The sequence below is a fragment of the Thermobia domestica genome, chromosome 11, assembly GCF_964235325.1.
Source record: "Thermobia domestica chromosome 11, izTheDome1.hap1.1, whole genome shotgun sequence".
Taxonomy (NCBI): domain Eukaryota; kingdom Metazoa; phylum Arthropoda; class Insecta; order Zygentoma; family Lepismatidae; genus Thermobia; species Thermobia domestica.
Window position 1 is genome coordinate 116,125,596 of NC_137464.1, and position 144,179 is coordinate 116,269,774.

Here is a 144,179-nt window from a genome sequence, read left to right on the forward strand (position 1 = left end):
TATTCATATAGCCCGCACAGTATATGCATTCGGAAAATTTTTATTACAGTTTCGTAATAGGCATCATTAGTGCTTTCGATAGGTGTATTAAACCATCTTCCACTTTGATATATAATCACCCTCTCTTTCCTTGTCAGAAATCAGATTACCGAGTGTCACCCAGAATAAGCCTCAAATCTTCCTGTCTCCTAAATATTGAAGACAACTCTACTCCTCTTCATCCTCCACATGAAAGAATGAATTTTAAAGGTTCATAACTCTAAAACTATGGGACCTACCGTAGTTAGGTCAAGACTTCACTTAGAAACTAGTATGTGCCCTATTCAAAAATGCGTGTTTCAGAATCCTGAGATGCTTCCACAACAATTTTTATATAAAGGGAGTTTGACTACGGGCCTATGATATAAAGTACTCTCCAACTACCTCCATAAAAATAGTTGCGTGAGTGCCTTAGGATTCTAAAACATGTATTTTTGGATAGAACACATACTACTTCCTAAGCGAAGTCTTGACCCGACTACAGTAGATCCCATAGTTTTGAAGCTATGGACCTTTACAATTCATTTTTTCATGTTTTCGGCAGCCTATAACACGTAAACGATGGGGTTTTCGCCCTATGTTTATTGGAACTTTTTTGTTTGTTTTACTCTCAGGAATCACTCCTCTGCTTTTGTACAACGAATTTAGCGCCATACTATATCTATCTATCTATCTATCTATCTATCTATCTATCTATCTATCTATCTATATATATATATATATATATATATATATATATATATATATATATATATATATACTGAACCTGCGCTCTCTACACAGCGCTTCATTCACATATGAGCATGAATCTCCTTGCTATTCCTCACATCTGAACATGTCCCTTTACAGACACAAGTGAAAGACATCTTGATAAAAATCGGCAAGAGATACCGTAAAGGGGAGATTTTTTCGATTACTTTTTCAATATCTCGCAATTTACAAGATTAGATCCTACTTCCGGTTGGAGTTTTTAATTCATATATGATCAGTGTTTTCTTTCTTCTTGCATACAGTATGTAGTAAGCAAATAGATTACACACACAATGAATTATAATGTAAATGATGTATGGTGTTCATTGGGTAAACCACTCCAAACAATAAAGATTCAACTTAGACTGGAGAAATGGTTATCCTTCGTTTTTCGTTATATTTTGGTCATGAAACAAATGCATGAGAGGTATGCAACCCATGTATACAGTTATGTTGTGTTGGAATGTATAATGCGTAGGATATGATGTTTTAGTTTTTTTAAATTTCAACACATCCAGTGTACCCGTAAAAATGTAATAATACAGTAAAGAAATAATAATCATGTTTTTTAAATTTTCAATTAGAACCGGACAATCTACACAAAATTTGCAATCGATCAGTGAATACATCGTGAAACAAAAATCTAATCTGAGCCCATTTCCGTCAAATACCTATTAGGGCTCCGAGAAATAATATGTATTTATTAAGACTTTCATTTGTGTCAAATATTGCTTCATTTATTTAATTAATTTGCAAAACATGGAATGGGCTTACACCATACAATTTCCAGAACTGAGGGTGAGGATAATAATTTAACGTGATGGCAACGTCTGTAATAGTATTATGTGCACAGTAACGACAACCTCTACAAAACAAAAGAGCCTGAAATGGAAAAAGTAATGTTGCCAACTCATTCCACAAATTTATATATTCACTATTCGATGTGCAACTAACGATGAACCATTTTATCCATACATTCAAATTATAATTACTGAAGTTACTGTAAACTAACTACGATGGCATAATTTTGATTTCAAATTATTCCGCTGTAAATCCCTTATTATTCATTCATATTATCCATACATTCAAATTACCTTATACTTACTAGAAAACTATACATGAATGCAAAATTCTCATTTCAGATTTGAAATTACCAACTTACATTCCTTTAGAATTACCGGTACTAATCTTCATCCCACAAATATAACTCTTTTAATAATAAATTCCCCTAGATTGCGTTCCGAATATGATCTACCAAATTAATTTTAGCTGAGTGATGTGTGGTTAATATATCGACCTCAACGCAAATTTTGCTAAATTTCTAGGTCTACCAGAATGGTTTTACTTGAGTGATGTGTGGTCAACATACCGGCCCCAACCCGATTGTTACGGGATTTCAATCTGTGAGACGGCTTCTAGTTGTTAAGTGATGTGTGGTAGTTGTTGATCTCAACGTGAGATACTGGGGTTTTTAGACTTACCAGATGGCATTTACTTGTGATATGTGCTCAGCACATCGACCCTAACGTTATTTTTACTAGATTTCCAGGCCTACTGGTGAGTGACGAGTGCTAAGCATGTCGACCCAAATGCAATTATTACTGCTATTATCCTATTAAGCATAGGATAGCTTTTAGCTGAGTGATGTGTGATCAGCACACTGACACCAACACGAATGTTACAAAATTTCGATTATGGTCAGCACATCAACCCCAACTTAATTCTTAGGGAATTCCTAGGTCTACCAGTTATCTAATATCTAAATGATATTACCAACACACAGACAGCAATGCGATCGTTACTGAGTTTCTATGCTTACCAGAATGCTTTCTCTTGAGTGATGAAAAATCAGCAAATTGACCTCAGTGTGGTTGTTACATCGAGATAACATAAAGGTAACCAAGGAAGTTCTGTCCCTTTTTTACCCACCATTTTCGAACATCGATATGTCACCTAAGACGTACCTTGAAGATCAAAAATAGTCCCCATTAGCATCGACGACCTTCTGCCGAGTAGATAATTTTCGTAGATCTTGTAGTAGTCTTTCCAGTTTCATGAGGGAGTGGGGTGAGACAATGTTACTGTTTACAATAGGTTTATTGTTTGATAGGAATGTTCTTTATCCTTGACAATATTTGTATACAATAGATGTTTGTTTTGGAATTTCTAAGAAAAGCTTATGTTTGTTTGGGGGAGATGTAGAACACAGGTGTACGTTAAAAGTTTTTTATTGTGGACAGGAATTGCGTTAACCTTGAATAGTCACGTAGGCACAAGTTTGTTTTGGAATTTCTAAGAAAAGCTTATGTTTGTTTGGGGGAGGGGTAGAACACAGGTGTGCGTTAAAAGTTTTTATTGTATTCAGGAATGTCGTTTGACCTTGATTAGTCACGTAGGCAGAAAATTGTTTTGGAATTTCTAAGAAAAGCCTGTTTGGGGAGAGGTAGAACACAGGTGTGCGTTAAAAGTTTTCTATTGTGGACAGGAATTGCGTTAACCTTGACCATATACTTGAACAATAGCTGTTTTTGGAATTTCTAAGAAAAGCTTATATTGTTTTGGGGGAGAGGTAGAACAGGTGTGCGTTAAAATTTTTCTATTGTATTCAGGAATGTCGTTTGACCTTGAATAGTCACGTAGGCACAAGTTTGTTTTGGGGGAGAGGTAGAACACAGGTGTGCGTTAAAATTTTTCTATTGTATTCAGGAATGTCGTTTGACGAATAGTCACGTAGGCACAAATTTGTTTTGGGGGAGAGGTAGAACACAGGTGTGCGTTAAAATTTTTCTATTGTATTCAGGAATGTCGTTCGACCTTGAATAGTCACGTAGGCACATGTTTGTTTTGGAATTTCTAAGAAATGCTTATATTGTTTGGGGGAGAGGTAGAACACAGGTGTGCGTTTAAATTTTTCTATTGTATTCAGGAATGTCGTTCAACCATGAATAGTCACGTAGGCATATTGAAGAATGTTTGGAGATTTCTGGAAAAGTGATTAAAAGGTAAATGACCGTGTATTTCATAGAATTTTAATTAATTCCAAGAATTTTATGTAATTTCAAGAATTTTATACGAAGATTACCGAAGATTGCCAAAATTTTTGAATGATGTTAAAATTAGCAGAACTTTCTTGAACTTTTACGAAGATACACGAACGATTTAGTTTGGGTGTTAGAAAAATTATTTAGTTTGGTGTTTTCATAGTATTATTTAAACATTGTTTACATAAAAAAAGTAAACTATGGAAAGTTTAGTGCAGTTACGTGAAATTGTTTTTGAGAGTTTGAAAATTAATTTAAAAATTTATAAGATGATATCATATATGGATGATACTGAAATATTTTCGAAGAAGGACATAAGATGTAAATGCGGTGTAAATAAAGTAGACACGAACTGTATAAAGAAAGCAATACATGAGTGGAAAACAGAAGATATTTTGCTATGTGCCGCTTGTAGTTATGGATATTTTAATGAAATAGAACATGAATGTTTATTTTTGGATGAAAACGTTATGAGTTCACGAGTAAAGGATATTATGGAAAACATAGATGTGGAAGAAAATATATTTTATACGTATGCAAAATCACATTTTATCGGTTTGGTTACAAGAGATTCGTTTTATAAGACATACTTTAAATTAATGAAAAGTGAAGTGTTTTTAAGTGATCTTGTTGATATTCTTCTTGATAAAGATAAAAGTAAAAGTGCCGAATAAAAAATATTTTATGTACATAAGAAAAGTTTTGGTCTTTGTGAAAAAACGCGTTTAAACATTTAACGTTTGCAAATATTTCATAAAAGAAGAAGAAACTTAAATTACTAGTAACTATATTTGTATTACGGAAGAAATTAATTTGTGTGTGTGTGTGTGTGAAGTTTATACGAAACAATTTTTACAACACTTGATGTCAGGCAATGTTATTATCAAATATTTCAAGAAGAAATGTTGGAAACTAATACATGTTTAATACTTATCTTTATATTTATTTTCTTATATTATTTGATACATAGTTTTATTTCACATATTTGTATTATATTAATTTTTCATTTTTGTTTACTTCATCTTAAGAAAACATTTAAAGAATAAAATTATTTGAAATTAAATATTATTGCAGACAAGAACATATTTGAATAAATATATATTCATTTTTTGCGAGTGTTATAATAAATAATTTTACGAGTGTTATAATGAAAGCATAAATAATAAATAATTAAATATTATTGCAGACAAGAACATATTTGAATAAATATATATTCATTTTTTTGCGAGTGTTATAATAAATAATTTTACGAGTGTTATAATGAAAGCATAAATAATTAATTAATATTTTCGGAACATTTTAGTATACTCACACGCAGTGTTCGAATCATTTTATCAACGCGTATGCTCTGGTATGATTCAATAAATAATTAATATTCTCACAACTTTGTTGTTCGTAAAACTTCTACAAGAAGCGTACCAATTAAAATTGCTCAGCAAACGATACGTAAAAGACAGGAAAGGAAACATGAAAAATTACATTAAGATTTATATGAGTTTTACGTAGTTAAGAATTATTTTATATAGAGTTTGTATAAGTTAGTAACACTGTTTTACAACTTAAGATTTTTCCGCTAGAGTGCACTAGTGGTAAAGAAAGAACAAACGATTTTGATACTTTGTTTTAGTTCTTGAGAATATTTTCTTGTTAGAACACGTACTTTTTCGTGGTGTTAAGAACCGTGTTTTGTGCACTAGTAAAAGAATGAATTGTGCGTGTGATAAATCAAGTATTGATACTAATTGTATTAAATTAGCTATAATTAAATGGATACCGAACAAAGTGTTACTTTGTGGAGCATGTTATTATAATTATTTATTCAAAAATGACATTAGACATATGTGTATGTTGAAAAGCAAAGAAGTGTTGGACTTGGAAGCTTGCAGTATTTTATTAAAAGAAGATACGCGCAAACAAATTTTGAAAATCTATATGGATTTACACAATATCCATAGTAAGAAAGACCATATTCTTACACAATGCATTTTTAATAATCTTTATGAAAGCATTTTATTTCATGTGATAATGTCTGATTCCGATTTTCCAAGACATACTTTTACATAAAGATGTTTTACACGGAGTGTACAAAAATACAAGTAAATAATTTGAACGTCGTAGGACTCATGCGCAGTCGTTAAAAGTTTGTACGCATGCGCATTCGTTAAAAGTTTGTGCGCATGTGCAGACTTGTGATTGTGTACATAGGAACATTACTTAAATTAACAGTATTCGTGAAGATGTGTAGTAAGAGAGTATCTGTTTCTGAGTATATCTCTCCAAGAGAGAGACAGATTGAGTGTGAAAAGCATCAGAAAATTATTTATCAACACCCATGGGATCCTGATATTCCTGAAGAAGAACAAGATAAAGTGAAAATACTATATCCTGCGAAGGAAATAGAAGAATCGTTTAGAAGATTTTATCGATATGATGATGAAATCCATTTTGAAAAAGTGTTTCCTAATACACATATTGAAATTGAAGAATTAGACAATGTGAATTGTAAGTGCAATCGTTTTAAAATAAGTGATTTGTGTGTAAGAACTTTTTCAGAATTATCAACTGAGTGAATCACTACTGTGTTTTCCATGTTCAATAAGAATACTAGACGAAAAACTACATAAATTTTTGTTAATATTTAATAATAGTTTGAAAGAAACTGTGGGAATTTTTAATTCAGAAGAAAACTCGTGACATACGTGTTTGAACTTTCCATACAAAAACACATTAGTTGTTCGGATAAGAATTATAGACAAAACAAAACGCTTTTAAATAGATTTAATTTAGCATATGAATCAGTTACATTTTCAGATTCATATTTTTGTGATTTAGTTGAACTGTTTTTAAAGAAAGACAGAAATGTGTTTGAAAAACAAACTATGCATGTAAGATTGTACTTTTCTTTCTGTGAATGAACTGTGTGTGCTGGAATGTATTTCAAGATGGAAACCGGAATATAAACTTTTGTACGACGGTTGCTATGAAAACAGCCGCATTATAGATGAACATGAATGCATTGTTTTAGACTATGAAATGTGTTATAATGCATGGCGTGTTATGGTGCGACCAGATAGGTTTGATGAACTGTACAAACTCTTTTCATCGTATCATAAGAATGAAATTGACGATTGGACATTTGATTATGCTTTATATAATATTTTATTAAAGAAAAACCACATCAATGTAATTTTAGAATTACTCTTGGAAAAAGATTTCACTTATAATTTTTAATTCATTTGTTTGTGTTAGTGATATAACTAACTGAAGTGAAAGATATATTGGAAATATTTATTACAATTTCAGACAGAAAAATTCTCTATTATCAATGACATTTACACGAATTCAAAATTAAAATAACTTATTTTATTTACTATTCATAATATATATGATACTTTATTACATTTTTTATTTGATATATATGTAATCACTTTATCTTATACGAAAAAATAAATATTATATGAATAAAAATATTTTAGTGTTGATTTCTTTAAAATCATTTAGTTTATAATTTTTATATGCAAACACAGTTACTATGTAATTTAGTGCACAGATGTAATCAGTTACACTTAAATTTTAATTTGCAGTAATCATTTAGTTTATAATTTCATATCCAGATACGCTTACTATGTAATTTCGTATTTAGATACATTCAATTTGTACTCTCGTCCCCAGACACATTTAGTTTGTAATCTCGCACCCAGGTGCATTCAGTTTGTAATCTCGTACCCAGACGCTTTGAATTTGTAATCTCGCACCCAGGTGCACTCAGTTTGAAATCTCGTACCCAAACGCACTTAGTTCGTAATTTCGTACGCAATTGCATTAAGAAAAATTTCGTATCCATACATATTAGAATCTTGTGTTTATCACATGTTGAATTAATAATTATTATAATTTGTAACTTAAACGATAATCAAATATTAATTTCATAAAATAAATGTTTTTTTCAAGCGTATAACTAACAACAACATATATAACAAACAATTTATTAAGAAGTTCACAGCGTAGCTGTTCTAGCGAGTATGCTTTAGCATACGAATCAACTAAAATTAATAATACTAGAAGAGGTTAAATAAATAATATTTTCTCAACTTTATTGTTCGTAAAGCTTCTACAAGAAGCGTGCCAATTAAAATTGCGTAGAAAGCGATTCAATAAAAATTAGAAGTTTCTGTAACAAACGTTTAATTTACAGGTTCACAGCGTAGCTGTTCTACCGAGTATGCTTTGGCATACGAATCAATAAATAATTAGTATTTCTGAACTTTTTAGTACGCTCACACGAAGTGTTCGACTAATTTATTACGTGCTTTTTAATATTTCGAAACATTTAACAACGAGTGTTATATTAAATAACACGAAAGAATATATAAACGGAGTTTACGTAGAAATTAATTAATGGATTATACTCTTTGAGTATTATGAACTGCAAAAAGCTTACCAATTAAAATTACGTAGCATACACTAAGAACAGAAGAAAAGAAATATAAAATCAGGTTAGTTATTTAGTTAGTTAAAATATAAAGAGCATAGAAAAGTATTAGTATCAAACAAAAAACAGAAAGAAAACATTTTAACAACTATTTTTTGAAACGTTCACAAATTTTTTATATTTACGAAACGCAGTTTATGAGATTTCACTGAAATCGATACATCAATATACAACTTGCAAAAGCAAATGATAAAATTTAAAATAAATAACAAAAGAAAAAATAATTAATATTTTCCCAACATTGTTGTTCCTACAAGAAGCGTAACAATTAAAATTACGTAGCAAACACAATGAACAGAACAAAAATATAAGCAACGATATACCTACTGACTGAAAAATAATACGTTGTGATATAAGAAAAAATAAAACGTATTGCTTAGTATAAGAAATTCTGCTTTGAAAGAAATGTTAAGGTGTTACATTAAGAAAAATTCAAAAGGAATATTACAGGTATCATAATTTTAGCGGGGAAATTTTCAGTTTAGTTTATCGGTAACTGACAACGTTAATTGGCGTTTTCATTTATATCGACTTTCCCCTAAAACATTTACATTAATGAGAAAAAGAAGTCATATTTTACGATTTGATATACATTATAAGGTAGATATTAATTTGTATAGTATAAACACGCATATTTTTATGTTGTAAAAATTTTTTCATTTGCAGTACAGATATATCGTATACTTTATGATATATAACGGAAACGAAGTAAAAATATGTTTGACGTGATGTTTACTATCCAAAATATACGCATAGCAATACGCATATTTACTGTACTTAAATATAAAATATAAAAGGTACAAATATATGTATGGCGCAAGAAATGAACCGTTAAGGCTCATACAAACTGCTAGGGTGTATATATATAATGATGTGACTAATACTTTATTATACTCACAGAACTCCTATACTTTATTATATACTAATATAAATCGTTCATGCCAATACTAAATGATATCTTGTATGTTTGCTTTGCGTGATATGTTTTATTATGTACGGTGAATAAAAATCGGTTTTAAAAATGTATGAATATTAAATGGCTGACTTCATATATACCTACCAATTCTATTTGCTATACATAAATAAAATCAAAGTAAACTATATGGTAGACATCAGGCATACCACCCACTGCACGTCAATGCATGTATTATGTAGGGACGCTGATGTATTTATTTTTAACAATACAACAAGTGTATATTGTGAATGCTATTTTTCTTATATAATTTGTATATTGAGTATAACATAGGCATTTTTTGTTGACATCCAATGCTTTTACTATTCAGTATGTATTTATATACAATACTGTATCACTTAGCATTCCTTTACATTTGACATTTATTATATTTACTACGCATTAATCAATATCTGTGATTCCATACACAGAGCAGACATTAAGAAAAGATAGTGTTTAATATACAATATGTACTTGATAATGATAATGTATCATTTATGTAGAAAAGTTGGCAATACTATTTTTATTTGTTTGCCAATCCCATGCATATCACTAGTGTGTCATGGCATGGCACAGCCATGAAAAATTTGCGCGCGTTGTTATACGCGAATGCCGCACGCGAGACCGGGCGAGTACGTTTTACGTTAATACCCTCGCCGGACGCACGCGGGGCCGGTGAGTACGGTTTTACTATTATACCCACGCCGGGCGCACGCGGAGCCGATATGTACAGTTTTACGTTTATAGCCGCGCCAGAAATATAAACGCATGTGCGGGAAACAGATTTACATTATTATGTGGATGTTAAGTAATAAATCGCAATATTTGTTTGTCATACACACATCTATATATCTAACACCTGTAATCCGTATATGGTTTACACTGATGTTTCCCATCTTACTTACAAACATTAGAATATGTAATGTGCAAAATATTACTGTATGATTCCCCTTATTGACTTATAATTCCATTGATATGACAACATTTTATACTCTACTCACTCGATCTATTTTTTAAGTATGACCACATTTGAACATAATACTACTCACTTGACTCATTTTTAATTTTGAAATTAATATTTTTAATTCATATTAGTGACTTCATTGTAAATATAGGAATTAACAGGATATAATTTGTTCATTGAAATATGTTTATTTTTACTAGTTATATTTTTATAAAATATGACCCTATATTCTTTAAGTATTATGTTATATACATTCACTTTTGCTTGTTTATACTGAAAAGAAAATTTCAACTTTGGATTCTTTAATCATTTTACTCGTATATGTTTATCACTTTGTTTTAATAATTACTAGACCATTTTTGCTCTCAAAGCTTTATAATAAAGGTTCAGACACATATTGATGTAATATACTATTAGTATGTCTTATTTTACTCATATCAATTAACTGATTAACTATGGAATACAAAATAGAAGCTACGCATGGCGTAAATTTGGACATGCCACGAAATATTATCTTGTGTGTAGAGAAGATATTTAATATAAAATATCCTCATATTAAGTTTGCATTCTCTCCTGAAATAAATTTGTGAACATTTTTGCACTGCACGTACAGTACAAATGTGTTTTACCCATTCCTCAAACGTTTCCCGAAACAAAGTCCACTGCTGATGTACCTCTCTCTATATCTCTTTCTCTCTCTTTATATATTTTATGTAATATATGCTTGTTTTTACTCTATCTTTGTATTTTATGGAGTATCTGCATGTTTTTGAGTATCTGTAGCTTGTTTTTACTCTCTCTATGTATTTTACTGACTATCTACAAGTTTGAGTATCTGTAGCTTATTTGTTGACAACCTTTATGCTTGCTTTTACTTTCTGTTACTGTGTATCTGATTGAGTATCTGTAGCTTGTTTTACGTATTTGCATGTCCCTATTTCTTTTTTACTTTCTACGTATTTTACTATCTGCAAGCTTGAGTATCTCTGATTAAAAACTAAGAAAGCACTTTTTAGTCTTACTGTAGAATGGAAATATCTTAAACTTGCTAAGCATAATCGTAATTTTGAATATAATCATTTTTAATACCCATGACGTTTGCCTTCTCTTTTGTGTAACACAAGTTTGTATCCAAGGAAGATCCCCTAAAAATTTTACGGTAAACTATATAATATGTTCCTTACATTTTTGAACTGATTACGGCTTTGCTGTAATACCAAAGAATTTATTTCTCACTACAGTTGATAAATATATCGTAAATAAATACATTCTATAACACAATATATCACATAGATTTTAACTATGCGGTATGAAATCTGAAACATCACAATTATTCTGTACTAATTTATATTTTGCCCGCGAAATCTATTTTAATATTGCTTTCACATCTATTGGCTAAGTCTTCCTTCAAAATCTATTTTTGGGTATAGGACATGAGTACTTATTTCTTATATATGTTAAGTTATATACATGATTTTAAGCTTAACATTCTTCATCAAGAGACTTTGAAGTGAATAATAAGTCGTTTCATGTTTTTAGATTGCATCTACTTCTTCTGGTCTTTTCATTAGATTGATTTAGCGCTATACTGTTTCCTTATAGTACATGTGTTCTTTTCAACATGTAGACTTCAGTGATAGAGTGATTTTTTATGGAGAATGTCTCATTTAATCTCTTTCATGAAGAAATAGTGGTAGAATGCTTACTTATGATACATGGTGACTCAGTGACACAGTACTTCCTTGTGCTAATTGAGGTCCCTGATTAAATTTTGAATGTACTGATTTAGTAATAAACTGATTTCTCATTAATCTTCAATGTGTTTATTTTTATTACCATAAGGGCTTAGCGCTACAGTGTTTCCTTATGATTCTTGAGGTCTCTCCATAAAATTAAGTCAGTGATAGACTGATTTCTTATGCTACAAAGTATTTTACTCATTTAATTTTCATAGCAGTCACTCAGTGGAAGTGTATTTTACTTCTATATGTTCTTACTCATTATCTTTTAGCATGAATAATGCAACCCATCCCCCCAAAATTCATTGCATCAATCACAAAAGCTCATGAATGATTTCTATCCATACCCAACTGGTTCTACTTTGTATGCCTATTTCTGCAAGATACATCTTCCCTAGGTTTTCCTAACGGTTGTTTTACTCTTATCATCACGACTATATTACATGACCTGTCCCCTCTTAGACTTGAGTCTAACAATGTTTGGTAAACGGAATCTATAAATAATAAAGTTTTTTGGTATTTTATTCCTAAAGAATTGCTAAGCTACTTGGTATATTTCTTGAATTAATACTACAATAATTCATGTAGTATATTCGTTAACGTTTTTGCTTATGCTGCAACCGCTTACGGTTTTGCTCTGTCAAAATTTGTAAAAGCATGAATGAAGTTTTCCAGGGTTTTTCTTCATTTATTCATTTGAAGCAAATGCCGGGATGGTACCTTACTTATAGTTTGTATACCGCTTTCTTCCTTCCCGAATCCTTTCTTCCTTCCTTTCCCGGATTGTGTACTCCCTAAAGAACATTATCCTTCAAACCCATCAGTTTCAATACTCAAAAGGCTCCCAGAAATTTAATTCTAACATCCTAACTAATACTTTTTATTCAAATTGTTTTATCTGTAATATACATTCTGTAATATACACTCTCTCAAGGTGTCAAATTTTCTCAACTTTTTTCATTCTACAAGCACCATTAAAAGATTGTGTTGTTTCAGAAATCATCATTCTTCTTTGCAACCACATTTTTTTTGTAAAATGACGTTAAGATACATATTTTTACAAAGAATGTCAATGTAAGTAATTTAATCATTGATCAATCATTTGCTTTGGATCGATTGATTGAAGATAGTATTTTTCAAAAACCAACACATGATCCTCTATAAAATTTAATGAATCACAAGCTATAGCTCTAATTCATTTTAATGGACTTCTCCATGATACTTTAACTAAAATTCTATAGCGATCCAAAGAATATTTATTGCTCAAGCATATGGAATAACGATCATATTTTACTTAATTAATATAGAAAGAGAGAAAAATAATAGAATGACATGAAATATTCATGTATTTGGACACTATAATTCGATTCCAGTTTGGTGCAAGGAGTCCCAGTGGGGGCACTCGGTCAAAAAGTGTACAATACTTTTAAGTCCACCCATCTTGAATGAATTTTTCTTGGATTTCCTCATCCACACAAGTTAAATGCGTTGGTGGGACCTAATTTATAAGTCCCAGACCACTTTCTTCCTCCCCGAATCCTTTCTTCCTTCCTTTCCCGGATTGTGTGGTCGCTGAACATTATCCCTCAAACGTGAAGTGTTAAATGGTCATAGATGTTAAAAGACCCAAAATATAAATTGTAATCTTAATCTTATTCGATTCCAATTTTCGCAAATCAATCTCAAAACGAAAGAGTCACATAAGGATTTTTCTAATAATGGCTCAAGTCTTACAGGACACCGGGTGATTTGTATATTCTAAGTTCAACTAAATATTTTTATTCTTCATTTCTAATAGCAACATAAATCTGAAAGAGACTGTTAGAATTTTCTGCTATGATATTATAAGAACAAAAATACATTGGAAAGCGCAGACAATTCATAGCAAGAGATAACCTTCAAATCTTACAGTCATTCAGAATTCCTTCATTCCTTCCTAGTATTTTATATTAAAAGGCTATTCCCGCCACTTTCGCTTTCTTCGAAAGAATTACACGTCCCAAAACCAGAGCCTCTTTTCTTAGAAAATACCCAAACAGTGGAAACCCCGCTGAAGAGGGGGAAAAGGCAGAGGAGGGAATAAGAGGTTACCGTATTCAACTAAAACTTGTTTCTCAAGTGGTTATGAGTGTGTGTGTGTGTGTGAAGTGCCCTTCACCTTAAAAATTATGAATGGGGAAACGTTTCTCAATCTTTCCATGTTAGCAAATGTAAACAAATAATATTTTTCAGTTAATTTACTCACCACCAATTTCAGGATTTGTTTTTCCATTAAATTTCTAGTCATCTTAGCACCTTCAATAACCGTAGAATTCTCATATGGTTACAAATCAAAATAATAATAATAATAATTTGTTAAGTAGCTAGTGTATGTGCCTTTGGTACACGTGGTTCGGAGTTCGATTTCTGGCGAGAGAGCACAAATTAATTTTTCTGTCATTCACGTTCCTTAATCAATAGTCTAGTTTAGCCTAAAGACCATATCTGTTAAATTAAATAATAATAATAATAATAATAGATCTTCATATCCACATTTGACAAAGATAAATGTGAGTTTGATTTGTTTATATGGTTCGGATATCAACTTATTCCGTAGATCCATGTCTCAAATAGGTTTGAAAATTTACAAAATAAAAAACAAGTCAATTGAACTGATTGAAATCAGATAAGTTGCAGGTTCATGTCTCAAAAAATCTTTTTGCTGAAAACAATATTTTAAAATAACTCACACATTAAAATGGGAAAAAGAACAATTCACATTTTCTTGAAATAAAACATCAAATTTTCAATATAATTAGATTTAAATTAGAAATCACTTTATTCCTTAGCTATTTACAATATGTGGATTTCTTTTCTTTCTTTTTTCACTGTGTACAGTTTTTTTCTATATTTATATGCCTAAAATGATTTCGGCTTCATCATCTACCACCTCTTCTATGTTCTTTCTGCTCTTTTCTTGCTTTTCTATAGACTCCATTACTTCTCTTCTTCTTTTCCACTTTCCTTCTAAACACCAAGGTAGTCCCAGAATTTCATGTATCTTTTTTTCTTTAGTAAAAATGTCCAAAAACACTGTATTAACACATGCATTGCATGAGTGACATTTTAAATTGTTTTTATTGTTTGGACAAATGTCTGATAAGAAATAAAATTGCTTACTCCCCCTCATCCTTATTTTTTCTTCACAATATCGTACAGCACATGTAGTATGCTCGCAAAGGGATATTTCTGATTCCATAATCTGAAATAATAAAGAAATCGAATTTTTTAGTATTTGATCAAATATTAATAAGTTTACATATCAAATATTTGACTTTAATTATGTTTGGACAATTATTTTATAATAGAAATCAAGAAGATTTCTCTATTATGAAAATGTATAGATTTTAAGACATATTCAAATATTAAAATGAAACGATACTTTTCCTTTCTTTCTTATATCCTATCATTTTTTAGCGTTACCATACCTCTAATACTATTAATTTTTTCATCTTTTAAGTCAACAAAAATTTCAAGACTAAACTTCAGTTCTACAAAATTAAAAGTCTATGTAAGTTTAATTTCATGTATTGCTCTTGTAATATGAAGGTATCCGATTATCGTACGGACCGTTGCCTTTAATCATCTCAAGTATTATTCTTATTGCTCTTTGGAATAAAATATGAGTTAATTCACATATATTTATACTTCAACAAAATGATCAAGTCAGTTGGACAGTACAATCAAATTTCGTTATGAAAAACAAGCACAATTCTTCCTTATTCCACAGGTTATTTTCAAGTGTTTTATCATAGCTTAGAATAATAAATAAAATTTAGTGAATTCAAATGATGTTTGGGGGTCTTGGTGATTCAGTGATACAGCGTTCACCTCTGGTGCTTGGGGTTCCGATTTAATCCTAGCGCCCGCGAATTATTTCAACATTTTCATAACAAACATTAAGTTTGGATTTATTTTTATAAATTGTGGTGGACAAACAACATGTGCTTGGCTTTTGTTGGGATTTTATATACTTTTAAGTGGTTTCTTTTGTAAAGTGATGATATAACAAATCACCGTCTCCTTTAGCGTAGCGGTATAACCGTCAGACGTAAAACTCAGTTATCGTTCAGATTAGATAACCCAACAGTACAGTGAATCATATTGGGTTGCCTAACATGTAGGGATTATACAACACTACACTAAATCATATTGGGCTGCCTAACATGTAGGAATTAAACAAACATTTTCTTTCACGGATTATTCTCTCTCCGAAAGATGTCATCCCTCAAGGGAACAATAAGTTTAGATGTCCAACTCTATATTCTAATTTCGGAATTCTTTTCTATACTCACATGTAATGATATATACACTTTTCTACGATATATACTGTCAAATCATTCAATCAAAAAAGCATGAAAGCTTTTCTTTTTTCAGGCTAGGCAACATATGTCAAGATATCCTTTCATTGAATTGTGTACATGTCATGAGACGTAACGGTATAACAATCTTAGATGATAAAAAAAGATAAGGAAATCTTGTCTTCTGTAAAGGGATTTAATCACTGATTATATTTCAAACTATAATAGTAATTCAATAATAATAATATAAATAAGGGTGACGCGAAAAATCAATGGTAAAGCTTTCGTTTCTGATGCAAGGGTTTCTTGATTTATGTTGTCAGTTTAGATCTTCCACAAACATCATGCTTCTACATTTTCTCGGAGGAATCCTTTTTTACTTTCATTATAATCGTGGAAACTAAAGATTCCATTTTTCCAATAACATTACTAAAAGTGATTATAATAATGATTCTACTATAATTACTTATGAAAAAATACGTAAGCCGTTCGATCAAATTAAGAATACGATATCATATTATAAAACAACAAGCAATCCAAATCTGTTTAGCAATCAGTTCTATTTTAGAAAAAGTGTGTAATAATATTCTTAAAAATTTTTCTTAAGTTAATAAGTATCGTTTTATTCAACTAACTAACTAACTCTATGGCCTATGAAACCCGGAGGCTTAGTGACACGTTCACAAAAGCTCTCCACTGACTTCTATCCTTAGATAATTGCATCCAATTTCTACTTTATATTCCTATCTCTGCGAGATCCATCTTAATATTATCCTCCCATCTGCGCCTAGATCTTCCTAATGGCCGTTTTCCTCTTTTTATTACGACCCTAACCATGATTAATAAACGATCTAATAAATTACGTTATGAAGTTTCCACCATTCCCATTCCTCTTGTGTCCAAATATTCGTCTCAGGATCTTGTTCTCAAATACTTTTAGTCTATGTTCTTTCCTCAGAGTAAGCGACCATGTTTTGCAACCATACAGAACAACAAGCATGATTAACGTTTTATATATTTTAAGCTTCGACAGAATTCGCGACAAGAGATTTTGAACCAAGTAATAAGACGAATTCCATGCTTTTAGTCGACATTTAATTTCTCCGTAAATATGATTTTCCTCTGTTAATACTGATCTTAAATATTTGAAACTAAACACTTTATCAAAAGTATTATTTAATATTTTAACCCCTCCACAATTTCCCGTATTACGGTCCCGACGCACTTCAATGTATTTAGTTTTCTCTGCATTTACTTCTAAACCCATGTCCTTGCAAGCATTTCATAAGATCTCTGCATTTATTTCTACTGTTCTCCTATCATCCCCTATTAAATTTACATCATCAGCATATGTCATATACCGATCAACGGATACTGATGAATACCGATCAACTCTATTCAACAATCTAATTAAATTATTCTGTCAATATATGGAAAAAAACACCAACAGGAAGATCAAATATAAAATGAAAAAATCGTTTAATCTAGCATAAATGATTCATTACTCTTTCTGATAAATTCACTAAATATTATGATTTATTTTGTTCAAACAATCTAGTAATCACATACAGAATCTAACATCTACCATTTTCACAAAATAATATAAAGATTTCTTTCATTCAGAACAAATAAATGCTCAAATCTTGATCCATCATACACACAAACAAATATCACTTTGTATCTTTCCACAAATAGACGTTCACTGAAGGACGATATTGTACAGACGTATCAAAATAAATAAATGTAATTCAGACCTATAATTCAAAACTCGATCTTAATCCTCTGTAAAACACTACATTTCATAAAATTTCCTCGTAACTTCTTAGTTATCGTGCACCCCTTTACCGTGAAAGAGCAGTGTTCAATTCTCGGCAAAGCCATGTAGTTCAAATTCGATGTTAACCACTAGGACCCCGTCTCATATACCCTAGTTATTGCGCAAAAACCGTAAAAACAATTTTAATAATCAAATCATGTACTTATTTTTAACAAAAACCCTAACGTGCTTCACGACAAAAAGTTACATTTCACTTGAGGTCCCCGTCTCATATAGTCTAGTTGTGAAAAGGCTATTAATTCGATAACTCGCTAATTTTTAATAAATGTGTTCAAAAGTTTGTATATAAAACATGGTTTAATAATGCACCATTTGTCTTCCAATCAGTCCAAATATAAAATATCAATTCAACTAATACGTGAAAAGCTCGGCATTAATTTCAGTTCGTAGCTATAAACATGAATTTGGTGTCTACTATTTGTAATTTACGTTTTCCTAATGCTTGTTACGTGGACATTACGTACAGGTCAACTGGAAGCCTTCAAAATGTAGGTGTGGAGAAAAATGGTAAGAATTAGTTGTGTAAAGCAGAAAAGAAATAACAGGATGTTAGAAATGGTGCGTGAGAAAAGAACATTTTTTAGACATTATTAGGAAGACGAAGAGAAATTGGTTGTGACATTGCATAAGAAAAGAATCTATCATGAGGGATGTTCCAGAGAGTATGATATCGGAAAAAAGAGGCAAAGGATTAAGGGGACTACAATTAATGGACAATATTAAAACTAAAAGATCGCACGCAAAAACAAAAAAGGTTAGCGGTGGAGCATAGAAGCTTCTCAGCTGTGGCCTATCAATAAAAGCAAAATACCTATAATGATGATGATGAATGTGTTTTCAATTAAACTTTAAAAGCAATATGTATTCTAGACACGGTTAATATCCAACTAATAATATTGATTTCATTCTGTGGACTTCCATGAAAAATAACATTTGTATGTCTTCAACATTACATATTATATAATAATAAGAAATATATTATTTTTCTTACCTGGTAATTCTTACTGGAACGTGATTCGAACTCCTGGAAATGGTGTAATCTAAAAAGAAAGAAAAAAATGAATTACTATATTTGAATTGTTTCTATTACAAAAATAATCAGTGCTAAGAAAAAAATCAAATGAGTATTTATTATAAAATTAATCCTTTCCGAAAAATGAAGAAATTTTTCATTTCAATAAGCTAGGTCCAAGAAATTAAGAACAAAATTCCAATTCTTTCTCAAAATACTATGTTTTCAGGATAGTATAAGTCAACTTGGATGTATTTGGTAAAATAAATGTGATATGAAACAAAAAGAAGTTAATGATTTCCAAATGAATTCATCCAATCAACAAGAATTACTCTAAGATAATTTTCCAATAATAATATTAAAAATGTTTCATATCTTGTAATAAATTAATGAAAATGAATTTTTATCTGAATATATTTAAGAAAACAGAAGTCCACTTACCTTTTCAAATATAAGAACAGGTGAAGTGGTGCCGATGAAAAAAACAATGTTGAAAGAAGAACAAGAATCACACTGTATTGAAGTAACTTAAATCTTGAAATGACAGAGATCTTCAAAATTCAGTTTTTATATTGATCAGAAGAAACCCACGCCAATTTTCACAATTCCATACAATAATAATAAAAAAGGTTCCTCTAAAAAGATTGTACAACCATTTTTTTCTCTGGAATTCTATATGGTCGATAACCCCTCATAGCAATAACGGGATGGTTGCAAACAACATTTAAAAAAAGAAAAAGAAGCAATTCCACCTTTCCTCTTACTTCGAGGTTAAAGAAACCGTATCCTTCACACTGCAATAAGACGCCCAGTAGTCTACCATCGGGTTTTATAGATTCTGTGAGTATTTTTTTCTCATTATATAATTAGTATATGTGTAACTAAAGTTCATTAAAGTATGGCAATTAATTATGTTCTAAGAGCCTCACCAAGTATGTATTTTTAATCAATTTCATAAACATTGTATTGCATTTACTGTACACATGACATACATGTCCATGCATTCAACACTTATTTTTCCTTACATCTTATCAATAATTAAAACCTAGTCTACAAAATATATTCGAGGTACCTTAAACTGCACAAAAACTCATTTCATGTAGCAACTGTTTTAGTTTAGTCGGTCTTAAGAAACTCTGTTTATGTATTTTACCGTATGTCCCACATTTTTATTCCGTACTCATCTTGTAGAAGCATTACGTGTTACAGAATTACAAGAGTAATAATTATTTGAAAACATCATGTTTGCCTTTAATGCGTATGTAAGGTTTCAAATTCGATTCCTGGCGGCCGCCTTTGGCGTGATAGGCTCGGATTCCATTCCCGGCGGGAGCTCATGTGGCTCGGATTCCACGTTAAAACCTGTAGGTTCACGTCTCATATAGCCGTACTGGTAAAAGACACACTAATCTAAAATTAAGATAACTCAACTCGATTCCTGGCGGAGGTATATAGTCTGGATTCTACGTTAATCAGTAGGTTCACGTCTCATATAGCAGTGCTGATAAAAGACACACTAATCTAAAATCAACACAACTCAAATCTAGTTACAAAAATTCTGTACTAAGTCGTGTTATATGAACCCAATTAATATAATTAATAATAATACAAGCTAGTTCACTGATAGAGCATCTATTTCTGCTGGTGGATTTTCTCATGCAAAGCCTAGCCATATGTTCCACATATGTTTTTAGTGTTCTTATAACAAAAAGTATATTCTATAAATTGTTCTAATCACAATCAAGTCCGTGAGACTTCTTAAAGTTACCCGTTTCCTCCCACTTCCTCATTCCGCTATTTTTTTCATAAAGGGAATATTACGACAAAAATGCATTCATATAAGTTAGTCTAACAAAATAATTCTCTGGCAATAAACTTAATAAATTCATATAGTCTCAGTGGTAAAGAGGTCTCTAGTATATGAGGTTCTTGGTTTATTTCCTCGTCAAAACCATTTTACTAAACTCAACATAAACAAGTGTCAATCAATATTATCTAAGTAAAGATTCCTATCACTTTCTAAGGGCTAGTACCACAGTGAAAAAGTCTTGTTCTCTGTTAGTTGGGAAATCCTAGGTCGCACAAATTATTTAAACATTTTCTAAGTATTTAGTGTATTGCTGCTACAATCCACATCTCCACTGCTTGAGATATCTTGCTTCGATTTCCAATCAAGTAAATTTGTAGTGAGCAAACACCTTGCTCGTGAGTTTTCCTCTCACTTTCTTCATTCCAACATTTATCATAAGGGAATTGTTAGCACAGAGTAAACTGTTATAAGTTAACCTAGGTGATATAACCATACGGCACAATATTTACAAATCAAGAAATGATTTCATCATACACCATGGACATTACATGTTGCATATACATTTTTAATCATAGGAGTTAATATTCATTCGTTCACAATAACAATTTTATAAACAGGTCTTCCCGTCAAAACAAGTTTGGGCAACTCAGTCCTCCGCCCTTCCAGCCTTTCGTTCAATATGGGATCCGGCGCGTCTCTCTTCCAGCAGTCATAAGCAATAAAATAAAGAATGTTTTTAAGTTTCGTTTCAATACAATCTACAAAAACTCGAGGAAACAAATTCATGTAACAACCTAACTGTTACGTAAAAGGGGGACAATACATAAAGCTTTTCAAAGTTCAATGTCAAGTTTGGGTTTTATTTTCTTTTTTCTGTAAAGGAGTAAAAAATTTCTTGAAGGACATCTAGAATGCAATCTTCACAAAGCTCTCTAAAAAGTAGGCAATAATCCCTAACATTTTCTTTTTTAACAGTAACTAAATTGCACAATTGTGTTCCAAAAATCTTTTTTGAGGGGGACTGGTATCTATGTGAAGGTCACAGTCTCTAATTAAATCTGATGGTAGTTATAAACTTAAGTGGTGTATCTAACGGTCAATCCTAATTTTTTCACGGCTCCTTTCGGGTGAAGGACAGTATTTCCTCATAAATACCAACACAGAATCACAAGTGTATCCTACAACAAAGATGGGTAAATCTTCAAAGAATTCGTATATAGCCAATAATAAAGCGTTATTTTCAACTTGGCCTTGCATCAAGTCGTAGACTGCTCCAGGCTTCATTTCTGAGAATTCATGTGTCAAGGATTTTTCCAATATCGTTTCACATATTGTCAATAATAAATGATAAAACAACGTACCAAAAACAACAATAAAGTTTTATTTTTTCAAGATAACCTTCAGTCAAATTGTATTTTCTACGAATTTTAACTTTCACAGCCATAAATTGTCAATAAACACATATTTTCAACGCAATAAATAACATATAAACACTCATAAATAGCAAACATCCCTCTAATCAAGCAATAAATAGCATTAACTCGATGCCAGATGTCTAAAAAAACTGGAAAGACTACTACGAGATCTACGAAAATTATCTACTCTGCCGTTCTGAAAGGCCATGGATTCCATCGCGCTAGAACCTTGGTGGGCCGTGAAGTGAAGAAAGTATCAAATAATTCTGCACCTCTACTAGGGATTTGAACTGGCGTCTTCTAAGGTGATTACCCAAGGAATGGAACAGGTGAATTCGGACGGAGCAATGTCCGGGGAGTATGGTGGATGCAATGGCGTTCCCATCCAAGGCGTAGAATTATTTCCCGGGTCATCCTAGCCACGTGAGGCTTTGCGTTGTCCTGTAACAGGAGGACCCCTTTGCGATTCAACAGTGTTTTGACTTTTTCTTGAACACGGCTCAACTGCTGACAGTACAAAGTTACATTGATGTTTTGACCAGCTGGTAGCAGTTCCGATGCACAATGTCGCGAGCAATCCACCAAACACACAGAACTTTCTTCTGGTGCAGTGCTATTTTGGATGTTTCGGAACCGGTTCATGGGATGCAAACCAATAATGACAGTGCCGTGGAGCTTCGCACATGACCTATTTCTCATCCCATGTCAACATCCAGTGCAGAAATGGCTCCGTCCTCAGACAAGACAGCAAAGAAACACAGGTGTTTGCTTGCCTTGCCTTCTGGCCCGGAGTCAAATCATGTAGGACACAACTTGTAGTGCTTCCCAAGTTGATGGGAGGTGCTGTCGAATGGTTTCTCCAATCACACTGAATTGTAGTCCCAGTTCCTCACATGTCTGTCCACTGTTCACCTCAATTGCTGCCTGAAGATCTTCAGTTTGTACATGTGTTTGTCTTCCGGTGCGTGGTGCGTCTTCAAGTGTTTCATCACCGCCCTTACACTTGTTAAACCACCGATGCACTGTCCGCGTAGTCACGACACTCTTACCAAAGTCCTGGCATATGTTCCGCCCCGCTGCAGCGGCGTTCGACCCCAGTTTGAACTCGTACAGCATACACGCCCTTATGACGCTCTGTGGAAGTCCCATGTTCATTCTGTTCTTACGCAAGTTTAGGGTGTAACTGAACTGCCACAAGCACGTAGTATGTTGGATATAAAGTTACCCACACAAACAACTGTCCTTCGCCTTATCACCATTCGCATTCAACTCACGGTGTGAGGGCCAATTGAACACATATCTCGACAAAAAGTGACAGAACTTTCTTGGTTACCTTTATACGAGGTTACCTCGTATAAAGGTCTTTATATTATCTCAATGGGTTGTTACTGAATTCCTAAGCCTACAAGACGGCTTTCAGTTCAGTGATGTATGGTCAGCATGGTCAGCATATAGGCCCCAATGCAATTCTTACTGATCTATCTAGATCTATCAGACGGCTTTTAGTAGAGTAATGTGTTGTCAGCACATCATTACTATATTTCTGGTCCTATTTGAGGGTTTTAGTCGCGTACATTGTGCTCAAGCATTTCGACTCCAACATAATAGTTAATGGGTTTCTCGGCCTACCAGACGGCTTATAATTGGTATGTGGTCAGCACATTGGCCCCAACGCGATGGTTACTGGAGGTTTCTGTGCCTACCAGACGGCTTTTGGTTGAATGATGTGCGGTGAGCACATTGACACCTCAACGAGACTGTTACTGGATTTCTGGTCATACCAGACAGCTTTTAGTTGAGTGAATGCAGTCAGTATATCAACCCCAACACGATTGTTAATGGGTTTCTAGGTATAACAGATGGTATTGGAAATTTGTTCTCTTTGAAAATTAGAGAGGTCGTCCATTCTACATCATTTTACATTATCACCGTCTGCTGAGTTTTGTGTGTGTGTGTGTGTGTGAAATGAGAGAGAGAGAGAGAGAGAGAGAGAGAGAGAGACTAAGAGAAATAATCTATCAATAAAACGTAACTTTCTGAACCTCTGAATTATGTACCTGTTGAATGATAAATTGATTACAATTCTGAAGCAACGCACACAGACATTTGTCTATACATGAGATCTTAGATCAGCTTTAGTTTTCGGAAAATACTTACAGAGACTCACTTTAATATTCGGCCACCCCATATTGTTGTCATTTATGTCAAAGGACGCATTAATGTAAATACATAGGAATTTGTAAGTGATGACAGGGAACAACTATCATGTCTCGTGTACTATTTCATAATGTGTAAAAGTTGTAAATGCAAACTATGCCTAACTAACTGCTATGTTTCTACAAACTGCCTTCATATCATGCCACTTTAATATTCGGCCACTAAAATGACTTAATGATCTTACTGCTTTATCTCCAGTTTACAGAACAATATGATTGGAGGAAGGAACGTGGTATGTGTAACTCATTCCTCGTCTTCGTGTTAGGAAGTGTGAGTGGGTATTGGCTTTGCAGTATAACACTTCCAATGGGGCGAAAAAGTTGTAACACAACGTTTGAGCAGCGCCAGCTGGTCATTTTTCGTCATAAAAGGGGGATTCCAATATGTATATTGGCCGTCTCTTGAATATACCACGAAGTACAGTCGGTGACATCTTGCGACGTTATAAGAATGAAGACAGGATAGAATCCGTGAAGCAGAAGGGTTGCCCTAGCAAGCTAAATGAACGAGACAAACGTGTGAGTGTGAGAAAAGTTAAGAAAAACCCAAAATTAAGTGCACCGAAGATTGCAGCGGAATTGTTATAAGGGTGTAGAAAGGATGTACACCCAGAGATTGTTCGGAAAGTACTGAGAAACGAAGGATACCACGGAAAGGTAGCTAGAAAGAAACCATCTGTCAACAAAGTGAGCAGTAAGAAACAGCTTCAGTTCACTAAAATCTACGTGCGAAAGGAACCAGGATGATTGAAGGATGTTATTTTTGCTGAGGAAAGCAAATTCAACATTTTAAAGTCAGATAGCAGGGTTCTAGTGTGGCGAAAGGCTACTGAAACACTAAGGAAACTGAATTTACTAGCAACAGTCAAATATGGTGGTGGTAACATAATGGTTTGGGGGTGCATATCTGCTGTCGGTGTGAATGAACTCAGGTCTATAAATGCTAAAATGACAAAAGAACAATACCTAAACATTCTAAAAGAGACCTTACACAAGAGTGGGGACAAATTTGGAATCCGCGAGACTTTTAAATTTTATCACGACAAAGACCCAAAACATAAGGCGTATGTTGTACGTGAGTGGCTTCTGTACAACTGCCCCAAAATTATCGAAACTCCATCATAAAGTCCGGACCTCAATCCCATTGAAAATTTGAGGGACGAACTCGATGCTAGAGTTCGGAATGTGGCAGTAAAATCAAAGGAGGAACTTGAGAGAAGGTTAACAGAAGAATGGGCCAATATTGCTCCTGAATATACCGCAAAAATAACTGGAAATATTCAAAATTACTTGAAGGAGGTGATACTCAATAATGGGTATCCAAGTAGGCATTAAAACATTTTTCTTGCAACGAAGAAGGCTACAAGAAAGATCCACATTATGTGGTGGCCGAATATTAAAATGATTATAATTTTTGTTTGAGAAGAAATATTCTGATTTTTGTACGTTAGAGTTAAAATTTTATGGCTTAATTTTTGCAAAAAGTAGCAGAATATATAGAGGTTTCACATAGCATAAACAATATTATCACTCTACTTTACTGTAGTTCATAATAGAAGATAAAACGCCAATACAATGTGGTGGCCGAATATTAAAGTGAGTCTCTTTATCTGTTTAAACGTCGTGTTTGTGTTTTATGCTTGAGTGAGATCTGAGCATAACCTGTCGCTTCCAGCCAGTGTAAGTTACTTGTAAAAATGTAACGCGTTACTTGCCTTAAGAAAGTAACTGTTACTTTACTTCGAAAGTAACACGTTACTTTTAGGTCCGAAACTTTGAATATGTGAAAAATCTTATTACTTCAGTTTTCCGTACTACTATTACTACCGCTTTTATTATTATTATTATTGCACGTTCTGGATCGATTTATGTAAATGCAAGGACAAATTTTTACTTGACAGCTATATGAACTTTTTAATGTAATGTAACACTGACTAAAATGCCATACTGCGTTACTCGTAGAGATGGGTACGAGTGAGTTCGAACAAATTTTCTTTGAAACTCGATTCGACTAGAAACAGACATCTTTGAGATCAACCCGAGAACTCGGCTTGAAAACTTTTCTCCAACTCGATTCGAATTCGAGCCAAATCTGGTGTGTAGTTTCGAGTACTCTCTTCAAGTATCTTACATAGACAATATAATTATTATCAATGGTACTACAACTTTATTATTATTATTATTATTATTATTATTATTATTATTATTATTATTATTATTATTATTATTATTATTATTATTATTATAACAACACTGTATATAAACATGAAAGATAGGCGGTTTATATCTGAATACTAAAAAAGTAGTTGATTGCCAACCTCGGTAGTCGTGAAGTCTAGGAGTCAAGGACATTGTTCAGGAGCTTCTGAATTTTGGGTTGAGGGTCTAGGTTGAGGATTCGGGTTCGAGCCAAACATTGTTAAAAGTTACAGACCAAATATCTTCAAAACTTTTCAGCCCGGGTTTAGAATTGTCAAGGACTCGAGCAGCTCGGCTCACAGCTCATTCACTATCGATCCAAACCGAGAAGTGAGCCGAGCCAACAGCTCACCCAACCGAGTCGGCTAGAGCCCTTCGCTCATAAGGAACCCTAGGTATCTATCAGAGCCCGATATTCATGGAACTTTGTATATAGAGAGAGTACCTCGGGAAACTCGCACATCCAAAATTGTAGCTGCAGTGTCCAAGATGTTGGGACACTAGGGCTCGAGAAAGATCAAAAGTGAAATGTCAGTACATTAAGGACATGGTGGGAAAATGCAAGTTTTCCTTTAAAACTGGTCATTGTAACGACACGAAATGTGCATACACGGATACGAGATGGTAGATATGATCTGTTAAAAGTTATAAAAAGAATATCCGCCATCTTGAAAGAGGCCATCTATATTTATTTAACAAAGTTGTTTGGCTCATGATTTTTAGAAAATCGAAACTTATTTCCAAGAGTAACCTAACCCATGGATTCTTGGTAGGACAAATGAGGTTACAAACAGAATGGCCTGGGTCTTTTTTTTTTTATCGTCAGAAAAGAACTCAGCCCAAGGCTGAAATACTTCTTATTTTTTTTTCTAAAAACCTAACATAATATAGAGTTGTAAATACAATATTGATGTATGAAACATAAACAAAATCCGTTGGAGACGTTTCCGAGAAAATCGTTTTTTCCCCTTCAGGAAACTACTATTGTTTTTAGAGGTACAAGATAATTCGACCCCTTTTCTGGAGAATCCTGGAAAACTGACACACTTTCTATATCCACTAGAATCTAGGCTGAAAATAATCACTTACCCAACATTCCGCTTTCTAGTTATTTTTTTTTTATTTGTACCACTACAACTAACTTTCTGCGGACTATATCTCTGAAATAACGCATTTGTGCACCAAGATTGGTCTATAGGCTTTTTCACGTTTACGTGTGAGGATTCACTTCCCAAAGTTATTTCCTAACACAATGTGTGTATATTACACTTACTTACTTTCGAGTAACAAGAGCTAGAAATGTTCAAAGCCCTAGTTCTACTTATATTTATGACCATAATCTGAAACATTATAAAATCGCCCACGTAGTCTAAATTATGGTGACATTACTGCGTCCGTTCTTTATTAGCTTGGTTGGCTTTGTGGGTTTAGAGTTTAGCTTCCCTTTCTGCACCAGTGTTGTACGAGACTGGTGATTACGGAGTATTCTTTGGTATCCGTACAGGCCCGTAGCCAGCCCAAAAATTTAGGGAGGGGGGTAGAAGTTAGGAAGGGCCCGACCCAATCATATTATACTTCATCACCATATTATAGTTAATTTGCAAGCCTACCGTGAAATTTTATGGAGGCCAGCCAAAGTTTAGGGGGGGCGACCCTCTTGCCCCCCGTGGATAAGGGCCTGGATCCGTATCCTTAGTAACGCATTGAAATTTCAAGGCTCTTCCACCGGGTATCGAACCCGAGATCCGTGGTCCAAAATGAGCGAGCTAGGCACTATACCAACGGGAAGGCTGCTGTATTTTTGAAATGTTATTATACTTACGTATGTTTATTCACAGGCAATTTGGTTCATGGGTTTCAGTCCATCGTTTCTGTTGAATGGATCTTGAAGTAAAGTTGATTTTTTCATTACTTCCTGAAAATTTGAATAAGGTTGCCAGGAAGTGGAAGTAACTACCCGCTACGAATTTCAAATCCCAGTCACTAGAGGGAATTATGTATTTTGTATTCATGTAAATGTCTCATACAAACTTAGTGCTGCAAAGGAACGCTAGATTTCAGCCATGATCTGTATCGAACTGTTGATCTACTACCCACAGTATATTTTTTACAGTTGAGACAGTGCTATTATAAAGTTGGAACTAACTAATGCAGCAGCACGAAATCGTAAGAAGCAAAGAGTTCAAATTGTGTTCTTTCTTTCTGCTGTTTACAAGAAAATCTACCTGCTGTGCAGAAACGAAGGAAACAAATAGGATGAGGGTGGCACCCCGGGGCGTTCTACCACACCCATTGGAAAAGGACTTGAGAGGGGGAGGGAAACCCCTGCCTGTCAGCAGCACATCTGTTCGTGAAGACCAAATTGGAGCAGATACATTCAACCACTATGTAATATATAGTCCGCTACAATGTTACAAAAAAATGTTCATTACTCGCGATCTACGTCATTAAGCGTGAAATTGAAACAACTATTTAATTTCTATTGATTTTCTCTATTCATATGGAAGATTTTAAGTTGTTACGTACCATATTTCGTTAGATATTTATGAAGTAAAATTTACAGGTTATCTTATGGGGACTGAGAAACCAGTGGCAAAAGGTATAAGATACTCTTAACCCTTTCCAGATTCCGGATTTTTGGGCTATTTTTTAGACTTTCAGTCAAGCAGCTACTGCATCGTCACTATTTATCCTAGGATCATGGTTCATACCTCATTCTCTTCAGAATAGAGCTGGCTTTCAAATGGTACCACTTGCATGCTCATACCATATACCAGGAGCGGGAAAAATGATGTCAAAGGGAAAATTTCGGAGGGATTTTTTTCTCGCACTTTGGCCCCCCCCTGGAGCGGCCCTATGTAAACGTAGCCATCTAAAAACAATCTGATAAATAGTACTTGGTATACTGAATGTGTGTGCCAAATTTCAAGTTTCTATCTTGAATAGTAAGGGCGGGAGAAATTTTATCAAGAATTCCCACAATGCCCCAAATTACCACAAAACACTATGATCTCAGGGAAAAAATTTCCTGAGACATCCCGAATTACCCTAGGGTCATGTTTCGCCCATCATTCTCTTCAGAATAGAACTGCCTTTCAGGCGGTACCATTTGCATGTCTCCATCATGTATCTAAGGCGGGAAATTCCCGAAAAAAGGGATTTTTTGGGTTTAAAGATCCCTTTTTTAAACTTTTAGCCCCTCTGGACCCCCCTGTTTTAACGCATAAATCTGAAAAAAAAATCTGTTAAATACTACTCGGTGGACTGAATGTTTGTGCACAATTTCAATCTTCTAGGTGCAAAAATAAGCCCGCCATAAAATTTATATACCGACATTGGCCCATATTCTCCTATACAGAAGTACATTTTGATAAAAATTCCCTGACACATCCCTAATTACCCTAGGGTCATGTTTCGCACATCATTCTCTTCAGAATAAAACTGGCTTTCAGACGGTATGACTCACGTGTCTCCATCATGTATATAAGGCGGGAAAATCCCGAAGAAAGGGATTTTTTGTCTAAATATGCCGTTTTTCAACTTTTAGCCCCTCTGGACCCCCCTGTTTTAACGCAGTGATCTGAAAAAAAATCTGATAAATACTACTAGGTAGGCTGAATGTTTGTGCACAATTTCAATTTTCTAGGTACAAAAGTAAGCCCGCCAAAAAATATATATACCGACAATGTACAATATTCCCGTATACAGAGGGATTTTTTTTAAAATTCCCTGAGACATCCCTAATTACCCTAGGGTCATGTTTCGCACATCAATCTCTTCAGAATAAAATTGCCTTTCAAACGGTATGACTCACGTGTCTCCATCATGTATATAAGGTGGGAAAATCCCGAAGAAAGGGATTTTTGGGGGTAAAAATATCCCTTTTTTCAACCCTTTGACCCTCTGGTTCCCCCCTTGTTTTAACTCACAAATCTGAAAAAACTACTGGTAAATACTACTCGGTGGACTGAATGTTTGTGCAAAATTTCAATCTTCTACGTGCAAAAATAAGCGCGCCAAAAAATATTGAATATAGGCTTAATAAATGAAAAAATATATTTTAGACTTATGACGTCATCACCTCCTATGTCTGGACGCAGGAAGGTGTGAAACCATACGTAATGTCTTCTACAATGCCTCTGGACTTGAAAAACAAAAACAACCCGGACGAAAAAGCTCAAATAGGAGAGTTATAACGCAATGTACCATGAACCACCCGTATGGTACAAATTGTACCATAGAATCCCCAAAGGATTAATTATCAACCTCTTTAATCATACAAGAGCAGAGCAGCTTTATTAATAGTATAACTATGGTACTGCAATATGCCACACCAGTATTGCAGTACTTCAAATGCTCTTACCAGGGCTGGATTAACCCATCTGGAGGCCTGGGGCTAGAAAAAATATGTGGCTCCTGCTGACTTCACCTAATACATTTCTGTGAAAGTACAGTAGGAAAGTTGAGGGAATATGTTTCACATTTTTGGTCATATTTTATTTTATGATGATGATTGTATCTACATGATTCTTTTTAGAGAGCCAGTTGAGATTTTGACCAGAGTGGAGGCCCTGTCTACCTGGAGGCCCGGGGCTATAGCCCCCATAAGCCACTCCCTTAATCCGGCCCTGGCTCTTACCCTTGAGCGAGTCCAATGTTGCCAAACGTATTCTGCGATGAAAAATGTATTTCTTCGAGTGTAAGATTGAGAGTTTCATAGAGAACCCACTTTTCCTCACTAGAGAGCGATCAATCAAAGAGGTGTGTGTTCAGATGCCGAGTAAGCAAGGACAAACAGGCTGTTCCTTGTTCAATGCCGACATTATGTGGGGACGCACTTGCTTAACTTGTATGACTTCCCCATCCTATGCAAGTGCAGTCAGTTTTAGCGGAAACATGGAACTTTTCTACAAGTTCATCACACGTTAGACGGTCTATCTTAGACAACTGTCCTCCTCGATGGCTGCTTTCAGGTCCTCGTCATCCTACACATGTGGTATAAGTAAAAAAGTTTGTAAACAGAACGCTGCAGCCTAGCTGTTGCGCACCTAATCCTACATTTCCCCACTCCCTTCTCAGCGACGATGATGTTTTGCAGTGTTGCAATCTGCAGGGAGCGGAATGGTCTGAGGATTTTCTACGACATTTGAGTGTAAAAGCTGTATATTGACTGTGCCAGTTCGTACCAATGAAAAAAAAAAAAAAATAACAAAAAGAGAAATTTTCCTTTCAGAAAGCGTGAAGGGATCGCCCCGTCGGAAAGCGTCACTGCTTACAGTGTATCCATGAGGTAGTCTGCATGGGCCCGGCTCGTGAATTAATAATATGAGGTCCGACCCGAGTTAGAAATATGTTTTAGCATTTAGGTCAGACCCCATGTGATAATCAAATGAGCCCCAAATAAGCCTGAATTACAAAACTTAACAATTAAGGCAAAATTGTATTTTTTTATTTGCAACAATTAAATGTTTAATTTTGCAGTTTAAAAGCTTTCATGATTCAGAGACAACAAGGAAATAAAGGTTATCCTTTACATTTAGTTAACTATGAATTATCTTTAAAAAAAAGTCATTATATAAATTCTCATATAATATAAACTGACATTGTCTTGAAGAAAAAACCAAGACACGTTGTTCCCAATGCTCTTGTTCCTTTAATTCAGTGTAAGAAGCAGCATTTTCACTCAGACTAGCTAAGCATATTTATTTCTGTTACTATTAGTTTTTTTCTTTATTACACAGCTTTTGTCTCAATTGCACAGTGATTTTAAGTGTGGGCGTCTCAAGTTACAAATTTAGGCGTGCGTTAAAAATTCTCCAGAAAATATCGTTGTATTATGCCCGAAAAGGTCCAGAGAAATATTATTGTTTATTTAAAAATTTACGGCCCGGGCCCGAGCTCGTACAGACCTCTACCACGAGGTTGCTTACCTACTTAAAAAAAAAAAAAAAAAAAAAGTAAGATTCGGACTTTAAACATTTTAGCAGGTGATATTTGTTGTAACATAAGTTTGCTGAGTTAGTATCACTGGAACTTTCAAAGCCAGACCAGTTGGTGGAAGAGTAGTGGGGAGGAAGGCGGAATACGAAGTGCTCCGCAGCGATCTGCGCATCTTGGTTTGAAACTTGTCGAGTTATAGGTAGTCGTCCATTGCGTTCGAAAGGCTCAAATCTCCCGAACGAAATTTCTGGAACTAACACCTGGCGGTGCATTCGTTCACGGCATTCTTCCCAAGTGTCTGGTATATGCGGCGACTTGATGCGGCAACTGACAAGTCCACTCTAAAGTCATACAACAAACACAAGCGAACAAGATGCTTCGATACTTCAATTTTTCTTCGGTAATAGACGAGCTGCCAACCTTGGAAAACAAAATTATCGATTTTCGTCTTCAAAATTATCGTATATTACAAGAAATTATCGTTTATTCGTAATGAACGCGACAATTAAAAAAAACAAGTACAATACTACTAACAATATCAATATAATATTACAAACTTACCTAGTAATCTTCAATTCGAACTCCAAATCGGTATTTAAAAACCTCGGTTGCACACAGATGCAATGAATGACATATAGGCCTACATTTTGTACAAAAAAAAAGAAAAAAAAGCCAGGAAAATCCTTACGTGGCCTGCTTGCAACTTAATTATCTTTTCCCATCATTGTGTTGCATCCATCGAATGCGAAACCTATTTATTAAAGCATTATATAGGAGCTCATAGAGACGATTTGCAGTGACACCTTCATGTGCAGCTTCCATATTTTTATCACAATAAATTTCTAATAGCTGTCAACATAGATTTTGTTTGTATGTTTGTACTATTTTCATCGAAATATTTTACACAAATACACATTTTTTTTTTTTTTTTTTTTTGTAGTCGAAACATCTGTAGACATCGATTATTAAACTGATTTTTTGTTTCTGTAACATCACATCAGTTGCGTTCGTTCCAACTAATTGAATCTTGTTAGCAACTTTAGAATCAGGGAATTCTTTACTGTACACCTACAACTGATTTGCACATTCAAAAACTGCCAAAAAGTGTGTGTTCTAAAATTATCGTTTATTCACCTATTATCGCAAGGGCATTATCGTATATCGTATTAAGGCTTAAATTATCGTATATCACAATAAATTATCATATGGTTGGCAACCGTGGCTAGGAATGCTGTATGTGACACCGTGCCTGTATTATTGAGTGTCGATGGTCAGACTAACTCGCGATCGCTTGGCAGACATGTGTCATTATTTCCTCTATTAGCGCATGATTAATGGAACGTCAAAAATGACAAGTACTTTTTGGGGTATCTTGTATCAGTGTTGCCACACTTGGTACGATTGTACCAAATTCAGACCTTTTTGTCATTCATCGGCCCGTTGGTACCATGCAGGCATTTTCAGCCCCTTTTGTGAAAAGGTTGGTACAATTCTACCCAATTCAGCACCATTTAACAAATACTTGTCACATTACTTTTCCTACATCTCACGTTACTCATACTGTGTGTTCGACTCTTAAAAAATGCTGTTGAACGTTTATTTCTGTGGCGTTGCACCGCATAACGCTACGAACTTTGTGTACAAAATTCGTAATTTGAACTATACCGGAAAACAAAATACGCTAGATGAGCGCATCCGCGCCGCGCATAAAGGAGACGAGAAAGAAGCAGTGTGGTAGAAATTTTAGTCGTCTTATTTGGATGTTTTTTAAAAATTGTTTTTTTTAAAAAAACTTTCTGGATTTAAACTCTTGGAAAAGGGGGGGAGTGTTATAGAACTCTACCTCTGTTACTTTCATGTTATAGAGTCATGTATTACACTCAGGGGTAAAAGTGGATCTGAAAAAGTAGAGGGATGCATGACGTCACGCCGTTCCCCGTGAATATCTTTGCCCATTGTAATTTTTTAGAAGTGGGGGACGCCACAGATATTTTCTGAAAGTGGGGAGACGCGTTCTTTGACACTTTTCCTCCGACGGTATAAAATAATGAATTCAGTCCTTTTTCTTTCAATTTGGTACTATTTTTCAGCCCACTCCAGAGCTAGGACTGTGGCAACACTGTCTTGTATTAGATTAACATTTGCAAGGGCATATCAAGATAAATGGTCCACCCCATATCGTTTCTTGCTTTACCGCTTTTACCCTATGACGATCAACATTTGAAACCGGAAATGGTATATTTCTATCACTTGCGCTAGCGATGGAGGAATCGGGCGGAGACGTAACCTATTGTTGGGACGCTCAATTCAAATCATACAACAATTTCTCGATCTGTATTACCCAAACGAGTCTTCACACAGCGAGGGCCACATTTATAATTTCAATGGCACTCAGGGGCCACTACGCTATACCATAAAAATGAAATGATACTACTATTATATTACGTATTATTTTTTAAAAACCCTGCTGCTCTGTTCCCATCTATTATACACATATACTGTTCGGGTCAATATGACCCATAATTAAATTGTATTGGAAAAGGGCCAGGCTTTCAAACAATTACTAGTTTATTTAATAGTTTAGTGCTTGGAAAATATTGCCCCGATGGATAAGTGGTTACACTCATTGCCTTGCAATCAAGAGGTCCTTGGTTCGATTCCTGGTGGGGATACAAGTAGTTCCGCTCCCATTTGAAACTGTAGGTCCCGTCCTTAGGACATCATCATCCCATGGAAGGCAATAGTAAACCGCCAAGGATTCACTTGCAAAGTTACCTTCGAGTCAAGACCTGCCTTCGGGCATGAAACTTCATCACCATCATCATCACATGTACTACCATGAGCAAAATAAATGACGCGTCTCTTTATTTTGAAGTTTTTTGAAAATATCTCCGTTTTCTTTATATGTTCGAAATTTCGGAAGGTTTCCCCAGCAGGACAGGTTAATAACAAACCCGTTTTTAATATTTGTGTTAGATATTAGCTTAAAATAAAGAAATTAGAAGCAAAAAACATTAAATCGACAGAAATCTCGAGAATTACCAACTCTGCTAAAGTGGGAAATTTTCAAGAACACGAGGGAATTCTGCATTTCAGCACGAAGCAGCGACATCTATGTCATTGAGAGAAATGTGGATTAAATCTACAAACTAAACTTTTAACGAATATTTCTAGTATGTCTTATTATATGCATTATCTGCAAACTCCAAATATATGAATATATGCTAAGTATTAACATAAAGATAGAGCAAATAGTGGAAATTATCTATGGAAAAGGACGAATTGGTATGACGATCGTAATGAAATATCGTCTTTACCGGAACAGGCTCAGTTCACGTAAAAAAAACAAATAGCTCAGTTAGTTAAAGCAATGAGTCTGTATGCTGAAGGTAGCGGGTTCGATCCCACGGAAGTGCCGTTGTCATTTTTATCTCTACACTACGGTTATTTTATTTATTTTTTTATGTGGGAAAGAATTAAATTGTAACGTATGTGTAAAACTCATGACGATACCAAAAAAAGAAAAAATGCCGTTGTCGCACTTGCATTAGCGTCCCTAATTTTGTTTGCAAACAGTTTCGTAATTATTTCCCCTGTGCTCACTGCTCACCATATGCTCGCTGGCGCATAACGAATGTTTCCCAGTAAATGTTAATTCTAATTTGGAGAATTTTATAAAGTTTCACAATATTTCTCACTAGATAGTCTTCTATCTACGTGTTTGGATATTTTGATAACAGATGTCCCTATTAAATGTTTAATTTTCCCTAGATGTTTAATTACGGAAAAGTTTTACAATGTATTTGTATTGAATTGAAATTGTTTTGAATTTACTACATAAGGTAAGTAGACCGAAGGATGAGACCTCAAGTAATTGATATTCTACGTAAAAGCAACCTATTGTAGAATGATGATGCTTCTTACCTTCAACACATAATCTTTACGTTAGAGAGTCAGACAGAGAAAAATCCTGGTTTTTCCTCCTCTATGACCACCCATCTTAAACCTCTACATATCACTGTTCGTCTCACAAAATTTCGGTGCTCCAAAAACATTCAAATAATAATAATAATAATAATAATAATAATAATAATAATAATAATAATAATAATAATAATAATAATAATAATAATAATAATAATCCTGAATATGCCATCCTTACATAATGTAAGGATATCTTAGTTTCCTAGTTTAAATCTTAAATATCTTAGTTTAAAATGATTTCTTTAGTACTTATTTGAGCAACCATGTAGGAGGGGGTACGACTTTTTATTTTGCCCCTCTCATTTCAGTACCCTTCCAACAGAAAGTAATTTTTGATAAGCAGGACAGACAAAATGAATAAGAAATATATTTACAGCATCCTCTCCCCTTTCATGATTGGAATATCACGTAATATTTTTTATTCTACGAAAGATGGCCCTGTGCGGTTAGGGGTAGGTAACTAAAAAAATACCTAATATATAGCGCCCCTTGATTGTAATATTACCGCTTCTTTATTTGTACGAGGGAGCCCCTACACAATCAAGGATGACAAAAAGAATAGGAAGAGTGTCTATTGATTCCAGTGGTGGATCCAGCACGAACTCCTGGGGGAGGGGAGTTGAAGTGAAACATTCTTTTGATGATGTGAAGCTGTCACAAATTACCACTTAACTAAACTAAACAATAGTGGGGGGAACCGGAACCCAGTCAGTTTAAATTGATGTAAAAGTTTAATTTTTGGCTTCATATTAAAAGTTATGGTTTCAAATGAGAATTTCAGTCCAAGTGGTCAATCATCAAATCTCGTGGGGCTCTTCAGTGTAGGCTAATACGGCCCCCTTATGAGAAAAGGCAAAATTATTAACATGTTTATAACTTTCGAATTTTTCGTCTATTTTAAAGAAATATTTTGCTTCGTATTAAAGTGTTGGTTTGAAATGACAAATTCAGTCCGAGTGGACAATGATCAAATCTCCGGGGGGGGCTCTTCAGTATAGGGGGCTACGGCTCCCTTATAAGAAAAGGCAAAAATATGAAAATGCTTATAACTTCCGAATTTTCCGTCTATTTTAAAGAAATTATTGGCTTCATATTAAAGCCTTGGCTTCAAATGACAATTTCAGTCCGTGTGGACAATGATCAAATCTCGGAGGGCTCTTCGGTGTAGGGGTTTCGGCTTCTTTATGGGACAAGATTCACGTAGTTGATATTGCAAAATTGTTTTGTATATATAAGTGGAAACTTGCACCATTTGGTTAATTTTACCTCGTATGTTTTGCAGATTCATATTCCAAGCAATAGTTACTTCGCAGAGCTAAAAGAAGGCACTTACTAGTTTCATTAAAATGAAATGTCTTTTATGAGAAGTTCTCATGGAGCCGACGAACGAATAGGCACCCAAACGTTGGTTAAGTCGAACGGTTGAAACCCGTTGAGCTTGCTACAATTATTATTATTATTATTATTATTATTATTATTAATAATAATAATAATAATAATAGAGCATTCACCTTTGGTGCATGGGGTCCGTGGCTCGATTCCACTTCGCGCCAAGTGAAATTTGAGGTGGACAAATACCGTGTGCATGGGTATGTGTTTTCTTGAGATTTTCCACTTTCTTCATTTCACCATTTCATTCATCATCATTCTCTTTTAGCGTAGGTGCATAATCGACCAACGTTAAACTAGATATTGCAATTTCAATAATAATAATAATAAAAATTAATTCAACTGAAAGGACTGTAATTTATGTGGACAGCAATTATCATAAATATGAAACCATTATAAAAACAATGCTTTGAGTAGAAAGATAATCCTTTCCAAGTGTTAACGAATGCGCACGAGATAAGACATGTCTCGAGAAAGAGACAAGACGCGCTTTGTGACATCCAAGATAATACGAGGCAAATGTTTTGGATACGAGATAGCTTGTAAAATGTCTCGTCTTGTCTGGAATGTCTCGAAAACAAAAGTCTAAGTTTTAATATTATCTTTCAAGATCTATTCTCTCAGAAGTAGTTCTCTGCCTTAAAATTAATAACAACATTTGTGATTTAAAAAAAGATAAACAATGCCTAAAGTTAATAGTTAACTTTTCGAAAAGAAGCTTCATTAAGGGTGAACCTGAAAGATGTCCACAAACTTCGGGAGGTGATTCGTGACATCAAAAGGAGACAAATGGTCCTCTTGCAGTTTTCGAATTCAGCTTCGTTGTCGAGATACAGGGTTGCCAACTGGTCGTGTTTGAGAAACTCACTGAGAATAAATTCAAGTCCAAGAATAAACTACTACTCATATATTTTTCAGGTCAATTGACTTATACCATGTTGTAAGGTCAAATATTTATTTATGAAGTGTGTACAAAATTCGCCAGGGTCTTTTCTGAGAAAATCGTCGAGAAAAAGGCACCTCCAAGAATAAACTACCCCTTGTAAATTTTTCTAAGAGAAATATCTGATACTGCAATATAGGGTTGTTAATTAAATATTGATTAATGAAAAATAAACAAAATTGTTAAAACCATTTTTGAGAAAATAGCGTTTTTCGATTTTCGGCTGTTTGTAAACCACACTTATTTTAGGTGGTAGGAAAAAATGGAAAAGCTCCTGTAAGAATACTAAGTAAACCCTACGTTTAAAATTTGGTGTAGGTTGAACGGTATGGCCTCTAGGCGAATGCATATAAAAGTGTGCCGAACGGACGGACCGGAAGGACGGGTGTCGAAAAGTCACATTTTCGGTATGTAGACGCCATGAAACATGTAAATCCGTTGAAATCTGAATTTGATATTATTTTCATAATCACTATATTTTCTTCTCTCTTTTGTCGCTCGAAAAAGAAAAGCCTAAGTTTACCACAAAAAGCTAGGGAGTTTCTAAAAAAATATTCAATTACAGGGCCACCGCACTAAACTTTTTCAATTCAATTTCTTAACTGTGTTAGGCCGCAGTTGTTACTGAAGTGTGTATTTGGATAATACGAATAAAATTATCGTATTATTCAAATACATCGAATGTCAGATTATCGAATAAAAAACTTCGATTGAAGAAAATCCACACTACAAAACTAACTCACACTTTGAGCACATTTTCATTAGACATATAATAGACCAATTAATGCAATCATTGTTTATGAAATATGAAAAAAATCAAATGAGTCACTTTGGGAAAGTCGTTCAAAAAGAACACGTGAAGAGTAACCTACCTCTTGTGAATTGTTTCGAACAATGAGTTAAGATATACTTTTGGTTATTAATGAAATATTTATTTGCGAAATTTGAACAAAATCGCCTGTCGTTCGAGAAAATTGTCGGGGAAATAACCTTGACCCCAAAAATAAACTATCCGTTGTAATTATTTTTCATAGAAATGACTTATACTAAAATATAGGGTTATTAATGAAATACTTATTTATGAATCATCAATAAAATTGTCCGAGTAATTTTTGAGAAAATCGTGAGGGAAAAATAACTCCCCGAATAAACTATCTCTTGAGGATTCTTTCAGGGTAAGCGAGTTATTCCATATTACTAGGTTTTTAATGAAATATTTATTTCTGAGTACGAACAAAATTGCTTGACTCATTTTTGAGAAAACTGTGGAGGAAAAACACCCCCAAGAGTAAACTACCCCTCGCATATTTTTTCAGGACAAACGAGTTTTGCCATATTGTTCGGTTATTAACGAAATATTTATTTTTGAAATATGAATAAACTCTTTTGAGTCGTTTTTTGAGAAAATCGCCCAGACAACACTCCACCAAGAATAAACTACCCCTCGCATTTTTTTAGGACAAACGAGTTATGCCATATTGATAAGTTATTAATGAAATCTTTATTTATGAAATATGAACGAAAACATTTGAGTCCATTTTGAGAAAATCACTGAGAAAAAACTCACCCCCTTAGTATAAACTACCCCTTGTAGATTTTTCTCAGATAAATGCCTTATACCACAAAATAGGGTTGCTAATTAAATATTGATTTATAAAAAAAGAAAGAAAACAAGATCGTTAGAGCCAGTTATGAGAAAATATCTTTTTTCTATTTTCATCGTACAGGAAACTACCCTTGTTTTGGGAGTAGGAGGGAAATAAAAAAAACTATAGGAAATACTATGAAAATCTTAAACTAAAATTTGGTGCAGATAAGTTGAACGGTATGGCCTCTAGGCGAGTGCACAGAAAAGTGTAGCGAACGGACGGACGAACAGATAGACATGTATCGAAAAATAACTTTTTCGGTGTTAGGGGCTATAATACGTATAAATTCGTTGAAATCTCAAATTTGATTTTTTTTTTCGAACACCATACTTTCTTCTCTCATTTGTCACTTCAAAGTAAAAGGAACTCAGAACTACAGATAAAAGACACCTACTTTTACACATAGACATTATTTATTGATTTAAAACTGTTTTAGTTTGTGTCATTTCACTTCCAATTGAAAGGTTTTACAATGATTAACGGCATACCAATGACGAGACGGAAGTTTTCAGGAAGTAAATGCATTCAGAAGTCTAGATTGCATTACAGCTATCAGCCTGTTTTTATTTCTGCAATTGTTAACAGCTGTAATTTCGTCCAAACGCTGCATGAAATAATTTTTGGTTGACGTCATTGTGTTACTATTTTAGTATTGTTCTCTTCAGACTTGGTTGAAGTTTTGTCTTAACGGTTATACATTTTTTTCTTATTTCATCGTTACACATAAGAATAAAATGTTGTGGTGACTGGATAGATTCGAACCTACGAACATTGAGTTTTTATTCTTCAAACAATTTACCAATGGACCAAGCTTTGTCCTCACGTTAACGTACGGTTACAGGGTTTATTACGATTTAAATAAAATGGCTGGCTGTTAGAGTTTCCTGCCCAAATATTTCGATACAAAATTTTCATTGCTTCGTACATTGTTTAGATACACATTTTAGGAGAGTGAATTTTGGTGTATATAATAATTTCATGCCAGATAAAAGCTGGATAAGTTTTAATAACATGTTTCATATGTAGTTCTCAATAATAGACTTGTTGTTCGGGATGACGTTCCAAGGTTTAGCATTGACTAGCAGTTTTTGCTATTAATATCCCTTCTAGCAATATTGGCAGTAGACAAAAGTTAGCCCGTGTTAAAGCTTTTTGCTCCTAATTTAGTTATTTTACTTTATTATTTAACGAATATATTGAAAATTGTCAGAGACACGTATGCAGTAATTTATTTCGGGAGGGGTCCGACTTCAATATTAGGATAAATTATAATAAAATTTTAAAAGATAATCCCCAAAATTAGGCTAAATTTACAGAAATGTTGGGGTTTCAGAGGGGGTCCGGAACCCCTAGACCCACCCATAAATGCGTTCTTGTTTGTCAGTAACATTTCCTCATTTTGAAACCCTCAAAAACTTCGGATAGACTATATAAAGGAAAACGAGTTATTTTCGATGAAATATCACTTCAAGGAGACGCGACAGTTTTATTGCACAGTGTGGTATCCCACGTTCACAATGGCAAGAGTTTCTTTCCTCTGATTCTCTGTCATTGTGCTCTATCGAAAGGTTAGGTTTGTAACATATTACTCCTACGAACAAGCATGACTGGCAGATAGGAATACTGAACACAACTCCAAAGAAATGCATGCTGGAACTTACGTTTATAGCTACGCTTTGGTGATTTGCCCTCAAGGTCAATCGAGTGGTAATTCAGTTCCGTCTCTGTTCCTAAGCCATGTTCGTATTACTTCGAACAGTTTTGATAATGAAAAGCATGCCTCTTAATATAACAGACTTCTCTCACGTAAGAAATCGAAACTCAGTTGGTCAGAGCAACTAGTCTGTACGAATTAGGTTGTTAGTTAGTTAGGAGCCCAGTACGAGTGAGGGTTTTTATTACTATTGTTTTTATCTTATTTATGTGAGGAAAAATCAAATTGTGACATCGCGATATCAAATGTATTTGGTTAGGTAGCTTTGTCTTAGCTAAACTTTAAACATCAGTAACCGTCGAAATTATTTCACTAACCGATCACTTACTGAACATTTCAAACACGTCAAACCAGTGGCATAACATGAAGGTTAACCTCTCCTCCGCAGTCCTTAGTTATGCGTCCGTACTTTCAAGGGCGGACTAAGGGCTGGGCGACTGCCCGGGGTGCCAGAGAAAGAGGGGCACCAAAACGAGCCTCAAAAAGTAAATTTTACAATGTGCTTTCTACTGACGTTTTTGGTTTATATTCTTGTAAAGTAGTGGCAATTATATGATCTTTTTACATTTCACTATGGAAGAAGAGAGTTTCATAGTACTAAGGGGGCTGTATCGAAAAATTGAGAGATGGCATGTAGAATAAAGAGTGCCGGGAATTAAGTATTGTTTGTTTGTTTGCTTGAGTTTAGCGTTCCACGGTTATGCCTTAATGGGCAAGGGAGATGTGGATACTAATTATAGTGGAATCCGAACCACTTTTATCGTTCAACAGTAATCCACCGGGAATTGGACCCGGTACCACAGAGGGCAGGCGTGCTAGCCACTAGACCAGAGGGGGTGGAGTTGGTATTGTTTATAGCGGGCCATATTCTTTGTGAAGTTTTCCTAGGTAATGGATTTTTTTGAAAATGGGTTTAAAACAGGGGCGTCATTTAGGGAGGGCAGGGAGGGGCATTTGCCCCCCCCCCCCTGAGTTTGAGATGTATATAGATTTTATCATTAGAATAGTAGTAAATCAGTGAAAAACGCGAAATTTTACTTATATCAAGAGGTCTTGCCCCCCACAAAGCAAAATCTGAAATGACGCTCCTGGTTTAAACTATTAAAAACACTATGATAAAATGTAAAATATAGGCTACTACTAGGGGAAGGGCGCCAAAAAGTCACTTTGCCCGTGTGAAAATTTGGCCTGCTCCGCCCCTGCGTACTTTCTGTATATTTTTTGGCCTTGCAGCTTGTGCGGTCCCCACGCCACATTGTTGCGGGGGCGCTATTTACGCCTACCTTTCGAACGTAATTCAATAACTGTTTAAGAAATTCTACCATCAGCGTGGAAACGGGAATATATTTTTTCTAATAATCCCATAGAACTTTCACTCAGAACGCCAGATGCAATTTTTCAGAGTGGGCTCTGGCTCATATTCAGGAATAATAATAATAATAATAATAATAATAATAATAATAATAATAATAATAATAATAATAATAATAATAAATATGAATGTCTTTGGAGAGCCGAAATTATGTGACACGAATCATTATAGATAGAGCTTTAAGATGAGTGGTCATAGGGGAGGAAAAACAGGATTTTTCTCTCTCTGACTCTCTAACGTTAAGATTATGTGCTGAAGGTAAGAACCATCATCATTCTACAATAGGTTGCTTTTACATAGAATATCAATTACTTGAGTTCTCCTCCTTCGGGCAAATTTCCTTATGTAGTAAATTCAAAACAATTTCAATTTAAGACAAATATTTATAGAGAAAATTAAACATTTAATAGGGAAATCTGTTATCAAAATATCCAAACTTTTTTTTTTTTTTTGGTATCGTCATGAGTTTTACACATATGTTACATTTTGATTCTTTCCCAAATAAAAAATAAATAAAATAACCTTAGTGATAAAAATGACAACAGTACTTCCACGGGATTCGAACCGTCTACCTTCGGTATACAAACTCGTTGCTTTATCTAACTGAGCTATTTGCTTTGTTACGTAAGCTGAACCTGTTCTACAGTAAAGACGATTTTTCATTACGATTGGGCTAACAATTCGTCTTTTTCCATAGGTAATTTCCACTATTTGCACTATCTATACGTTAATACTTAGCATAGATTCATATATTTGGAGTTCGCTGATAATGCATATAATAAGACATACTAGAAATATTTCGTTAAAATTTTCGTTTGTAGATCTAATTCACGCTTCTCTCAATGACATAGATGTCGCTGCTTCGTGTTGAACTGCAGAATTCCCTCGCGTTCTTGAAAATTTCCCACTTTAGCAGAGTTGGTAATTCTCGAGATTTCTGTCGATTTAATGTTTTTTGCTTCTAATTTCTTTATTTTAAGCTAATATCTAACACAAATATTAAAAACGGGTTTGTTATTAACCTGTCCTGCTGGGGAAACCTTCCGAAATTTCGAACATATAAAGAAAACGGAGATATTTTCAAAAAACTTCAAAATAAAGAGACGCGTCATTTATTTTGCTCATAGTAGTACACTAGTGTTCCAAATGGTTGTCGCATATCTATAACTATCTTTTTGTACGAATATAATGTGATAATGATTTTGCAGGGTACTTTTAATACTGATACTATGTGTATAATCGGGAAATGTATATTTGTGGTAAATTTCATAGGAAAAGAATTATAAATACGAACATTAGAATGAGCAAAACAAAACGTTGCTAAATGGACAACAAAGTTTTATTTTCATTTTATTGTTCTTATTTACTGCTCTTTTGACATGAAATTTGTCACATACATGTATTTGCCGATTAAACACATACTAACATTATAAGAAATACCGGGCGAATTCGTTATCAAATTATATTCCTATAATAACATATTTATAGACATGCGACAATAATTTTGGACATGAGTGTACATTCTCTTGATGAAACCAAAGTGTAGGAAATTTTGTTTTAGACACAAATATTGGACATTTTATAATAGTTTACTGTATTTTAACTTGGAACATGAGTTCATTTTCACCTAAAACAAGATGACTTATGGTAATAAGAATTTTATTACAATGCAGCTGTTCATATTCATAAAATCCACATGCCACTGCATTGCACTACTGTTTTCAGTCTTCACAAGATTGGTAACTGGTAAAGAAAATATAACACATTTGACACGCATAATACTTGTTGGTAAATTTGGTAAGCGTTCTAGTGACAACCTTGCACAAAACAAATTGCTAAGCATTAGACGCGATCACACCAGTAATAAATAGCATGAGATTTATAGATATATTTCTTGCAAATAAAGCACACCAAATTTGTCGTTAGATGATGGACAGTATTTGCACCTTTCACGCTTGATAGAAATGCCTGTTTCGGGTGTTATCACTGTAGCTTCTGAGTCGCCACTTCCTTGTGCTCTGGTTATAATCCTTCGAGACTCGTCACATCTCGGCATATATTGTCTAGATTGTATCTCAAGTAAAATGAGAGATATTCCAAGTTCTTCCACATACAATCTTCTTTTGAAGAGCTTTCCTTCTTGCCAGCTTGGATTGATTGAAGTCCACAAAATAAATCCATTGTAAGCTGATACATCGATCACATTATACAACAATATAATGGGGCATTTGCTAGTTTTGTGCTTACATGTGTATGTGTTCACAAGTTGATCTACAGTGTCTACAGTACCTTTGGTTGATTATAATCCAATGTTATTGTTTCTTGTCAACCAATTTGCTGATTTCTATTTCTGTGTGAAGAGTACTCATGATCACAACATTTTTGTTTTTCTTAGGGATATAATTTACAACGATTGTATTGCTTGCAAAATAAAACGATGGTGAATGCACTTCTTTGTTTGACAAAATCTTTGAAAGTTCAGGTTTGTTTTTCCTTATAGTACCAAGCATAGCTATTTTCTTTTCAAGAAGAGGCTGTCCTAAAGTAAACGAGGTGAAAAATTATTACAAATAACATTATGGCCCCTTAGTTCGGAAACAAGATCACTTACACATACCTTTGTTTCTCTCAGGATGTGCAGTGGGTTATTTACCTTTATACACTTGATGCTTGAGTACGTAAGATATTTTTCTATCACATTCAAATTTTTATACCGTATTTTGCTGGTTTACTGGGTACATATTTGCTTGAAAAGGCAACTCCCTCTAAATCCAATCAACAGTGACATTTCCATCAGGATAATAATTATAACTTAGGAAAAACTTCCACTCACTTCTCTCACACATCAAGAAAGTAGATACACATAATTAGAGAGAAATTTAAGACACCAGTTGAAAATTCACTTCAACACAGAATAACTTCCTCGGGCCACATTGACCCGAACAGTACATTAGTAATATATAGGAAAATTCCGAAGACCGTTAATATTAAATGTATGTGATTTTCAGAAAACATAATTTGGATTGAATAAAATAGTCACAAACCTGATCCACACCACGAAAATAATCATAAATTTTATGAGAAATCAAAATCCATTTCGGATCAAATATAGACCCGAACAGAGCAGCAGGGTTAAAAGTTTAACGAACCACGATACACTCTTTTGACTAAAGGAGACATATAATTAATGGAAATAAATTGTGAAATTAAGTTTTGTGTGCTTTCCTCAATGGAAATAGGATCCATGAGTCATGTATTCAAGACATGATAATAATCAAGTACCATTACCATTTTTGCTCTGACAAAAACAAAAGTCTAGTAATTACGAAAACAGTCTTAAGTATGGCCTGGACATGGATAAAATCCATTTTGTTGAGTATTGGGTTAGAATCAACGCCAATGAACATAAATATTATTGCTTACAACAAAATAATATATCTTACACCAGTGCCGGATCTATAAACCGCAAAACCCCGTGGTGCGGGGGAGGCCGGACCCTAAGGGGTCCAAGGACTTTCAAAGGTCTCCCTGTACCATGCCTGTAAATACCAATTTTTAAAACACTTGAAAAATAATTATATTTTTGTACAATAGTTTAATTAGTTGAACCAAGTAATGAGCTACCAGGACTGACAACGACTTACGAGATGTCTCTTACTTTCACTAATTAGCCTATCCAAAGCAGGCCGGTAGCCAGCCCAATAATGTAGGGGGCCCGGTAGAAGTTAGGGAGAGCCCGATCCAAGCATATTATAGTTCATTTGCAAGCCTACCGTGAAAATTTATGGGGCAATAAAAAATTTGGGGGGCGGCCCCCTAGACCCCCCTCTGGATACGGGCCTGACCCAAAGGTCAGATTAAGTAGGCCCTATCTCAGCTATGATATTCAATTCAAAATCAAACCATCTATTGCCTGTGTTCACACTTAAAAACTAGTTTGAAGGAAATTAGAAGAGTGCCATTTTTCTCTTTAATCATTGATATGACTCAAAATTTATCAAAGATCATATGAGTTTTATTATTCGCTGTGTAAATTTTTTAACGATAGCTTAGAAAACGAAGTTTCTAGACAGGTCGAGATTGAAGAAGTGTTTTTAGGATTTTTACATGTAAGAAATCCAACTGCATCCAGACTTGCAACTTTAGTGTTAAATCATTTGGAGAAATTGGGATTGTCTGTGAAAAATGCAGGGATATGACGGCGCTGCTGTGAGTGGTGCTTACACAGATGTTCAGAAAAGACTTCAAGAAATTGAGGAACGAGCTATATATATTCATTGCGCTTTACTTAACCTAAGCTTTGTCATTAGTGACGCCGTCAAAAGTGTATAAGAAGTTGCCAGTTACTTCACAACGCTCCAAGATTTGTGTATATTTTTTGGCCAATGTATAAATAGGTGGGTTATTCTGTCGTCATTGACAGGAGAGTCAGATATCACTTTGAAAAATCTTAATCCAATTAGATGGGCCTCACGGTATCAGTCCATTGTAGTTATCAGGTTGAGGTATGCTGATGCAATGAAAACTCTTCGAAACCTTTCACTGACAAGTAAGAAGGCTAAGTACGTATCAGAAGCAGAGTGATTGGCGAAAGTCATGGGTTCCTAAGATTTTGTTTCTGACTGTGGTGCTGTCAAAAATATTTTCACAACTTAACATCGCATCGCAACTTCTCCAAACTAAACAAATTGACCTTGAGAAAGCTTTACGCACTCTTGAAGACAGAAGAGAAGAAAATTAGAGAATACCAACAAATAAAACAAGAGGCCACAGCTGTTGCTGCGAAGTGGAAAGTTAACTCTGTGTTCTTAGAAAAAAGGCAACCCAAAGTGAAAAAAACACTTCGATGAACAGGTAGAAGGTAATTGATTTTCGAACACAGAGGCTTGCTTTGGGATTAATGTTTACAATAGACTTCTAGATATTGCGTAGAATGAAGTTGAGAACGGTTTTACATCGTTACAGACAATTCTTGATTAATTTTCAATCATATTCCCGACAGTACTTGTGAATTTTTCAGAAAAAGAAATTTTAGTTAAGGCTGAAAACTAAAAAAAGTACCAGCAAAACATTGGCTCGTAGCTACCACTGGAATTGATTTTCCTTCGCACTAGACTTAAAAACTATATATCAAAGATCAACACTGTTCTTGAATTGCCGTTATTACTATACGTCGAATTTAATACAATTGTCCCAAGTTATCCTGAAGTTTTGATCATTCTTGTTTTATTCCTGACTTTACTCGTGGCTGACTTCCGCTGAAAGGTCATTTTCAGCCTTAAAGAGGATCAAGAGGCATTAAAGGTGTTCAATGAAACAGGAGAAAATTAGACCAGTCAATAACGGATGATTTAGGGTCGAATAAGGGAAAAAATGGCGGAAAGCTGGAACAAATTTTCTTTTCTTTATATAAGTGTCCGTAATAACATATTAATTTTGCACCACTCTTGGAAAAATGGCGCCAAAAATTAGTTTTTTGTAAATATCTCGCATATAAAGCATTTTAGAGCAAAACATGTTATTACAAAAATAATCTACATTAAATTCTCTGCAAGAAATGTTCTCTTCATTTTTTCTCTAGGGTGCAGCGTTTAGATGTTATAGGCGTGGAAAATTACACATTTTTCTTTCAGCATCGCTTTGTAGCAGAACTTTAACGAATATTTTCTGATACTATTTTGTTTTAGTAATTTTTTACATAAAATATAAATTAATATATTTTTCATTCATTGCAGGTGTGACTAAGGATCAGTAATCAGGTCTATTAGATCATCTATGTTCAAGATGTCAGCTGAAAATGTTTTATCTGTGAGAAACTTCTCGGTGATGGTGTTACATGCATAGTAAAAGAAAAGGGACTGAAAACATTAGTAGACTGCAGTATTAAAGTGAAAGATGGAAACGAATGTCAACTTAAGGGACTGAGAAGTGTTACCCTTCATTAACAATGTAAAAAAAAAGTTTTCACAAAAACAAAAAGTAGCAAAGCGTTGCTATTACAACGTACTTCACCTACGCCGATAACCCTTAGGTCAGAAGTACTAAGATTTAATTTTCAAGAAGCCTGTCTGTTTTGTAGACAATGTACATCAGATGAAATTTTAAAGAGACAAAGAAAAAACTTGTGCGTGAGCGTGAGAGTGTACATCGCATCGAAGCCATTCAAGTTGAAGATTCTATGAAAGCAGCCGACAGAAGAAATGACGACTGGGGTAAAGAAGTTAGTATTAGAATTGGCAATGTTCATGATTTAGTTGCTGCTGAAGCCAGATACCATTCTTCATGCATGAAAAAGTTCTACAAGATTTCTTCTGGAATGAAACGTGGTCGTCCGAAAGATAATGTTTTTTCAGATGTCAGGGCTAATACTTTCAACTACCTTGAAGTTCACAAGGAAGAGTGCCAATTTTCATTCAGTGAATTTTTTCAATATTATACTGATAAACTGCCAACTTGAGAAAGCAATAAGAACTAAACTGAAAGAAAATTACTCAGAAGATATTGTTATAGTAAGAAACAAAAACATAAAGCCCATAGTTTGCTTCCCTGATACAGGGCATAAAATTCTCACGGATGCATAGTTTGATCCTCAAAAGCGTAAGTTTGTGGACGAAGAGAAGTTGAGAATCATAATGACAGCCAGGCAAATTGCTGAAGATATCAGATCCCAGGTTTAGGAAACTGATGAATAGTCTCCTCCCTGTAGGTCGTATCACGTAATCATAATCTTTGAATGACGTTAATTCATTCATTAATAGGACCTTAAAATGCCTTCTTGATACTACTATCTTGAAAAACAAGACACGGCAAAGAACGGGAAAGAAAAAGGATAACAATTTCTCACGTCATAATTACAGCAGCTACCCAAAATATCTTTTATCCTTATCGCAAGTAAGACTTGCGGCGCATCTTAATCAAAAGTACGGTAGTAAGCATCTTCTTAATGCTCTCTCTTCGTTATGACTGTGTGCATCATATGCTGAGCCAGCTTTTTTTTTTTTTTTTTTTTTTTTTTTTCAAGTTTCGATTTTTCTACACGCTGCATTCTTTATTTGTTGATATAATAATATCTTCTGAGTAATTTTCATTCAGTTTAATTTCTTGCTTTTTTAAGTTGGCAGTTGAACATTACAATATTGAAAAAATTCACTGAATGAAAATTGGCACTCTTCCTTGTGAGCTTCAAGGTAGTTGAAAGTATAAGCCCTGACATCTGAAACATATCTTCCGGACGACCACGTTTCATTCCAGAAGAAATCTTGTAGAATTTTTTCATGCATGAAGAATGGTATCTGGCTTCAGCAGTAACTAACTTTAAATCATGAACATTGCCAATCCTAATACTAACTTCTTTGCCCCAGTCGTCATTTCTTCTGTCGGCTACTTTCATAAAAGAATCTTCAACTTGAATGGTTTCGATGGGATGTACAGTCTCACGCTCACTCGCAAGTTTTTACTCTGTCTCTTTAAAAATTCATCTGATGTACATTGTCTACAAAACAGGCAGGCTTCTTGATAATTAAATCTTAGTACTTCTGACCTAAGGGTTATCGGCGTAGGTGAAGTACGTTGTAATAGCAACGCTTTGCTATTTTTTGTTTTTGTGAAAAGTTTTTTTACATTGTTCATAAAGTGGAACACTTCTCAGTCCCTTAAGTTGACATTCGTTTCTATCTTTCACTTTAATACTGCAGTCTACTAATGTTTTCAGTCCCTTTTCTTTTACTATGCATGTAACACCATCATCGAGAAGTTTCTCACAGATAAAACATTTTCAGCTGACATCTTGAACATAGATGATCTAATAGACCTGATTACTGATCCTTACTAATAGACCTGAACCGGAGGCGGAGTGGACTACATAGAGCAGACTTATAACGTGATTGGTTGGTGTGAGAGGCCAGATGTGTTATCCTGTGATGGCGTAAATGATGTTACTAATTTTCATAACTCCTCCTACAATTTCCTTTTTGTTGATAATACTTTCCTTTTTCCTGTGTACAGGTGTAAACCTAAGTACAGTTCAAATCATTTGTAAAAAAGTAATGTTCTTTCTATAAAGGAAGAAATTCCAGTTTATTTCGTTTAATAACTTTAGATTGTGCCGGAGAAACAGTATAAGTCAGAAATTGGCCAAAATGAGATAAGTCAAAATTGGAGATCTGTGTGTCATGCTCCACCTCCAGTCAACTTGGTATAAGTCAATTCTAAACATGAATTGAATAATCGCGTCTTGGTACTGTTATTATAAGTGATTCATGGTTATGCTTGGTAAAATAAAAATATCGCCTCTTGAAAACATGTTTTTTTCACACACTGTTTCTCCCGCGCAGTCTCAAAATATTCCATATGAATTATAAGCCATCCTTTTGTCAAGAAATTGCATAAATGTAATTATATTTTCATGCCCAAAAATCACCCAAGAGAAAACAAGTCTCTGTTATAAGAAAACTAATTATTCAGTCACTTTAAAATTATCCCAATCAAAAATGTCTTTTGCGTTAAATTTCAAGCATTTCCCCACTAACTACAGCTCTGAAATCTTGTACCTAGAAACGTAAGACCGACGACGATACAATAGTTTCACATAATTTTCGCTGTAGCTTACAGTTTTACTGTAAAATTAATAAAATTAATTATTCAGAAATAATTATCGAGTGCTGTTGCTTATACAACACAAACCCTCATAGAAAATTTGGTTGGATGCTGACGGGTAGATGTCCTGTTGATCTCACAGTTTGAGCATTCATACGAATTTAGACAACCAGAGTTTATTAATATATTGTAAGGTACCTACTACAACATTCTCCTCCTATCAAGAACTGATTTAATCTAAAAACATCTTACAATAGAAAGTAAAATAATAATATTAACCGTAAAAATATTTCTAAAAAACAATGCTTTTATAAAATGAACTTAAAAAGCTTGTTTGGGGAAAGAGGGGTAAATTGAAGAAGTTCGACTGAAAGTATTGAGAGCTTTTCTCAAGGTTGAGAGCTAAAGTTTTTCTGGATATCATGGAAATGGTTCGCTATAATCTATTATATTCAGTCACGCCTAGTGCTCTTACTCTTAGTCCAATCTCCTTATCTCACCCCACTATAAATATTATTTTCTCTTTTTTAGAGCATTTTATAAACGTAATGTTTTTAAAAGTTCTATTAACGTTTTCTTATTTTTATTATTTTACAATTATTATCAACATTAAAAGCTGTCACCAACAGGCAATGTATGTACTTGTAATGATTAAATTTAAACATATAGGTAGTCGATGCTACACCAGATTGAAGATGGAGTATTTTAGCTTAGCTTTCGGATTAAGTATATAATCCTGTTGTAAAAAAATGTTCAGAGTTATTACTAATTTAACGATTCTTTCTTCTTATTTTTAGGAGAAGGCCGAACTCCGGCGACGATGGTTATCTCGACGCAGGAAGATGGAACAGGTAAACCCAGAAAAGGTTAGCATTTCAAGTGAAGACGACAAAATTGAAGATACGAGTCTTCATTGTGAGGACGTCGAAGCTCGTAGGCCTTCCGAGTACTTTGACTCGTTCCAAGCTATCTGGAGTTCAAGCGAGATATCAAGTGGAATACGAGAGATGGATCCGCAACAGATAGAGGAAATTGAATCATTTCTAGAAGCAGGAGACATTCAACGCATCATGAACATTTGTTGCGAAGAAACTCAGCAAATAGCAGCACTACTGCTTGCATCTTGGCGAGGAAATCTTCCTGCTGTTCGTCATTTTATAGAGGCAGGAGTTAAAGTATCAGTCACCGATGGAGACGGAAGGTCACTTCTTCATTTGGCTGCTTGCTCCGGATCTAAAGACTGTGTAACATTCTTAATAGAGAAAGGTGCTTCTGTTAATGTGTGGGATAATAAGCAACAAGCAACTCCTCTTCACTGTGCAGCTAACATTGGTAGCCTTGAATGTGTACAAGCTCTTGTGAAAGCAGGTGCCGATGTAAATGCAGGTTTGTTAACAACCCAAGGTAGAACACCGTTGTCGTATGCAGTACAGGTGAATGCCACAGATTGTGCAAAAGCATTGCTAGATGCTGGTGCCATTCCTAACAGTTCAATGGTGTTTAGCGAAACACCCCTCCACGTTGCTGCTGCTTTCGGTTATCCTGACTGTATTAAATTGCTACTCGAAAATGGTGCTGATACTCGTGTCCAGTACGGTACCAACAAAGTAACTCCATTACATCTTGCAGCAGAGGATGGGAACGTTCAATGCGCTCGAATACTCTTAGACGCAGGTGCTGATTTTCGATCAACTAACAAACGACTACAAACACCACTGCATCTTGCAGCACTGGCACAATCCCCAGAAACACTAGAATTACTTTTAGACAGAGGTGCTGACCCAAACGCAAAAGACATAGATGGTCGTACGCCACTGCATAGTGCAATTGTTAAAGGTTCACGCTCATTCGAATGTGTACGAATACTTTTAGAATCAGGTGCGCAGGTTAATCAGCAAGATAAATATGGTTATTCTCCTCTTCACATTGCGGCACTTAATGAATTTTCCTACTGTGTTAATTTGCTAATTAACTACGGTGGTGATGTCACAGCTAAAACTAAAGGTGGTGTATCTGTACTGTCTTTCATTGTTCGTCGTACACCGGACATCCTTCCAATTTTTCAAGAAAAAATGGACAATGCCATCAGCCTTAACGAACACGACATCAACGACGTTGACTGCGAACTGAAACTTAATTTTCGAGTTTTAGTACCACATGCTGAACATGGAGAGAGTGTACTTTTGATGCATTTCATTCAAGCAGGCCAACGGCAGTTTCTTAAACATCCACTTTGTGAAGCATTTCTATATCTCAAATGGCAGTTAATTCGGAAATTCTTTCTCATTAGCCTTCTTTTCCATGTTATCTTTGTTATACTTTACACCATGTACATTATTGGGGTATACTTGCGTGGGTATTCTCATTTGGCCATAAAATGCAATTTAAACCACACAGTTTATTCTCGCTCACGCGATACACAAAATAAATTCTCAACGTTTATCATCGTTGATGGTATTTTCCTACTTGTACTAACTATGTTACTACTAGCTAAAGAAATATTTCAGTTACTGCATGACTATAAAAAATATCTAAAAGAATGGGAAAATTGGGTTCAATGGATTATTATTACTAGTGTCTTCCTTTGCAGTATCTATGATTATGACCCAGAAGGTAGTCAAACACGAACAATAGATTGTTGGCAACATCATGTGGCAGCAATTGGAATATTTTGCACATGGTTGGAATTAATGATGATGGTAGGACGCTTCCCAATATTTGGGCTGTATGTCCAAATGTTTACAACCGTTGCTGTGAATTTCGGCAAGTTTCTTCTAGCCTACGTTTGGTTACTAGTTGCGTTTGCTCTGAGTTTTGGTGTACTTTTACCCAACCACCCTGCCTTTTCCTATGCTATTGTTGGTTTACTAAAAACAGTCGTTATGATGTCTGGAGAACTTGAATATGAAGACATGTTTTACAACAAGGAAGAACCAGTATTATACCCAGGCACGGCTCACATTATTTTCCTAGCATTTACTCTTCTAGTGACCATAATCCTTATGAATTTGTTGGTAGGGTTAGCAGTTAGTGATATACAAGGACTACAAAAATCGGCAGGACTTGACAGACTTGTGCGTGAAGCTGAGCTAATTTCGCATATTGAAGGAATGCTATTCTCCAGGCTCCTACATTGTTTACCACGAAAATTTCTGAAGGTGTTCCATCAGAATGCTCTCTTAGTACCATCTGCGTATCACTGGGCATTCTATATCCGTCCAAACGACCCACGCGAGAATCGATTACCAAAAGATATGATAGAAAATGCTTACAAACTAGTTGCGACTCGTTACAACCGACGTAAACGCCGTTTACCCAAATATGGATCAATATATTCACAAAAATCAACAAACGGTTACGAACGTTGGGATCAATCTGGTCAAATTCGAGCTCATGTATCTGATCTATCAATAGATGCTGGTCTGCATGATGCATTAATAGCAGAACTTGGAGAAGAACTCCAGGCAATAAATAAAAAATTATGCATTATAACGAACTATTGTAAAACAACAAACAAAGATTTAAAAGAGGCACTACAAATTAAGCGAAACAGAACAATATCAGCACCAACAACGCCAGTCGATGAAAGTAATGTCATAAGGCTCTTTCCTCCATGCGAACGTTAGTTTACTTTCTATCATCTAAAACTCCATTTTTAAATAGGACAACAGTAAACAACAAATGGCTGATGTATAAGATGAAATACCTGATTTCGTTGGACTTAGGTCATTATTAACTAAAAAAAATTAAAAAAAAAATGAAAGAAAGAAAAATATGGCTCAATGTCAAACATACTTGACCTTCATATGGACAAATCTAGTTTCGTTAGTGTGTGACTGAAAGTGAAATAGTTAAATTAATAGAAAAGATATTTCTAATACAAGAAGACAGTAAAATGTTACTGTGTGTCTACAACATAATACCGTGCTTGCTTAAAAACTTACTTACCCGCCAATAAAAAATAAACATCACATTTGCATGTCTACAGTACACACGATATTTTCGATATGTGGATGGTGATACTCTATTTTTATATCAAGATGATGTTCAATTACAATACTTATCCCGGAGTTAAAAAACATACGTAATAGGTTCGCTCTTGAAAAGAAAGACAGACGAAGAATAAGTTTCTTAGATATAACAATCTACAGAAGTGACGAAATACCAAAGACACTCACTATATTCATTGAGCTTCTATGCGCTTCAACAAATTAAATCCAAGATATATATATATGTTTTCTTTCTTTTTTAAGTTTTTGAGTATTAAAAGTTATTACACGGAGAAAGATACCGACTCAAGGGTGCATGAAGCCATTATATCAATGCATAGGAAATTACACAGGAATGACGAAATGCCATATAAGAACTAGAATTAAAAAGAAAATATCAGGGAATTAAAAGTAAAACCTCATCATTTTCAGGAGTGGAAAAACATTTACTAGAGAACCAACATAATACAAAAAATATAGGTATTAAGTAGCTCTAAAACACAATTTAAAAAAAAAGTTTGGAAGCATAGCAATCTTGCAGAATCCTACATTGACTAGATACACACAGAAGTTCAAATGTCCCACAAAATCCGTTAAAAAATAATCATCCTTATTTCATTCAAAAATTATTATTAATAAAATTAAAGACAAAATTGATTACCGAGAGAAAAAATAAAACTGGCATTTTTGGCGAAAAAACAAGAGATGATAACGGAATTGCTCGTTGCTTCAAATTAGTAGGTGTATTCAATTATATATCCTAAACTCCCTTCAAAATGAGAAGTACCCTTCCTACCTTCACACCCAACTGAAGAGAACACTCGTAAGGTTGGAAGATTTCAACGAATTAAGACTAAAGCAGGGTTATAAATGAAAACTTAAAAAATAATAAAAGTTTCTCTGCGTGTCGCGTTCACTACACTACCAGAGACATTATGTTCCTTATATTTCTTGTCTTGTCCGTAGTTTAATTATAAGAATGTTGTATTGTAGTTCTTCACTGTACATGTTTCTACGTGTATATCCATATTTATTAGTATTTTTATATACTTCTTTTAAATTAATGCTTAAATGTTTGAATTTATATTACATTTGTCTATCATTGAAGTATGTAATTTGAACTGTACGTTTAAATGAAAATAAATACATAAATAGACCAAAATATCACTTATTACATATATGATATACAAAGATTGAAAAAATGCATGACAAATCGAGAATCGAACCCGGATCTCAATCGTATTGTTCCAATGTGTTAATTACTTCGACACAGAGTCTGCCCCTGAACAGTCATACATTTTATCACAGTTGAGGCTGGTGCTCAGCCCCTCAGACCACATGTATTTTACCACAACTCCTGTTGCGTTTGGACAATCCTGGTGTGTTTGCATTACGGACACATCTGACGGCTAAATTACACAACAGCATAAAAAAAATAAAATGAAGAAAAAATCAAGGGAACAAATATTGTAATTTGTTTCTCAATTTAGTAGGTTTCTTCGATATAATGTCGTTTCGCTGCAATAGTGATTTTGACCACAGCAACTCTTCCAGGTAAGTGAAGTAATGTAGTATTAAGGTGATACTACATAACATCCATGTAATGTAAAGAAAAACTAGGTAACCCTTCCCATACTTAGGCAACTTGCATACAAAGACGATCTATCCAATAACCAACCGATATCACGATCATCATATATAAGTATATAGATGAAGATGCCGAGGATATACTAATAGCTAAACATTAACCGCATAAGACTTAATAAATAGATAAGCTCTCAGCTTAATCTCATTTAATATAAACACTATTACATTCTCACAATTTGGTATTCATTATGCATGACAGGGCTTCATCTAACATATGACAGGAACATATATTAGCAACACAACTCTCTTCTTTTCAATACACCATACTATATCACTGAAATACACTCGCAATATTACAAATAACATCTCATTTTCTCTTATATTTTAACTACAACTCTCTAATATCAAAATATTGCGGATTTGTCATTATTCCTACTACACCAATCACTTATCATCAATAAACAGCTCTCATACGTATAAATGCTTCCAATACTAGCAACACTAGAGAAATACATCCGAACTAACATTTAGTCCAAAATTGTAATTTATCTTAACCCAACACCAGAATAAATTACAATAATCCTTGTCTTTTGGAGTATAGGTTACGCTTCAGACACTAATAACATTTTCTACTTACAAATATTGTATAAATCACATGTTTATCCTAAACAGTATGCCGTAAGTTTACGATCAACTATTATTTACGAAGATTATTAAATAAAATAAAAACTGCAATGCTTCTAAAATCAGAGAAAGGGATGAGAGTCAAGTTCACAAATTAGATCACGGTAATATGGACGGATTATATAACGGTAATATTGGAGTAATTTGTGTGTTTCGTTAGTGGGGACCTTAATCGATTTAGATGAACTTTCACAATAACCAATGTATGCAGGTGGGTATTGATATGAATAATTTCGTATTTTCCAACGAGCAATTACATTACATCTATATTGAATAATTGTGCAATTTATTTTTAATAATATACGAGGGTGGGCTGATAAGTTCTCGGCCCGACCCAGAAGGACTTGAGCTGCAGGCATGAAAGTGTGAGGCTATTCAACATAGGCCCCTCGAAGGTCAACACACGTGGCACTTCGATGCTGCAACTTCTTCAACCCTACAAAACACTCAAGGTCTGCAAAAAACTGTTCCGCAACTGTTATCACCTCTTCATCACTGTGAAATTTCTGTCCTTTCACTGCTGTTTTGAGTTTTGGAAACAAATAATAATCAGAAGGGGCAAGATCTGGTGAGTAAGGTGTGTGGTCAATGCACTGAAACCCTAGGTCCCTCAGAAAATCCATTGTTCTGCCAGCCTTGTGGACGGGAGCATTGTCATGCAAGAACAAGACACCTCGTGTCAAACTTTCCGTGGCACTTTTCTTTAATAGCGTCCTTTACCTTAGCCAGCAGACTGCAGTAATACTCTGCAGTTACGGTTTGGCCTTTTGGAAGGTAGTCTGAGAGCAAAACACCATCCTTATCCCAGAACATTGAGGCAAGCACCTTCCCTGCGGACTCTTGTGGTTTGAATTTTTTGGGCCTTGGAGATCCTGAGTGGCGCCACTCGAATGACTGCTGTTTGGTTTCCGGATCAAAGTAATGCAACTACATTTCATCCTGGGTAACAAGCCGATTCAAAAAATCGTCCTTGGATTTCGCAAAATGCCGTAAAATCACCTGTGATGATCTCACACGTTCGCGTTTCTGATCTGCGTTCAAACATTTCGGAATCCATTTCGTAGAAAGCTTGCGCATGTCCAACTGATCATGGATTATTGACCCAATACGTTCTTTGGATATGTGCACTTTGTCAGCTATCTCTTGAAGCAAAATCCGTATGTTGCTCAAAATCAGGTCATGAATCTGGTCCACTTTTTCCGGAGTTGACACTGACACTGGCCTGCCACAACTGTCACCATCTTCTGTTGAAAATTCACCACGATTGAAGTTCGGAAGGGCACTGTCCACCCAATGTGTCTAGCATGCAACTATGGTTTTCCTTGGACGACTTCTGTTGCAGGTCCTCTTTGGTGAATTTGACATCTGGCTCCGCCATGGTTCATTCAATTACCTGTAAAATAAAAACTTTTCATGGTAGAATCGTGAAATTTGGTACTTAAACATATAAAAGATCAACATTTCACATGACATCAATTACATCAGGGTAGTACATTCGGAAGGGGGTCGGGCCGAGAACTTATCAGCCGACCCTCGTAGTAACTATTCTGCCACGGTACTATTCTGTTCGTTATTCCCATTACTACGTGAAATATAAGTACGATCAGTATTCATAATTTTTTTGATGATCATTTAAAGAGAATTCCATTAAGTTATGACAATGCAGAAAAAGAAGTACACTTATATTTAATTATTACTACAAGTCATATATATATATCGCAACATGTCTCTGGCTTGTTAAGATTGAGGGGGATGATAGGAGCAGAGAAAATTTGTAGGCTTAATTATGGACATTTACGACAAAAGTAAGATTCAATTTGAAATCTACTTGAATTAAGAGGTAGTGTATTTCGGTTTTTATATTTACCAATATAATTCTTTGTTATAAAGATCATATAACATTACAGATCGAACTCATGCTAAAAATGTAAAGGTGTCCTTGTCATTACGGTACTCTGAGAATCTCTTTAACATAGGAAATATTCGATGTTCACAGTCCCTAAATTATGGTCATTCTTCTCTTCTCTTATTTTCTCGTCCATCATACCTTCTATCGCGATCTCTCAGACCATAATTTCGCATCAATGGTACAGCACCGAAAAATTAGCTCCGCGGCCACTGACCAACAGCATGTTGTTAGCCCCTCAGGAACACCGTGAAAGCGGACCCTCGGAGAAGTATTCGTGCAATTCCAGACGAATTAGACATTCGGCGGCTCCGCAGGATCGGTACCGTGATGCAACATGAGTTGACACCGGCCAATAAGGATCTGGAGATGTGCAGTCCTCTGAGTTTACGGACTAATCGGGAAAGTTTTCTGCATTGGATTGTCATTTCTGATGAAATAAATTAAACTGATCTGTTACGACAATAGTAAATGGTTACAACAGTGGGTGGATCGTGATCAATGTCCAGGACGGCTTCCAAAATTATTCCTCAACCCGTATGATCGTTGTTACTGGTATGCTAGGGTGATACATCACATTTGTTTTCGTCGAGACGAACACAATTACTGAGGAACATTACAGTGATGCACTCCATGAAATGTTCGCAAGCATATACAAATACTAAACAGACACTATACCTTCGTGTTGCACGATAATGGATGTTCACATGTCACTCACCATTAGTTGCAGTATGAAACTGTTTATCATCCACCATATTCTATTGACTTTCCCCCACGGACTACCACCTCTTCCGGCCTTAATTAACTTGCACAATGACCGTTATTCAAGGGAAACTCTACGCACAAATTCGAAAAATTAAAACGAATTTTACCAACTGATTGATACAATAGTAGAAGTCTGAAATCCAAAATAATATTAAAAAGTAAATAATAAAAATAATAACAACACGCATCTACAGAAATTCTTTGCCCCAGACTGGTTTAATATATCAGCGTTACGAAAATTTCTTTTCCAAGGATTTTGGGTATCATGCATTGCAAAGGAATTATGAAAAATTTATCTACGCAAAAATTTGAGATTTCAATGTGTATAACCATTGACAGTTGAATTCCAACACACACTACTGTTGGAATTATGTACTGTTTTAAAATATGTAAGTGAAAAATTAACTTCAATGGTATCAATCGACTGGACACTGCAAAAGTCATTGATTAAGGTAGCTACAACACTATTTTTATAATTTTCTTTTGACCTAGCCGGCATCTCAATTACCTCTTGGCAGAGAAAAATCTTCCCTACTGACTGGGCGTGCAACATGCGACTGAGAAATCCTTCACATGGCACACTCCAGACTTCTTTCATATGGAATCTACTCATTGGCTCAGTTATGAAAAAGTATGACTACAGCAGGAGACTACCTTGATTAACCAGATATAATAGTTTTTTTTTTTTTTTTTTTTTTTTAATATACCGCCGGCGGACATTTGAATTGTACAAACCAATACCTAGGTCAGAAATGGACCAATGGCTTAGTAACTTATTCTAATAATTCCCTTTTGAATTCTGTAGCTGACAGCACTCTCTTACTCGAACCACTATTGTTTTCATCTTCACGTATTTATTTCCATTGGGCGCTTTTTCTTAATTTTTCCAATATGATGTTAATCTTCGACTCAGATTCCAGAACAACAGCCACATTATGTGGAAAGCTTTTGATTCTAACCATTCTACCAAAACAACTTTACTTATAGTCAAGTCCTTCACGAATATTCTTCAAAATAGGAACTAAATTATGCTTATCCTTTGTTACATCTTCTATTTCAATCCTTATTGATCTATTCATATTTGTTTCTTCTGAATTTTCTATCACTATACTGAATTTTGTCGTTTTTTAATTTAGTACTTCTATCAAAATTATCAGCTAAGGCTGCTAAAAGAGTTTTCTAAATTACTGAATACTACACATACACGTCTTTTGTTTTCACTGTCCAAAAATCGTTTACCCATTACTCGAAGCAAGTTAATTGTATTTTCAGTGCCTCCTCTTCTTTTATTTCAAAATACAAACTGTTCTTCAACTTCCTCATCTGTTAGTTCATATAATTTCTTCTCTTTTGTATGATGCAAGCAATATTTCAGCTGCACAATGAGCTATTTTAATTTTATTTTCTATAATCTACACATTGTTTTGCATTCGATTTCTTAGCTAATGAAACCAATTGTCCATAAGAAATCTCATCCTAACTCTCTTGTTTCGTGTATTTAATTACAAACTGATTTTTTTCTTTTCCTCTTACATTCTTAATAAATGCATATTATTACTTCAGTTGACTTTCCTTCTTACTTTCCCTAACAGTTTTCTTGAAATCTTCCCTCCTTATAGGAAATATTTCGTCATTCTCGTTTATTTCGTATTGCTTTTCACTACCTAAAACATGTGGTTAATTTTTGTTCTCATATAACTCTTCCATTTGCCTAAAATTTTATTTCACTTGCTAAAACCACTTCTATCCTTAGTTACTATATTCTCATAGTTGCTCTACTTTGATTTCTTTTGATTTCAACCGAATTTACCTGTTATAGATTATGAGAATTATTTAGCCTTCCTAATTTCCATTGTCCTACCTTCGTGTCTAATACACGCTTCCCTGGTTTTGACAATTCTTTTTCCTTAAATCTTGCTTAACTTTCAACGCATATTTTTCGAGATACAATTTTCTTTCTCATACTTTTCTGTTCTTCATTTTCCTCAATATTTTGTAATCAATGTTTAATAGTTCTCCCTTCACGATATTGCACCATTATATGGCACGTACAAAGTTCAAAAACTCCCAACACCAAATAGTTTCTGTGCCTGTTACTTCCAACTTCTTTCGAAGTTATGTACGAATGTTGTCATTTTGCCATCTCCAAATTTTTTCATTGTCTAGTTTTTTGTGTCGTCTTATTTTCTCATTACATTTTAAATTTGGATGCTACTTGTGATATGGGAAAATAGTAGCTCTCAAAAAAACCCTTGCCTTTTAAAAACGGCTTCGAAGCCTATCCTATCCTTACTCAATTTATTTGGTACCTCTGTTCATCAAATCGAAACTTTCAAGTATATCTTACTGCTTTATTATATTTGAACCACATGTTCTCAAGCATCAGCGAGCTTTTTGGCAAAAATTTATCAATCGCCTATAGCTCCCATCTCTTTCCTATAAACCATATTATTGTATTATACATAATATTACCTTCCTACTTTCTTCCTATAAAAGCATTTATATCACCCATTAAAATTATGCATATGCCTCTTTTCTCTTTACCTATCGCTTGCTCTGTTTGTCGACAATTTCCTTTTACTAATATTAATTACATTATTAGTTTCAATACCTAAGTAGTAAAATAGATTAAAGTTTAAAGTGCATAGATGGAATAAGTAGATAAATGGGAAGAATAAATTAACTTGCATGTAATTATTGAGTGCAAAAAGTTACACTATCTACTACTTAATAATAAATACAACATTCAACAGTTCTTCCTATTTTTTCTTGTTCTATGTAATCATTTTCAGCCTTAATTTATTTCATTTTCTACACAAAATATTTGAAAGAGATATGCTCCCCTTGTTCCAACACGCCAAAGACGCCTATGTATCGCAGTCAAATATCCACTCAAATAAAATATACTACGTAAGCGCAAATATAAATTAGTAATTGTGTCGATAGTTGTAGATTGATTAAGTTCGATTAGAACATATCTGCACCGTACAGTATTTTATATATTGAACATATAATTAAAATGCACATTTTAACTGCTTTGGCCCAGGCTCAGAATGAAAAATAGTAAATTTCATTCATTAAGAGCGGTAGTACATATACGTATATAATGTGCGAAAAATATACCTAGTAAAAATGCACACATATTGATTTAGACATTAAATAAATATTTCACAACAAAGAGGCACGTGCAAATCAAAAGTTAAAAGAAATGAAGATTTTAGTTTCACATCTCGCATTTTTGTCATGTAGGCTACAGGAAACGGATGATAAATACAAATGAATGATTATGGAAAAATTGATGAAAGGAGAAAATAAAAAGGAAGCCAAACCCAGAAGAAATCCAGAAATACGATGTTCTCTACTACAAATTGACAAGACATGCCATTAATTAATAGGGCATTGTCCTGTTGAAATACAGTAAAACCTGTCTACGTTAGCCACCATCGGTTCCACTGAAAAGTGGCTAACTTACAGAAAATAAGTGTGATTGGTGTTTTTTTTTTTTTTTTTTTTTTAGAATAGGATTTCTAGTATTACTTGATTGTAAAATTTTCATAAGCAATGGCACAACAGCTACTTTTAAATAATGTATATAGAGTAATCGTAACAATATACGTAGTTAACTACCTCTTGTTAACGAGCTACAGTGTTTCCCTCGTAGCAAAATATATTTTGAGAAAATTTTCAAGGAACTCAGATCTCAAAACCTCCACTACCTTTCGACAATCCGTCAGGTGCAAATGGTTGACAATTGAGATGCTTAGTTTTAACCTTGAGAATTTTCCGGAATGTACTAAAGCTCCCCACTGGCGAAAGGAGCCGATATAGCTAATGGTTTTACTAAAACAGACAGGGTGAACAAACACGTATAACCATTTCTTGAATTCCTGTACGTGCTTTTTCTTATTCACATCTTCCTTCACCACCCCTTTATCAGGTTAGTGTTCTGGCCATTGATTTCCAAAAACAAATCATGGGAATTCATGCTTCTTTGTTTCCAGTCACAAATACAGAACATCTGCCTCTCATATGGGAATACTAAAGAGTTAAGAAAAATAACAAAACGGTATTTTGGGTGGCCAAGATCCGCAGGTAAATTTATCATTATCATCATAGGGTAAACACTGCCTCAATGCGGCTAACTTAATTAATGTCTTACGTGAAAATGCAGGGTTCAATACGAACCAGGCCAAGATGAACAGGTGGCCAAGTTGACAGATTTTACTATATGACGTCAAGAATTCTCTGAAGGAAAGGTATGACTTCGCCTTCTAGAATTTCTCTAATGTAAGTCACTGATGGGGTTATTCTTAATCTGCAGCAGCCTAGATTGTGTGCTGTATCCAGTGACGTCCTACTTCATTATTACCCGCTGTTAGGTCGACATTGCACGTTAGAAAATTGCGCTCACTACTACAGCGTCTAATTCGTACGTGGGCGTCATTGTAGGGCAAGTTGAAGCTGGACTCGTCCGAAAATATGACCGCCTGCCACTCAGCACAACAACTCGATATTCATGGATGCATTATAGCCTGAGGAGTTTGCAGTTTTGGATATATATTGAAGATGACGTAAACCATAAGTCTCGCCCTTCCAACATTCAGAAGATGCCTTTGGTGAAGACAAATCCAAACCCGTTATCGTGCTTCAGCTTCTAGTATACACTCTGGACGATGCTATATGGTTTGTCATGGCCATGCGGACAAGATGCTTGTCATCATGTACTGTAATCACATCGCGCAATCTGATTGTCACTGTGTAGGTCATCTTCTGTCCATTGCTTTCACATACACACTACCAGCGTGGCGACATCTGTATGTTTAACAATTTCGCGGTATGAAAAGCCGTCTTCTCGTAGGCCATCCACGCAGCTCACTTCAAAGGTTATACTTGACCCTTTGACGTCGACAAGATACAGTGACGCTACAGCCTTATTACGGTATTACTCCGTACACCGATCCGAGGGCATAGGTGGCCTCACGCACAAGCAATCCCGCTCAAATTGTAACTGTTTCGTATGCCACACTCTGCTGCACAAATCTCTTGACGAGTTTGGACGCATTCCTGTCATTTGTTATTGCTTTCACAATTTTCATAAACATTCGTGTATAAAGTGTACTTTGTAAATGATACCTTACTGTTCATTTTACTATTCATTGTGCTGAATGCATGAATGAGGTTTTTTTAAATATATATATATATAGCTCATCTGCACATTTATAATATTCATCCTAAATTTTGGAAACAATTTTCAGGAAATTTCCAAAGTTAGAAGTCAGTGAAGGAAGCGTTCTTAATACCGCGATTTTAAGCACTGACTACGTTGTTGAGAAACAGTGGCCCCAAAATTGCCACAGATATTTAACAACTTATTAGTGGCGTAGCGTTATGGAACGCCAGGAAGAAGAGCATCCCCTCCCCATATGAAAATTTTTGATTGTATACGTATTTAATGCACTACTGCACTTAACTACAGGAACATTGTCACAGTAATATTTCCTGCCGACTGCAAAATTTTCTCGTCTGCGAAAAAGAAGTTAAGCATGTAAGTTTCATTCAAGCGTACGAGTGGTTTCCGTCGTTTCTCTTTTGCCATATGCAATGTTATACGAGCGTCAGAGACGACACTGAGCAAAAGCCGGATTCTGGCAAAAGTTAAATAATTTAAATCTTTAGTTTCCTCCCTATACTGATTTTGAATTCTGGACAGCAAGGATGCCCGATCGGGCATTTTCATATAGATGCATTTATTTATTTATTTATTTCGAAATTAGCACTGTGTGCATAGATTGGTTGGATTGGAGTTTAGTATCCTTTTCAGAATCAAGGCTATATGAGACGCAAAATCTACATTTTAACGTGGAATCCGAATTACATGAACTTCCATCGAAATTCTTCCAAATTTATTTTGAGGTTACCCTTGAGCCGACCTAAACAGACACATATTCGGTGATGCAAATTTCGTTCAAACCGCATGAGTGTATGAAATTTCGTAAATTAGTTTTCACCAGTAAGTACTGTTTTGATTTTTTTTTTAAGTATACTTTTCGTAACAATTTTATTGATACATGGAAGCTCCTTAATTTACTTTTCTACATAGTTTCCACCAAATTTAAGGCACTCATTGTATCATACAACAAGCTTTGAATACCATCCTCATAGACGTCTGCAACCTGATTTGACAACCACCGCAACAGAGCCGTTTTGACCTCATCATCGTCATCGTTGCGCTGACCACCAGATGCTTCTTCAAATCCAGGAACACATGATAGTCACTGGGCGCTTGATCGGGACTGTATGGAGGATAATCAAGTTCTTCCAGCCAAATGATGCAATACATTTTTAGTTGGAATTGCCGCGGGTAGACGGGCATTATCACGAACCAAAACAATCCTCTTATTCAGCATGCCACGCCTTTTGTTTTAGAATGCACGGCGCAGTTTTTGTAAGGACTCACATTACGTCGTGGAATTTATTATTATTTATTATTTCACCACGAGGAAAAAAATCCACAAGTAACCCCCTTCCTCCTGTCCCAAACACAGTAGACATGATTTTCCAGGCTGAAATTGTTGCTTGAACTTCACTTTATTGGGTAATGTTGAATGCCGCCATTCCTTGCATTGTTGCTTAGATTCCGATGCAACATAATCCACCAATGTTTCGTAGCCTGTGGCAATTTTGATTAAAAAATAATCCCCTTTCTCACTGTGCCGCTCACGCAAAGTCAACGCATTGGCTAAACACTTGGTTTTGTGCACCTCAGTCAACATTTTCGGTATCCAGTGTAACCACAACTTTCGATAATTTAAGCGTTGAGTCACAATTTCAACTTGAAACTTAACGGAACACTTCTTGAAACTTAAGGAAACTTATCAGATAACAACGAAATCGTAAAGCGTCTGTTCTCTTTCACTTTTTCGTCAACCTTCTGCACCAAATCTTTAGTGAGGACAGAATGTCGACCATTTCGTTCATCATAAATATTCGTGGACTATCTTTAAAAGCTCAAGCCATTTTCGTACCATTCCATCGCCCATAATGTTTTCTCCACATATTTTACTAATCTGTCGATGAATTTCGGCATCTTTTACACCTCTCGCAGTAACAAAACAAATCAAAGCGCGTATTTCACAGTCGGCGGGATTCTCAATCGGCGTAGGAATTTTAACTACTCACAAACAAACGTAAACAGGATCGAATGTTTCTGTAATGGGATCTGTGACTTGTCAACATATGTAGGTACACAACGCGCATGTGCGGGATGCCGACCGCATTGCTGCAGCGGTCGAATTTCGAAACAGTACTTACTTAAAAAAATATGCCTCGTTTATATATGTGAGAATCATCTTTACCAAATGTTGGTTTATTGGTAAAAAAAATAATTGAGGAATTTAGGATTTAGATTTCTGGACTTTCGGTATCTAAGGCCATTTAGCCCTTCATGATTTGAGGGAGAACGTCCTCGGCGAGCACACTATCCGGGGAAAAGGGAAGGAAGAAAGGAAGCGGTCTGGGACCTGTAAGTTAGGCACCACCCAGGCATTTGCCTGGTGTGAATGAGGAAAACCCAGGAAAACCTCATTCAGGGTGGCTGGCCTGAAAAAGCGTGTTACACTTTTTCGACCGAGTGCCCCATCGGAAATCGAAACCGGGACCGCTCGCACCGAATGCGAGAGCGTTAGCGACTACGCAACACGGGGCCACAAAAAATTAATTGAAGTGGCAACTAGTTTCCCACTGCAGTCCTCTCATCTTCAGACAAATTATCTAGAAGTAATCCTGCTTAGCTGCTTGCAAACAGTACTTTTAGTTGCATGTTCCTGCTAAAACAGGAACAGCGCCAGAAATTTTCAAAGGAGGTAACTGGTATTGATTTTTTTCTTCTTTCTTTTTCATAACGTCCTGACTTATTGCTTCCGTTCTGTAGCTTGTTAAAGACTTCTAAATAATTCAATTTGAAGTCGCTGACTTTTATTTTTTAAATATACATCTCTGGCCAGCCTGGGAACATCACAAAAACCGCCTCGAATAAATCTTACATTTTTTTCCAGTAAATTAAACCTTAGGGCTCAGGAAGTTCATATTTCTTCATTCTTATACAAAAGTATGATAGTACGTTTGGAAGAAGCGCAAAATATTACCAGCTGTAACACTTGGGGATACTAGCTATTGGTATTAACAATAGATTGAGAGCAGATTATTGGTCTAACACATTGACAGAAAAAATACTCCTGTCGCCTCATGTCCATATATATATATATATATATATATATATATATATATATATATATATATATATATATATATATATATAATACATATACTCTCTTCACGGGAAAAAAGGGGGCAACCTATTCTGGATTTATCGCTGAGCCACGAGTTTTTTTTATTATTATTATTATTATTATTATTAATGGGTAAGAGGATAGAAGGTTTGGATGGGAGCAGAATATTACCCGCTGTAATACTTCGGATTATTAGCTAGTTTGTACTAACAATAGATTGAGAGCATTAGTTACTCTTGACCACCCCTCCTCCAAAAAAAAAAAAAAAAAAAAGTATTTTTGTTGCCTGTGGAAATAACACAGGTGTAGTTATACTCGTATTTTCCTTGAGGGAGGTGCGTACCTTTGTAGATCCACCAATGGGCTACGGAAGGTTTACATCTGTTCATTCATGCTTAAATGGATGGAAGGTTTGGATGGAGTCCAAAATACTATCCGCTGTTAACACTTGGGAATTTTGCTATTTTGTACTAACAGCAGACGCAAAAAGCAATTATTGGTATATTGTTTTGACAAAAATATTTATATTTCGTTAAAATAAGACAACAAGGGTTACCTTCTTCCTGAGGAGGCGCGAGCCCCTTTTTAGATCCGTCATGGAAGGTTTATGTCTCACCCTTGATGCGTAAAAGGATAGAAGATTCGGATGGGTGCAAAATGTTACTCGCTGTAATACTTTGGGATATTAGCTAGTTTGTGCTAGTAATAATAAATGAAGAGCAGATTACTGGTCAAACACATTGACAGAAAATACTTTTGTCGTCTGTGGAAAAACAAAGAACGAGTTACATTTCTCCTTAAGGGGGGCACGCAACCCCTTCTAGAACCGTCGCTGAGCCACGGAATTAAAATCTTTTCATCCATGCTCAAAAGGAGGAAGGTTTGGAAGAGGAGAAAAATATTACCCGATCTTAACACCTTGCGACATTACCTACTTTGTACTAACGATAAACTGAGAGTAGATTATTGGTCTAATATACTGACACAAAAATACTTAACACACAATTAAAATAACATAAAAGGAGTTATATTTTCCCTTGAGGGGGCGCGCGATCCCTTCTAGATCCGCCACTGGGCCACGGAATGTTTATATTTCTTTATTCTTGCGCAAAAGCATGGAAATTTCGGGCATGCGCAAAATATTACCCACTGTACAACTTGGAAATATTAGCTAGTTTGTACTAATAACAGATTGAGAGCAGGTTATTGGCCTAATACGTTGACAGAAACTACTTTTGTTGTCTCGTCTCGTTGAAATAACACAAAAAGAGTTATATATTCATTTCAGGGGCAGCACGCGTTCCTTCCGGACTCGCCACTGCTAGGTGGGGAAATTGTGTCATTAATAGTGTTGTGAAGGCCTGAAAAAAACGGAAATTATGGGTTAAAAAAAACAGTTTTTTACAGTTTTTTCCCGAGCGTAGAATTTGGGAAAAATTGAAAGTTTCGAATATTTTAATATTTTATGCTTTTAAAATGAAAACTATTTTATATTTACTAGAATATTATTAGAATATTAAATAATAGCAATAATATGTTTTAATGCATGAGTATTAGTGAAATTTGCCTACTGTTCTCTCTTTTAAGAAGGAATTTGATTAAAATTAACAAAATTTCACCAGATCAAAAAGCACATTAAGAATTCAGTTTCATTCAAGAACCCTATTTGTTGTAATAGAAATGCTTCATGATGGTAGATGTGTATGCAACTGTTAACATTCTGTAATTAATGCACAACCACGACTAACGACTAAAAAGCACAAAGGAAAGGAGTGCAGACTATAAATTATCAAGAATAATTACAACAGTTTTATTTTCCAATGCTTCTTTTTTTAAATATTCGCAATATTGAAATTTCTGAATTTACCTTTTTCACGCGTTCGAAAAAAAAATGTTCCGTTAGTAGTAAAATTAACCTTTTTTATTAAAGATTTTTGTTATTTTCCCAATTTTTCTAAAATTTCCGGAAAGAAACCAGAAAAATCGGTTTTTTTTACCGACAAGTTCAAAATTTCCGGAAATTTTACAACACTAGTCATTAACATCTCAGAGCACCTCTTATTAGAGACGAAATACAAAAAAGGTGGAACTAATTCCCACTTTTTTTTTTTTTTTTTTTTTTTGTTTAAAGTGAAGTCAAAATTCTTCACATATTAAAAATATACATACATATAGTTATGTGAAATATATCTTTTGGCCGCCATCTTGAAGAAATGCGCGAACATTAAAAAAATCACAAAAAATCATGTGGGGGTATCAAATTACACAGAATTTAATGCTGATCGCGAATCTAGTGTTGTTTTTCTGGAATCTCATCTTTTCTTAAACCATTTTCTGCTAAGTATACTGAAGTAGGCTATATGGAAGTGCAGCAACCAGTCAAATTAAATCTACAAAACTTGCTAATTCCCCAATCAATTAAGGCACTCTACATGTGCAGACGCTCCTACCACTAGCCACAGTTATCTTACACTGAAATGCTTCCACCTAGGTTCCAGGTATTATCTCCTGATATTACAAGTTTCGCTCTGTGATTGGTTGATGGTAGTCGAAGGGTCATGCAGCAAGCGTATGAAGCCCCAATCAGCCTTATTTTGTAAAGTATGTACATAAGGTGACATAGTTTGCATGATTATACAATATACGTGCTATGAATAACAAATATGTAACTCTACAAATTTGTCTCTTAAGACAATACACAACCGCGTGATGGGTGAATACGCACCCGAGATGGGCAAAACACTAAAGTAGACGTCAAGCATTCCGCTTCTCGAGCTAGAAAGCTACGAACGAAGAATTTTCCTATTGTAACTGTCATAATATACGTACACGTATAATTGGCAACGACGCATTATGGCATTCTACGCATAGGTTTTCTCCTTCAAAATCTATTTACTTAAATATTGATTAATACTCGTATAAAATGTGAAACATAACACGACAAACTATCAAAAAATATTCTTATCTTCTCATGATGAGATCGTTACTTTAACATAGTTTACTGATACATATAAACATTACAAAAAACCATGCTAGCACAGGTCTAGCAAAATCTAGCAAGCAAGCTTCATCTTGTGTGCTCATCATAAAAGAAATTAAGCTATTCTATTATTTGTTACATTTTCCGACAGCAGAATACATAAGGAATCAGTCTTTTGTGCTGTAGTTACAACATAACTCTATCTTATAGTGCAACATTTATAACATGTAACTTTCATTACGCAGTAGTTAAGAGAACAAACTAATATTCATACTAACTTGCGGGTGGTGATTCACCTTAAGATTATGTCCCGTTAAGCCAATGCTGGTAAAAATGTATGGACCAGAAAAAGTCACAAAAGTGTTTTACCAATGCTTGAACAAAAATTGCCAAATGGCACTGCTTACGATAAAAGTGCTACTTTTCGTTACCGACGAAGCGCCTTACATGATATAGTTGGTAACAATTCGAAAATGATAAATACTAATTTAAAACATGTATCTAGACTAGCCCATGCTTTGCATAGATATCAGAAGTAGTACATGAAGTCTACACAGTTGCTAGTAAATTCATCTCGTTGATGAAGAAACTGCTTACTAAATGTTCTGCAAAGGTTCTTGTATAAAAAGGAAGTACTGAGAACTGCATCATTGTTAGGGAACAATATTTGTACCATAGGATACACCTGGTTACCAAAACGTCCACACAATTACTGTCACCAATTCATCATTTGAGAATTAAAAAAAGAGTTCCCCCTTTCCCCATGTTTTACCGTAGGACCTAAACCAGTTTAGACTATATCTCTCTTTTGGGATCTGCCATACATAAATTCAGTATGTTGTTGGAAACAAGAGAAAGACGATTCATCGAAATATACTGCAGCATTGGTCTAGTTTTTTGCGCTATGCTTTGGAAGCGTGATCAGAGGTTTTAAAATTGTAACCTGGCCGCAGGTGTTGAGGTCATGCATTTCTCGTTGGACTGTGATTGTAAAAACAGATCGTTCCAGACGTTCACTGAGTTTTGCAGTCAATTGTAGCGCAATAATTCTACGGTTCTTTATGACATATCGCCTGTTTATTTCAAGAATGACATAACTCAAAAATCGCCCTTATTGACTTATGGACAAAAAATGAAAGCTAATCTTGATGTCTATCTCTGGTAAAAATTTCACAGATGTGATTCTAAAACTGAGTGCTAGAGAGCACTTTGTGTCGTTCTTGGGCCCATTTGTTTCCATTGCGTTTCGAAACTTTAAACGCTTCTCCTGAAAAGTTAGGAATTTTGAGTTATGTCGTTCTTGAAATAAACAGGCGATATATTCGTCGACCCGTCTCATCTAGGATTTGATTTCCGCGTACTATTCATCTTGTCACGAGTTCTGTATGCAGTCATCACCTTGGACACACTGGTAGTCTTGGATAAATTTGCTCTAAGTACCCGCAAACCCATTATTTCTTCTCTTTGAAAATCGAAAAAGTGCCAATTTTACACCACCGTTTGGCCCAGTACACGAAAAGGTACTACACAGCCTCACATATACTAGCTATCATGCAATACAACACCAATGCACGACAGCCTCAGTGCACGAACATTTAGTGGTACCAATTCATATATTACGAAATGACATTGTTTAAATATTAGGATGCATTTCCTTTGTCATCTGCTTCTGTACGTGCCGTATCAACCCTGTACGTAAAATATACATATTAGCCATTTGCAGTAATAAAGAACGTATATTTAAAGAAAAAAAATGACTTACCAACAATCTACAAGTATATGCAGTTCCATCTTCAAGACGAACAGAAGGCATATCATCATTTGAATTTACATGACTATAGGGTAATGTATATTCTTTCACTTTGGTTTTGTAAATAACCTTTACATTTCCTAACTTCTTTATTTCCTTATTCAAAGCATCAAGGACTAAATCATTTTCAACAATATACGCCACATCCTCATCCATGTTGTCGTAGTTAAAAGTAATAACAGCATCTGAGCATGCATCCCACACCTACAAAAATAAAGCATAAATTTAAAAGCAAATATTTGAAACAAAAGAGAAGTTGTACACAGGCAACACACTACACAGAAATGTCTAACGATATTGTATTTAATGTTATGTATAAAAATATTTCTAAAAAGTTATTATGAACGTAGTTATATTTTAGGCTTTTAATTTAAACAATTAAAGAAGTGTTTCGGCATTTTTTGATGTTTCCCTTAAAAGGGAAGGAAAACGGTGCAAGTTGTAATTGTTAAAATAAAAAGGCCATACATCGAAATCCCCTAAGAGCACAGACATGTTAATTAAAGACGTGTTTCAGCGTTTTTTGATATCTCCCTTAGAAGGGAAGAAAAATAGGGCAGGGGTTCCAACTGTTACAATAAGTTGGTCATATCTTGAAATCCCTTAACATTAGAGATATGTTAGAGATATATACGAGAAGTGCGAGGGTCCGGGGCAAACAATACAGCAAACAAACAAACGACAGTTACTTGTGCATATATTAAGCCACCTGTACCATGGAAAAGTACAGTACCACATGCACTGAATTAACACACAAACACTAATAATAACTTTAAAAATCAGCTCTCACTCATAGAAGTTATAATCTTCCTTCGGTTTGACTTATTGTTTTTACACTACCAACAAAACCTTCAATTTCATTGATTCTGTGTAATACGTTATGGATAACATTTGGTTGACATTCAATAGTTCATATTAAGAACAGATCATCACATTCAACATTTTCAACCATTTCGGAAGCTTCGGATAAAGTTGGCACACGCTATTTCTTTACTTCATCTCCAAGCTCGTCGATACCATTATCTTTATCAGATAGATTATGTTTTTGTGTCCCTTTTCCTTATGACTGCCTCTGGATAACATAAAACCAATTATAACTGCGTTCTTCTGTTTGCAATCAGTTCCACTTTACACCAAAATTCTCGCACTGCATTACTTACAAGGGAGGATCACGAAGTGGCACCGCTGAGATCCGAACGAGTCAATTGTATCTGCACTTGATATGTTATAACTAGGCGAATCCCAAAGTTATACGTGCCACCGGGCGGAATGTCGTAAGTTACAACATATTTTGTAACATAAAAGCTACAAAAAATTACCTGGCAGAATAGTTCGAACCGGGTCATTTGTTCAGAAACGGTTGAGTAAATGAAAAGCTCGGCGAACACGTACCCCATCATTTTCAAGGACACACTTTTTGGGATAATAAAGTTTGGGCCAGGGTCCCCCGCAGGTTCCCAGATGGTGTCCAACTCAAAATTTTCAAATAGCAAGGGGGGTTAAGTAGCACATCGTTTGAAAGCTGTTGTAAAATGAAAGAAAATGAAGCAAGTTTCAACTCTCTACGACAAACCTGTGCAAAATGGCGGCTGGTCAAAATGCAAAACTTAATTGAAAAGTCCATGGTCACCCCTGTAAATCGGAAACGGTGAGACAAATGTGAAAACAGGAAAGGAAGTGTGGTCTAATTTTCAAAGTACAACTATTTAAGTAAAAACGTCTTGATCCAGGGCCACCACAGGGTCCCAGGTGGGGTCTAACTAAAAAGCTTCAAATGGTAAGAGGAGTAAGTAACACATCGTTTGAAAGCTGTTATTAAATGAAAGAAGGTCGAGCAAGTCTCGACTTTCTACGACAATTCTGTGCAAAATGGCGGCGGGTCAAAATGTAAACAAAAGCTTAATTGAAAATTTATGGCCTCCTTGAATCCAAGATGGCCGATTAAAACCTATGTCATTCATACCAGTACAAATCTAAATCTCTATTTTTCTCTATAATATATTTAGAAACAATAGGAAGACTAAATAACAATTGAATTTTGATTCACTTGAACTATTATTTTATTCTGTAACAACATATTTTAATTCTGTCTTGTTCCAAATGCACGTTCGTCACGGTTCTCTCGATATCATTCACATGAATATAACGAATATACGATGAACACACAACTCTGACTTCCTATTCATACTGCTAAACAAAAGTTTAATAACTTCGGATATTTTTCTAATTTTGTCATACGTAATTCATACATAAAGGACTTGCTGCAACAGTCAGGTTGAGTTCTCTATTGTAACGTATTCTTGATGGTTACATTTGTGGATATCTGCTATTAACCATAAACGTATATACCACATTTCGCTTCTGCAACACCAGTGGTTTGAGCTGGACATGCATTCGATAAATAGTGCGGCATTTTAAGCTCAAGATGTCGCGTTTTTGAACATTTCGCATCTTTTTATCACCTATATTTACTGATCAGTGATCAACATTCATGCTAAATTTGGTTTTCCTAGCTTCAGCAGTTTGGTATGCTTATCCTTTCCATATAGGTTTTAAGCGGCCATCTTGGATCCAAGGTGGCCAAAGATTTTCAATTAAGTTTTTGTTTACATTTTGACCCGCCGCCATTTTGCACAGGGTTGTCGTAGAAAATTGAAACTTGCTCCATCTTCTTTCATTTAACAACAGCTTTCAAACGATGTGTTACTTGATCTATCTTGCCATTTGAAACTTTTTAGTTGGACTCCACCTGGGATCCTGTGGGGGCCCTGGGACAAGATGTTTTAACTTAAATCCAGGGGTGCCCAGAAGGGGGGCTATGACGCAAACTGCGTGACTGAAATATTTGGGGGGGGGGGTAAAAATCTATATAAATATGTTTGAGGGGGTGTAAAAATTAATCGAAAAGATATTTTTTCATGGAAGAACACCTACGGATAGACAATTGAGGGGGGAAGTGCGTCATGGACATGAGGGGGGGTGGGCACCACTTTTAAATCGTTGTACTTTGAAAATAAGGCCACACTTCCTTTCCTAGTTTCACATTTGTCTCACCGTTTACGATTTATAGGGGTGACCATGGACTTTTCAAATAAGTTTTTGTTTACATTTTGACCCGCCACCATTTTGCACAGGGTTGTCGTAGAAAGTTGAAACTTGCTCCATTTTCTTTCAATTTACAACAGCTGTCAAACGATGTGCTACTTAACTTCCCTTGCCATTTGAAAATTTTGAGTTGAACTCCATCTGGAACCCTGCGGGGGACCCTGAGCAATGTTTTTTACCTCAAAAAGTGTGTCTTTAAAAATGATGGGATATGTGTTCGCCGACTCTTCCATTTATCAACCGTTTCCGAACAAATGACTCGATTCAAATTATTCTGCCAGTTTTTTTTTTTTTTGTTTTTTTTTTTTTTTTTTTTTTTTGTAGCTTTTACATTACAAAATATGTTGTAACTCACGACATTCCGCCCGGTGGCGTGTATAACTTTGGGATTCGTCTAGTTCATATAAACATATCAAATGCAAACACAATTGTCTCGTTCGGATCTCAGCGGAGCAACTTCGTGACCCTCCCTTGTTAGAATTATCCAAACAGGAGGTTCAAGTTTAATTTACCAATGATATTTTATCATTGTTTTGAATATAGTTTTCGAGGATTTCTTCGAATTAATTAGAGTGCGATATCTATCTATCTTATATATATATATATATATATATATATATATATATATATATATATATATATGTATGTATGTATGTATATAGATGGCCGGATTTAGAGGGGTGCAAAGGTGCACGTGCACCCCCCATTCGTTGTAAATATACACTATCTACAATGAGAAGCTAGCAGTGAAAATACCAACACTTTCCGAAACTTTCTGCCATCATGTTTCCGTTTGGGGCTTAAAAGAAAACAGAGCTCTGCAAAAGTTTAAGGAAAGGTTGAAGGAAAAAGATTCGCCAAAACAGATGCCAGGAGAGAACATTTTTTTTTTCGTGCATATCACTTACGACACTCTTTACTTTTCTCCGTTCTATGCATCAGTGTTGTCAGGGGTAAAGAATATTGCCACATGTCACTTTTGGTAGTTATTTGGTACACCCCCTTCTCAGACAATCCTGAATCCGGCCCTATATATATATATATATATATATATATATGCAAAAGTGTTTGTCTTCCCACAGGAAGAATAATGTTTACACACAATATTTGAAAATAAAGTACTGAGTAGATTAAATATCAATGACGCGCACACTCTTGACCACACTTGGGCAAATGTCATCGAGACTATCACCAATCAGCTTAACGACCCCAAAAACTCTCGATTTGGCACTAATCTCGGTCATTTCTTCTTATGCTGATGCAGGTTAGCCAGTATCTGGAAATTCACTATTCGTCTCAACGACCCCGACAACTTAGTGGAATATTTTCAAAATGTCTTCACTTAGCAGCAATACATCGTCGGCAACACTGTGGAACAGACCGACAAACAGGTGATGTGTTTTCCATTGGAATGGATTCACAGTCCGTCTTAATCGCCTTTCTTATGGCATCCAGCGTACGTGGTTTTGTGACGTAGGCAGTGTTCTTCAGAGTTCCCACAGAAAGAAGTCTAATGGCGTTAGATCATGTTCTTCAGAGTCCCTCGTCGGCCTAGCAACCTCTCAACAAATGTTTCATCCAGGAATTGCAGCACGCTACGATGATAATGTGGCGATACACACAAAAAAAAAATCTTCATCTAGATACAGTTGATGAACAGCTGGCACAATTTTTTCATGCAATATGTTAAGATATTCTACATCTGTCACTGTTCTTTTAATAAAGAATGGCCCGACAAGTCGTCTGACAGACATACCACACTACGCTGTTAAACGAGGAAGATTAACAGCTCGTTCTTCTATAATATAGGGATTAGCTCTTGTCCACTACATAAAATTTAAAAGTTGTCTCATCAGGCCAAACAATGAAACCAGTCAACTGTTCATTATCGCAAATCCATTCACAAAATTCGAGGTGCCTATTCGGGTTGTTTTCATTAATTGGGTGAAGCAACCTGGAAATGTAGGGTTTCCACTTTGCTTGCTTTAAAGTGCGGTGAACACTTGATTTGTTTACGCATGATTCACGCGAAGCTTGCCGTATGCACTTCAAAGAGGATCTTGTGAAAGTTTGTAACACTGCTTTCATCCCTCTTTCATCCGCCACTTTCTTCCTGCCACGCTGTTCCTTCTTCAGATCACGCACAGTTCCTTCCATCTCAAATTTGTCGCGAAATTTTGTAATTGTTACACGTAAGTGTAACTAAATTCTGTCCCGTCGTCTCTGCACTTTCTTCATGTTCTCACATTTCCAGAAACACTTTAAAATTCACTTTCGTTGCTCAAAGGAAAGGCTTCAAGCTATCTTGTCAATTACCTGTCGCTACTGCCGACTGAATTTAAAAAAAAGAAAAAAAATAAAAGTGAATGGTTACTCACACTAGTCATGAGAGCGAATAATAACAATTTGATCAGGTTAATTTGCATGCGAGTTAATCCAAACATTATTCTTAACGTGTCTCTTTATATATATATATATTTGAAGTTCAATTTGCTGCCACATATATCAATCATATACAAGGAGTTCACTATGAGCAAGATACAAAATTCTACTTATAACTTACATTTCAATAGATATTCACGTAAGCGCCTCTGCTTGCATGAACATTCGATACACAATCTGACATTGTGTTCTGCGGAACATCCAACGGAATTGAGCATATAGCAGTTTTAAATCATGTATATTGGCAAAATTTTGTAAAAAAGATGACGTTTTTCACATATCTGCTTTCTTTTCCTCCCCCTAAAAAAAAAAAAAAGCGTGGACAGTATCGAGAGAACATGGAAGGCAGGGAATCGGACCATTACACTCAATCCACTGATTGACGAACGTGCATAATGATTTCAAAGTGATGAGGCACCACAATGTTGGAAAATGATATTCGGCTACATATTTTCTGTTTCTGGTACGGCGAAATCAAGTATGTCTCTAGGTATGTCCTTCAACACATTCACTTTTGGACTATCACCAAGTGTTCTGCTACTGCATTTAGCTTTTCCGAACCTCAAATTCCAATTGTGTAGACGTAAAACAATAAGAGTGATATCAGTTATGTGGTCTAGCAAAATAACCGTTTCTTGCTATAGTCAGTCGTTTGGTTTGATTACACGCAAATCTGGACTTTGCAGGTAGTGAGGCGTAACCGTTGATGACGAATTTTGTGAACGGTAGACAATTTCATATCAAACTCGTGCTGCTTGTCTTCCAGTGACTTCCAGGAAATTGATTTAAATCATCTTCGAGTTTTGTTGACATTCTCTACCGAGACGCCGGGATTGCCTCCACCGTGTTCCTTCAATGCACAACCAGTTATCACGACCTAGTAACTTTATTTATCGAATGTCTAAAATGACGTAGGATCCTTACTGAACAAATGGTATGTTTCATTGCACATAAAAGACTGATTTTCTTTCTTTTAATAGACCACCGAGTAACTTGTGGTCACTAACTCATCGTCGCCATTTCAAACAATGTTGACTATAGCGCCATGTCAGCTTGGACACTGTCAGGAGGTGGAGTTGAAGTAGTAACGCTTATGACAATGTGGCAAAAAATGATAGATTGAATGAACACAACTGTAATTGATGTCTGATTATGATTCTTTGCTAGTAGTGTGGTTTATCACAGAAGAGAAATTTAGGAATTTACTAGGTTTGAGTAACACTTATTATTTTTTTGCATTATTGGAGTTGGGACAACGAGAGTCACGAAAAGAAATATATATGAATGAAATGAAATCTTTGAGTTTTACGTCCCACGGTTATGCCGGTTAGGCTAAAGGAGACGGTGAAGATGAGTAATGAATGAAATGGTGGAATGAAGAAAGTGGGAGGAAACGGGAGAACCCCGAGAAAACCCACGCACACGGTGTTTGTCCACCACAAAGTCCACTTGGCGGGGGCTGGGATCGAACCCGAGACCCCAACCACCAGAGGTGAACGGAAATATATATGAATAACTATAATGTGTACAAACTATAATGTTTTATTAATTAAGCAAAAATATACAAAAAGGTGAAGGCGATCACTTTAGGTTCAATGTAGTTACTGTATACCTTTAAATCATAAGTGCGCGCGTGAGTTTTTGTAAGTCCCTTAAAATAGCCATTCTGCCAACAATGCATCAAAGGGGAAGTATTAACAAGACTTCCTAACACAGCTCGCAGTTCATTGTTCGAAATATTCAGCTCCTATTTTGTTACTTAATGCAATGCGACTTTCGTCTTATCAAATGCAGAAAAAAAAATTATAGTTAAAGAAAGTAAACAAGTTTTCAAAAAAATATAAATAAATAAATAAATAAATAAAAAATAAATGATGATGAGTTCGTTAGCTACCAATACAATTGAAGAATAACTCTACAGTTGTTTCGTAGGTATTAAGGTGTTTCTTTCTGTCAGGGTTCAATACTTTTCAACCTCGTTCGAATCCCACTGAGTGATTTCATCTTTTTCTAACTTTTTTGCAATTTTTGTTCTATATTTATTATTATTATTATTATTATTATTATTATTATTATTATTATTATTATTATTATTATTATTATCCATCTTGTCCAAGCTCTGGTGGTTTTGGAAGGGTCATGTGGTCTTCATTAAGTTTAATGATCCTCTGGCAGAGTCGAGAAGCGATTCCTTTTTTCTTTTTTTGTTGTTTTTCCTTCTCTATTTGAGCTAGAGTGGAGAGGATGTGTCTAAGTGTTTATGTGTTTTCTTTCTTTTAGTTTGTTGCTTGTATTTTAGTTACTTGGGATTTATTTATGCATGCCGGCATCAGGTAATTGTCCTATTTGTAATGCCTCAATTTATGGAAGGCAAAGAGCTGTCAAATGCAATGTTTGTTCTGGCAAACCTCATTTAGAATGTTTGCAGAATTTAGGCGAAGGAAAAGAAGAAATACTATATATGAATTTTAAATGTACAAAATGTGAAAAATAAGAAACTTTGAACTTTAAATAGATTAGAAACATTTAGTCTCAATAATCAGGACAATAACACTCAGACTATTGATAGCCAAAATTCAGTAGTACCTCAACTTGGTAACCAAAATAAACCTCAAAAAGATAAAACAATATCCTTGGTAGCTATTCAAAAACAAATTGAATTGTCCTTTGTTAATATGAAGTATATTTTCCTTAATGAAATCAAAGCCTTGAAATCTGAAATAGCCAGTCTAAGAGAAGAGAATAAGGAACTTCGAGCTCTCTTTAGAGACAAGCAATTTAACATAGCTGATGTAAAGAATTCAGGATTGGTATTAGGTAAAGATTTAAATGTGTCTCATGACAAGGTTAATCATGTATCTCAGTCAAAGGTTGATGATGGTTCACATGAACTAGAGTTAGATAATAATAAAAGATATTGAAGAAGTAAGTGAGGGATTATGGACAGAAGTTGTATCAAGGAATAAAAAGAAAATTAATGATAAAAAAAACCTATAGCTGTCAATCAAAATTTGGGAAGAGATGTTGAAAAGACTGTGCGTAAATTGAATATTGGCTGTAACAATAATAAAACTGACTTGGTGTCTAGTATGAAGAAAAAAGGCATATTTGTCATTAGATTTAGTCCAAGTGCCTCCATTGCTGATGTTGAAGATATAGTAAAAGAATATTTGAATAACTTCAAGTGTACTAAATTGAGAACTAAATATGATTCGTATGCATCCTTTCATATAGAAGTCAACAGTTGTGATTATAATATTAATGTTCGAGAAATTTGCCCTAGAGGTATCCTTATTGGCCCTTTTTACGGTAAATTAAAAGTATTTAACGATTGTAATGGTCAAAATACTTCTGGTTCAAATGTAATTGAGTTGATTGTGAGTTTAACATCCCGTTCAGCAGCGGGGCTATATGAGACGTGGACCTACTGATTAACGTGGAATCCGAACCACATGAGCTCCCGCCGGGAATCGAACCCAGGTCTCCCACGCCAAAGGCGCGTACGCTAACCGCTTAGCCACCTGGTTCAAATGGAGAAGCAACCCAAGAATAATTATAAACTTTGGTACCAGAAAGTACGTGGTCTTAGGACCAAACATGAACAGTTTTTTTGTTCTGTAGCAGACTGTACTTATGATATAATTGTTACAACTGAGACGTGGTTAAGTGATTTACATAACAGTGAAGATTATTTTCCGGATGTTTATAATTGTTTTAGAGCCGACAGAATATATGAACCTGATGTTTGTGAAAGAGGAGGTGGAGTGTTAAATGCTGTTAATAGAAATATCAAAGTTATTCGAAGAACTGAGTTTGAGATCTTTGAAGAATGTATTTTACTTAAAATTGTTAATAGAACTGGCAAGAACTTATTATTACTGTGTGCCTATTTTCATCCCAATTTGCCTCCTACTGTTTATGAGACTTTTTAAAATAATATTTTGATTAAGATTAATCCACTGAATTATATTATTCTCATAATTGGTGATTATAATATCCCAAAGGTTGACTGGGCTAATAGGGATTTCCTTCCTGGCATACATTATTATGCCAAATGCAAGGCCAGAATATTGTTTTCATTCCTGGATGATTATAATTTAAATGTTGTCTCTAATGTATCAAATTTAGATTTGGTTATATCAAATTTTAATGTTGTTGCAACTTAAGATGTTTTGCCTCTTGTTATTCCTGATTCATATCATTATTCTATCGAGGTTACTATATGTAATAAGATATGTTCTTTGGATATTGGTTGTTCGCCAAGATATTCTTTTCATAAAAGTGATTATTTAGCCTTATACCAGGAATTAGCGAAGGCAGACTGGACTAATATCTTGTAAGCTGAGAATATTAACCTTGCTGTTGATGCTGTGAAGAATGTAATTAAAACCAGTATGAATAATATTCCTACGTTTATATCCAAAAGTAGGAGTTTTCCTTTATGGTATTCTAAAAATCTTATCTTTTTAATTAAGGCAAAAGAAAAAGCGTATAAAAATATAAAAAACTAAATCTGATGATGATTATATTATTTTTGCAAGTTATAGATGGCAAGCTAAATTCAAACTTCGTATGGATAGGAAAATGTATATTTCGGACATTGAATATTCTTTAACCAAAAACCCTAAAAAATTCTGGGGTTTTGTAAGTAAGTATAATAATCGCTCTAAGTCTTCCTCAGGTATTATGATCGATAATGAATATGTAGATGACTCTAATAAACTTGTCAATGCATGAGCTAAGCTATTTGAATCTATATATCAAAGACGTTCGTCTTATGATGAAACTGAATTATTTGTAATTCTGGAAATAGTAAATTTTTTCCTAGTTTTACAGTTGATCAGGTTATTAATGTTATTAAAAGACTGAAAGTCAAATCCTCTCGTGGAATTGATGGTATACCAACTTTTATAATTAAAGCAATTGTGTATATTATAGCCCCTATTCTTGCGTCATTATTTAATTGGAGTATACAAACCTCTACTTATCCTGAGAGTTGGAAAATTGTTCTTGTTTCTCCTATCCCTAAGGTTAATGGGAAAGATTATACGGATTATAGACCAATTTCTATTATGAGAATATTACCTAAAATTTTTGATAAGCTTGTATATAATTATCTCTATAAACATGTTTCTCCAGAAATTATGGATCAACAGCATGGCTTTATGAAAAATATATCTACTTTGTCCACTCTAACATGCTTTATGCATGATATTATTCCTCCTGTAAAAACTCACGGACAAGTAGATGTAATATATTTTGATTTTTCTAACGCCTTCGACAAACTTCCTCATGATATATTAATCGAGAAACTTAATTCATGTGACCTATCACCAATCTTTATTAGATGTTTTATCTCATACTTAACTTGTAGAAGATTTGTTGTAAAATATAAAAGTCTTATTTCTGATATACACAATATTTTTTCTGGTGATCCTCAGGAATCTAATTTAGGTCCACTTTTGTTTCTTTTGTTTGTCAATGACCTTAAAGAAAATATCAATTGTCAATTTCTCATGTATGCTGATGACTTGAAAATTTACCGTGCTATATATGATGCTAGTGATTGTGCTAAATCACAAGATAATATTAATATCATTGTTAATTGGTCAAAGACTAACGCTTTACCTTTGAATTTCAACAAAACATGCTTGGTATCTTTTACCTTAAAAACAAATCTTGTTTATTATAACTATGAGGTCGAAAATCTCTTGTTAAAAAGCTTGTTTCTATAGAAGATCTAGGTGTTACTTTTGATGCCAAATTGTTATTCAATAAACATTTGGAAAATATAGTTTCCAGAGAAAGAAGGAATCTGGGAATCACAAAATGGATCTCTAGAGACTTCTTCTCTTTAAAAACCTGTTTAATTTTATATTACGCAAATGTTACAAGTCAACTTGAATATTGCACCAGTATTTGGAAGGAAAGAACCCAGTATTTTCAAAGGGATATAGAAGTAGTACAAAACTTGTTTCTTTCATGGCTAAAATGGAAATTTAAATTTCTATCAGAAAAAACTCATGGTGAAATTAGGTATCATCTGGGCCTATTAAAATTATCTGAAAGAAGAACTTTATTTGACATTAAACTGCTTCATAATATTTTATTTGGTAAGTTACCACTGATTGAGGCCGCTAGTCTTGGTGTTCCTAATATGGCTAGAAGAAACTTTAAAATCTTCAAATATAATCCGAAGTTTAGTGATGCGCCAATATATAAATGTCTGTTAAATGCAAACAACTATTTGCATGTCACTGATTTATTTATGCCTGATTTTCCTTCCATCCAAAGAAAGTTTACGACTTATTACTTATCATAATCACAATTTCATCACTGTCTGTGCATGCCTTTTGATTTGTTTTTTAAATATAATTTATTGTAATTTTATATTCATGTGATATGTTTGTCTGCTGCTATTGTATGTAATCTTTATTTTTTTATTTAATATCATTGTATGTATGATTGTTTTCTTGTTTATGTACTTTATTTGGAATTGTAAATAGACTATTAGTTTGTAATTTCCAATTATGCAATAAAAATTATTATAAATTACGAAGAGTATTAACAACTTTCTAACCCAACCAAAAATAGGACGGGACCTATACCATAAATCGGGTTGCCAATCTTACGTTCTTTCGCGAGTTTTCCATTTTTCTGGCACGATTTACGTTATATGTTTTTATTTTCTCCGTAAAACAATTTCTTCCGTTTTTTTAAAAATAAAAGAAATCAGTCATGGAAATTCTAAAAATGTTTTATACGATTTTGATAATGCGTTTGATTATTATTATTATTATTATTATTATTATTATTATTATTATTATTATAGGAACTTATTTCTCACATACTGTTAACAATGCAACAAAACGATAAAATGTGGGACTGTTAAGAGATGAAATCTTCATTAAAATGCACTTGAAAGGAAACAAAAATTTTTGTAACATACTTGGATTGTGTATAGCGTCTCTTGCAACACCGAGGATAAATGAGACGAGAACCTACAGCTTAATTGGAATCCGAGTCACATGATCTCTCACTGTGCACTGTAACATACTTTTTTGTGTTTTATGTTTTGTAATTGTTTTTAATTCAACTATGAGTTTTTACTCAAAATTATTCTGTTACTATGTGTAAACATACACAGGGTCTGCCCCAAAAATAAGTAGAATGATGTGTTCTTGCCGTCGCGGACGGCTGGAGTGGGGAGATTTGTGGAGGAAAAGATGCGGAGAGTCTTGGGAAAGTAATAGGAGTCACCTCAGTTTCCTGTGCGCCGTTGCAGTGTGTGTGAGTCGCTTCTAGACTGAATCCCTGTTCGACTTCACGTCACGACTATAGGATGCGACGTTCAATGGAGCAACGTTATGTGATCAAATTTTGTTAGGTTCGGAAAACAGGATTCGGAGACCATGATCATAATAAAGGATGATTACGGGCTTGAAGCAATGTCCGAAGGAATGATGTTTCGGGAGGGAAAAGGAGGAAAACGAGACGGATCGCCCTAGACGTAAGTCAACCACAGTGACAAGATCAATTCCGAGCGGCATATGAGTGTCAGAATGTTAGCAGAAAAATGCAATATTTCGCAAACCGCAGTGCACCGCATTCGTACAAAACATTTAGCCACTAGAAAGGTATGTGCCAAGATGGTCCCCAAGGTGCTGTCGGGACGTCAAAAGGTTGCTCGTGTGGCAATCTCGCGTGAACTCTTGGACAGTTGTGAAAGTGATCAACATTTTTTGAGATAACGTAATTATTGATGACGAAACATGGTCTTTACACTGAGTAAAGACTCTGAGACAAAAAGACAAAGTGTAGAGCGGCACACGAAGCGTTCCCCACGCCCGAAGAAAAAAAAAAAAAGCAAGGATAAGCAAGTCCCGGGTGAAGGTGATGTTTATCGTCTTTTTTGACTCAAAAGATGTTATTGACAAAGAGTTTGTGCCGGAGGGGAAGACTGAACAGTAAATTTTACGTGGAAGTCTTCAAAAGGCTGCGGAAAAGAGTGCAACGCGTCAGGAAGGATATCCTTGCCAACTGGAAGCTACACCACAACAACGCACCGTCCCACAGGTCTTCTACAGCTCCGATTTAGCACCGTCGGACTTCTTTTCATTTCCAAGAATAAAAATTTTAAAAAAGCAACAATTCTGGAGCGCTTGATAACGTTGAAGAGGCCGTGACGAAGTGCCTGAATGAGATTCCCGTCAAAGCTTTCCGGGAAGCGTACAGCGACTGGCAGACGCGAAAGCAACAGTGTGTCGATGCACAATCTTCTCCTGGATTTATTCTATTTATTTTTGGGATAGTTCTTGTGTGTTTGTTATATGTAAATTCTCAATATCACGTATCTTCCGTTTTTCCCCTAAAAATAGCTAAGATCTTCCTTCTTTCTCTGAGACGTCTGGCAACCATCACGCTTAAAGTGGGATCAGAACGACTACTTGATTTGCACCTGAGGGGAATTGTCCTACATCTGGACTCGAACGTGGGATCACTTGATCACAAAGGTGACGAGTCTATCGACTTCTCCACAGAAAACACGTTATAGCAATATGCTGTACAGATCTTGCGTATTTGTGAATATTTTACGTCACTTCAGAAAAAAAAAAAAGACACAAAACTGCACATGTGAAATCATTGCACGGAGTTATACCTACACATATTACTAAAATAAATGGACAATATTCAGAAGTCTACAAAGTACAGAATATCTATAATTACATGGGCGCATGGAGGGATATTCAAAATTAACAAAAAATTGGCTGCTTACCAATGAATCCTCCCTTGAAAAATTTAAAGGTTTTGACGTTTCGGAACTCTCAGCTGGTTCCTTCCTCAGTGGCAAGGCAAAAAGGATTAATACGGAAAGGAGTAAAACCAGGAATACATACCACTATATAAAAGTAACGTACAAACAAGATCCTGAGATGAATAGAGCAGAATGAAAAAAGAATGAACTGAATAAAAAAGAACGTGGTGTCTATGTTAGGCCACTATTGCCAGATCCAAAGAATGCATCAAAGGTAGGTACCCAAGTTCGATCAATGTTGCCAGTATCAAGGTTCAATGTAGGTTTGTATTTATGAATAAAGAACGATTCTTTAATTTCCCTTTGTTTTTTTGATTTTGATGAACCTTTACCTTAACCTGTTTTATATTATGTGAATGTTGTTTTAGATGAAGCACTAAACCCGACATGCCTTCTTCATATGACTTTTTTGATTGTCTAACATGTTCCTTCACACGCGGGTCAATATTACGTTTAGTTTCGCCAATGTATGAGAAATCACATTCGCAATGGACGCGGTAAATACCTGCCTTATTTAATGGATCTACAAAATAGCTTTTAAATCCAGTGAGATGTTTTTGTAAACTTTTGGGGGGAATACTTGAAGCAGATATGTTATACTTTGCAAGAATACGTTGAATTTTTGTTGAAAGTTGTGGAAAATAAGGAATTCCAATCCAAGTTTTTGCTTCTTTGGAAATTACCGTTTTGGGGAGTTGCAGCGATCTACGTGTTTGATTGAACCATTTTTGTAAAATACACAGCTTACAACTGTTTTCTTGTCCTATTTTATATAAAAACTGTATTTCTTCATTGAGATCTTTTTGACGGTCACAAATTAATAATGCTCTACGAAAGAAGTTCTTCCAAATATTGGCCTTGTACATTGGCGGATGAGCTGACTGTTGATGTATGTAAGTCGTGCTTGCATTGGGTTTTCGGTATCCTTTTGTAATAAATTTATTATGTGATCGGGTAACCAATAGGTCTAGAAATGGAAGACCGTTATCAGATTCACGTTCAAGGGTGAACTTCAGCCTAGGATGCTGATTGTTGAATTGTTCAAATATTTGTGTAAATGTATTTTCGTCACGAAGAAGTAGTAGAATATCATCAGCATAACGGTAATATCTAACGTATTTAAATGTGTCCTGCCGTAAAATAGACGTTTCAATCTGATTTAAAACGATATTTGACAATATTGGAGATAATGAGTTACCCATGGCTAAGCCGTCATACTGAGAAAAGTAATGATCTTCAAATTGGAATATATTAGTCGTTAAACAAACTTCAAGTAATTGTAATTAAAAAATAGTTTCATAGGTAGAAGCGCTATTTTGTAATAACCACGATCGAGTACTATTGATAGTAAGTTCCAGTGGTATGGACGGATACATATCAACAACGTCTATGGAGGCAAGTAAAATGGTATTGGCATTTACAAATGATGATAATTGTTGTTTTACATCAAGACTGTTTTTACAACATATTTAAAACCACTATTGTAACTGCTGAGTTTTTTATATAACCATTTTGATAGTAAATAAGCTGGATGATTGAAACCTGATATGATCGGGCGAAGGGGGATGTATGGCTTGTGCACCTTCGGAAGACCATAAATAATGGGAAGACTAGGTGCATGTATTTTTATCTTATCTTTTTCAATGTCAGTTAAAAGTGGTGAAGAATCAATTGTCGACTGTACCTTCTTAATAACCTGTGGTAACGGATTGCAGGGATATGAAACAAAGTTACATTTCTCTGCTATTTTTAAAACACCGGAAGCATATCTTTGCTTTGGCATATCAACATATTGGTTTCCCTTATCAGCCTTTAAACACCAGATATCGTGTTTATTAAGAAATATTCTAAATTGTGTAATAAGCCCTTGCACATATCTGGATTTTGGATATGGTCCTACCTTTTTGTATGAGTATAAAAAGTATTGATATTGGCCAAGCATTCATTTCTAACAGATTGCGCGGAATGAATATCAGCTGCAAGGTCAACGGCTTTTTCTACTGAACAAATTATCTCCTCCAATGGAATGGAAAGCGGAAGGTAACTAAATTTTAAACCTAACCTAAAAATCTGATGGAATTTCTTAGGTATGTCAATATCGGTAAGGTTAACAAATAATTCTATAGGTGAATCGGACTCTATTTTTGTTGGTTTGCGTTTATTGAAAACAAGGGTACCACCTAGACGAGTGATTTTCTTTTCTAAGCGTGCAAATTTAATTTTGTATTCCATTCTTAGTTTAGCATGCAATCTATTCTGTAGAATATGTGCGTATAGCGGGTCAGTACGAAAAGTCAAAGACATCCACATTTGATAACAGTCATTATTGAGCCTGTTTATTAAAAAGTATTTCAACTTAATAATATCATTTAATGTTCTACTCTGTGCATTATAAATAATATTGCGTAAAGACTGATTAAAGTCAAAAACTTTCCATTTTAAAAAAAAATTGGAAAAATAGAGTGAATCTTGCATGACTTTAAAAACACTAAGTCAAGAATCGCATTTTGTAATTTAACCCTTGCACTTTCATATGAACGCTAATCCACCATTTTTGGTGGAAAAAGATTATAATTACATGGGCGCATGGGGGGGGGGGGGATATTCAAAATTAACAACAAAAAAAAAAAAAAAAAAAAAATTGGCTATTTACCAATGAATCCTCCCTTGAAAAATTTAAAGGTTTTGACGGCGCCAATATTTGGAAGAACTTCTTTCGTAGAGCACTATTAATTTGTGACCGTCAAAAAGATCTCAACCAAGAAATACAGTTTTTATATAAAATAGGACAAGAAAACGGTTATAAACTGTGTAATTTACCAAAATGGTTTAATCAAACACGTAGATCGCTGCAACTCTCCAAAACGGTAATTTCCAAAGAAGCAAAAACTGTTACGGTGACGGTAACGGAGGAGGGTATTAGTGGTTAAAATATGAAACAAAATTTTAATAACCTTCCGTTATCCGGAATCTCGGTAGCAGGAGCGCACGCTCCGAAAACAGTGTATCAAGAAATAGTGAACTCAAATAAGAATACCAATAATAATACTACAACACACTTGGGTCGTAATCGACAACTTACCATTCGAGCCTTCAATATAAATCTCCACCATGTTGTGATTCACGAAGTTGTCAGACGTAGCGTGGACGTAGAGAGATGATGCAATCTAGACTCAGAATTCTCAGAATACAATTGCGTAAACTTGCTAAAAACCACATGTATTTATTTACTATATTTGTTTTTATAATACCACATTCTATCACAAAATAGTATTCATATACACAACAGATAATGCTAACCACAAATGAACAATATTTTGACGTAAACAGTCGCTTCAATAATGATTTGATAACGTCACTCACTTTAATTATTGATACTGTTCAACATAAAACTGAGATTGACAAGTAATTAAAAGAAACATGATATTTAGAACAATGAAACACACAAAATACTATATACAACAAAAATAATAATAATACATGCAATAAGATTTCTCTACTATATAGTCTTTTCAGAATAAATGACAGTCCAGACGACAGTAGCAAATTATATTATTTCAAATGTCTAGAAAGAAGTTTGATCTCTTATTTATATTTGTATTTACTATTTATTTATTATTTTTAATTATTTTCTTTTTACGGATGCACTGAACTATTATATTATACTTGCCACTTGGTACAATTGTTTCTATCTTCAGTTTTGTCTTTGCCTGAACAGATGATTCACTAGTGAAATATTAATTTGAGTGCAAAGTGACTAACTGACTGACACTTGATAGTCGCGACTGGCGAACTTTTATTTAAATTGAATTCAACTTATTACTGATATTTTAAACATTCTTCACAGATAAGTATGTTAGCTAGCAGAGTTTCCAGAAATAATGCAGTTATGTAACGATGTTATAGTACTACTGTGGTTGTTGGATATGTTTATAGCTATAAATTGAAGTATATTATATTCCGCTATTATATAGGCCTATATCAAATACAGATTGATTTTGTTTTAAGCGCTTTTTATGTATATATGTTTCAAACTTGAGCTTACGACTAAAATAATTCAATACGAAGGAATGCGTTCATATTGTGCGCTCATTATATGCACGACGTTCTATATTTACTGATCCTTTAGAGTGTCTTCAAGTTATTAACTTCTACTAATATTGACTGGCGCAAGAAACTTTATATTTACTTTTTGTAGCACTGATATGTAGTATCCAACAAAATAGATTAGGTCATGAGTGAGGTATTTGAAATGAATATTATATCGGCTTACATAAATAATGTATCAATATTGTAGATTTACTTTTTATATGCGCATATGTTTTTACGGTAATATCAAAAGAATTCTATAAGGTTACGAGTGCAAAGCATGCTTTAATGTGTCGTATACCGTATACACATACCACTTGTTTCAATCCTTTTCGTTGTCATTAGTACGTGAATTCACGTTAAATTCAATTGCTTAAATCTTCCTTCTTTTACTATGACGCATGCAAACTAAGTATAATACAAGTGTTGTAAATATGACGCCCTTAATAGTGACATGCGGTGTTTACTTGCAGTGTATTGCTTCTTTATGAATACGGCTTACTTGTTATTCTTCGAGCACATTCGGTTTTCTTACCTTCACCGGCAGGTTAAAACAAAACAAGTCCTTTAACAATTCTTGTTCTATTAATTCACTTAAAATTATTTTTCAGCTGCATTTCTCTTCTATTCTTCTCCAGCTGCCTGCCACCTGCTCCTCTTCTTACACTGCTGCTCTCTGATCATGTGTTGACAGTGTTGCCAGTGAAGTTTAGACATTGGTGGAGTTCAGAAGGTTACTGAGCGGAGCGCTCAGTCACACTGCTCGAAGTGAGCGAAACGCAAAACTTGCGAAAACAACGGGTACACAAATGCTGATGGGGCAGCGTGTCCTGTCACAAAACTTGGATTGGAATTCCTTATTTTCCACAACTTTCAATAAAAATTCAACGTATTCTTGCAAAGTGTAACATATCTGCTTCAAGTATTCCCCCCAAAAGTTTACAAAAACATCTCACTAGATTTAAAAGCTATTTTGTAGATCCATTAAATAAGGCAGGTATTTACCACGTCCATTGCGAATGTGATTCCTCATACATTGGCGAAACTAAACGTAATATTGACCCGCGTGTGAAGGAACATGTTAGACAATCAAAAAAGTCACATGAAGAAGGCATGTCGGGTTCAGCGCTTCATCTAAAACAACATTCACATAATATAAAACAGGTTAAGGTAAAGGTTAAAAAAAAAAAAAAAAAAAAAAAAATTTAAAGAATCGTTCTTTATTCATAAATACAAACTTGCATTGAACCTTGATACTGGCAACATTGATCGAACTTGGGTACCTACCTTTGATGCATTCTTTGGATCTGGCAATAGTGGCCTAACATAGACACCACGTTCTTTTTTATTCAGTTCATTCTTTTTTCATTCTGCTCTATTCATCTCAGGATCTTGTTTGTACGTTACTTTTATATAGTGGTAAGTATTCCTGGTTTTACTCCTTTTCTCTCCTTTCCGTATTAATCCTTTTTGCCTTGCCACTGAGGAAGGAACCAGCTGAGGGTTCCGAAACGTCAAAACTTTTAAATTTTTCAAGGGAGGATTCATTGGTAAGTAGCCAATTTTTTGTTAATACAGAATATCTAATTTATCAAAGTTAGTTCACTGAGTCAGAAATACAGCGATTTAATTCAATATGGATATTACTATAAAAAGTGAATCACAATACGAATCATCTGAGTTCACTCTGGCTCTGAAAGATTCATATATATATATATGCAGAAAATACTTTTGACTTCTGAGTTTGTAATGCATGAGGAAAAATCTTCTCAATAGTTTGAAATATGAGGAAGTTTTGCCATGAAGATCACACAATTTGTAGTATTTTTGCTTTTAAATTTATTTTTTGGTTTAAATATATATATATATATATATATAAAACTGGTTTACATCACTTTGATTTAAAACAGCCAACCCTGGTTTCTACTGCTTTGACACCTTTACTGTCTCAGGTTTAAAGTAGTAGGTGATAAGTCATATCCTGAGTCACTAATCTTACTAAAACCAAGAAACTTGTATTCTCTTTATAAAGGTGAATGATGTACTCACAAACGACCACTCGCTTGCACACGTTATATTCCAGAAAATTTTATTTGGCGGAGGAACAGAGCCAAAATGTGTTGTGGTTGCACTGAGACACAATTTGCTAAAGACACGTTCTGCAGAAGAGTGACCTATAATCGCAATTGATGTATCTTCGCTCCGGCGAAGGGTGATTTGTCAACTTCGGGAAAGGAAGGGGGTCAAGCACGGAAGTATACCTAGAAGAAACTGCACTGCAGACTGTGTTCAAGATTCTGAAATAATTTCTTATATAGAATGCCGATAGTCTCTACAATATATCACAGAGTTATTCTTCGATTTGGCAGTACTATGTCAAGAATGACATCACTGTTTTCTGATTAGCATTGTTAAAGATGAACCGCTGCGAAATTCATCTTCAATGTTGTCTGTCACTTTTGCAAATTGTATTTAAAACAAGAAAATAATAGTAGTAATAACATATCTCACGAGTTTATATTTGTTTCCAATAAGACTTCTGTATACTTTTGTAGTGCAGTATTATTATTATTATTATTAACAACCCTCTCCACTTTATTATAATACAACATAATGTTTGGTATTTCTTAAACAGCATTCGCTATCTTTTATACGGCATCGAATCCATTCTAATTAAAATAAAGACTTCTTTATAGTAGCAGTTCATTATCTGCCTTTTTGGACTTCAAGCTATGCAATGCATAAATATGGGAAATCTTAAAGAACAGGTACGTCGGCCCGTTCATCTGTTCTATCTGCCGACAGGTATTATAGCAAAAAACGGTAAGAAATAGCAAGTAGAACAGGTTCATCTCCCTTAAGCCTCTATTCAAAAATGAAAATGGTAAAAAAATCAACCACTTCAGGTTTCAGTGTTGATCGCCACAGAACAAAAACGTTAATAGTCAACGAAAAACGATTTCTTAAAATGGATCAGCATCCTGAGAATGTATTTCATATCCACCCTTATCTCTCTACTCAAACCAAAAGTGGAAGAAACCTAGTTGCACTTCCGGTTTCAATGTTGATCTCCATCAAGCAGAAAAAAAAAATCTATTCACAATCTCCAGAATAAGTTTCACCTTCATTCTTATCCTTTTATTCAAACTAGAGGTAGTATAAATCAATCATTACTTGATTTTACATTGATCATCATAGAACAACAACTGAAATACATAGTGAAAAGTTGTTTCTTGAACTGGTTCAATACAAGCACAAATGAATAGAACTTACTTGCATTTTTTTAATAGCTTTAAACCTTCCTTTTGCAATGTGATCCCAAGCACCGATTGAAGTTAAGAAGTCTCTTGTGTGTTTATTCAAAGCAGAAACTCGAATACTGTAAGTAGGCTTCGGGGACCACGTATGCTCTGGACCTCCTTCCAGAAGAAGAATTTGCTTATCGGAAAACATCGGGTTCTTTCCTAAAAGTAAGAAAGAAAGAAAAAAATAAAGTAAAAGAAATGGGATTTACACTTTTGCTGTTACCTTACTACATTACAAATAAAAAAATACAATTAAAAAACATGATGTGAACTCAAGAACTGTGGCTCGTATAATCAAATACTCACCCGAAGTAATTCACTATGACACGCTATATTTTCATTGATCTTTGTTGGGTGATGACACAATAATGCTACTACTTAACTGAACTATATTGACAATTTGGTTACCAATAATACATACAGGAAGGATCGGCATGCGACAGCAAAATTTTGCCCATCCGGGTAATGGCGAGCTTCTATGCTCGCGTGTATGCATAACCGGTATCAAGTTCAGCGTTATCAACCAACTGACAGTAAAGTGTGCGTGTAATCAATCAGAACTTCAGTGCAGGTGCCTGAGTACAGAAATTAACACGTGGTCGACACAGTGTATGCTTCTATCTCACCTCATCTGCTTAATCTTTGTGTAAGACAAACAACCAAGGAAACAGTACCTATTCTAACGTATGTGCACAATGCTCATCAAAGAGAATCTAGCAGAAAGAGAAATTTGAAAACCCGACCAGTCAGTCCCTGGGAAAACAAATATTTTGCACTAGTTTGTGCTATTCTTAAGGCTTTAAGTTGGATCAAGCACTGTCCCCTCAACATAAATTATGAAGCATGAAATATACCCACCTACCATTTTCAAAAGAACTCAAAATAATATATGGTACTGCTACTGCCCCATCTTTGAATAAAATAAATTTCCTAAGACAAAGTATAAATATAATCTGGGCTCAGTAACTGGGGCTCCTAGAAGTAATAAAAGTGCTTATTAAGGTTTTAAATTCTATGAGTCCCAAATTACACCTTTTTCCAGGAAGACAATTTCGTATACTAGGGGGACCCAAATATTAATGCTTGTCCCTATCCCCAAGAAACGTTCCAAGCTGCAGCGCTGTATATGAGGCATTCCGGGTTGTAGGAGCGAATTTGACATCGGGTCATTTACTTTATTTTCGAGAAAGATAGAAAATAAAATGTTAAACTTTTAGCACTTTTATAAAATTCTCCAGGGGAGAGTTTCGAATTTTCTTCTTAACTCCAAAAATAAGTGCAAGTTACTGAAGGGTGAAAATTAAAAAGTGATTTTCTTACAGATGGCTCTAACGATTTCATACACCAATATTTTATCGACAACCCTATGATGTGGTATAACTAATTTACCTTGGAAAAATACAGAAGAGTAGGTTTACTTATACGAGTGAATTTTTTAAATGATTTTCTCAAATATGGGTCAATCGATTATGTTCATACCTCATAAATAAAATGTTTTATTATTGGCTTGAAAATATGGTAACTCATTTATCTTTGAAAAAACATAAGGGGTAGTTCACTCCTGGGGTGAGTTGTTTTTTTGAACAATTTCTTTAGAAAGGACACACGAAATTTTGTTCACATTTCAAAAATAAATGTTTCATTAATAAGCCTACAATACGGGATAAAGTAGTTTCTAATGAAATGGTCCACAAGGAGTAGTTTACTATTGGAGAGTATTTTTAAAAAAAACAAAATCCTTCAAACACGACTCATTTGATTTTGTTGTAACTCCATAAACTATTATCTTGTGACTTATCTGTTCATTAATGTTTCTTATAGGGGGGAAAAAACTGATATTAGAAACAGTCAGTTATCCTTTTTTTTCGGTGCAATTGCACCTGAAATTATCAATTTTACAACATAATAATCGTAACACAATACAAACCTAGAGATATAAACAAGCTAATGATAATAAACAAGAGGACAAAGGGTAAAAAGAAAAAGAACAAAATATAATTTTTCGAGTGAACACCTGCATAACTATCATACAAATTATGATAATGTAAAATAATATGGTTTTGTGAATAATTTATAGACCTTTTTTTGGCTCTTTATGCAGTCATGTTTTTACATATCAAAAGTTATCAGCAATATATTAACACCTTCTCGTGGCTATTACTTTAAAATATATTCTAATTTTTCTTCTTAACATTCAATAATGCTACCAAGTGATAATGCTTTCCTAGATTCTGCGAGTAAAAGTATGACTATTCCGTCAATAACTGCAACTCTTCACTGCTAGAACAGTTGAAAGTAGTACTATCGCACTAGGATTGGCAACGCTGAATTGAAACCGAAAATATCTATGCTAGATTGCGTAGCTGTGTCAATTGCCCGGAACGTGCACCAGGCAAAGGGCGGGCGCCAGAACACAGAAAATAAGATTTGCAAATCCCTGATATTGTGAAATAAATTAAAGACTGAACCAGAGTTGAAAACCTGGTCTCTATCTTACTGTGCAGGTGCGTCAGCTAACACACTATCCAGTACACTCATAAATTCAACCGGAAGGAATTCTGTAACGTAGACATTGGGTTGCGCAAGCAGTAGTACAGTCCACGTAGCCTATGTAACTGACACCGACTTCTAAAGTGAAAGAATATATGGCTGTTCAGAAAGGGTAATGGATAGCTCGGTGAATGACGCAACGGCATAATATTCGAATCTCGGTCCAGTCGCTCATTTTCTCACCCTTTCTATCATTTAATTCGCACCTATACAGGAATTGGTGGGATATAAAATCGACTTATAGAAAAAAAAAAAAAAAAAAAACTCTTCTATGCAGATGAACAAGAATAAAGAAAAAGAAATAACAGCGGTGAATACTCCCCAAATATATCTCTGGAAACAATCATGCTTGAAGATCAAAAAAAGATCCATTATATGCAGAACTATACAAGCATAAATATCTTAGCCAATGAGCTAGGAGCTATGTGCCACTCCTAAATTTCATTGTATTTCTTGAAGGTTGCACTGTCAATAAGAAAATTTCTCAACAATTTTTATGACGAAAAATGCACTCATCACAGCAATTACATTAAATGATCTATCTTTTGACATCAAATAAACAAAAACAAGGACATTTCTATGTATAGACAATTATCACAAACGAAATCGTTCTATTATAGATGTGCAAATCAGAGTTACACAATAACACAACTCCATGTCTCAGCAGAGGAAAACTTGCCAACTAACTTCTGACATCTTTCAGTGTTACAAAACGCAATTGTGAAGACAATTTTACACGATCATATAGCTTACTGTGTTTGATGATGATGATGATGAAAAAAAAAAAAAACGAAATGATTATTGAAATTCTGTAATTACGTATGTTAATTGTTCCTAATGAAGTTCGTTACCAAATCCAATTGTTCGTTTAAATTTTCTTTATCCGTATTTAGCATAGAGCTTTTTTCTTAGATAAATATAAATCCTTCTTTTCACAAGTGAAAACACTTTATGTAATATCTGAAAATCTTTTGTATTATGATTAATAACATAAAAACGTTTGGAAACTCTAATACTGCAGCACACTATCATTCTTAAGAGTTAAGCTTATAGAACCAATTACACTCCACAAAACATAATACCAAAGATGTTCAGATGTTGCACGAAACTTTTTCATTAAATATATGAAACCTGTCTTTAGCGGACCCTTTATTAAACGGAAAACTGTCTTAAGCGGAAATATTTCACGGTCTCTTGAATTTTGGATTACAAAACATGTAAAAGTCCCTTCATTAAGCGGAAACTGTGCTATGCAGACAACGGAAAGCAAAATAAACCTTTAACGGAAAATTCTGAGTTCAGGACTACAGCTTTCAGAAAATGTTTAGACATTCTGTGAGAGGGTAAACATATACATTACACTGTCTGCAATAAAGTGTTCGTTCTCTTAAGTCTTTCTGGACAGTGTTGACCTTCCCCAACCACTATTCATATTCACCCCTGCAAAATCTGTCCTTTATCCCCTCAACTTAATCAAGAATCATACGGAAAGTCGGAAAGGAGAAGACGAGGTGGTGGAATACAGTTCGAAGAACAGTGTAGAGTAAAGACGTATCAAGATGCTCTCCGAACATCAGAAGTTTAAAGGAACTGCAACAATCTGCCTTACGAAAAAATGATTTTCATTTACTTAGTATAGTTTCTCAGGTTCAAGGATGTGCGGAAAGTCGAGCAGCCAAGCAGTAATATATACAGAAAACCCTGCTTGACTACTGGGGAAAAAATAAAGAAAACGTGTGCATATCATATTTTGTATTTATTTTATTTTATTTCTTCTGTGTATTATCTCGTAGAACAAAGAAGTACTGTAATTGAACACGGTACATACTGCAATATATTTTGCATGCTTTGTCCCCTCTAAGGATGTATTTTTTAAAACGAAAGGTCTACCTCTATTAAGCGGAAACCTGGCTTTAACGGAAATTTTGGTGAGTCCCGCTCGATTCCGCTGAACACAGGTTTCACTGTATATATGTATTACAGCAAAAATCCAATGTTAAGTACGGATAAAGGAAGTTTAGATGACCAGTTGGATTTTGTGGTAGCAAACTTTATTAACAAAAACTAAAATACGTAAATACAAAATTTGGATACTTATTTCCTCTTTCAGCTTAAAAACGTTTTGTTCTTTATGCAGTGTACGATTATATTACGAATTTTCCTCTTGAATGTTTGTTTGTAACACTGAATAATTTCAGAAGTAGCTGACAATTATATACGACAGAAATCTTCGTCTGCTTAAACGTAGTAGTTGCGCTGATTCGTTACATCCACCTCCAATACAGTGATTTCGTTTATTATGTTTATAAATACACAAAGATTTCTTTGTTACGTGTATATTTGGTAACGGGTGGTAAATAATTTAATGTGATTCATGTGACACATATAGTGCTTATAGTATTGTGCTCTTAGGTACATAGTTGAAGACTCAAAATCTCATTTTGTACCGCCAGCTGTTGATCCACTTTAGGACATCATTTCTCTTCACAAGATTTCAATCCTCTCTGGAACCGCGTTGACGCGCATGTGTGACATAAACGGAATCTTTTTGTCATTACATTAGATATATATAATCCATAACCTGTAAAAGGAAAAAATGACCCAAGTATTCCGTAAATCTCTTATCAAATCTACTCAACACTTAAAGAGTTCTCTGTAAAAATACTCCCAATAATCTGAAATTCCTTTATAAAAATCTTCATGTCCAACCACTTCCTATTACTTAAAACTTTCTTTAAGGTGCAATAAAAATTGTAGATTAATATAACTTACTCTATTGAGTACTCTCAGCATTAAAAACATGTTCTTTTCCCATACGAATAATACGAGTATTTAAACAGCTTTTTCTGAATTTAACTAATTATGTTGCAGTTAATAATTAAGCACTACCACCTTCCTTGCAGCAGATGAAGGCACAAGGAAAAATTTTCACACGTGGTGTTTGTTTGAAAGACTGATGAAAAATTGACCGTCTCAACAAGGCGATCTCGAAATCTGTGTAAAGTTTAAATGTAAATGTATTATATATATATATATATATATATATATATATATATATATATATATATATATATATATATATTGTGATTGTTATTCATCAAGATTAATATCATTATGAATATTAATAAGATGCTCTAGGGCACATATTATATAAGAGCAACAGGTTCATTCTATACTGCTGTTTTTAATGTCTATGCACTAAGTAACTAAGTAACCTCAACATTTTGATCCATTCTTGGATCTTGCTCGCGATCAGTTCCTGTTTCGTCAGAAATCTATTTCTTTGTCCGACTGGTGTTTTAGTGTACAGTAGGGAAAATTAACTTCTATTATTAGCAACCTTGTTCTCAGATCATGCTTAAATATATCATTATATATTTAACTGTGAGTCTTCTTTTTATTTTTAACACACAGCCAAAAACTACTGTTCATGAAGAAAAGAAAATGCACACAGCTGAGCCGTGTATTTCAGAGCCTACCAGAACAGAAGTACAAATCGCTATAAAGAAATTAAAGAAACACAAATCTCCGGGTGTAGATGAAATTCCGGCTGAGTTCATTTTAGCTGGAGGGGAAAAATTGTGGAACAAGATATACAAACTGATTCTCCTTATCTGGAACAAGGAGGAATTGCCATAAGACTGGAAAAGAATCCAGTTTACAAAAAAGGCGACAAGACTGATTGTACTAATTAATGAGACATTTCTCTTCTGTCAAATCCTATAAAATCCTCTCAAATATTCTCTTAGTAAGATTAACCTCATACGCAGATGAAAGTATTGGAGATTATCAGTGCAGATTTAGACGAAATCGATCAACTAGCGACCAGATTTACCATTCGATAAATTCTCTAAAAGAAATGGAAATACAGTATCCCAGTACATCAGTTATTTATGGACTGAAAATAAAATCCGTGTTAAGTGCCAAAAATGAAAAAGTTCGGTTTAATGTCAAAATGTTATCTGTGTGCCTAACACTGCTCATTTAAAATCAGACTATCTAATATTCACTTTGGAAGTAGTTCAAATAATCGTCAGCAGAATGAGCGTGGGTCTATGTGCTATCAGTTCTGAAGTAAAATCTGGGCTTTTTACTCAACACTTTCATTTTGGCACTTAGCACGGATTTTATACAGTCTACATTTATTGATTTTAAAAAGGCTTACGACTCGGTTAGGAGGGAAATATTGTACAACATTCTTACGGAATTTGGAATACCGGAAGAGCTAGTTAGATTAATTAAGATGTGTTTAAATGAATCCCAAATTAAAGTCCGAGTAGGAAAATTCTGATCCATGAGCTTTCACGTCGGGAATGGCCTGAAACAAGGAGATGCGTTGTAATCATTATTATTCAACTTCTTCTAGAGAACCCTATACGGAAAATCAAAGACAGCAACAGGGCCTAGAGCTGAATGGCAAAAACGGGAAGAATTTTTTGGTTACTTTGTAAATAAAAAAAAAAAATCGATAATATAAATAAACAAATCAACAAGCATTTTTCAATCCCGGAAAGAAAGGAAGTTGGCTGGGACCTATATATTAGGTACCATACCGACATTTCCTAGTGTGAATCAGGAAAACGCAGAAAAACATTAGTCAGGAAGAGGCTTTTACACCAACCGAGTGTCCAAATCAGTAATCCGACCCAGGACCACTCGCACCAACGCCGAGAGCGTAAGCGACTGCGCTACGTGGGGCCACTACCAAATAAAAAATACTGGTAATAATAACAATTCAATAAAAACAAATACTCAACCACATTTGATTGGGATTAGGATTAGGATTTAGATTTCTGGGCTTTCGGCATCTATGGCCATGTTAGCCCGTCACGTATGAGGGATGACGTCCTTCGGTGAGCACACTATCCGGGGAAAGGAAAGGAAGCAGCCTGGATCCTGTAAGTTAGGTACCATCCCGGCATTTGCCTGGTGTGAATGAGGAAAACCCAGGAAAGCCTCATTCAGGATAGCTGGCCTGAAAAGCTTTTTACACTTTTTCGAAAGAGTGCCCCCACCGGGAACTGAACCCGGGACCTCAACCACATTTGAAATTGTGTTAAAAATGGCATTTTAAAATATCACTCTTAGCAAATCGAAATTTCCCGACTTTTAGCAAAATTCCCTGATTTTTCATGTTCCTGACATTTTACGGTTTTCTAGGCTTGTTGCCACCCTGGAGAGGAAGCGTGAGAACACCGAGAAAACGCACGCACACAGGGTTCGAACACTACAATAAATCACCAATTAGATGAAAATAATAATAATAATAATAACTGGATTTCCAGCGAAGCAGAGGAACTGATCACGAGAAAGATTCCAAAGTAGCTGGAAATATTGAGGTTACTCAGTACATGGATATACGAATGGTACGAAGGGGATTCAACTCATGTTGCCAATTTAGCCATTTTCACATGGTGTTTAGCCAGCAAAAATATAATTTAGTTATTAGCTATAATTTTGGTTAATTTTGAGTTCGAAGTTGCCGATTTCTAGTCATTTGTGTTACCAGCAGTTCAATACCTTTTTCAATCAAAACTTCTTTAAAGTTATGAATATAGAATACAGTATGAGTTGCTGTTTTGCTAATCTGTCTGCTTATAATAATACTTACATTGTCACGCCACAATCTATCTTACGATTAACATTTTCACTTCCTCACGGTCTAAGGAAAAATGGGATTACGGACACTAAAATTTTTAATAGCTAATTTTAATCCACGATTAACTTGCAAACAAGAATTTTTAGGTATGATGATGTGTTTCAGATCAATAGTACCATTGATATGTACCTAATTTTAGAACCGATATTGAGGACGAAGAAAGACATTCAAGAGATGTGTAGCACTTCATCAATGATGTAAACAAAGGGTACCATATATGTATTTCCCCTTTGGTTAAAGATAAAAGTATTTAATTTTTGGATGCCAGGAAGAAAATTACCGTAAGTTTTAGATACAAGGTAAAATACGATATTTTTTCGTTGCCTCTATTGTCAAATTCTCTGAGTCATTTGTCTAGTTGTTGAAGCAACGTGTAGGCAACAGCAGAGTCAATTGTTAAAATGTCATTGTGCTTACACAAGTGAGAAAGCTGGTAATATCTACTATATATGAAAATGAAATCTTTCAATTTATCGTTTCACCATTAGGCCTATTAGGCTAAGGGAGACGAATAATTAAGGTAAGTGAATGATGATGGAAGAACTGACGGAATGAAAATGAGGGAAGAAATACCAATACCCAGAAAAAATCCACGGACACGAAGTTGTCCATCACAAATTTACTTGGCTCGGAGGTTGAACCAGGGCCCATACGCAACAGAGATATGCGATCTACCATCGAATCCCCCATCTACAATAGAACTGTATTGTATTTATTGCATTCAATGTCCCAAATACACTTGAAATTGCACCTTGGGATAACCTGATTAGTACATATTATGTTTACAGATAGTTAATTGACTGTTGAACGTCCGAAATGTTAAGCATTTATTAAGATTTGTATAGGCACTTCAAAGGGAAGTTTTTCAGATATAAATAATGTACATTTATTGTGTTCTGTATGAGTAAATAAGGATGAGATTATGATTATTCTCTCAAAACAGCACTCCTAGAGAATTTAGACCCCCAGTAACTATATGAAGCAAATCAACATATAGGGAAAGAAAAAACTAGTCGGTTTCGTTCCACCGATCTGAGAAAGAACTGTCATAACCTAGATTAAACTAACCTAACGTACCCTTAGTTAACATAAAACCATTGGTTTACATTTGTGAAATATACCCTAAACTAATTTCCAATTAATTAGGATGGCAATTTACAACAAAGCGTCTTAAAAATGGTAATTTATGACTTAAATGAATAATTCCATATGTAAGAGGATTGATATAGATTTCCACTGATGGAGCATTTCAGTACAATGTACGAAACCAGTATTTTATGTCTACAAGTGTAAGGTTCCAACTGCCAAACCATTGCAATTGCTACGGTTAAGATGAGTGAGTTCACATGAACGATGACTAAGTAACATTTTAATTTCTCCCGAATAAGCGTTTCTCCACAATGTGGGAACTTGTATTTTATCTTTACAAATATAGCATTACTAATGTGAAATCATAATATGTGCGCCATTTGTATGCGATATCACGGATGTATTGACCCTTTGGGGCTCTACTGCAGCGAACTGGCTGTATTTATGCTTCTTAGTGGACCTAGCACAAGTTGGTGGGTATCATTTGTACAATAGTTTTTATGGCATTGTCTAGCATCGTATACTAACGTATCGAACCTTCGAGGTGTCAATGTACCGATGTAATTACTCTCTATTCTTTAGTGGCAACTTAGCGCAGGCTGATTAGTATTTCTGGTTTCCGTGCCGCATTGTAGGTCCAGGAATAAAGAACCTACCCGAAAATAAACTAGCCTAACCTGAACTACGCTTACCTAACATAAACTAACTTAACCTATCCCACTTGTAAGTTCACTTAAGCTTTAACATGATCGACCAACTCTGCGGCACAAAGGCTATGTTTTTGTGCAATAGTTTTTTTTTATAGCATTTGTCTGAAAGTGGTCACATCAGTTTGAACGCATATTATCTATTTGTACGCAATAACTTGGACAGGCCCAGTTTAACTGCCGGAGAGTAGGTCTAGAAATATGAAAACTTATAGGAAAGAAATGGTGAATTAGTTATTTTTCGTGAAATTCACGCTAACAAAACAAGTTCAGTGTGCTATATTGAAATGTGAAAAGCTGCGTGTTGTTTGTAGTATTTTGGGTGGAGGCATGGTGGCGTCAGACATTAGGATGTAAATGAGGAAATTAATTCCCTGTACTCAAGCACTGCAGTACCACGTGACGGATGTGACATTTCGATTCTGAATTTTATCAGAGCGTATGTTAGTGAAGAAGAGTTATTACCCTACATTCTGAGGAGTGGCACGGATTATCGAAACTGAGCAGAAAGTGTGGCAAATGTAGAAAGGCATTAGAAATAAAGAAAGGGACACTTACATATGCAAATGTAATCACATTGGTGTGAAAAAAAGTTAGCATATGGGGCGTTCTTGATCCGAGTTGTTATTCATGTCCTCTTACTACAAACGAGTCAATTATCCATACTTTCGTGAAGGAAGTGTAGGAATTCTACAGTTAACACGTTGAGCGCCGCGGTGAATTTTCAAGTTTTTTAAAGGGCCGGCATATAATTTTGTAGATAATACAAATAAATAAATAAATAAAATGCAATGTTACTGAACTGCTAGCACAAAACCTTGCGAAGCGGCAGCGTCGGTCCCTTCTAATGGGGAAATCTCAACAAGATTGGATTTACGGCCCCGTAAGAAAGTAACGAAACAGACTACACATGAGACCGACGCAATACGTTGAGTGAACCAACCGTCGGTCCATGGGACGTACATGGCGCTCAACGTGTTTTAAGGTAAACAATTGCAGTAAACGTTTAGGATTAGGAATTAGATTTCTGGACTGTCGGCATCTAGGCCAACTAGCCCATCACGTATATGAGGGATGACGTCCTGGGTGAGCACACTATCCAATGAAACGGAAAGAAGAAAGGATTGGGGAAGGAAGGAAGCAGTCTGGGACCATTATGGGCATTACTAGAGGAGACGGTTCTACCAAATTTCGACACATATCTTACATTTTCAGGTTAGGTTAGAGTCTTTTATTTCTTTTAGCAGAGCATGCACTAAATAAGTAGCTGCATTACAACTTGGGAGATTGACTTCAGTAGGGTTCAGTATAAATACATTGTGGACGTATGGCATAAAAAACAAGTGCATAAAACACGAACAAATTTGTGCTAGATGGCCACTAAAAAGCACAAATGCTATCTAACCGAATCAGGACAGGAGAACCCGAGTGACAGCAAGGGGATGTGTCCTACGGAGCAGGCGCGTCAGTGACGAGGGGAACAGGAATAAACGAGAATAGTGGAAGAGTACACTTACACATACAATACTTTCACTATCACTGAAACTTTATTTTAATACGCCGTCCATTGACTGTAACTATTTATATTCACATTCTCATTCCTTCACGAACAATGTTTCACATCGTATTTTACCTATAAATTTTCTATTACGTAGAACCGTCTGCTCGAGTGAACCCCCATTATGTTAGGCACCATTCCGGCATTTGCCTGGTGTGAATGAGGAAAACCTCATTCAAGATGGCAGGCCTGAAAAAACTGTTACACCTTTTCGGCCGAGTGTTCTCATGTGGAATCGAACCCGGGACTGCTTACACCAAAGGTTAGCGTTAGCGACTACGCCATACAGTAAACGTGTTAGGAAAGAAACCAGCCTAATGAGACTTAGTGCCTTGTGACAACCTCGTTTACGCACATACCCACCATCACTGACGCGCCACATCCCTACAAACGCACTTCCTCGATTCTCCTTGGCCCCCTGCTCCGCTTAGATGGAATTCATGCTTTTTAGCGGACACTTGGTATGTGTTTTAGTGTAGTTTTTATGGCACATCTCCGTTCATGTTCTTTCAAAATATCTGGATTACATTTTGATGAATGGTAATCCTACACTTTAACGCCGTGAGTTAAAATCTAGTGATTTGAGAGTTATCACACTTTGCAACACACTAATAATGAAAGTCAGACTGCTTGAATTATTAACATTTTTACGTAAAACAAAATACGTTGAAAATGCTCAAAACCAAATATTCAATCTGCGGTCGATGAATATCTTATAAATTTCAATATATCATACCTAAACTGCATGCCATACTTGTACCAACTAGTCCTCCTCCAGTTATTATTATATCTGATACATTGTCATTGTTTGAACCTCTGGAAACCATAGATGTGTTGATCTTCCTTGCACTACAGAATAAAATCCCGTTGCGAGACGGAAATAATTCCGCTTGCACAAACTTAGCACATTCATGTCGATTTCTCACACACAGAGGGAGAAACACCTTATGACGAATAATTTTACAAAACATCTTTCTGAGTATAGACTTGTGTGAACGAGGTGTAATTGATATCCTAATGCATAAATTTCGCTGTCATATTTGCCGCAACTAGGACAAAATTTATTTCGTCTTCTTCTTCTTCTTCTTCACAGCAAATATTCTTCTTCTTCTGCGGTAGTTTTTGCATCAGGAAGACCGCTTTTCCGGCAATTATAAGCGGTATATTCAAAACCGGGAGGCAGAACACGTGGTTCTTAGGTCTCGTTCAACCCGAGGCAGGAAAAAGAAACAAGAGGTACTAAATCATCAAGTCTATTATCATTTCTAGACTGAAGGTCGTTTGGTACGACGCACACCCTCTCCCCCTCTATTGAAGCTAAAAAAATGAGAGTTTCTAATAAAATGCCATATCTCCGAAACTAATCAAGATATTAATGAATTTCTTTTTCGGGTTTATCCAGGGTGCGAAATCCTGGGAGGACGGGGGAATTTCCCCCCACCAAAAAATTATGCTTGCATTTCCCTCCCGTCAAACTCTGTAGGGGGGAACACCTTAATATAAAAATATAAGTATAATAAAATTTTCAGACAAACAATTTTAAATGCATGGCTGCTTTAAGAAAAAGTATTTTAGTTGTAACGATATGAAGACCTTTATCGTCTGGCGTAGACTTGGAGTTATCCAAAAGAAAATAAAAGTTCATTAGCTCTCTTCATGTACACCTTGTCTCAAAAAGGTTGAGCGCATTCTTTATTGCTGTTTCGAGGCAAAAATTTTCTAAGTCCAACTTCGGGTATCTTCGGGAAAAAGTAAACCAGGTTCGAACCTCGAAGCCAACCTTTGCAATCGGGAAAAATCTTGCAGATGTGTTTTTCTTCTTTTAAATATAATAAGACTTATTACCAATTATAGGCTATATAAAAAAGCAACATTGATTGAAATACTTAATGATACAATATTTCGAAACTGTATTAATGCCAGCACATGCTTGTTTGTCATTTTGCTCTCCATACTTAATGGAATATTTAGATACGTAAACGAATCTTTCCATATGTAAAAGAATGGTTAAAGTTAAGACATAGAAAATTATTCTCTCTTGAGTACTAAAATAAAAGTCAAAGTAGAACAAAAACAGCGTTTGCAGTAGATATGAATGTAATTATTATCTTAAATACCGTTATATATCGCTAGAAGTATTATTCGAGGAGTGCTTGTATTAGCTCAGTGGTACGCCGTTGGATTTCAAATCGTAAGTTCGAGGGTTCAATTCTCATCTGAGTCAATGATTTTTTATGAAATTCTATTTTCCGCAATGCATGAAAAATTATATAAAATAATTACATTAAAATACGTCAGTTGTATATATATAACATATAATCATTGCAGAACATAGTGATTATTATCTTTAAAATATAACAGGTGCTCACAGTACGTTGGTATTCTATGATATATGTGAATGTTAAATAGAAATTAAGAAAATAATATCATCGCAATAAATAAATTATGTAGTGTATTTATTTGCAGCTATTTGTCATATAGGGGTTTCTTCTGAACATTCGTATTACAGCATGTCATTGATATTCTTGAAAAATTATCCGAGGCATAAAAAGAGGGTATAAACAGAGAATCCAAAGTCGGAACGCTCGCAAGAAATTCATGAACCCCAAAGGTCACGTGAGCAGACTGGAATTGTTCTTATGAAGCATGCCACAGCAGAAGGTCTTTACATAGATTTTCAATTCAATACCTGATATGTGCTTTTGCAATGTGGAAGTGGTGATGCCTTTGGTCGCTCTCTCTCACTTTCTCGCTCGCTCACTCTGTATTTATATATATGAAAGTGGATGTATGTGTGTGTTTCGACATAATTCTGATATGTCTAGAGCAATTTTAACCATATTTCTTACAATCTGGAAAAAAGTACTGTCGGGATATATATCAAAAATGCTAGAAAAGGATCGATATTAGTATCGAATCCATAATTTCGTGGTCGCTTAGGTAAACAGTTCTACTTTCAATTCAAGTCCAATCAAGCTCCCATTAGCACCCAGGGTGGTTACGTAGCGACAAAAAAATATCGAAATCAGCCAATATTAGAGTCGAAACGTAAGTTTTCAGTGCCGCATTTCCCATTAGTCCAACTAGGCCCGTGCCTAGAGGGCAACATATTTGAAGAGCGCAAAGTTTAAAATTTTATTTTTTTTTTCGTATGAAAAAGTTAAAAAAATCGAGAGCAAATATACTATTTCATGAGCAGTCCTCTTTTACTATTCTAATATATTTAATGATAGCGTAAGAAATCTGAAAATAATTTAGAACATGTTTCCCGTTTATTTTTTGTTATGTAATTGTAGCTGTAGCATCTAGTGAGTGGTATTTAACTGCAATAAATTCACTAATTAAGCATATTCGAATTAAGTTTTATTTGTAAGTTAGGGATCAAGGGACGGAGAAATGTGCAGTTATTGGGAGCGCCGAGAACAAAAGTGCGAAGGGACGCCGAGCTTCTAAATGCAGCACTGTTCGCTAAATTAATTGGTAGCAATTTTAATGCCATTTAAGATCAAATTTAGTCCTAGCAGTGGCAGTATCCGTTTGCTGTCCTAGGAGGAATGAAAGGGACTGACATCAAAATTATAAAAAAAGACCTACATTAGTGTCGAATCTATAATTTTGGGGGTCTCTTAGGTAAAGATTGGAACTTCAGATGCCATGTAAGTTAAGCTCTCATTAACACAATGAATGAGTTTGTGAAATTTGTGTCATGTAGAAATAATTGAAAATAACCAATGTTAGTATACAATCCATATCTTTCGTGGTCGCCAAGTTCATTGGGAGCAGTTCTGATGACCTTTAAGTTTAAGTTCAACTTCCAGTAAGAGTAAGATCCCCCAGCACATCTAATAAGGAGAGCGTAGTTCTGGAATGTCTGGGACAACCTTTACCAAACTTGGGGGACATATTACTTTCAATCTAAGAAGAAAATATTGTAGTAGTATGAAGTTATGGAAGTTGGGAGGTGTGACATGTAAAAATAATGTAAAACGACTGATCTTAGTGTTTTATCCATAATTTTTTCGGTCGTTGAGATGGATAGTGATGCTCCAAATGGAGGTTACATCCAAATTAATCCCCATCTTCACAAGATGATGGCCTGGGAGAGCTAAAAATAAAATCTCAAAAATTACGTAAATATTTGTCGAATTCATAGTTTTCGGGGTGAGAAAGCGTTTCTAATAACTTTGGAAGGTAATTTGTACCCACGTCAAGATGGGCTTTTTAATCATATCAATTTCTCACCTTAAGAAGAAATTAACATTAAAATTATGATATTAAGCCAACCTTCGCAATTGATGAAAAAATTATGTGGATGTATGTTTCGTCTTTTAAATGAAACAAGACATGTTAAAATCAAAGATGGAGTGGGTCAGTGGGTCGGTTGGTAAGTGGGTGAAATGGGTCAAGATTTGTGAGTGGATCAGTGGATCGTGGGTCAAAAGGACGTGACTTACTGCGAAACACCACTCACCGTGACTCACACTGGCCCACCCGGTGGCCACCCTTTTAGTCCAAAGATATTTCGTCCAAAGAACATTTCGTCCAGAGACATTTAATCCAAAGACATTTGGTCCAAAGGACAATTCGTCCAAATGTCATTTCGTCCAAAATACAATTGGTCCAAAGGACATTTCGTCCAAAGGAGAATTGGTCCAAAGGACATTTCGTCCAGGGATGTTTAGTTCAAAGCACATTTCGTCCAAGGAACATTTGGTCCGGTAACGCTTGGGGGTCAAGGGTTTGTTTCTATTAGAAGAGTAAAAGTGGTTCATATAACATTATGACTCAGTAGCTTCTTATTTCTAAAGGAAATTTGAAATAGAGATTTATTCCGCAATTTTCATTTTGATAGAACAAATAATGCTGAGATATTCAGAAAAACGTAAATGCCTGAAAACAACATGGCCGAACAACACGAGTGAGGGAAAGGTTGTAGTGTGAAGTATGTTGCTGTAATAACTGCTAACATGACATCTAAAATTTTCATGTTGTGAATGAAATAGTTTTAAAATAAGTACCGGTAACTAAAATTAATGGAGTTTAAATTTGAGTAAGTTAAATATTAGGTATTCAAACCCTTGTGTTGGAAAAGTGAAAAATTATGTGTCAAGTATCTTTGAAGAAATACTGAGAATAGAAAAATACACATGTGTGAAATATATTCTTAGTGTCCAAAGATAATACTCTTAAACAGTCACATTCTTGGCTGCAACATTGTGAAAAGTGATTGACAAATATAAGTTGAAAGTTGGAACATTTCGTTTAGAATATACGTATCTTTCCAGGTTAACCACAAGTCTGGCTTCTATTTGTAGACTATTGATAGTGTGTAACTTCGGCAGACGTTTCTACATAATTAGTGAGTTGTATGACAAACCAGAATTGTTAACTTGTCTTGTATTTTTATTTCAGTGTTACTCCTTATGCAAATATAGTATATACTTTTGTTTTCATATTAATTTTCTCGGTACAGCACAGTACATTTAAGATATCCATTGCAAAGTCTCAAACCAAATACAAGATTCACATGACCATGCGGAGGCAATGTTGTCCGCAAATGAAGAGGGAGTATGCTCTTCAAAGGGTTGTTTATCATTTTGGGAGGTGAATTCCTTAACCAACGAAGCTACAACTGTATTTCTGCGAAGCTAAAACTGTATTTTTGTAAAATTATTAATGAAAGCAAAGAAAGGTGGCCATTTAGTTTTCAGGCGTTTACGTTTTTTCTGAATATCTCAACATATATTTGTTTTTTCGAAAAGAAAATTGCGGAATAAATCTCTATTTCAAAATTTCCTTTAGAAATAAGAAGCTACACAAGTAACACTTCCCAAGTGTAACACTCCAATTTTGATAAAAATTTGGCAGGCAGATACTACACATAAAATAAGTAAATACTTTTTTTTATTTTCTGCGGAAAAACGGTTTTAGGGGGCAAAAGCCCCACCCAAAATTTTGAAAGTTGTCGCCCGAAAGGCAAGAAGAAGTGGACCGAAATGAATGAAATCGTGCACAAATGTTGTAGACGAAAAATGAGGGAATACGGGTTTCGTGTTTTTCTAGAAAGAATGATTGGGTGGGGCGCGGACCCCTCCAAACCTTTGCTCATGAAATATCAAAAGTGCTAGTAACAGTATGTCAGAAGTGCCTAAATTTACATGAAGAATTGCAACGAAACTTTGTGTATGGACAATATGCAAAAAATAAATGAACACTGGTTTTTTATTTTCTGCGAAAAAAGGGTTATAGGGTGCAAAAACTCCCACCCAAAGTTTTGAAAGTTGAAGGCCGAAAGCCAAGAAGAAGTGGACGGAAGTGAATGAAATTGTATGTAGATATTGGATACATAAAATAAGGCCTTTCGTGTTTCACAAGTTTCTCCATCTGATTTCTTTAAATTTGGCAGATCAACAACAAGCACAAACAGTATAGTGTATTTTATAGCATTTCAGGAGGCACCTTTAACCCTTATAATGTTTTTCCGCATAAACAAAAACACGTGTCGATTAATTTCCTGTTTGCTGTTGATGTGCCAAATTTGAAGCAAAACGGATAGGGATACTTCAGAAACACAAAGACCTTATTTTACATAGGATCTCTAAAATGTCTACCCACAATTTCATTTGCTTTGGTCCACTACTTCCTGCGCTATTACGGTAATATTTACTTTTTTGCGGAGAAGGCCTAGGCCCCAACACTGTTTTCCGCACAAATTAAAACACGTTTCGTTTATTGTTTTGCGAATTGTCCCTATACGAGGTTTCGTTGCAATTCTCCATACTCTTTAAGAACCTCTGACGTATAATTATTTGCACTTTTGACATTTCGTAATCAAAAGTTTAAAAGGTCCGTGATATACGCAACCGTTTTTTTTAAAGGAAAATACGAAACCCAATTACCTCAATTTACGTCTACAATATCTGTGCACAGTTTCATTCAATTCTGTACACTTCTTCTTGCCTTTTAGGCCTCAAATTTCAAAATTTTTGGTGAGGGATTTTGTCCCTTAAAACCGTTTTTCCTCTGAAAATAAACTCGCATTAGTTTATTTTTTGCGTATTGTCCCTACACAATATGTCGTTCCAATTCTTCATGTCCTTTAAGCACTTCTGACATACTGTTATTCGCACTTTTGATGTTTCACGATCAAAGTTTTGTAGGGGTCTGTGTCCCACCCAAACCTTTTTCTTTTTTTCAGGAAAATACGAAACCAGTATTCCCTGATTTTATGTCTACAATATCTCTGCACATTTTCATTCACTTTGGTTCATTTCTTGTGACCTTTCGGGCCTCATGTTTCAAACTTTTGGATGGGGGCTTTTGCCCCCTAAAACCGTTCTTTCGCAGAAAATAAAAAAACGTATTTATTTATTTATTACGTATTGTCCCTACTCAAAGTTTCGTTGCAATTCTTCATGTTCTTTACACACATCTGACATACTGTTATTAGTACTTTTGATATTTCGTGATCAAAGGTTTGGAGTGGTCTGTGCCCCACGTAACCATTTTTTCCAGTAAAATACGAAACACGTATTCTCTCATTTTACGTCCGCAATATCTGTGCACAATTTCGTTCACTTCGGTCCACCTCTTCTTGCCTTTCGGGCGTCAACTTTCAAAATTTTGAGTAGGGGCTTTTGCCCCCCTAAAACCACTTTTCCGCAGAAAAACACGTATTCGTTTATTTTGTGTGTAGTATCTACCTGCCTATTTTTTCAAAATCGGAGTGCTACACTTGGGAGGTATTACTTGTGAGTCATAATGTTATATGCATCACTTTTACTCCTCTAATAGAAGCAAACCCTTGACCCCCAAGCGTTACCGGACCAAATGTTCTTTGGACGAAATGTGCTTTGAACTAAACATCCCTGGACGAAATGTCCCTTGGACCAATTGTCTTTTGGACGAAATGCCCTTTGGAGCAAATATCTTTTGGACCAATTGTGTTTTGGACGAAATGTTCTTTGGACCAATTGTCTTTAGCACCAATTGTGTTTTGGACGAAATGTCCCTGGACCAAATGTGTTTGGACTAAATGTCTCTGGACGAAAATCCTTTGGACGAAATGTTCTTTGGACCAATTGGCTTTTGGACGAAATGTCCTTTGGACCAATTGGCTTTTGGACGAAATGTTCTTTGGACGAAAAGTTCTTTAAACCAATTGTGTTTTGGACGAAATGTCCTTTGGACCAAATGTCTTTTGGACGAAATGTCCTTTGGACCAATTGTCTTTTGGACAAAATGTTCTTTGGAGAAATTGCCCTTTGGACCAAATGTCCCTGGACCAAATGTGTTTGGGCTAAATGTCTCTGGACGAAAATCCTTTGGACGAAACGACCCCCAACTACCCACCGTCCCATTCTGTTCTGCGCATTGTAGACAGCATCTTCTGAACACTGGTGAGCTTGTGTACGTTTTACTTTCAATATCTCCATTTTTCTTCTTCTGAATCTCCATTTCTAATGAAAAAAGCTAAGGTATTTTTGGATTTTGACATTTGCAATTGTAAGAGTGGCAATAGCAATAGGAGTTCAATTTTGAGATACAGCTTATGAGCTTTTAGAGGAGCTAACTGCTGGAAAAAAATTTGAATCACCTGTAATATATGAATTATTATACCTAGGATAAAAAACTGAAAGTAACTATGTCTGCGTGATTATCACCGTCAAATTGCAAAGTCAAATGAAATGACATTTGGTATATAATCAGGCCCCAATCCCAACTGGGAAGTTATCATACGCATATCACTTTCATTATAACACATATCCTTAGTGGGGAGTAGGTGTCCGAATTTTTGCGAAAAACTAAGTATCTTACAAGCCGTTCAACTTAGAGAGCTTAAATTCAGTATACAACTCTTTACTAAAAATAAACAGAACGTGTCCTGGCATTTTAAAAAATGTATTTTATGAGCGGGGAGGGGGGGATTTTCTATATATTGGAAAATGGTGGTGGGTTGATTTGTAAAAATTATCGAAAACGATTGATATTAGTTAAGAAACTAATTGAGGAATGAAAACTACAGTCCTTTGCATTTTATACCCACTGCTTTCTAATATAATAATTGCTGAAGCTGGTGTTTAATATATGGATCGTTCAGAGCATAAGGCAATCAAACCATAAAGTTGTGAGAAAAATAGACATAACATTTGTATTCCAAGCTTAATTTCATGAGCATTTTAAATTAGTACGGCATGCTTAATTATATGGAAAACTAGTTTTTCTTTCTTTTCTTCTTACGTTGGTCTACTTTATCTTGATTTGATACTTTCAAATTTCATCCTGTTTTCTACTGAAATGTATATGTAAGCCAAGAAATAATAATTATATATGATAAATTTAAATTCATCTTAATTTGGAAGATGAGAAACACTTTACCATTGTATATCGTAAAGGTCAGATCCACCGGTTTTGTAACAGAGCGGTGCTTGAGCGATTGACGGTAGGAATTCAAACTCCGATATCTATGTGCACTCAGAATATCTATGTGCAAAATTTGAGAAAATCGCCGACGCGCACCTTCGGAAACTCTCCTCTTTAGTGCAATGTTGACAAGAGATGGTGTGGGTCAATGAAACCTTGATCCACAAAATACTGACCCACTACACATCGTGACCCACAATGACTCAACACCCAACGTGACCCATTCACCCACCATCACCCACTCTGACCCACCAGAAACTATAAACAACTCTGAACCATTGTGACCAACTCCGACCCACTAAAATACATCGTCATTAAGTTTGATCCATTATCCACGCCATTTTCTCTACTGACTTAAGAGGTTATATTTGTAATAAACCAATTTTTTCCAGTAGTTAGCTCCTCTAAAAACTCATAGCCTGCATCTCAAAAGCCAAGCAGTAAGTCCTATTGCCATTGTTACAACTGGAAATATCAAAATCCAAAAGAGCCTGAACTTCTTTCTTCATTACAACCAAATGAAAAAAAGAAAAAAAATGGAGGTCTTGAAAGTAAAACGTAGACAAAGTTGCCAGTGTTCAGAAAATGCTATCTAGAAGGTACTGAGCAGAATGGGTTGGTGGCTCAATGGGTCAGTGTGAGTCACAGTGATGGTGTTTCGCAGTGGGTCACGCCTTGCTGACCTACGATCCACTGACCCACTCATAAATCTTGACCCATTTGACCCACCGACCAACTCAATCTCTGATTTTACATTTAGTATATCATTTAAAAGACGAAACATACATCTACACAATTTTTTCTCGATTGCGAAGGCTAGCTTGATACATATACTAGTTGAGATGGTAATTTCTTCTTAAGGTGAGAAATTGATATGATTAAAGAGCCCATCTTGAAGTGGTTACAAACTACATTCCAAAGTTATTAGAAACGCTTTCGCGACCCCAGAAAACTATTACTTCGACAAATATTTAAGTAAGTTTTTACATTTTATTAATCATATCTCCAAGCCCCTCATCCTGTAAAGATGGGGATGAATTTGGATATAACGCCATTGAGTGCCTCATTACTCATCTCAACGACCGAGAAAACAATGGATAACACTCTACAATCAGTCATTTTACGCTATTTTTACATGCCACTCTTCCAACTTCAATCCCTTGAGGTATCTGAATTTCACAATATTTTTTTCCTTAGATTGAAAGTAATATATCTCCCATGGTAGGTAAAATTTGCTCCATGTAGCGTGAATTTTCGTTCGAAAAAAAAAAAAAAATGTAAATGTTTTTTGGAAAGATCTTGTAATCCAACTATGTGACGGTAAATGCTCGCTTTGATTAAGTGATTCGCGTTTTTAACGCTAGGGTGAGCTGAGTCTAAGTCTTGACTGCGATGTCACCGTTTGACCTGACATCTAGTGGCCGAATCAAAAACCTATTCAACTGAACGTGTAATCTTTAGTTCTTTGGACAGGTGAGGTAGAGGAATGTTGTGAATTCCTTCTGTTCCATTTGATAACGTCGAAAATGAGTTGAATAGACTAAGTATAATTAACATTTAAGTTTGCTATATTTACTGTCTTGGGAGGCTATTCAATTAGGCAAATGTTTTCTAAATTCAAACCTTTTCTTTTTCTCCCGAGATCAGTGGATATTAGTAATATTTGAAATTAAATCTAGAAATTAGTAATGGTATTTTTGGCTGCTTAACTAGAAATTGTTACGACGTAGTAGTGAATGACTTTCGGTATATCTTTCTATTTTGGAGTGCTCATTTATATTTCTTCGTGCTTATTAATTGGATTCCGTTTGATACGTACTGAAAATCATTTAATCAACTTGTGCAATTACTGCTATCTTCATTCTTTTTGTGTGTTAAAATTACGTAAAGATTTTTGCTCCTTTAAAAACCAGTTATATAGAACTTTCAAAGTTTGCTCCTTCAGAGCTAGAAATATTAGCTTTAAACGATCTAAACTATTTATATTTTGTTTGGCTTTACGTTATTTTGTTATATACAAAGATATTCATATTAATAGTTGTTGTTGAAAATTTCCTTTGAAAAAAAAAAAAAAGGGGGTTAAAAATAAAAGATTACTAGCATGTATTTCATGGAGTCTTAATGAAACGAACCGAGGTCCCTATGTATGCGGTGTATTTCGCTACATAGAAAATATATTAAATCACCTGTCCAAAGAACTCGGTTCTCTATAGGCCGAGTAGGCTCCATGAATGTAGAATATAAATGCCTTTGTAAGAGGAAAATTATTAGGCGTGTTTTTTTGCTCTCAAAATTTAATAAAAGTAAAAAACCCCTTTGGAAGTATTTAACCTTCAAAATTCTAATCCCTTATGGATCAATTTGGCAATTTTTGTGATACAGATAGAGAAAGTAATACCTCTTTTGGTACCGATTTAGTATGGAGTGGCCACACGTTAGGCGATGTTACAATGAGTGAGAGTGTAATTTCGCGTATAGAGAACTCAAATAATGCTCACGTTTGTGGAAATAAAGGCTCTTGTCATAGACATAGTGAAAATGTAACCATGGAACCTCTGGGATATGTTAAATTTAATGAAAAAGTATGTGAACATAGAGAACCACCTAGCACAAGTTTGATGTACGGTAAAAACCATATGCAAAATTTTCAATCTTTTACGGACGAAAGTGATCGAACCACCTATGTTAAGACATTTTATAGGAGTAATACTGGAAATGAACCTATTAGTGAACAAAGTCAAAGTAACTTGATGGGTAGAACCTTACAATGTGGACCCATAAGTTCACAGCCTAAATTAAATCAACCTTTGGGATACGGTTTTAAGTTTGACAAGTATTTATCAGAAACTGTGTATAAATCTGTGCAAAATCAACTTCATGATATTCCGTACGTAGACGGAAGTGATAGTTTGGCTTTCTGTCAGTTCTTACTGAAGGTGGAACTTTTGATATCACGTGGAATTGCACCGAATGAAGTGATTTTGGTTTCGGTTTTGGGTAAACTAAATGGTGATGCGTATAGGGAGATGCAAGTACTGTTGAATGAAACCTTAGAATGGCGCCATATATCTGAAAGGTTACTTCAGTTATTTGTGTCTACTATAGCACGTATGAAATTCACCCAGGAACATTTATACCGTGTCATGAGAACGTCCGAATCATTTTATGAATTCGTTCAAGAAAAGATCTGTGTTTTGAACATTTTGTGTATTCCCATGTGTGAGGAAGAATTTTGTTCACTCGTGTGCAATTTAGTAACGCCTGAAGTAAGAAATGTACTTGTTTTAACGCAAATTCCAACCAGTAAGCAACTTTTGTTAGATTTTGCTAGGTCATACGATTCAAACTTAAGATATACCAAGGATTTTCGTACCGTTTCCTCTAACCAACCAGTGCGTATTTCTTATGGGAGTAATACTTTTTCTCGCCCGCAACCTAAATTCTTTAGTAAAAAGCCTGCATTTTCTAATGCTAAGATATATGGTGGGTGTAATACATGTGGGAAACCTACTCATCGTTCAGTTACATGCAATTATAATTCTAAACAATTAGAAAGGTGTGAAAATAATGCATGTGGAACTTTGCCAACTGAAAACTTTACTTATCAACAAAATGTGGCAAAAATAGTAGTGTCAGTTTGTCACGAAAATGTCTTTTGTGTGATTGATAGTGGCTCATCTATAAATTTAATCGGTAGAGCATTTTTAAATAAACTTAAAGAAAAATGTAGACCAAAAACTAAATCAGTGAACATTTCGATTTCGGGTATACCGGGAACTAAAACAAGTAAGGAATTAGTGCAAGTTATATTTTTCATAAAACGCAAGAAATTCGTGGATTGGTTTGCAGTAGTTGAGGAAACTGAACTTAACCTTTTGCTCGGTACACCTTTCTTACACGAACACCAAGTTTATGTGGACTACGCTAAAAACTTAGTGCATTTTCCTCGAGAAAATCTTACTGTAAAGTTAGCTTCTAACTCCGAGAGACCATGTGAGAACAACTTCTGTGCTCCAGTTTCTAATTTCAGGGTTGCCCAGGAACGACCCTTGTCACCTTGCTCAACCGGCAGTGGTCTGAATGGGAGACACAATCCTGAATCTCAAAATGTTTGTCGTCGGGGAAGAGAGTCTGTCGTGAGTTATGGGAATGCTGATGTGGGAGGAAAAGGAGCTGATCCCAGATCGTCGGCTGCCTTGTATGCTGAAGCTGGTCCCAGTGGTGTAGGACAGCAGGGGGTTCCCTCAACATCTTGCCAAGCTGAAAGGAGTTTCCAACCAGATCATTCTTCACCGGATCACAAGGACGACGAAGAAAAAGGTACAGTTGATGTGTTAACAAATTTGTATTCACCTGATCTTGCAAGCTATGTTAAAGATCTTATTTCTAGATATCCTGATGTTGTGACTGATAAACTCGGTACAATTAAAGAGTATGAAATAGAAATCCAGCTTGAAGATAAGAGTCCTTCAGTGACTCAACCATATCCGCTAGCCAAACATAAATTGAATGAACTCGAGAAATTCGTAGATGATCTAATAGCTAGAAATGTGGTTGAAGAAGTAGATAGCTCACCTTATGTGTCGCCTTGTTTCTTAGTTGTCAATAATGATAAGTCTAAGCGGCTCGTAGTCAATTACTCTAATATTAATAGGAAGGTGGTAGCTTCAGGGTATCCAACTCCCAATGTTGAAGCGTCTATAGCAAATATAGGAGGTCATAAAATTTATTCAAAATTAGATCTAAAGCTTAGCTATTTTCAGTTAAAATTAGCAAAAGAATCTCAAAAATACACAGTATTTGCTACCCCAACTAGACTCTTAGCTTTCAAAACTATGCCAATGGGTTTCTGTCATTCCGGATTTGCATTAACTAGAGTTTTAAATAAAATATTTAAAGACTTAATTGGTGAACATTTAGATCTGTTTGTAGACGACATTTGTATACACACCAATGACGTAGAAACACATAAAGAAATTTTAGAAAAGGTGTTTGCCCGATTAAAAGAATGGGGAATAACCATCTCTCCTAGAAAAACATTTTTGTTTAAAAGAAAAATAAAATATTTAGGATATGAGTTTGAAGATGGAAATATGAAAATCGATCCAGATAGAGTTGAAATTATAAAGAATTTACCTAAGCCTCGTAATAGGAGAGCATTAGCAAGGTTGATAGGTTTTGTATCCTATTATTTAAAATTTTTACCAGGTTATTCAGAATATTTAGCACCTTTGTACAAGTTGAAATCTGAAAAGGTCCCTTATCGGTGGGGAAAGGAGGAAGATGATTTGTTAAATAAAATTAAAGAGGCAATAGTAGATCATGTTGTCCTGAAAATACCAGACTTTAGAGAGCCATTTGTTATACACTGTGATAGTAGTTGTAAAAATTATAGTGCTATTTTATCACAGTATGATGATACAGGTAAACTTCGACCCGTATATTTTTGGTCTAAGGCGATTCCAGAGAGTGAATGGTCAAAGAATATATTTGAATTGGAGGCTCGTGCTCTTTGTTTAGCACTTTCGAAATTTGATATGTATCTGTTTAAAAAATTTACTGTTTTCTCAGATAATTCCAGTCTAACTTGGATATTGCGTAACCACAAGCGTCAGCGCAAATATGGGTATCTGATCGAGCGTATCAGTAAGTATAAGTTTGATGTAGTTTATCTGCGCTCACGCCGTAACCATCTTGCAGATTATTTAAGCCGTATTTATCAATATACGGAGTTTACTCCTCCATCTGAGGAAATTGTAGAAATTGATGAGTTTGAAGGCAAAGAGGTACATGTATCATATTTTAACTTGTGGGAGGAGCCTTTATTAAATGAACCTTTGCATAAATATCAACGCGAAGACACGGAGTTAAAAGAAATTATAGATAAAATAGAAAATGGTGAAAATGTAAGAAATTATAGTCTTAAAAATAATATTTTGTTAAAGAAAACCAATGGTAGAGTGAATGGTGGTCTAAGAGCAGTAGTACCAAAATCAATGGTAAATACAGTTATAAAATATCATCATGATGAAGTTGTAGGGGGTGGTCACAGTGGGATTTCCCGCACGATATCTAAGATAGCATCTAAATTTACTTGGAAAAATATGTTCGATGAAATTAGGAACTATATACGCCAATGTATTGTCTGTCAAAAATCGAATGATAGGAACACTCTTAAATACGGGGAATATTATTCTAGGAAAGTAATTTATCCATGTCACACCTATTATTTAGATACCTTAGGGCCTTTGCCTAGCAGTAAGGGTTTTAAATATATCCTAGTTCTGGTAGATGCTGCTAGTAGATTTGTTGTAATGGAACCTTTGAGAACCTTAAGTTCACGTCTCATATGTGACAAATTAGAAAAGATCTTTATGTTTTATGGGTTGTGTAATAAGCTGGTTCATGATCAAGGATCATATTTTATGTCTACGACCTTTAAGAACTTTCTTTTTAGTAGGGGTATTCAGAATGTTACTACATCTAGCTACTCTCCTAGCTCTAATTTAGTTGAAAGACAGAATAAGGTAATTCGTCTAATATTAAGGTCTTACATTCATCAAAATCAAACAAAATGGGTTGATTTCATTAGGCAAGTTCAATACACCATGAACGTCAGTATAAATTCAGAAACGAAGAAGACACCTTCTGAAATTTTCTTAGGGCGTAAAATGTTCAACCCAATGGATGTAATTTGGCTTTTAGACTTAGGAATAGTAGAATCCTCCACTAATAAAGAAGAGATAAGTAAAACGATCATGACTAATATAGAAAAGGCGTGGCTCCGAAAAGAAAAGCTTTATAACAAAAAGAGAGTTCCTTGTACTTTTCAAGTAGGGGAATTGGTTCTTGTAAAAAGGATTATGAAGGCTTCCCTGGATAAAAAGTTTAATCCAAAATTTGCGTTGCAATATTCTGGCCCATTCCGTATTTTGAATTATCCGACAAAGAATACAGTATGGTTAGAATCTGTTGAAGATCCCACTAAGAAACTAAAAAGACATGTAATGTATATAAAAAAGTATTATCCTCCCCGAACTTCAGATGATACAGTAAATGAAAATTAAGGTTAAAATATAAAAGGAGTTAATTCAGTCTACTAAGAGAACCTATGTAAATAGTGTATAAATTTGTGTGTATGTTTATTTTGTAAGAATACTGTTCGTTGTGTTTGTATCCTGCAGGAATATATTGTGATCGAGTTCTGTATTGTCCACGACGCTTGTCATGTTGTCAATCCTGTTGTCAATGTTGTCATCCCACTGGTGCAAGGAGCAATTCCAGAGATCAACCTTAAAGATCCTGTCATTGAGTGCAGTGCCATGTCTCGACTAAGAAGGATATGTATGTATATAAAAGTAATCCAGGCCTGGGAAACAACAAGTAAGAGATCTATTCTTTTCTTATCGAGTGACATTGGAAATATGAACTTTATAAAATTACAACTCAAATTCACTATCTGGAAAATCTTTATAAAAAAAATTTAAATGCGGGAGGCACTTTATTATGTAGCGTGAATTTTCGTTCGAAAAAAAAAATGTAAATGTTTTTTGGAAAGATCTTGTAATCCAACTATGTGACGGTAAATGCTCGCTTTGATTAAGTGATTCGCGTTTTTAACGCTAGGGTGAGCTGAGTCTAAGTCTTGACTGCGATGTCACCGTTTGACCTGACATCTAGTGGCCGAATCAAAAACCTATTCAACTGAACGTGTAATCTTTAGTTCTTTGGACAGGTGAGGTAGAGGAATGTTGTGAATTCCTTCTGTTCCATTTGATAACGTCGAAAATGAGTTGAATAGACTAAGTATAATTAACATTTAAGTTTGCTATATTTACTGTCTTGGGAGGCTATTCAATTAGGCAAATGTTTTCTAAATTCAAACCTTTTCTTTTTCTCCCGAGATCAGTGGATATTAGTAATATTTGAAATTAAATCTAGAAATTAGTAATGGTATTTTTGGCTGCTTAACTAGAAATTGTTACGACGTAGTAGTGAATGACTTTCGGTATATCTTTCTATTTTGGAGTGCTCATTTATATTTCTTCGTGCTTATTAATTGGATTCCGTTTGATACGTACTGAAAATCATTTAATCAACTTGTGCAATTACTGCTATCTTCATTCTTTTTGTGTGTTAAAATTACGTAAAGATTTTTGCTCCTTTAAAAACCAGTTATATAGAACTTTCAAAGTTTGCTCCTTCAGAGCTAGAAATATTAGCTTTAAACGATCTAAACTATTTATATTTTGTTTGGCTTTACGTTATTTTGTTATATACAAAGATATTCATATTAATAGTTGTTGTTGAAAATTTCCTTTGAAAAAAAAAAGGGGGTTAAAAATAAAAGATTACTAGCATGTATTTCATGGAGTCTTAATGAAACGAACCGAGGTCCCTATGTATGCGGTGTATTTCGCTACATCCAGACATTCCGGAGTTTCGCTGGAATATACACGTATACATACATCAAAACATTTAGAGCTGTGTGAGCAATGCTTTTGATGTTGCTCCTGTAAATTCAAAATCCAGGAGGCATAGTCGCTCATACCAAAACGTGGCATTAAATGACATTGTGTTTGTAACAGTGTCACGAACTCAAACTATGGATTTGACACTAATCTCAGTCACTTGAGACATTTTATTTTTCATCCTTTATCGCCCGCCATAATAATGGGTTTTGAATCAATTGAATTGATTTTGAGTTTAACGTCCCGTCAGCAGTGAGGCTATATGAGACGTAGACCTACTAATTAACGCGAACTACATGAGCTCTCACTGGGGGCCGAATCTGGGTCTCCCACACCGAAAGCGTGTACGCTATACGCTTAACCACAAAGGAGCTTTACGATGAGAGTTAAATTTGGACTTTAACGCTTTCGGAGTTGTAATTATTAATTTCTGCAACAACGAGAACTATGGATTCGACACTAATATCGATCGCTTTTACTTTATATATATTGGCGGAGAGAAAGGGACCACATCCATATACAAAAGCCTTGCAGATTATTGAACTGAAATCCTTTGGAAAGAAATCCTATTCTGCCTTCTTTCTCGAGTATAAATAAGTCTCTTAGACATGACTTCGTGTTCGTAAATTTCCTGTTTACATTGGGGATCGGGAGTTTTGTGTCTGTAACGAAGATTGGAGTTTGTATAATAATTTCTGTTTATACCCGAATAGTCTCTTTACCTTTCAGAAAGCGTAAATTACTTGCTGTAATGAGAAAATTCAGAAGTAACTTCCGATGACAAATAGCTCCAAATAAACACACTACATAATTTATTCATTGCGATGATATTATTTTCTTAATTTGTATTTAACATTCACATATATCATAGAATACCAACGTACTGTGAACACCTGTTATATTTTAAACATAATAATCACTTTGTTCTGCAATGATTGTGTGTTATATATATATACAACTGACGTATTTTAATGTAATTATTTTATATAATTTTTCATGCATTGCGGAAAATAGAATTTTATTAAAAAAATTGACTCAGATGAGAATCGAACCCTCGACCTTACGATTTGAAATCCAACGGCGTACCACTGAGCTATCACAAGCGCTCCACGAATAAAACTTCTAGCGACATATAGCGGTATTTAAGATAATAATTACATTCATATCCACTGCAAACGCTGTTTTTGTTCTACTTTGACTTTTATTTTAGTACTCAGGAGAGAATAATGTTCTATGTCTTAACTTTAACCATTCTTTTACATATGGAAAGATTCGTTTACGTATCTAAATATTCCATTAAATATGGAGAGCAAAATGACAAACAAGCATGTGCTGGCATTAATACAGTTTCGAAATATTGTATCATTAAGTATTTCAATCAATGTTGCTTTTTTATATAGCCTATAATTGGTAATAAGTCTTATTATATTTAAAAGAAGAAAAACACATCTGCAAGATTTTTCCCGATTGCAAAGGTTGGCTTCGAGGTTCGAACCTGGTTTACTTTTTCCCGAAGATACCCGAAGTTGGACTTAGAAAATTTTTGCCTCGAAACAGCAATAAAGAATGCGCTCAACCTTTTTGAGACAAGGTGTACAATGTTTGTCCGATGCCGACGACCGGTCGGAGGAGAGTCGATGAGGCTGCTTGAGGCTGACAGTTTTCTTATTGACACATTTCTTTTTCCCTGTTTTTTCTACAGTTGTTTCCTTGAGATGAACAAACAGTTGCAAAATTACTAATATAGTATAGAGGGCACAGTGGCTCAGTGGCAGTGCGCTCAAATCCAGTCGTGAAATATTGTAGAAAACTATTATATATTTAGTATAAGTATCAAATTTTGTTGCGGTTTCATGTTGCTGTTTAAGTTTTCTAGCTTCATTTTTGGTTGAATTCTGTGTCCTTTCTACAGAGCTAATTAAGAGTAATTTTCCGTTTTTATTGTTAAGATGTACTGTGCATATTTATTATTATTCAGATATATTAGTCAATCTGTGTTTCAAAATAGGATAAAACGTTTACCAAAATTTTTGACATTTGCGTCTATTATAGAAGTTTTTTCTTTGTTTTGCTAAGCCAGCTACTATTTATACAGTACCGGTACTTATTATTCTATTACTATAATGTTCAATCGGAGTTCAAGGGAGACATTTTCGCTTGCTGTGTCATATTTTTCTGGTTTTGCTGTAAACTGGTTACTGTATTTGAGTTATAATATTCATGATTCTCCTTTTGAAATATTGTGAACTTGAAATTATCTGGTCAAATCCCCGATCCTCCTTTTGAAATATTGTAAATTTGAAATTATCTGGTCAACTCCCGTTTCATGCTCTGTCGGAATCATGTTTTAATTGACGTTGATCAAAAGGCACAGTGGTCACAGGCCACAATAATAGACTTTATTCCCAATAAACAGGGTTGTAGTGCCAAATTTATCTGTGCTGGGGCGCTTGCTGACAGAAAAGAGAACCAGAAATATAGACCCTAATTTAAGCATAGACCCAAAACTGAAATCAAATTATGAATGTTTATTTTTTTAATATTATATAGTGAAACGTACACCTTGTCTCAAAAAGGTTGAGCGCATTCTTTATTGGTGTTTTGAGGCAAAAATTTTCTAAGTCCAGCTTCGGGTATCTTCGGGAAAAAGTAAGCCAGGTTCGAACCTCCAAGCCAGCCTTTGCAATCGGGAAAAAGTTTGCAGATGTGTTTTTCTTCTTTTAAATATAATAAGACTTGTTACCAAGTGTTTAAAAAAGCAACATTGATTGAAATACTTAATAATACAATATTTCGAAACCTTTGCACAAATGTGAGCTCATGCTTGTTTGTCATTTAGCTTTCTATACGTAATGGAACATTTAAATACGTTAAAGAATCTTTCCATATGTAAAAGAATGCTCAAAGTTAAGAAATAGAACATAATTATCGCCTGAGTACTAAAATAAAAGTCAAAGTAGAACAGAAACAGTGTTTGTAATGGATATGAATGTCATAATTATCCTGAGATCCGTTATACATCGCTAGAAGCTTAGTTCTAGAAGTCTTTGTGTTAGCTCATTGGTAAGCTGTCGGTTTTCAAATCATAAGGTTGTGAGTTCGAATCCCATCTGGGTCAATACTCTTTTTTTAAAATTATATTTTCCGCAATGCATGAAAAATTATATAAAATAATTACATTAAAATACATAAGTTGTTTATGTATAACATAATAATTGCAGAACATAGTAATTATTATGTTTAAAATATAACATCTGAGATAATTTTCACAGTAGGTCGGTATTATATATGAGGATGTAAATACAAGTTAAGAAACTCGTTCAATAGCAATAAATAAATCATGTAGTGTATTTATTTGCAGCTATTTGTCATATAGAGAGTAATTCTCAACATTCATAATATAGAATGTCATTTATGTTCTTGAAAAGTTATTCGATGCATAAACAGAGGGTATAAACAGAGAATCCAAAGTCGGAACGCTCGCAAAAAAAATTCATGAACCCCAAAGGTCACGTGAGCAGACTGGAATTGTCCTTATGAAGCATGCCACAGCAGAAAGTCTTTACATAGATTTTCAATTCAATTCCTGATATATGCTTTTGCAATGTGGAAGTGGTGATGCCTTGAGTCGCCCTCTCTCGCTCGCTCGCTCGCTCACTCTCTATTTATACAGAATATAAAAGTGGATTTATGTGTGTGTTTCAACATAATTCTGATATATCTAGAGCAATTTTAACTATATTTCTTACAGTCTGGAAAAAGAGTACTGTCGGGATACATATCAAAAATGCTAGAAACGGGTCGATATTATTATTGAATCCATAGTTTCGTGGTCGCTTAGGTGAATAGCTCTACTTTCAATTCAAGTCCAATTAAGCTCCCATTAGCACCCAGGGTGGTTACGTAGCGACATAAAGATATCGAAATCAACCGATATTAGAATCGAATCGTAAGTTTTCAGCGCCGCTAACAGTGCATTTCCCATTAGTCCACATTAGTCCCATTGCCTAGAGGGCAACATATTTGCAGAGTGCAAATTTTAAAACTTGAATAATATTTTAATTTTTTCCGTATGAAAAAGTTAAAAATCATGAGCAAATATACTATTTCACGAACAATCCTCTTTTACTATTCTAATATGTTTAATAATAGCGTAAGAAATGTAATAGTAATTCAGAACATGTTTCACAGTTGTTATTTTTTCTTACATAGTTGTAGCTGTAGCATGTAGTGAGTGGAATTTAACTGTAATAAATTCGCTAATTAACCATATTCGAATTAAGTTTTATTTTTAAATTCGGAATGAAGGGGCGGAGAAATATGGAGTTATTGGGGGCACCGAGCTTTTCTACATTTTACTTTCAAGATCTCCATTTTTCTTTTGTCATTTGTTCCTAATAAAAAAAGTTCAGTCACTTTTGGATTGTCATAGGATAGTAGGAGTTGGATTTTGGGATGCAGCCTGTGAGATTCTAGGGGAGCTAACTGCTTGAAAAAATATTTTTGAATCATCTGTAACATATGAAATAAGGATATGTATCATAAAAAATTGAAAGTAGCTATGTCTGCGTAATCATCACGGTCAAATTGCAAAGTCAAATGAATTGACGTTTGGTATATAATCAGGCTCCAATCCCAACTGGAAAGTTATCATACGCGTGTCACTTTCATTATAATACATATCCTTAGGGGGAGTAGAAGTCCGAATTTTTGCGAAAAATTTAGTATCTCACAAGCCGTTCAACTGAGAGCTGAAATTCAGCATATAACTCTTTATTAAAAATAAAGAAAATATGCCCTGGCATTTTTTTAAATTGTCTTTTATGAGCGGGGGGACGGGGGTGCATTTTCTATATATTGGAAATTGGTAGTGGGTTGATTTGTAAAAATAATCGAAAACGATTGATATTAGTTGAGAAAAAATTGAGTAATGCAAACTAAAGTTCTTTTTGAATTTTATACCCACTGCTTTCTATTTATAATTGCTGAAGCTGGTGTTTAATATATGGAGCGTTCCGAGCATAAGGCAATCAAGGCATAAAGTTAGAGAAAAATGGCCATAAAATTTGTATTCTAAACTTAATTACATGGGCATTTTCAATTAGTACGGCATGCTTAATTATATAGAAAATTAGTTTCTCTCTCTCTCTCTTTTTTTTTTTTTTTTTTTTTACGTTGGTCTACTTTTCCTTGATTCGAAACTTTTAAATTTCACCCTATTTTCTACTGAAATGTGTCTGTAAGGCAACAAAGAAATAATTACAATAATTACATATGATAAATTTAAATTTATTTTAATTCGGAAGATGAGAAACACTTTGCCATTATATATCGTAAAGGTCAGACCCACCAGTATTGTAACAAAGAGGTGCTTGAGCCAATGACGGTAGAAATTCAAACTCCGATAAGTGATAATTTCACAGTCTTGTTTTATTACAAGTGTAATCTCTTTAGTCAATGGAGAGGAGGACGTGGGTCATCGGTCAGAGTTGATGTCGATGGGTTTTGGTGGGTCAGAGTGGATCACGATGGTTGATGGGTCAGAGTGGGCCAATGGGTCATTTGGGTGGTGGGTCATAGTGGGTCATGGTGGGTCGTGGATCAAATTTTCATTGACCCACACCATCTCTGGTTAAAATTGTACTAAAGATAAGAGGCACCGAAGATGCATGTCGGCTATTATGCTCAAATTTTGCGCATGAATAGTACTCCACCAGAAAGCAATAAATCTGAAACGGTTCACGGTATGACCTCTTAGAACTCGAGATGTAGGGGTTTGTCTGATTGGCTAAATTAAGACGTCAATGATTTATCCTTCAACAACCAAGCTTTTTATGATCGTTTCCGTGGGGAAGTCAGAAGAACACGTGCCTAGTAATCGTAATATTGATAGTTCGCGTCCACCCCGGGGTATTTGTTTTGCGTTTTTTTGTTTCACCTAAATATAAACAAATCACACATATAGGCATTTTAACATATTTTGGGAGAGTAATTTTGTGGTTCGTTGGCGTTTCATCGCGTCTCTGCCGCTGGTAGTAAAGTTTTCAAAATGGAACTTGGGCCATCACGGATCGTCGCTGCGGGGCCACCAATTTCTGGCGAGAGGTTAATAGTTGACCATCTGTAGTCCACCGACGCTTACAGCTTAGGGTAATGAACGATGTCCTTGCCTTGTAGACTTCATGACTACCGACGTCGGCAGTCAACTAGCTTTTAGTATTCCTTTACTAACCATCTATCGTTCATGTTTGTAAACGGTGTTGTCATAATAATAATAATAATAATAATAATAATAATAATAATAATAATAATAATAATAATAATAATAATAATAATAATAATAATTATCATTATTATTATTATTATTATTATTATTATTATTATTATTATTATTATTATTATTATTATTATTATTATTATTATTATTATTATTATTATTTGTAGTAACAGTAGTATAATTGATGATGGAATAATTATTGTCTATGTATTGTCTAGGTAGGACTACACACAGGATTTGGCTCGTTTTGGTTCGACTTGACTCTAATCCGAGTCGAGTTGGAAGATATTTTTCGCGCCGAGTCCAAGAGTAGACCTCAAAGATGTCTGTTTCGAGTCGAGTCGAGTTTCAAAGAAAAGTCGTTCGTGCCCATCCGTACTAATGAGAGCTTAATCGGAGTTAAGCGAAATTGAAAGTCTCACAATTTATCTAAGCGACCCCGAAAACTATGAATCTAATATCGATCATTTTCTAGCAATCTTTTATATGTATCCCCCTCCCATTCACCATAGGTAACCCGACAGCACTCTTTTTGAAACCATAAGAAATGTGGTTAAAATTACTCTAGGCCAGTGGTTCTCAATCTAATTCCTATCACGATCCCCTTTTATCACACGCTCTTGCCAGCGACCCTTTTATAATTTGTTTTATAATAAGCTTGTGTGGGATTTTTAACATACCTATTTCTATAATAGTAGAATTCATTTTTTTTTTTTTTTTTTTTTGTTTATAGTGAACAGTGCCATGGAAAATCATTGCCCGGGGCGAGAGTATAGTACGATGTCATCGTATATATGAGTGACGCCGACAGACTAGCTACGAAGCGCCACCATGGTTGGCACGAAGCTCAATAACATTTTCAAAATAAACCCTACCTTTCCTTAATTTTGAGCACATTTTATTACGTTTTTCCTTCTATTTTACACATGTGCACATGCACTTTCCTAACTTGAGTAACACACTTCCTCCGAAATGTGTGGCCCCTCTTTTCGGCGCCCGGCACTGACAGTGGATACAGTAACTGTAATATCTATATTCCCAACGACGAAGGTGCTGGTTCAAGATGGATGTTAAACTCCTTCATTGAAGAGGCCATTAACGTATCCGATCTAAGCCCACAACTTCTTGACCAAATAATAGAATGATCATGCGACAAGTCTTTGCAACTGGTTTTTTGTAACGAAGACTTGGACAAGTTCTGCCTGATGAGGAGAGAAGAATATCCTGGTCTGGTGATTGCTGCTTTAAAAGTAATAATTCCATTTGCTATATCGTACTTGTGCGAAAGTGTTTTTTTTTTTTTATGGTAAACATTAAAACAAAGATAAGAAATCGCTTATCAGTTGAAAATGGCTTGATAATATTCGTCATGAAGATTGAACCGGCATTGCTGCACTAGTGAAATTACACCATGCTTAGGTATCTCATTAGGTTTTAATTTTAATTGTATTTCAATGTGCAGGTTTTGTTTCATGTGTATTTTTCTAGTATTTGTATATACAGTTCTCATTAGTTTTATATCATACCTCTTTGATTTAAATTCATTTTTAAACAACTCTACTAACTAACTAACTCTATGGCCTATGGAACCCGGAGGTTCAATGCCGCGTTCACAAAAGCTCTACACTGACTTCTATCCTTAGCCAATTGGATCCAGTTTCTACTTTGTATTCTTATCTCAGCGAGATCCATCTTAATATTGTCCTCCCATCTGCCCCTAGGTCTTCCTAATGGTCGTTTTCCGTTTGGTCTTCCAGTCAAGACTTTCAAAGCGTTTCTACTTTCTTCCATTCTAGCTACCTGACATGCCCACCTAAGCCTCCTAGACTTGACGACCCTAACAATGTTGGGTAACCGTATAAATTATGTAGTTCCTCGTTATGAAGTTTCCGCCATTCCCCATTCCCGTTCCTCTTGGGTCCGAATATTCGTCTAAGGATCTTGTTCTCAAATACTTTCAGTCTATGTTCTTCCCTCAGAGTAAGCGACCATGTTTCGCAACCATACAGAACAACAGGCATGATTATCGTTTTGTATATTTTAAGCTTCAAATTTCTCGACAGAATTCGCGACGACAAGAGACTTTGAACCGAATAGTAACACGAATTCTACACCCTTTGAAAATGTTCAGTAGACTTATTTTTTATTGTTCTTTACAGTGTGTATAAAAAATAAAAGTATGCCTATCAGAACAAAATTAAAAATAATATTTAAAAATAATTTCTGGTATTAGATTCTAACTATATTTATCTCTTCCGCCTATCTTCGCGATCCCCTAGGGGCCGCGACTCCCAGGTTGAGAAACCCTGCTCTAGGCATACATGAGTTATGATGGAACATACATACATACACTTTTATATGTATAAATGCAGATAAGAGAGAGTTCAGAGAGAGCGATTAAGGAATTACCGCTCTCAATCTCTTCACTTTACTTTTGCGATTCGTGAATTTCTTACGTGACAGTTTGGGGCTAGCTAGTTTTTTGTCTTGAACCACGATCCGATTTTCGATATGCTCTACCTAAATGCTGTAATGCGAATATTGAGAAGTTATCTGCGATGAAAGTAGCTGCAAATAAATATATTACATAACTTATTTATTGCTATTACACGATTTTTTAAATTTGTATTCAATATTCACACATAACACACCGACGTTCTGTGAATACCTCAGATGTTATATTTTAAAGATAAGAATTACTTATGTCGTGAAATGATATGAATATACATATTCAACTTATATATACAACTGATGATATGAATATATATATTCAACTCATATATACAACTGATGATATGAAAATATATATACAACTGATGAATTGTAATGTAACTATTTTACATAATTTTCATGCATTGAGAAAAGTAGAATATCATAAAGGAATCTCACCTGAACGGGTATCGAACTCACGATTTAAACGCTCGGTGGTGTACCACTGAGCTAACATGACCGCTTTTCGGAAGCTGCTTCTGAAATATAACTGAGCTCATACGTAAATGCTCTTTTCCGTATGGAAATCACAATGACGAAACGAGAGTGTGAATACATAGTCTCGAAATATTGTATCATTAAGTATTTCAAGCAATGTTACTTTTTTCTACACTTAATACCATTTCAACATGTCTTATTATATTTAACAGAAGGAAAAACATATCTGTATATCTTTTCCCGATTACTAAGGTTGGCTTTGGAGGTTCGAACCAGCAGCTTTAGTTTACTGTTTTCCGAAGACACCCGAAGTTGGACTTCGAAAGTGTTCGTCTCAAAACAGCTATAATCATATCGCTCAATCTGTTTGGTATATGGTATATGTTTTTATACGTGTAAAGTCAGTATAACAATTCATTCTTTAAACAGCTTTTCGTATGTATTAATATTCCTTTATAAAAACAGTTTTTATTATTATTATTACGGCGCACCATTTTCAGATTTCTTTCGCGAGTCATTGACCAAGTCGTTCGCCACCCCACAATAGGCGTGTCGTGCAAGTAACCAATCACACGTCAGGTACTAGCTTTTACCTATTGCTTTCTTCTCACAGCTCAGAACATTGGTAACTATGGATAGACGTACAGCAGTAATTACTTTATGGGAGTTGGAAGGTTATTCTGCAACTGCAGCTAGCAGGCGAGTAGGTGTCCCGGCCTCTACAGGAAGGCAATGGATTCGGAAATATGGTGCTACAGGTCAGACTGGTAATTTACGATATCCTGGTCGTCCGCATGTGTCAACCGAAGCCCAAGATGCGAGATTAGTAAACGAAGCCCGGTTAGACCCACTAAGGACGTCTAGACAGATAAGGGAAGCTTCTCTCTTTCCTGGTAGTACGCATACAGCTCTGCGAAGGCTTCGTCATGCTGGGTTACGTGGCCGTGTTGCTGCCGTGAAGGAAAAACTCTCAGACGACCACAAAATTTACCGTCTCGCGTTTGCACAGGCGAATGTGGGTCTCAATTGGGAAAACGTAGTTTTCTCAGATGAATCCATATTCACAACATCAAAGGAGGGACGCCGTTTTGTGTATCGTCCGAGAGGCACCCGATATGACCATGGATATGTGGCTGCTTGCAATCGCAGTGGCCATGTATCTATTTTATGTTGGGGTTGGATTTCCAGTCGCGGAGCAGGACAGCTTCATAGAATTGAAGGACATCTGGACAATGCTCAGTACTTAGACATTATCAGTAATATCATGGTGCCATCTGTACGAGTATTTCAGCCTGATGGTGTAATTCAGTTCCAGCAATACCAGTCGCCAATACATAATTCCCGTGTGGTTCAGGAATGGTTCGCAAGGCACCCTGAGATTGATTTAATCGACTGGCCGCCTCGTGGAGCAGACCTCAATCTCATGGAAAATATGTGGGCAGAAGTGAAGCGTACTCTAAGGGAAAGTTGGCCTGAGGCAGATCCACCAAGAACTCAGGATGACCTGTGGCATCTTGTTTCCGAAGCATGGCTGGAAATAGGGGAAGGAGATAGATTTGTCACCCATGTAATAGATTCCATGCCCAGAAGAATGGAGCGTGTAATAAATTCAGAAGGGTCTTGGACACAATATTAATGTCCCCGCCTTAACTCCCGAAAACAGCCCTTTTCAGGGCTACCTAAACGCTTCTGAAAATATTTCTAGAAGTAAACCACTCCTTGTATCCGATTTCTGTGCAATCCTACTAACAAAAGAATGATAATTAGCTGTAGGCTTTGAACTCAAGACCTCTTCAGTGGCAAGTCCGTACTCTACCAGTGAGCTAACATGAACACGCAAACCTAACCTGAAGAAACACGACTTTCAATTTCTGGTATTCGATGACAATGATGCTCATATACTTTGCAAATGTTGTATTCAACTTGGGATATTCCGCAACACACACACACACATAAACAAAGCGAAAGAGAGAGAGAGAGAGAGAGAGAGATGAATACACAAAAGCATATTCAACGTATTCGAATGAGACTCTAAGTAACGACATTCCGTTCTAAAGAGAATTTGTGTTTCTTCCCGTGACGTTAAGGGGATCGGGAAAAGTTATCTGTCTTGAAGCAGGATACGACTTTGGATACTCTGTTTATACACTTTCTATATCCGTAGGAATATACTGTATTTCACGAATATAAATAACATACTGTAATGAGAATATTGAGAAGTTAAATCTGTATGACAAATAGCTGCAAATAAATACACTACATAAGTTATTTATTGCTATTAAACGATTTTCCTAACTTGTATTTAACATTCTCATATATAATAACGACCTACTGTGAAAATTATCTCAGATGTTATATTTTAAACATAATAATTACTATGTTCTGCAATTATTATGTTATATATAAACAACTTATGTATTTTAATGTAATTATTTTATATAATTTTTCATGCATTGCGGAAAATATAATTTTAAAAAAGAGTATTGACCCAGATGGGATTCGAACTCACAACCTTATGATTTGAAATCCGACAGCTTACCAATGAGCTAGCACAAGGACTTCTAGAACTATGCTTCTAGCGATGTATAACGGATCTCAAGATAATTATGACATTCATATCCATTACAAACGCTGTTTCTGTTCTACTTTGACTTTTATTTTAGTACTCAGGCGATAATTATGTTCTATTTCTTAACTTTGAGCATTCTTTTACATATGGAAAGATTCTTTAACGTGTTTAAATGCTCCATTACGTATAGAGAGCTAAATGACAAACAAGCATGTGCAAGGTTTCGAAATATTGTATCATTAAGTATTTCAATCAATGTTGCTTTTTTAAACACTTGGTAACAAGTCTTATTATATTTAAAAGAAGAAAAACACATCTGCAAACTTTTTCCCGATTGCAAAGGCTGGCTTGGAGGTTCGAACCTGGCTTACTTTTTCCCGAAGATACCCGAAGCTGGACTTAGAAAATTTTTGCCTCAAAACCCAATAAAGAATGCGCTCAACCTTTTTGAGACAAGGTGTACATAATAGAAACAGCCGTACCATTGCACAATTCTTTCCTTGTACTGTACTGGAGCCTCTCTCTTCTCTCAAAACATGTGCCAATAACTAGCATATTCTCAATAGATTAATTAAAAATAAATTATTACAGAACGATTTATATTTCAGTAATGTAGTGTGTTATTGGTTTGGACTAGTTTGTGTTTAGTGCCTCTCTCCAGCACCCAAGCTGAATGGGACAACACCTAATATTTAAAGTGGTTTCAGAACTACTACTGAATTTACATTCGAGATCTTTGAGTTTTACGTCCCACATTTATGCCGGCTATACTAAAGGAGACAGTGATGATGGAAAATGAATGAAATGGTGGAATGAAGTGGGAGGAAACGAGAGAACCCCGATGAAACCCACGCACACTGTGTTTATCCACTACAAAGTTCACTTGTCGGGAGCTGGTATCGAACCCGGGACCACACGCACCAGAGATAAACGCTGTACCACTGAGCCACCGTGGCCCCTCAATTTACATTCGAGGCAGGAAGTGCGAGAGAAAAAAACGAAATCAAAATAAAATATGTGAATATTTACTGCCAGTTTTGTGTACAAGTGATTTGTGAAACTGCGGGTTGATGTCGTATATAACCTCGGTGTTGGAAAGGACGTAACTCCAACCAACCAACTAAAAGAGATTCGCGAGTCCTTTTTAGTTGTGTTATAAATCACTGGAAAGGAAATGTTAGTTTGAGTTGGACGTCACTTTCTGCCATCAAGGCTATATTAAACGTGGACCTCCATTTTAAGGCAAATTAAAACCATCGTAATGTACACATTTCATGTCTGCGAAGAAATAAATACTTAGCGAAGAAACGGGAATTTCATAAGTAATAAAACTATACTCTGACTCTACAGCTTATGGAGGTCTATGACTAGCCAGGTGGAGCGCATCAACTTCGTAGGTCTAATGTTTGATTAGCACATCGGCACAGGCGCCATTATTTCTGACTTCTAGATCTCACACCATTTTCGTGAATGCAGTCCTCCATATGATGGTAGACACAAGGGAACTGTGCTCCCGCAGGAGTCTAATCCTGGACCGTACGCACCGAAGTAGGTATATATTAAATGCAGTAGATAAGTACACCAATTTAGGTTAAATGAATAAATAACATTATTAAAGTATTTTAAATAAAACAATGACGACTAGTTTGAACATTTATTATTATTATTATTATTATTATTATTATTATTAATAATAATAATAATAATAATAATAATAATAATAATAATAATAATAATAATAATAATAATAATAAGTGAATATTTCAACTTTTTGAATCCCCCACTTGATTCGTGAAGCACAGTGAGGCATTAGTGTGGATCACTGAACTTCTTCCCCCCCGCCATTTTCAAACGATTTCGCACCTTTGGTTTATCTGTAAGGTATGCTTTACGATTTTGTGTATTCATGCTTTGGGTAGACCCAACGTTTTTTTCGAAAAATTTAACATAAACATTAAAAACTGACATATCTTGTCCTTAATATTTTCTTCTTTGCTCTGTATCTCCTCAATGAATTGAGATATGATAAGAAAATCCCTAATTAAACCTGCAGAGTATTAAATTATCTTTTCACCGGTACCAATATCGTTAGATTTACTTCCAGAAATAGCCATATAGCGAGGTATGTTTGAAGGCAAATGCGCTTTGATTCGAATGGCTGTGCTCCGAATAGCACCACTGAATTTCAGCTCATGAGATAAATGATGATTTTTTCCCCTAATATTTGAAGAACGGTTCTCACCCTTCTCCCTTGAGCTCCCCTGCATTGTCATGATCATTTCTAGATCTCGGGTCACTTCCCAGACAACACGTACGTGTACGGCTCATGTACGGTATCCATGCATAAGCCGTAAGTAGTAGGGACCCCGTTATATCGAGCCGAGTCAGCAAAAATTTTTGTGACGTCATAGGTCAAAGGTCAATGACCTTGGCCTGGGGTCAATGACCTAGGGGTACCTAGGACCACCCCCTCTAAATTTTGGCAGGGGTACCATGCCCCACCCCCTAAATTTTGGCAGGGGTACCTAGGACCACCCCCCTTAAATTTTGGAAATTGCCAAATTTAAAAATTTGGTATGGTAGCCTAGGACCATAGTATGTACCTCTATCAGTATTGGGTGTCTATGTCGTTCCCTTTTATGGGTAAAAAATTGCCAAAAATTGAAATTTCGGGGGTTTTTGACCTAATTTATCCCCTTGGATGAGGTGTTATTACCTTATATAGTTATATGGGCGTATACAGGGGTTCATTACCTTTCATAAGACATGGGTATATTTGTGCACCTCTTGAGAAATTTGGGAGGGGTACCATGGCCCACCCCTTCAATTTTGGAAATTGCCCAATTTCAACATTTGGTATTATAGTACCGGACCCTAATATGTATTATAATAAATTTGGGTGGTCCACCTCATTTCCTTTTAGGGGTACCAAATTGCCAAAATATAAACGTAAGCAATACGTTGTACCACGTGTTTGGTTTTTGGCTCAATTTATCCCCTTTGATGAGATGTTATTACCTTATATGGTTATATGGTCATGTATAGGGGTCCATTACCTTTCATAAGACATGGGTATATTAATGCACCCCGGGAGGGGTACCTTGGCCCACCCCTTAAATTTTGAAAATTGCCCAATTTAAACATTTGGTATTATAGTATTGGACCCTAACATGTATTATGATAAATTTGGGTGGTCCACCTCGTTCCCTTTTAGGGGTACAAAATTGCCAAATTTTAGTACAACCACATGTTTGGTTTTTTGGCTCATTTTATTCCCTTGGATGAGGTCCTATTACCTTATATGGTTATATGGTCATGTATAGGGGATCCATTATCTATTATAAGACATGGGTACATTGGTGCACCCCGGGAGGGGTACCTTGGCCCACCCCTTAAATTTTGAAAATTGCCCAATTTAAACATTTGGTATTATAGTATTGGACCCTAACATGTATTATGATAAATTTGGGTGGTCCACCTCGTTCCCTTTTAGGGGTACAAAATTGCCAAATTTTAGTACAACCACATGTTTGGTTTTTTGGCTCATTTTATTCCCTTGGATGAGGTCCTATTACCTTATATGGTTATATGGTCATGTATAGGGGATCCATTATCTATTATAAGACATGGGTACATTGGTGCACCCCGGGAGGGGTACCTTGGCCCACCCCTTAAATTTTGGAAATTGCCCAATTTCAACATTTGGTATTATAGTACAGGACCTCAATATGTATCATGATAAATTTGGATGGTCCACATCGTTCCCTTTTAGGGGTACAAAAATTGCCAAAATATAAACGTTGTACCACGTGTTTGTTTTTTTGGTCCATTTTATCCCCTTTGATGAGATTCTATGATTACAGGGGTTCATTTCTTATCATAAGACATGGGCACCCTTCTTAAATTTTGGCAATGGGGGTCCACTGAAATTGTCCAATTGAAGCATAGTACAGGACCTCAATATGTTTCGGTGGTCCTATTACCAAATTTGTTTAGTACAACCACGTGTTCGGTTACTGACTCAATTAAGGTTATAAGGTATGGATGGGTATCCCCTTTCAATTTGGTAGGACCCTTCGGGTGTAGTACAGTCACGTGATCGATGATTTGGTTTTAATGCGCGACGAGGTCCCTGGTCAATGTTCTCTAGGAATTAGGTGGAAACTTTGAACAAGATTCTTGGCATTTAAAACTTTTTTTTCAACTTTTCAAACTAAAAAAAAAATCAAAACAAAAATTGAAACGAAAACTTTTAAACAAAAATCTTGAAACTAAAAATTTTTCAAAACAAAAATTTGAAACGAAAAATTTAAAACAAAAATTTCGAAACAAAAATTTTCAACAAAAAATTTGAAACGAAAAATTTTCAAACAAAAAATTTTGAAACAATAAATTTACAAACAAAAAAATTTGAAACGAAAACATTTTTAAACAAAATTTGAAACAAAAATTTTGAAACAAAAAAAATTTTTAAACAAAATTTTTGAAACAAAAATTACAAAACAAATTTCAAACGAAAAATTTTCAAATAGAATTTAAATCAAACAGTGATCAGCTTTCACGGTTAACCGTTAAACTTTATCCGGTTTTCAACTATTCGATTAACAAATAAACGGTTTTCAACTATTCGATTAACAAATAAACGGTTTTCAACTATTCGATAAACACATGAACGGATTTTTCCTTTTCACACCAGTGAGTGCAAGAATTGTTGTACTCGCTTTAAATACGCATCATTTTTGAAACAAGGTGTTAGTGTTCATCATGGATACACAGTGGAAACATCCATTTACCTGTATTCTCGCAGGGCCTAGTGGGTGTGGAAAAACGTATTTTGTGAAGCGATTACTGTCACATCTCCCAACCATGATCAATGCAAAATTTCGTAAGATATACTGGTATTATGCAGAATGGCAAGACGTGTATGCAACAATGCCAGTTCCAGTAGAATTTCACGAAGGACTTCCACGAATGAAAGATTTTCAGCCTCAAGATGGACCACATTTGATTATTATTGATGACCATATGCGAGAAGTGAATAGTGATATTGTTGATATGTTCACAAAAGGATCACATCATCGAAATATTAGTGTGATTTTTATAACACAAAATGTATTTCATCAAAGTAAAGCAAATAGAAATATGAGTTTAAATTGTTCGTATTTGGTGTTGTTTAAAAATCCACGTGACAAGTCACAAATCAAGCATATGAGTTATCAAATCATGCCTGAGCATCCACTGTTTCTACAAGAAAGTTATGCAGACGCAACAAGAAATCCACATGGTTATTTACTGATGGATCTTAAGCAAGATACACCCGATGAAATGCGATTTCGTACAAATATTTTTCCCGACGATTTGCATCATTATGTTTACGTACCAACAAAACATGTTTAAATTATTGTGCATGTGAAAAGAATGACTTAGTCTGTCACGATGTCTCCTACAGTGAAACACGCTGATCTGCTGCGTGCTCTGCACAAAGCTAAACCAAGATTGCGTAAAGCTATTATTGCCAATGCAGACGCTTCATTAATTCATAGTATTTGTGAATGTTGTTATAATGTCTTAAAAGGCAATGTTCCACTGACAAGTGTGCAGAAGTCAAGATTAAAGCGTTACAAGAACACGCTCCGCTATCTCGTAGACAATACAAAATCATTGGATAAAAAGAAGAAACATTTAGCCGTACAACAAGGAGGATTCTTACCTGCATTACTTGCACCTATTGTAGGAAGTGTGTTATCCAGTATTTTGTTTAAACAATAAACATCATGGAACATAGCAAGAAGATGGTTTTAGTGCCACCAGAAATGCTTCAACGAATGCATGCATCATCATCCCGTGTGAGTGAAAATCGAGAATCTAATCTCGATCGTGAAATGCAATCTATATTGAATACATCGTATCCAAGTGATGAAGAAAAATGGAATCAGTACAATAGAATATTACAGAAATATCTTTATGTGATACGTAAACAAGAAGAACCAATACCACTTACAATTACATCAATGAAACCTGATGGTGACGTCCCGAATGTTGACGATAGCACGAAACAAGAAATTTTAGCCGCAATACCACAAATGTATCGTAAGAAAGCCGAACTACTATTCCGTCGTTTAAAACAAGATGACGCAATTACGTGGGATCATAAAGGAACAGTGTACATCAACGATAATAAACTACATGGATCCAATATTGTAGATTTAATGTGCGATGTGACTCGACCGAGGAAACATTCTAATCCTCAAGGCTGGGAATTGTTTTGCAACTACCTTGCATCGTCAAACACACCTCAAGAATTGATTGGTAATCCACGAAGATTAAACTATATTGTCAAGCATAATAGTACAACAGCATCTGAAGGATCTGCACCACCAAAACCGGCACCTGAATTATTTTCTTCCGGAGAAGAAGAAGAAGAAGAAGACGATGATGATGTTTTAGAAGTCCGACCAAAAAGAAAACGTATCATTCCACAATGGTCAACGTACAAACCATGAACAAAAAGTTGAAATCCATTTATTACAATCCAGCACATCCTGCATCGTTTTCTACTGCAAAGAAATTATGGCAAGCCACAGGAAAATCTATACCTCTAACCAAAATAAAACTTTGGTTAAACAAACAACCTACCTACACGTTACATCGTCCTGTACGTCGTCGTTTCCTTAGAGATTTTTATCTTGTCAACAATATTGATGATCAATGGGAATGTGATTTAAATGATTTACAATCCCTTCAAAACTATAATGACAATTACCGCTATATTCTTACAGTGATTGATGTGT

General features: G+C 35.1%; 2 protein-coding genes across 3 annotated transcripts; one reads left to right on the forward strand and one right to left on the reverse strand.

Moving 5' to 3' along the window:
- Positions 1-14,803: 14,803 nt before the first annotated feature.
- On the reverse strand, positions 14,804-108,914 carry LOC145664376 (ubiquinone biosynthesis monooxygenase COQ6, mitochondrial-like). 2 transcript variants are annotated; one of them, XM_081731027.1, is made up of 5 exons: positions 108,457-108,914; positions 96,126-96,316; positions 74,354-74,605; positions 19,146-19,194; positions 14,804-15,218 (listed from the first exon to the last, which is right to left on the reverse strand). In XM_081731027.1, the coding sequence occupies exons 1-4, from the start codon at positions 108,689-108,691 to the stop codon at positions 19,156-19,158; spliced, it is 717 nt and encodes a 238-aa protein (XP_081587153.1). In that variant the 5' UTR covers positions 108,692-108,914; the 3' UTR covers positions 14,804-15,218; positions 19,146-19,155. The 2 variants fall into 2 exon arrangements, with proteins under 2 accessions (XP_081587153.1, XP_081587154.1); XM_081731028.1 differs by lacking the exons at positions 14,804-15,218; positions 19,146-19,194 and adding an exon at positions 59,821-60,045 and having other exon boundaries at positions 108,457-108,911.
- Positions 53,077-59,184, forward strand: pyx (transient receptor potential channel pyrexia). Its single transcript, XM_081731026.1, has one exon. It carries the CDS (start codon positions 53,235-53,237, stop codon positions 56,016-56,018), a length of 2,784 nt encoding a protein of 927 aa, XP_081587152.1. The 5' UTR covers positions 53,077-53,234; the 3' UTR covers positions 56,019-59,184.
- Positions 108,915-144,179: the final 35,265 nt, after the last annotated feature.

Bases quoted from the DNA above. Each gene is read 5' to 3' on its own strand.
- LOC145664376 (XM_081731027.1), bottom strand. From the start codon at position 108,691: ATGTTTTGTAAAATTATTCGTCATAAGGTGTTTCTCCCTCTGTGTGTG. The intron at 74,606-96,125 runs GTAAGTTCTATT...TTATTTTTGTAG, and splicing joins AAGCTATTAAAAAAATGCAA to GTGTGGGATGCATGCTCAGA. The intron at 19,195-74,353 runs GTAAGTCATTTT...CTTTCTTTTTAG, and splicing joins CATATACTTGTAGATTGTTG to ATTACACCATTTCCAGGAGT.
- pyx (XM_081731026.1), top strand. From the start codon at position 53,235: ATGGAACAGGTAAACCCAGAAAAGGTTAGCATTTCAAGTGAAGACGAC.